This window comes from Rhodnius prolixus, unplaced genomic scaffold (assembly GCF_049639745.1).
Source record: "Rhodnius prolixus isolate KJV_2025 unplaced genomic scaffold, Rpr scaffold_12, whole genome shotgun sequence".
In the NCBI taxonomy this organism is placed as follows: domain Eukaryota; kingdom Metazoa; phylum Arthropoda; class Insecta; order Hemiptera; family Reduviidae; genus Rhodnius; species Rhodnius prolixus.
The window spans coordinates 7309169-7431064 of record NW_027411635.1 but is presented as its reverse complement, the minus strand read 5'-3'; the positions used below and the strand labels follow the sequence as shown (position 1 = coordinate 7431064).

The following is a 121896-nucleotide window of genomic DNA, read 5'->3' as shown; positions in this document are numbered from 1 at the left end:
AGCTAACTACATATATTTTAATAAAATCAAAGTTATGCAAAGTAATCACAGTTCCTAATTATTACTCTAACCTGAAAAAGACCTCATAATGCCGGTGCTGTTTAACTAAATTCAGGTCGCTGAAACATACAGCTACTATCAATCCGCTGTGACACATACTAGTTACGTTGCTGGAATCTTTGTAGCTACATATTTGGGAAAAACAATTTTTTTAGCTGTTTTGGAAAGCTTCGATGATGTTAAAAATTGAAATGTTCTCTTAAAGACTACGTAAAGTCACAAGGACTCAAGTCAGGCGAATAAGGAGGCTGAGGAGCCACAGAAATGTTTTTACTGGCCAAAAACTCGTTTATTGAAATTGCAAGGATGGCGAAGTCGAAGATCAAATGCAAAAAAACAAAGTAAAGTAATCGCCTATTTTTTCAGGCGGGGCTTAACGTCCAACTACCGAATGGCAAACGTACTTTACTATTTCTCATTTAACCATTAAATAAAATCCAAGGCCTAAAGACCGGGAATCGAACCCAGTACCACAATGCATATTAGCTTTGCAGGTCTCTTAACCCGCTCGGCTACCGTGGCGCCTAGATCAAATGCATGCTGATTTGTTTTTTTTTCGATATCCACGGAAATCGTCCACAAAAAGTTTCCACCTCAAGGTCAAAACGGTCAATCAAACACTTTTACCGAGAGGTTCTTCGTGAAAAACTTCGAAAAAGGGGTCATTCGTGTGGAGACCAAACATCAAGAACAAGTGTGTGTTGCATTACGATAAATGCTCCTTGTCACACACAGCAATTTCAATAAACGAGTTTTTTTTGGCCAGTAAAAAACATTCCTGTGGCTCCTCCAGCCTCCTTATTCGCCTGATTTGAGTCCTTGTGACTTTTTTTTCTCTTCCAGAAGTTGAAAAATCACCTGAAGGGAACTCATTTTGGGACAGTTGAAAACATTCAACCGACCAGCTGAAGGCTATTCCAGTATCGGGAGTTCGAGCATTGCTATGAGGAGTGGAAGAAACGTCTCCAGCGCTGTGTGGCTTCAGAAGGAAGTTATTTTGAAGGTGACAATATAGAATTGTAATTCTTTTTGAATAAAACTTTTTTTAAAAAATCAGTCTCATTACTTAATTTATAGACCTCGTCTGTATGCTAGTCGCCTCCGTCCACGACACTTAATTGGTAGTTGGACGGTAAAGCCGGCCTGAAAAAGTAGGCAATTACTTTACTTTACTTTTACTAAGTTGCTTTAAATAAGATTCAGCGGGTAAAAAAAGTAGTCCTAATTATTCATAACAGGCGCTTAGTTGACTCAAAGGAGGTTCAATTTTAACAGAAGTGTTTACATGTTTAATTATGAACGAACATGATTTTTAATTTATTTTATTTCTGATTTAGAATGCTGTATCAAATAATCGAAAGAGCAATTTTGAATTTTGTATATTTAGAAAAACCACTTGGAGCACCTCTAAAAAAAAAAATGCCTCAAAATCAGCTCAAGACCTAAAATATTTATGAATACTGTAAGCATACCTCTAAAATATTTTTTATTTTTTTTTGTTATTCCTAATACTTTTTCTTACAGCTTACAGTAAGAGAAACTTTTTACTTACAGTAAGAGAAAACTGTAAGAGAAAAATTTTTAAATACGTGAAAAGTAGAGTTAGGTGTATTTTGGCTTCTTTTTTTTTGCAGAAGTCATGGTACTTTGCTTGGTGGGTTTGCCAACATCCCCCTATACTTGAATCCCGTGATTGGGTCGATGAATGGAATGGGCGTGGCCTAAATGGGCGAGACTAAATACCCCCACCATTGTAAGAAAATAAAATAAAAAAAAAAAACATTCTTGGTACTTGGCCACGCCTACATTTCAAAATGTTTACCTTACTGGAAGCTACCTAGTACTGTTTCAAAGTTTGGCTCGCAAGTCCAAGGGTGTTTTCTAGTTTTGTTATTCCGTTGGTTATAGTGTAATGTGAATAGTTTTTAGGTTATAAAAATCGTGAATAAGATTTGTTTAGACTATCTTAAGTTTATTTTTATTTTTATTATTTTTTATTTTTATTTCGGAGTTCTATTTATTAAGGGTAGTTTATTTATTTTTGGAAAAAAATTCACACTCAAAGATAAATAAATAAAAATATGTTACCTTCTAGAAGAAAAATAAATAAGTTGTGTAATGTGTAGTAAAAACTAAAAATACGAACTAGATTATTTATTTGGAAAAATAGATACAAAAAAATAATAATACTAAAAACAGTTTATTCAGTTTTTTCAAGAAATTAGAAGACATTTATTTCTGTTTATTGGCTGAAAAGTAATCGAGGAAGCCTCATCAAAAAACAATCCAAAACAAAGCAAAATAATCTATAAAACAAAATACTTACCAACAAGGTATCATTTACACAGTAAGTACCATTAAAAAATTTGTTTCAATTGTACCGTCAAAGATTGTAGAATAATATTTCTTTTTTTAACCCAGAAATATTTATCTTGATATAAACATTTATTTTTCTCTTTTACTTTTTTTTGAATTTAATCCAAAAATTTTCTTTTAGTTTAGTAAAAACGAGTTATTTGACAACATTCAAGCATAGTTTAGATTCCATTTGTTAATAAAGTGTAAAGTTGGAGCTTATTACCGAAATATTTAAAAAATAATTACAGTAATGTGTAAGCCAGTTTGCTGTTTAAACCATAAGCTTATTATCATTAGATAAATCTACAAAAAATTATCTAATTTCTACTATTGACTTTATTTTTATGTTTAACTCAAAACAATTAGTTAAAAAAAAAAAAAAACCACTTATTCGTACTCAGGGGACCCCAAATCGTGTTCATTTCCGGTATGTACCGCTTTCTTACACATCCTCTTATGAAAATGGAAGTAATTTGACTAACCACAAAACTGTGGCCCATTAAAAACCCAAATTTAAAACCAGAACGTTTTTATTGAAGAAACTAGACACAATTTTGAACAAAGAAATATCCTTTAAAATAATAATGAATTAAGGAATCTCTATACGCTTTAAATGAGCTATAAATTTGCAAAAATGATTCTTCAACGCAATAGTATTCATAAAAACTATTAACTTTATGTGGGTATTAAAATATACCCACATAAACGTAGATAAAAAAAAAACCCAAATAATTTAGCTGAGTATATTTTTATTTACTGCCCACAAATCTTATTTCAAAACTGTCTTTAAATTACGAGTAAATCTTTATAAACGCCATATGTATGATGTGATAATGTTTAGAGTAAATCAGAAAGCCAAAAGTCTGTAGTTGGTAATTATCATTAGCTATACATAGCTTTTGCTCTAAACATAGCTCAAAATTTACTAGAAAATTAACTTTTAATTGCGATAATGTTAATGAAATCCAAGTAGTTCTTAAATCAATGCATAGTGAACTCAAAACGCTAAAGTCGGCTAAAATCTGTAGAAATTATCACATTATTTTACTTAAATCCATGTGGATTTCCGATACTTTTAAGAAAATCCAGTAATAGAGCTACGAATACCGTGTATTATTTAAATAAAATTGAAATTTGAATCTAGCAATTAAAGAATGCCGTTAACTGTGACAGACATCGCTAAAAAAAATATATATATATATTACAATTTCTGATCGAAAATTGGTCCAAAAAAAACTCCAAAATTATAACCAAAGCGGCATATTGACACTGACACTAGCTCCCAAATAACTAGAAATATTAGAAGGTAGAGCCAAAAAAATTATTTCGTCTAAATATCTAATAATCGAAATCTGAATCCACAATTTTGTTTAAAATATTCTCACGATTAGTACCTACAAAACTTGTCTGTGAAAACATTTGCGTGTCCTATATTTAAAAGAACCCACAAATTTGGAACTATCTATTAACATATTTTTTGTAGTAACCGCTCAAAATTTTTCCTTCAAAATTATAAATCACAAAAAAAACTATGCTTTTAAAACAAAGCATTAACCGCTATAATAAACTGAGTCGTTTTTTAACGCTTAAATTTAAGTTAGCCGTTGAAAGTGTTAATCAAAATATACAATGAAAGTTAAAGTTCAAATTTTTATATTAATACAAACTAGAAATTAGAACCCACATTTCGAGAACTATTTTAAGGAAGCTAGGAGATTTAAAAAACTAGAAATGTAAGGAAACGGCTAGAAATTACCCGTTAAACATGAAGTATTTCTTAAAAATTCATTGAAAACGACGGTAAAATTAACCACATTCAACTGAAAAATAACTTAAGTAAAAATTATTTAAAAAATCCCTAAACTTTAACCCAAATAGAATTAGTTTTAATCCTAACTACTAAAAATCCCTATGAAAACCATGGATTTTTTTCTAAATATATCTATTTATACAATCAGAAATATGAAAGTCTGCTAGTAAAACATACCTAAGTTTGTAAACAATAAATTTTGCTCAAAATGTACTGAGAATCATACATTCATTTATGTAAAAATTTGTGCATAAATGGAATTTAGTATTTTACAGTGTTTAGAAAACCTAAATTGCCGTCTATGTCATCCTAAAATCTTTATTTATACTTCTTTAAATAAATAGATTATTAATTCGAGTTTACAATAGATTACAAACAATGTTTAGAAAACAAATCCAGAATCGAATTCCAAAATATCGAAAAAACCGCTGAAAGAGCCGGAATTCACTAATCACCTCATGACAGTGAATATTTAAATGTTCCAAATTTGAAGAATTTTGTACTTAAATTTAATTAAAATTTCAAAGACATAAATTTATTTCCTTAAAAATACAATTTCCTTTATTACGGCCATTTTGTAAGAGATTTTATTTTGTTCGTTTATTTATTTTATTTTATTATTTAAAAATTTAATTTTCATTAAAGGCAAAACAAATAAACAGTCGCAAAAAATGCAATTAATTTACAAAATTTCTAAATGGTGAAACCTAAAAATATATTTGTTAGACAATTTGGAAGTTTTGTTAGAATTTATTAGCGAGTTATACAAAAATATATTAAGAGTTCGCTAACAAATTCTGAAAGTGTGATATTTACAAAATTTTGCAATAAAATTTATACGAAAGAATAATTATTTAGAATAGTTTGCATTCATATCAAATTTTTAATCAGTCCAACCTTTTTTGGTTTTCGAATAAGAAATCTTCAAATTTGGAAATAGATAATTCTGGTCTAATCTTTACGAAGTTATACAACTATAATAGATTAGACGATTTCAGTTTCACTTTAATTACCAAACTAGACTAGCCTAGACAAAATCTTATTTACACCATTCACAATGACATACGCTTTAAATTAACAGCCTTGTAAATTAGTAATATCTAAATTGGATGTAACTAGAGATTTGGTAAAGTACATTTGCAATGGGGACTTAATTGTGCTCAGACTTTAATACTTTTAAAGCGTTTTGCGGTGAAAGAGGATTTAGTTTAAACTTGCAAGCACTTTACGCTCGATTTACTTTGTAAACTCTAAAGCATACTGGGATATGTTTACGCAACGAATTGTACATATTGAAGCATTAACTTTTTTTCTTTTTTTACTGTACTGGGTTAGAGTAAATATTGTAATCGAATTATAGTTTTCAGTAAAATAAGTTTACGCTGTTAATAAATGATTTAAAGTCTTTGGAATTCAAAAAGAAATTTTGTATTATTTGATGGGTTCTTTTAACACAATTAGATAAATGATTCCTTAAAATTATCACAGTTTAAAAAGCATCTTGGATGGGACAAGGACGGATTTTGGAAACGGTGAGCCGAGCTGGAAGAATTTTCAGAACTAGTAGCCCATTTTTGGTTTCCTCTTTTCCAAACTAAGAGGAAGTATTGCAATCGTGCCGAGTTTTTGATAACCACTTGTCACTAGAAATACACTTTTGAGTTTGTTTTAATTTAGAATAGGTTTTTATTTTTGTAAATGAACACTAACTAAAAAACAAACAACGAATAATCCCGGTAATCTCAAAATATATTTCGTTTACCGAACAAACAATAACTAAGCAATGAAATTCTATTAATTGAAATAAACAAATTATTCTGTTTGAAATTGTCTCGGAAATTTGGACATTTTTTTGCGATAAAGAGATAGGTTAGGTTTACTTCTAAAGTTTTCATTTTTAGTGGAAGATTGTTGTCCCGATATCTACATAAATAATTAACATGGATTAAATGAGTTGCCAAAATTCATGGAGTATACGGAAAATGGAGTGACAGAAATTTGGAATTTTCTAGATTTCTCCTTTATTTTTCACGATTTTCACATAAACCAAATCGAACTGAACTCCTAAACAGCCTGGAATAATGGGTACCAAATTAAATATCATTAACCCTAAATAATTTAAATTTAATATTTGTGCTGATCTCAGCGGTTTATGAAATTTAGCTGCTCTGTTTTGCTCCACCATCTGTTGGAAACAGTCTGGTGGTTCAAATTACAAAAACTAAAAACAAAAAATGCAACCAAATTGTTAAAAAATTTGATTACACACTTTATTCCCACGCGGAGATGCCAGATTCGAATCCAGCTGCCTGCTTATATAGTTCACTTCTCCTAGGGGTCTTCTTTCAGCATACTATCCGGCTGTGTACTGTACAAAAAGCTTCGGGCACTAATGACTGTGAAAGACAGGTCTTAAATTAAAAATAAAATTTAAAAAAACATGGCTTTTTCTTACTAAAATTTTCAAGATTCGAACTTATTCACCTTTATCCAACTCAGAATTTCCGAAACATGTTTCTCACTAACATAACATTTTATTTGTTTATTTATTTACTTTTATTTATCACCTTTATCAAACTCCGAATTTCCGAAACATGTTTCTCACTAACATAACATTTTATTTGTTTATTTATTTACTTTTATTTATCACCTTTATCAAACTCAGAATTTCCGAAACATGTTTCTCACTAACATAACATTTTATTTGTTTATTTATTTACTTTTATTTATCACCTTTATCAAACTCCGAATTTCCGAAACATGTTTCTCACTAACATAACATTTTATTTGTTTATTTATTTACTTTTATTTATCACCTTTATCAAACTCAGAATTTCCGAAACATGTTTCTCACTAACATAACATTTTATTTGTTTATTTATTTACTTTTATTTATCACCTTTATCAAACTCCGAATTTCCGAAACATGTTTCTCACTAACATAACATTTTATTTGTTTATTTATTTACTTTTATTTATCACCTTTATCAAACTCCGAATTTCCGAAACATGTTTCTCACTAACATAACATTTTATTTGTTTATTTATTTACTTTTATTTATCACCTTTATCAAACTCCGAATTTCCGAAACATGTTTCTCACTAACATAACATTTTATTTGTTTATTTATTTACTTTTATTTATCACCTTTATCAAACTCCGAATTTCCGAAACATGTTTCTCACTAACATAACATTTTATTTGTTTATTTATTTACTTTTATTTATCACCTTTATCAAACTCAGAATTTCCGAAACATGTTTCTCACTAACATAACATTTTATTTGTTTATTTATTTACTTTTATTTATCACCTTTATCAAACTCCGAATTTCCGAAACATGTTTCTCACTAACATAACATTTTATTTATTTATTTATTTACTTTTATTTATTTTCTTTAACTCACTGATCTCAAACGAACGGCAAAGATATAATGCTGGTGTTAAATGTTACGTGTACCACGTTTTTTCAATTTTTACCTTCCTATTTTTTTTGTAAAAGATTTTGGTCATTCACATGTTGGAATGAAATATTTACTTTTTGTGCGGATGTTCTAAAAAAACTCTACAGGCAGATTTGAAACATTCAATGATCATTTACTGTTACAAATTATGTATTGAAGAATGTGCATTTCATAGAATATGCAACCGTGATTGCATAGTTGTTTACTGTTTAGTATACCATACATTTAGATATAGTAACAGTTATTAGAGATTTAAGTGATTATTTTGACTCCTCACTCACCATTTTTCGTACCGATCATAAAGGCAGTGGAAATGTTAAAAATATATAAACGATATTTCTACTGATAAAACTATGAACTGTTGTTTAGTCAGTTTTTGGTCAGAGTATTGCTCCATAAATAGGTGTAAATTAGGCTACGCCTTCTTTGTTTTCCCGATAAGCGAGCTAATTCTTCACATAGATAAACTCAATATTGATTGAAGAAGTATCTGATACAGGAGCGCACCCTGAATTCGGGGGACTTGTTTAAGAAGTCTATCCTTTTACCTTTCCATTTTAAAACTATACCCTGTTTTAAGGTACAACCCTAATTACCTTCTTAATGAGTTTATTTCTGTCTACAAAATAATTTGGGCAATATGTTCTGTTCCTTTAAACTCAAGACTGTGCGCGGTACTGTGATTGGCTCTAGGATTGAAGAATGGTGTTGCTAGCCCGAATTGTGATAACTCGGTAAGCCTGAGAAAATAGGTTTTACCGAGAGTGCTATAATATTTGTCCTGCTAAGGACAATTAATTTTGGAATTGTAATTTTCTCATCTACTGCCTGTTGAAGTCCTACGAAGTTAATTCAAGAAGTTTGAACCTTGAAGGGCAATCTCATGAATATTATTGGTACCTGTTGTCTGGATGTTCGAGCCATTCAGGACAATAGCTTAATGAGACGGCAGGCTGGCTGGGCCGAGCAGGATTCCCATGGTGCACTCAAAGAATCTGAGCTATTACCCTGCTGAGCAATATGCCGCATTAGAATAATGAACAAAGCGTGGACGTACAATGCGAAGTTATAACAATGGCCGGGTGAGAATCTCTTGCCAGCGATAGGCGATAAGTTCATGTTCAAATAATCGTGTTAGTTTATTGCACGATTACATTACTCTAAAGCTGGGAAGACAGTTGGGCGATCGTAGGCCTCTTGTCGGGTAAACACTGAATGGATTTGTCGTTGGATAACTTGTATAGGATTTGTGAGAAAGAAGAACGAGACGGTACTTCACGGTATTAAGTATTTCCTGCCGGTGCGGAGGGTGCAAAAAAAGGATGAGCTCTTCCGAGAAGCAGTACTCGTACCTTCTAGGAGTCCATTTTGAGAGTGGTATTACAAATCTCTACTCTACTCTAAAATTTAGTCCCAATTTTAAATTAATGAATTTTTTTTTAATGCAAATGGATGCATGTTTCTCAATAGAAGTAGGAAAGTGTATTTTTTGCAAATTATTGGAAAAATTTAAAATTTTCATACAATTTCGGGTCGTGTGTTTCCACTTCTGAAAGCCCCATGAATGCGTCTATCAAATGGATGCCACAGACAGCCTAACACAACTAGCCTCTGTCTTATTTCGTTTGCATACGCCGCGCAACAAGAACATTTAATTCTGCTAATATATGTACCAAAAGTCCAAATTATTGGTACAATAGGTTGGATAATCAGGTTACTCAGGCTAGGGAGGTTAGGAAAACCTTTGTATGCTGATGATTTGTTTTAGGCTTGACAAAACAAGTCTAAAGCCTCATTCATTTTCAACTTTTTAAGGTCTTTCAATCGTTTTCAAGCGAAGAGCCTTGTAAAAACCAGTGAACAATAGAAGTGCTTTGTGCAAAAAGGAGTTATCTACATTTTTTTCAGAAAATGTGTTTAGTGGCGCCCCCTATTGTATGTTCAATTCTACATCTTTTGGTGCATAAACGAGTCTTTATGCAGACTCGTTTATTATTACTTATTCTCTAACCTAGGTTAGATTTGGAGCAAAAATGAGTTTTCTACTGCAGATAACTTTCTTTTGCTCCAAACAGAAAAGATGGCGCAATCAATCAAACATGATTTTGGTCATATCATTGGTCGTGATAACATATTAGGTAGATATTATTGTATTATTTTTCTTTTTGACAGGCATAATAATATATCTAACATTCGCTTCGACAAAACACAAAATGCCACTTAAAAGCTCAAAAACAAGAAATCTGTTGACTAAATATGTACTCGAGTTTAACTGAAAATTATGATTTTGGTGCAAAAAAAGAGTTAGCTGCAAAATAACGTTTGCTTATAGCAAGCTTAAAAAATGCCCTAGAAAGTTCAAATTGAGCCCCAAATGACCCCCATCACAATATATTAACTAATCCTTACAGCAGACACAACATAAGGAATACATCTTAAAGCATATTTAGCTTTTTTGTAACTAGTAAAAATTTTAAAAAACTGTAGATAACTCCTTTTTGCACCAAGCTCTTCAATTACAAAAATATAACCTCTGGTTACGCTTTACTTCTCAAATCTAAGGAGGTAGCACAAAGATGTCACAAAAAAAAAAAAAATTATAGAACTAAATGACATTATGTCCATAAACTAGTAGACCTAACTTCATTTTGAACATACCCAAAAACTGCAGGCCGACTGTTTTTTGGTAGTTCTGTTTAATATATTCGAAAAAAAACTGGATAAGATGGTCAAATTCTTTCTGGATTAACTAAAACTTGCTGATGTCTTCACGGATCTATTGGCCGCCATAATTTTTCAACCTGAAAATAAAAGATCAGAATGTAAATTTATGTCAGATGGTCTAATAGTGCGATATTCAGGAGTGACTCATTGTCAAGATGACTTTGCTCTAAGTACCTAGAGGCTCAGACAGCCTTCGAGTGTGTCAGACGCACGTGTAAACACCCACCATATCTTTGGAAGAGTATTTTGGAAGCGTATAGGTTTGACAGTTTCCAATCACATTGTTTATTTTACTTAACTGGGTGGCCACAGAGACTGGAAGATAGCTTTACCCAGTTATGTGAAACGCTTTGGACCAGTTAGTCTTGAATCTTCCAAAAAAAGTATACTTATCTCAAAAAGATAGTGAAATTTTACAATTTTTGCTTTCAGTTTGTTCCAACACAAACCAGAAATTGTGAACTTAAAAGGTTCTAATGATAGTTGTACTTAAAAATATGGTTAGATTGCAAGTGCTGGGGATAAAATCGTTGATTGCGTTGATAACGCGCATGATTATTGTATCCTTAACTGGTTTCGGACTTTTATCCAAAATCAGAAGATTGATTTATCAGTTTAGTGTTGAGAATTCGACCACATTACGTTCTCGCACTACATTTGCTGATCGAGTGAGGTGAGACGGTAACGTAAATGAGGTTGAATTCTCAAAATCAATCTTCTGATATTGGATAAAAGTCTGAAACCAGTCAGGGATACAATAATCATGCGTACAATGACGAATAAAATCAAAAGATAGTAGTTTTCTAGTTTTCTCCAGTCTCTTTGTTTATTTTTGTACTGTGCTCTCGTGAAATTCTAAATTTTGTTGTTGTTTTTGTTTGTTTTTGAGTTTAAAGTTCAAGCAGATTGATGTAAGATCTACAAAGCATTTAATGCTCAAATTATACTTTGAAAATAGTTTTTTTGAAAACAGCTAAGTTTTAATTTTTCTTTTAAAATAGAACTTAAAAAGAAATATCGCGTTTCTTCTAACCTATCAGCTCTTTTGTATGGTATACTGAATTTAAACGCGGTTATTCAGCAGTAATTTGATTTAACTCTATTTCAAATTGTTTGTAATCTTTTGGATTAATCTTCAATTGAATAAGAAAATGTAAAAAGTCTTTATTTTACTAAGTTTGAGTTCAAAACAAAAGTTTCTTGAAAATTGATTTAAAATATCATTAAGTCAAATTACATAGCCAAAAAAAACCGTCAGTAGAGTCAATAAAACAATAAGTATTTTGGAAAAACTGGTTAGGAGCTTCTTACAGCTCATTGTTCGTTGATGTAAAGTGTTGTTTGTTACGAAAGAACACTGTTACCAGGCCGGCAGTGCACTGAAAAAGCTCCGAGCGGCAATGATGTTCACATGTTGACGCGCCTTAGATTAAAAGGGCTAAAAAAGACAGTCATAAAACTCTTTTTCTTTCCCTACCCCTATTTAGAGATCTTGTAGTGGTCAAGAGTGTGACTTTGTAAGTGGGTGATTTCCAGTTTGTATCCTGCGTATATCTACGTTTTCTTTATTAGAAAAAACTGTTTATAGTTAAGTATGAGCTTCCGCCCCCGTTCACGACACCTAATTGGTAGTTGGACGTTAAGTCCCGCCTGAAAAAAATAGGCGATCACTTTATAAAGTAAAGTAATTGCCTGTTTTTTTCAGGCGGGCTTTACGTCCAACTACCAATTAGGTGTCATGGACGGAGGCGACTAGCAAACATACTTTACTGTAAATTTCTTTTATTAACCATTAAATAAAATCTAAGGCCTGTAGACTGGGAATCGAACCCAGTACCACAATATATATTAGCTTTACAGGTTGCGCCTCTAACCGTTCGGCTACCGTGGCGCCTGATAACTTTATATATTCTTGGGAAACCCATTTGTCATTTTTTTAATCGGTTACCTCGTCCGTTGGCTGCATCATTCATTTTTAACATTTTCTTCCAGGTGCTCATTTTCTGTTCATCACCTGTCCCAGTCGTACAAGAGAGAATCGAAAAAGGATAATCTCTTGCCCCTATCCATTCGGTACAAACATATCCACATTCAGGTAATCACGGCCATTGGAATAGAATAGTCTTAGGGTTTGCGTATACTGGATTCCAATGTGGAGAACCAGGGTTCGAATCCCGCTGCTGGACCTTGGCTTTTCTTTTCTTAGGAGCTACTTACAGCTAACTCTCCGGTAATGCGATAGTGAAGCATGTAACGAGAGAACACTGTCCGGAGGCTGGATAAAGCACCGAGCCCAAATGACCTCAGATGTTGACGGGCTCCTTTCAGATAGAAGAAGAGATATTCGCGGTTTGCTGGTTCAGTGTAATTAAACATCTGTAAAAAGGCCGCTTTCGCTAAAACGGTTGATAATCTGTATGGTTGATTTGAAAACCTTTTTTCGGCACAAATGAGTTGTAAGAACCTATTTAAGAATCTATTTTTGCCTTTTTTTTTTTGAACTATCTGATCTAATATAAAGAAGGTAAATCCACAATTTAATCATTTTACCTAGAAATTATTTACGCTTATACTAAAGAAGATTTCTGATTTACCTGTAACCAGTAAATATGTGTTTTCCTTGTGTGTTATATATCTGTTTGTGGTAGGTTAGTCTAGCAAAGGGGGCTCAAGTAATTTGATTCTGCAATAAACCTTGTTTACAAGACACTACTAGCCTGTCACAACAAGCGCCTTGTATAAAAGCCAAAACCGTTTACCTACTTACCTCTACAAACAAGCGTGTAAAGTATTTCTGCCCTCACGTACAGTGACGTGATTAGGGGTCTAGTGCTACCCACTAAATCTTTTACACAAACATTGTAGCCTACTAGTTCTTTGTTGATTTTTTTATTTGTTTTTATTTACAACCATAGATGGTAGTTAAATCTATAAATTAGTTTTATTTAAATGACTACTGTTTTACGAATCTTTCATTTTGTTTGTTTAATCTTTAGTTGAGATTCACACGATCTTTTATAATCACAGGTAATACAATTAAACATTCTTGAAACCTAGAATTTCTACTGAAAATGTTGTTAAAAAACTTTAATTATAGGCGCCACGGTAGCCGAGCGGTTAGAGCCGAGACCTGTACAGCTAATATATGTATTGTGGTTCTGGGTTCGATTCCCCGGTCTTAGACCTTGGATTTTATTTAATGGTTAATAAAAGAAATTTACAGTAAAGTATGTTTGCTAGTCGCTACCGTCCACGACACCTAATTGGTAGTTGGCCGTAAAGCCTGCTTGAAAACATATAGTACACTTAATTATAACGAGGTGCCACGGTAGCCGAGCGGTTAGAGGCGAGACCTGTAAAGCTAATATGTATTGTGGTCAGGGCTGGATTTTCCTATAGGCTAACTAGGCTTCAGCCTAGGGCCTCAAGATCAAGAGGGGCCTACATTCAAATTGTTAACAGAATTAAAATTACATTATTCTAAAAACGGTACCAATAACACACATGTTTCATTAACGTATTGATATATATCACAGTAGTGATGTATTTTATTATCTCTCATGTAATTTACGAACTTAATAATGGGAGGTGAAAGGGCCTCATAAGTGGAATAGCCTAGGGCCTCTTTTCATCTGAAGCTGGCCCTGATTGTGGAACTGGGTTCGATTCCCGGTCTAGTAGGCCTTGAATTTTATTTAATGGTTAATAAAAGAAATTTATAGTAAAGTATGTTTGCTAGTCGCCTCCGTGCACGACACCTAATTGGTAGTTGGACGTTAAGCCCCGCCTGAAAAAATAGGCATTAGTTTACTAACATTAATTATAATGAAATTGTGAGTATTTTTGATATCATAATCCCCAATATTTTCTGAAAATTGCTATAACCAAATTGTTACCTCCTACCAAAGGTGCACCGAATTTTTTTAGTATTAATGCATTACTTTTTCAATTTAAAACAATGCTTTAATTTTGGATAAAACAACGCTATCTTAATGGAATTGTTTCTGAGATTTACTAAATAATTTAAGTAACTTGACAACCTAAATGGCATAACAAGAAAAAAACAAAGCAAACCAAAAAGCTATAAAGGGAAGAGATTAGCTATGCGGTTAGCGTATTGGAGTCCCACGCGGAGGTCCCGGGTTCGAATCCAGCTGCTGACCCTTAGATTTTTTTTCTTCCTAGGAGTTTCTTACAGCTCACTGTCAGGTGATGGCATTGCACTGGAAAAAGCTCCTGGCGCCAATAACCTTAGATGTTGACCCGCCTTAAATCATTAAAAAAAAACAAAAAAAACTATAAATTAGGCAGAAGGAAGGGATTAGCTATGCGGTTAGTGTGTTGGATTGCCACGAGAAGATCCCGGGTTCGAATCCGGCTGCTGACCCTTAGATTTTCTCTTCCTAGGAGCTTTACCATCCGGTGATGGTAGCTAAAGTAGAGTTTGCCTTCTCTATGATCAAGTAACGCGCTGGTTGAGGGTGATCTCAACCCGCCTCTTTGGGGGCCCCAAGCGGGGGAGTGACTGGGTCTTCAGCCTCAACCGCGGTGGTGACATCCTTCTTTTGTAAAACGAGCTTGCACAGGGGTTCTGGCATATCCGAATGGATAGGAATGGATCTTAAAGAACCCTAAGTACTTAGACAGCAGCTGGTAAGACGGGAAAGATTGTCCGTTGATGGCAACATTGCATATCGGTGAGATGCAATCAGTCACTAGTTCCCCGAGGTTGGGGAGACACTTCTTATTTCTATTTCTCACCTTCTATTCCTTCCATCCCCCAAGAATTAACAGTTACTGTTGGTTCTTGGTTCCCGGGGATACTGTATTCCCGACCCGTGAGGCAACGGGTCAAATCAGTAGATGGCAAGTAGTAGGACTATCGGGCTTGCGATCAGACACGCCAGGTTACAAGCCCAATTGCCGGCGATTGAGGTAGGACTCGTAGTGGCCTGTGGTTAATCAAGAGCTCCGCTGTCCCCGGACTTGAGCTGAGCGGGTGGACACACTGCCAATATAAATGTGTACCCTGCTATCGCTTGACGATGAAAGTACCCTTCGCTACGGAGGTGCGGCCGACCAGAATTAAAGAAGAGCAGCCTTCTCTACGATCTGGTAGTGGTGACCAACTTATGTTGGTCCAATGCGCTGGAGGCCAAGCAGGGGAGTGGCTGGGTGGGCCCTTCTGCCTTGGTGAGGCCTAGCACAACAGTCTCGCCGGGTGGTGACATCCTTCTCTTGTAAAACTACCTCGTGCTTGCACGAGAGGATTGATATGTCCGAATGGATGTCCCCTAGTACTGGTGAATGAACGACAAAGATTGGAAGTATGTCCGGTGATGGAAGGCAGTGCACCTACAAAAAGCTCCGGGCGCCAATAATCTCAGATGATGACGCGCCTTAATTTGTAAATAATAATAACAATAATTAGGTAATTTCTATAATGATTGAGGTTTTGTCTTTTATTTTATTTTCTTTACAAGTCTCGCAAGTACCAAATGGTATTTTATTGCTAACTAACGATTGCAACAGGATATCAAGCAGGGCAAATCAAACTGGATATAAGAGACCATTTCCTTTTTCCTACTGTCATAGTCTCCACAGTATCAGGAACCCAAATCACAAGGGGACACTCCGTAAAGTTGTTTTCTGAGCCTATCCATGACTTATAACAGTCTACCTAAAGTGTGTTTTATAAAACCCCAGATCTCTTGATAGAAAGTACTTATTTCCGCATCAAAAGATAACCACTTTATCTTTCAGCTTCATAAAAATGGGTACAAATTATAAACAAAAAATATACAGGGTGTCCCAATCTATATGGATAACGACTTTTTCTCGGAAACTAAGATAGCTAGAAAAAAACTAAAAAATACGTGTTCCCTTAGTTTTTTGTTAGAAATCCAAATTTAATTTGTAAATTTTTTTCGGTGCTTCCAGAAGCGAGATACAGGCACCAACTTCATTTTTTCAAATGGGGAGGTGTGGTTTTTATTTCAGAAATAGATTCCTCTATTTTTTTTTTTAAAGAAAAATTTACTCGAACGGTTTTTTTCTGTGAGCAAAAACACTTCCATCAAATTGCCTATCAAGGTATCTCTTTACATGCCTGATGGTGTTAGATCGACACGAGGACCGATTCAGTGGCCACCTCGTTCACCGGATTTGACACCTACGGACTATTTCCTTTGGGGATACCTGAAAAACAAGGTGATTATTCATAACTTTTTTCTTTCTTTCCTTATTTCTGCTTATCTAAAAGCATTTCTAAATCTAGGTGCATCAGAATCAAGCCGGGATTGTATTTGTAGATGAACTAAAGCAGAGAATAATAGATGCCTGTAACTCGGTTAAAGCCGAATCTATTTCTTTGGCAGTAAGGGACAATTGGCAGGAAAGAGCATGTCTATGCATCTCTAATGGTGGAGGCCATTTCGAGCATGATCTGTAATATTAATGAGGAGTAAAATTTATAATAAAATAGTACTTTTCTTCTTATTTAATCAAAAAAACCGTTAAAATATTATCATTTTGAAATTTCTTATAAGAATCATGTTTTCATTCATAACTTGTAAAATATCGCTCACAGAAAAATAGTGTTCAAGTAAATTTTTCTTACTAAAAATAGAGGAATCTATTTCTGAAATAAAAACCGCACCTTCCCATTTGAAAAAATGAAGTTGGTGCCCGTATCTCGCTTCTGGAAGCCCCAAAAAAAATTTACAAATTAAATTTGGATTTCTAACAAAAAAACTAAGGGAACACGTATTTTTTAGTTTTTTTCTAGCTATTCAAAAATTGTCAAAGTTGGTTACTTTCAACGTTACACTTTTTCGTGCATTTTTTGACAATCAACCCTTATACAACTGTCCTACGGAGAAAAAGTCTGTTATCCATATAGCTTGGGACAACCTGTATACTATAATATTTCTGATATTAAGATGGCGATGCAAATAAATTGAAAATGTGGTTAGGTTGGCAGTGCTGGGACAATATCTTTGATTTTATCCATGGTAGCAAGCATGTTTATTGTATCTCTGACCGGTTTCGGACTTCTACGTGTGGGGATGAATATTTGAGGAACCCAAGGTCCTTACTTCGAGGACCTCAGAGTATTTCAAACCACTTTTATCTGTTTTAAAGTGGTACTATCTTTTGCCTTGTTTTGTACAGTTTATTGTGCCATTTCTCCAGAAATCACCGAATTATATTTTCACACCTGACGAATACTTGCTGTAAAGATTTAGAATTGAAAATCTGGAACGATTTCAACCATTTCGAGGTGTTTATGAGATAGAAAAAAAAGATTTGTTGTACAGAAGTAATTACTCCACATATACCATAAAGCAAATTGTTAATATATTCATTGGTTGTAGAGATGACGGTGGGTTAAGCCAGGGTGTGTCCAGGCTGTTTAGGATTCATGGCAATGACCCTCTGTTGGTTGGATCTGCTTCCTCAGACCTGCGCTACCTCGCTACTAAATACCTCGTCCTTTTGCCTCGTTTACCACTTCACTAATCCCTTACCTCGCATTTCCCCTGAGAGTAAAACCCTTTAGTATAGTGTTTTCCAAACTTTTGTTTTTTGTTTAGTGTAAGGACCCTTTTCATTCAGTAATTTGATGCGAACCCTTAAGTTAATTGTAAGTATGATTTTATATTCATACAGTAGAAGCACATCATAATTTGGTGTGAGAAGTAAATCAATGCTTATTAAGCAATTACTTTATACTAATTTACATTATTAAAAAGTTATACTATACTGAATGCAAAATAAACAATATGCATTCGCAAAAAAACAGTTCAGGCGTTTTGGCGCTACGTTGTTTAGCAAAAAAAGAGTAGCAACAACAACAACAACAACAACGAGAACAATCAGAAAACTCCCTTTTTCCACCAATTTTCGGCAACTTCTTTTTTCTCGAAATCTATTAAATTTGCGTTGCTACGAAAAATCACAGATATAAAGAAAGGTATACCCTTTGTTTTAAAAACAATTTGGGAATTTTATCTTTTATAGAAATAGAGAAAAAAAATTGTCAAAGTTGGTTACTTTCAACGTTACAATTTTTCGTGCATTTTTTGACAATCAACCCTTATACAACTGTCCTACAGGACAGTTTTAATTGAAGACATAATCGATTAGTTTTTTTCATGCTCTGTCAGGGAATTAGTTCTTTAACATATCATAACAAGTACTTAAACAAACATTCATATAGTTTGTATTTACTCCAAATTACAATTTAATACACTACTGCACTGTTGAAAAAGATAAGAATGTGAATAAGCCTTAACAACCCTTTGAAACCACAAACAGATAATCCTTATATCTGAATTAGGTATTAACCAACACAACTAGGTGTCTTTCTAATAAACTTCTCTGATCTGTTAGACTTGGTTTCAAAATTTTCTATTGTACCCTATTTGAAACTAAGCAAATTAACCTTCGATTATAAAAATAGCACTTGTTTAAAATATTTCCCTAACTTTTTTCAAATATTTCAGTGAGATCAAAAGTAAATGTTTTAAAGTGCAATTTGTAACCTTTGACTTCCTTATTTTAAGACAATCTACTTTAAAAGACTATTGGTCCATCTAAAAGAGTTTTCAATGAATTAAACAACTTACTAAACTAACACTGTTGAGTGCTCTTGAAGACGTTTTCTTGCAAAAACAAAATAATTTTTCATACGAAGATAAAAGGAATCCTGGAAAATGATATACCGTTTGAAAGCCCTTTAACCCGTTGCCGCACACTTTTAATTTGATGATCGTGCTCAGAAACACACTTATTTTTTCTCAATTGTTTATGACTGCCAGATGGAATCAAGTGTAAGTTGTATGTTTGGAAGTAAAAATTATCACATTTGGCCACGGTTTTTCCAAAAAACCTCTCGACGGCTATAACCGTCATTTGCTCATCATGTCATTTTTTCTCTTTCCAGAGCAAATGACGGCTATGACCGTCGTGACGACTATACAGCATTTGCTTTACTAATTCAATAATTAACAAGTGTATGCGTTAGTACACTTCGTACTAACGCTATACTTTTTTTTATTAATTAAAATGTGCACGACGGCTATAGACGTCGTTTGCCTACATATCAACAAAGATCGGACGGCTATAGCCGTCATTTGCGGCAACGGGTTAAACAAGGAAGCTTTTATAAAAAGTGCCAGCACCTAGGTCTGATAATGATCACATAAGGGCCTAATGAGTTTTCTTAAAAATTTTTATTACTTTTATTTTTCCCAGGGTCGTTTGAAAAATCCGTGCAAAGTCAGAGAGATAGCACCACTGGCGCGTATCGAGGTTATGTTTAGTTAGTAGCATCTCTTGGAAGAACACACACCAAGTTTCAGCCAGATCGGTCTATTTCTTTGTGTTTGGCATTCGTTTGAATCGAGGAAGTCGAGTGATTTTCAAAAAATGGACGAAAAAGAATTTCGTGTGTTGATTAAACACTGCTTTATGAAAGGCAAAACGCCTCAGGAGACTAAACAGAAGCTTGATAAACATTATGGTGACACTGCACCTTCGATTAGAACAGTTTATAAGTGGTTTCAAAATTTTCGGAGTGGCCATATGGGCACAAGTGACGCTGAACGTTTTGGACGCCCTGTTGAGGTTACTACTCCAGAAATCATTGATAAAATCCATGATATGGTGATGGATGACAGAAGAGTGAAGGTGCGTGAGATTGCTAGTGCTGTGGGCATCTCGAATGAACGGGTACATAATATTTTGCATCAACATTTGGACATGACAAAGCTATCCGCAAGATGGGTGCCGCGATTGCTCACGCTTGACCAAAAACGAAATCGTGTGAAGTGTTGCAAGGACGGTTTGCAGCTGTTCCAGAAGAATCCGCAGGACTTTAAGCGTCGTTTCGTCACTGTGGATGAAACATGGATACATCACTACACTCCTGAGACCAAAGAACAATCTAAACAATGGGTTACCAAGGGGGAATCTGCGCCAAAAAAGGCGAAGACCGTTCCTTCGGCCGGAAAGATTATGGCGACTGTCTTTTGGGATTCACAAGGAATAATCCTCATCGACTATCTGGAAAAGGGTAAAACTATTACAGGTGCATATTATTCATCGTTATTGGACCGTTTGAAAACCGAGCTGCAAGAAAAACGCCCACGATTGGCCCACAAAAAAGTCTTTTTCTATCACGACAACGCACCAGCTCACACCTCAGCAGTTGTGGTCGCAAAATTAATGGAAATAGGGTTCCAACTCGTTTCACATCCCCCCTATTCTCCAGACTTGGCTCCCTCGGACTACTAATATGAAGAAATGGCTGGCGGGAAAAAGATTTTATTCAAACGAGGAGGTGATTGCAGAAACGAATGGCTATTTTTCAGACTTGGACAAATCCTATTATTCGGAAGGGATCAACAAACTAGAGCAGCGTTGGACGAGGTGTATAAGCCTAAAAGGAGACTATGTTGAAAAATAAAAAAGGTTTACCCCAAAAAATTAAGTAGTTTTTATTTTTGCACGGACTTTTCAAACGACCCTCGTACGTTATAACTTTTTTTCTTAATATTTTTTTATATTTATGTTTTGGAGTTCGTTTTTTGGTCTATTTTTTAATATTATTCTATAATATTAAATATTATATAGTAAATATTACATAATATTTAATATTATTGCTGATAACTGGTTCTGTTCAGTTAAGCTGGTCCATGAACTAGGAAAGCTAAATTTGTCTTACTCGGGGACATTACGAAAAAAATAAAAAAGAAAACCCCTCTTATATAATTCCAAAATAGAGAAAACTACCGTCGGAACTTCATTGTTTGTTTTTACTGGCAACAAAACGGTGGTTTTTTGTACCAAAACAAAACAAGTAGGTTATACTCGCATCATGATAATTCGGTACTTGCAGAATTATGGAAAACAACTTTTGCATTTTTTACCTTTTTTTAAATTTTCTTAATCTTATGAAACAAATTTAACAAAATATTCATCATTTTCGTTTGCTAAATAAATTTTCTAAGAAAAACTAAATCGACTTTAATTATATCAATGACTTTTTAAAAGTAATGAGCATTTAAAGTTTCGGGTCAAAGCTGACCCGACCAGATGAAGTTGAGATTTTGAGGATACCAGTTAAGAATGTAAGCAAAACAGCATTTCTACGCTCAGATTGAGAAATTTGACCACAAATTTTGCGATATTTTAAAAACTAGGTGTTTATACAAAAATTCTAGCAAAAATTTTAAGCTTCTGTTTTAGTGTATAGTGTTAAGGCTTTAATCATTGCGCAGAGTTTTATCGTAACTGTGGCCCGTATTTATTGTAGAGCAGCCAACAACTGTTGTATCTTGCCGTTACACAATCCTTACTAACAGATTTCCAGTACCCTACTGGCGTACAACATACACTCTGTGGTCTGCCAGTGCCCAATAAATCTACTGACGGAAAAGACTCCGCCTCTCTTGTCCCAGTGGGGTGTCCCACTACATCTCCCCACTTTTAGGACCTCCCCTGTGTAAACCAATATCATCCTTCCGGCTACCGACAAAACACACTAACCAGAAACAAACATTACAATAGCATTAAACCATAACCAATTTTGACACAACATTCAAATAAATACCCTTTACACCACCAACACCCACATAAAAGCATTATTTGTACCCATATACCCAGACTTCCTGAATCCTATAAACGTATAAATTTTATTTGGTTGGGACAAAAATCTCGCCAGCAGATTTCCGTTAATGCTTTACTATCTCCCATGCTATATAGCATGGACACAATTTACAACACGGGTAACTATTTCAGAAATATGGGTAATGAAACATTTTTTAATGTGTTTTGCTAGCGCTTGGAAGATGTTGTTTTTGCTTGTTTTTCTTAAAAATATAATTAAATAATTTTTGTTTTCCATTAGCCACTAAATAATAGGTCCATTATTGTAATAAAATCGATCCACGCGTCTAGGCCAGGTGTCGGCAACCTAATTTTAATAAATCTTATCAAGAGCCGCAAGGATGATAGTGTACAAAACTCTGTAGATCATTTGTATTCACAAATTATTATTTTATTGATATTCAATAACATTTAAATGTTTTATATATTTATTTTCACATATTGCTAAGTAAATAAACAAATAAATAATAACTAAACCTGTGTTTGAATGAAATTGCCGGCAGTCTTATATACAGTAAAAGCTCCTTATTCGCGCTTCCTTCATTCGCGTTTTCACTATTCGCGGATTAAAAAAATGCGACCCAATTCCTATATTCGCGGAAGTACACTATGATAATAAAAGGATTCCAATAGGTATCCAACCCAATATCCTTTGTAAATGCCGTCAAATGGACTAATAAAAAAAGTAAAATAGATCTTAGTATTACAACTTTGCCTAAAGTATGTTGTTAAATGATATCGCCGAGGACTTTGACATAAGCCGCCTTCGCCGCGATCGGTGTTTTTGAGAATGTAAACGCACAGAATGAAAGCAATTGTTCGTGATCCAGCAATAGAAAAAATGGAAGTGGCGTTGTCATTATGGATCGAAGACCGCATCCAAAAAAAGGGTGCCCCTGAGTGGTCCAATGGTCCGGGAGAAGGCAAAGTATCTTTACGCTCATTTTAAAGAACCTGATGGTAGTTGTAGTGGCAAGTTCAAACTTTGACTGCAAACAAAAGCTTTTAAAAACTGCCAAGCAAGAGAAAATTACAAAATTCTTCAAACCATTGCCTAAGCCTTAAGATAATTAATCAAAATGTTCAAAAACTTCGATTAAATTGATTTTTTTATATATTAGTTTTTTTTTTATTTTGTCACCTAGGAACGTATCCCCTATAATCCCATATAAATTACCATTCCGTATTCACGGTTTCTGTATTCGCGGCATATGTATGGAACATATACCCCGCGAATAAAGAGCTTTTACTGTATTACGAACTGTATTTTAATAAAATTCTATTCAATTTCAAACCTATCACATTTAAAATACTTTTTGAAAAAAATATCTTTACTTTAATAAATGAAATAGGCGCCACGGTAGCCACGGAGGAATTAGAGGCGAGACCTGCAAAGCTAATATGCATTGTGGTACTGGGTTCGATTCCCCAGTCTTAGGCCTTGGATTTTTATTTAATGGTTAATAAAAGAAATTTATAGTAAAGTATGTTTGCTAGTCGCCTCCGTCCACGACACCTAATTGGTAGTTGGACGTTAAGCCCCGCCTGAAAAAATAGGCGATTACTTTACTAATACGTAAATGAAATTTTCATTTGTTTCAATAAAATTGAAATATACTTACAATCTATTTTGGACAGGCTGAAGAGCCACAAAATTTGGATAAAAGAGCCGTGGGTTGCCGACCCCTGGTCTAGGCGCTACGTTGTTTACAAAAAAAAAAGGTAACAAGAAGAACAACAACACCAAGAACAAGAACAATTTTTGAAAATGCCCTTTTTTGCTCATTTTTCAGCAAATTTTTTCTCGAAATTTATTAAGATCTAGGTTGTTGCAAAAAAGTTACAGTTATAAAGGAACATTTGCCCTATATTCAACTGTGGCTAGGGCATCCTGATAATTGTCGTATGATCTTTAAAGGCCGACTTTTAAGATTTAGTGCTGACAATCACTGTATTTGCTGTAATTTAGGTGTCCCAGACACTTTATATCATTTTCTGTCGGTATTTCCATCATTTAGATCTGCCAGAAACAAATATTTTTCAAAATGTATTAAAGTTGAGTTACGATAACGAGGAAAATTTACTTGATTTATTAATTATTGACAGTCTCATTAAATTTAATAACTTGTACTACTATGTGGTATCCGCATTAAAAATTACATAATTCATTATAAAAATTGAAAATTAAAGAGCAGTTTGTTATTTTTCTTTATAAATTTTAGTTCTATTAGTTGTCTTTTATTTTGTTTATTATGTCTTTTATTTTGTTTATTTTGTCTTTTATTTTGTTTATTATGTCTTTTATTTTGTTTATTTTGTCTTTTATTTTGTTTATTTTGTCTTTTATTTTGTTTATTTTGTCTTTTATTTTGTTTATTTTGTCATTAGTTTAGTTATCTTTTATATAAGAAACAATATATTTTTAGTTTCCAGTTTAATTTTATGATATGTAATTACATTGTACTTTAATTTGTTTAATTTGTACCAATACTCCATTTGTATAGGGTAATACCTTGAAAACAAATTAATTATACTTATACAGAAAATTTGGAAATTTAATCTTTTATAGAAAAAGAGAAAAAAATTATTAAAGTTGGGTGTTTTTCATCGTGACACTTTTTTCGTGCAGTTTTTCGACGATCAACCCTTAAACAACTGTCCTGAAGGACCTCTTTTAATTTGTTGAAGGAAGTCCAACAATTTATCTTTAATTATCAATTATCATACAGGCGAAATAATGTAATATTATTATTTTTTATTTTTCCCAAAGTCGTTCATAATTGGGCTGAATGCTTGGCAACAAAATATTAATTTAATAGATTAATAAATTCAAAATTAAATATTATTTCAAATTGTAAATTTGTCATATTTTTTTTGCGACATCGAATGCTAAGTTAATAAGTGCTTCTTTCAATTACTTCTGGGCATTTCTGTTCTAAAAACTAGGAGAAACCTTATACACTTAGTCCAGTGATTTTCGTGCCGCGAATGTTTTGAAGTGTGCCGCCAAATTTTCGAAATGCTTACAATAAAAATTATACAGTGACTCCCATTAATATTGGGACACCTATTACAAAATGATTTAAAAGGAAAATGAAAACAACAGACAAAAGTTTGGAATTTTTTTTTTTTTTTAAATAACAGCAACATCTGTGGAAATTATATATAAGTACAAATCAATGAAATTCCAAACTGTTAGGTAGCACTTTTTGAAAAAGTGTAAAATAAAGCTCTCAAAAATATTGGGACACCAGAAGTGCTAGAGTTTAAATGTTCAATATTTAAAATCTCCTACTATTTAATATTTGGTTGGTAATAATTTAATCATTGCTTTTTGACTTAAAACAGCCCTCAAACGATCAGGCATAGGTGAAACAAGTTTTTGGTTAATTCAGGTGGTGTTTTTTTCCCATTCTTCCAGGAAACATCGTTTTAATTCATTTTTGTTAGATATTACTCGTTTGCTTAAAGCACTAGCTAAATATTGCCATAAATCTTCAATGGGATTAAGACCTGGGGACTGCGGAGAGGTTTGGAATACTTTTGGGCAATTATATAACAGTCACTGGCGTATTACCCAAGCCGTAGGTTTGGGGTCGTTCTCTTGGTAGAATTTAAAAGACCCTAAAATACCCAATTTTTGGGCATTTTTTTCAAATTATTTTTTAATATATTACTATAAACCATTTTGTCCATCACTCCATCAACAAACATTAATTCTCCAAATCCTGATGCGGACATCTAGCCCCAAACCATAACTGATCCACCTCCACCCGGTGGTGCAGCTTTAAAACCCTTTAAAGTTGGCTGTAAATTCTTCTTTTCGAGTTCAGCATTCGCTTTCCTCCAGACCATATCCCTTCCATCAGGCTAAAAAATATTAAATTTTGATTCATCGCTAGAGTATATCATTCCAAAAGTCACTATTTTCATTGAAATATTTTTCGGCAAATTTCACTCTCTTAACACTATTTATCTTACTGACAAATGGATTCTTCCAGGCTACTCTACCATGATAGTCGAGTTTTCTTAGCACTCTCCGAACAGTTTTTGATCCTTTTTTGCTCTCTGAACATGTCAAAAATTTCACATTGAAGTTTTGGAGCACTAAGTCGGTGATCTTTTTTAATTCTTTTAATATATAACGCTGCTCTCTCTCAGGGAGCAGTTGAGGACGGCCTTTTTGTGGGGTTGAAACAATTCTTTTTTCTTTTTGGTAACGCTGAATGATGTTCCACGCAGTAGATGTTTTAGGTCCGATCAGTTTTTCCGTCTCTCTAACACTTTTTATTGTCCTTGTGCAAAGAAATTACAATTTTTCTTTGTTCAATCGTTGTATTTGTATTTTTGCGCGACATGTTACACCTGGCTTGATTTATATAAACTAATATAATTATTAATTTCATATTAAATATATGCTTAAGGTATATATTTACAAATTGTATAAATATTCGGGCAAAACCTTGGACAAACTATAAATTATAATAGTGTCCCAATATTTATGAGAGGTAGAATTTGATCTTATTATTATATATATTTTTTTTAATCTACCAAAACATTTTTATGTACTTATTTAAATAGTTTTTATTTAATTAATAGTAATTATAAAATGAAATGAATTTATAAAAATTTGAATAAATGGGTGCCACTTTTAATTTTCGTCAATTTTTAACTTCTGTATGTACTGTCCCAATATTAATGGGAGTCACTGTACATATATTATATGTAAAAGACGATATGAGAGTAGCATTATCATTTATACGACCAAATATAGATGAAATTATCAAAAAAACATCAAGCTCAAATTTCTCATTAAAAGTATTCTTATTATTAACTTGTACTTAATCCCTTCATAAACATATACTGTTGTTTTTGTAGTACATATATTGGATAAGTAAAATACTTTTAAACTTATTCTTAGTGTATGGTCAAATTTTGAAATTGTAAAAGGGGTGCCGCGACAAAAAAAAAAGGTTGAGAACTGCACTAGTCTAACATCAAGATGTGGTGTTTATTCCGAAAACAATCCCCCTAAAATTAAATCAATTGCAGAAAAATTAATAGATAACTAATTTAAATTAATAATTACTAATTACTAATATATTAATGGCGGCTAGTCAAAAAGATTAAATCCCATCACTGCCAGTTATTGGCACAATTGTAAGTACAATAAAGATCAATACAAAAAAATAATTAATAAAATAATATATAAAATTACTGTGCAATTTATAATATGTTTCTTAATGTCCATACTATTTAAATATACTTCCTTAAAATGCACAGCGATCGTGATCTTTGATATGCAGATCTATATAAAATACCGAATCTAATGACGCTTCTTCACTTATGAAAAACGTTCCACGCGTTTTGGCGCAACGTTGTTTTGCAAACAAACAAACAAAAAGGTAACAACAAAAAGAATTTCTGGCGTTTTTCTCTAAAAACCGGAGCTTTTTTTTTCAGCGCACTGCCGGCCTGCGGACAGTGTTCACTCGTTACAGATAATACTGTTTGATAATAATGTGTTTGATCTTTAAACTTTTTTTAAAAAAGAAAACTACCTTAATAAACCAAGGATATACCCCATATTCTTTAAAGAAAAAATTAAGAATTTTATCTACGTGCAGTTTTTTGACGATCGACCCTTATAACATAATCTATTTAACAAAAACTTACAGTTTAAAAAGTTAAGAATAAAGGGTTGATTAAACGCCAAAAGGTACACAAATCAGCAAGTACCCAACATTTCATTAATACTTCTAGTATCGTATTCTTTAGAATGTATTAGATGTCACAGACTCTTATGCTGGCCATTTTTCATCCAGACAAATTTTGTTGATCCCTTCCGAATAATAGGATTTGTCCAAGTCTGAAAAATAGCCATTCGTTTCTGCAATCACCTCCCCGTTTGAATAAAATCTTTTTCCCGCCAGCCATTTCTTCATATTGGGGAACAAATAGTAGTCCGAGGGAGCCAAGTCTGGAGAATAGGAGGGATGTGAAACGAGTTGGAACCCTATTTCCATTAATTTTGCGACCACAACTGCTGAGGTGTGAGCTGGTGCGTTGTCGTGATGGAAAAGGACTTTTTTGTGGGCCAATCGTGGGCGTTTTTCTTGCAGCTCGGTTTTCAAACGGTCCAATAACGATGAATAATATGCACCTGTAATAGTTTTACCCTTTTCCAGATAGTCGATGAGGATTATTCCTTGTGAATCCCAAAAGACAGTCGCCATAATCTTTCCGGCCGAAGGAACGGTCTTCGCCTTTTTTGGCGCAGATTCCCCCTTGGTAACCCATTGTTCAGATTGTTCTTTGGTCTCAGGAGTGTAGTGATGTAAGTATCCATGTTTCATCCACAGTGACGAAACGACGCTTAAAGTCCTGCGGATTCTTCTGGAACAGCTGCAAACCGTCCTTGCAACACTTCACACGATTTCGTTTTTGGTCAAGCGTGAGCAATCGCGGCACCCATCTTGCGGATAGCTTTGTCATGTCCAAATGTTGATGCAAAATATTATGTACCCGTTCATTCGAGATGCCCACAGCACTAGCAATCTCACGCACCTTCACTCTTCTGTCACCCATCACCATATCATGGATTTTATCAATGATTTCTGGAGTAGTAACCTCAACAGGGCGCCCAGAACGTTCAGCGTCACTTGTGCCCATATGGCCACTCCGAAAATTTTGAAACCACTTATAAACTGTTCTAATGGAAGGTGCAGAGTCACCGTAATGTTTATCAAGCTTCTCTTTAGTCTCCTGAGGCGTTTTGCCTTTCATAAAGTAGTGTTTAATCAACACACGAAATTCTTTTTCGTCCACTTTTTGAAAATCACTCGACTTCCTCGATTCAAACGAATGCCAAACACAAAGAAATAGACCGATCTGGCCGAAACTTGGTGTGTGTTCTTCCAAGAGATGCTACTAACTAAACATAACCTCGATACGCGCCAGTGGTGCTATCTCTCTGACTTTGCACGGACTTTTCAAACGACCCTCGTAGTTAGTACTAAAAAAGCACTTCATTTTAACTCTATTCCAAATTAAGGAAGAAATAGGGAAAGTTAGAGTTGGTCTTTTACTGTTGTAATTTGAATTACAGAGTTAAAACGAAATTTCAGTCTTGAATAGTGTACCTAACCATAAACGAGTAATCTTTTGTCTAAGTTTATGGTTTATCTTCCGAATGATTGAAATTCATACGCTATCGTCGTGTGGGTAAAATAAAAAATGAATTCTTAACTTACAAAACCATAAACAATAAAAGTATACTATATCCATTGAAGAACTGTAGCATAGCAATAGTGTAATAATTATTAAAAATGTGCAAATTATTCGCAAAGATGTTTCATAAAAATAACCTTACTTATAAAATAACCTTTAAAATGTCAGATCAGGTAATCCTTGATGAAATTTCTTTTAGTTGAGTCTTGGATTATTAATAGTACTCGTATTTTTTTGGAAATGATCTTCCTGAGGCTTAATCCCTAATCCCTAATCATATAGAAGCTCATCAACAACAACTGAAATAACATCTTCTGGTGCTAATTTTTATAAGCCCTCTTTCATCTACCTTAATCGTTCCAGTGGATCCAAAAGTCTTCATCTTGCTACTATGCTCATAAAAATTTTAAACTTAAAACTAAAACACTGTTTGTTACAGGCATGCTCCAAGGATTGTCCCGGCCGGACCAAGGATTAATCGCGTCACATCACCATCATCATCACCATCACGTTCAAACAGGAATCGCGCATCACCCGACAGCCTGGTCCACGCCCGCATCGCCGCAAGCTGATGATCTGCCACATAAAGGTAGGAGAGAAAAATTTAATCTCGATATATTTAAGTTAGCTTCTTAAACTTTCTCATCAGTACACAATATTTCTCATCCAAATCACTAAACAAGATTCTGGAACATTTACCACAAAAATGTGGAAAAACTGATGAAATTAAGTTTGACTTTACTGAAACCATTTTGACTTAACACTTAACCTTCTTGTAAGAAAGTATAACAGCCGCATTGCCTCTCGATTTCAGTTTTCTTAGACAGTACACTTCTCGAGACCTCCTAATGACGCAAAAGTAGTTAAGAGGCGTGTTTTTTTTTTAAGCAAGTACTACTTATATTTTGAGCCTTGGCAACACTGAGTGTTGTTAGGTGCTATTTGAAAGTTTGACAATTTTGGCCATAACCTTCTTCAGAACGTTTTGTTATTTGAGCACGATTTGTGTTGTTTACAGTCACTTGAAAATTGTGTCTCTGCGAAAAAATGGAATCAACTCGTGAAAATTTTCGTGCAATGATTTATTACGACTTTCGACGTGGATTATCAAGACAGGAATGCATCGATCAACTTACTTCCACTTTTGGCGATAAAGCCCCATCCTTTGCCATTGTGAAACGCTGGTATAACGAATTCATCGTGGTCGTCGTTCACTCACCGACGAAAGTCGTGAAGGTCGTCCAAAATCAGTTGTTGTGTCAGAAAACATTGTTACTGTGCAAAAACTAATAATGCAAGATCGTCATGTGACATACTGTGAGATTGAGGCAACCTTAGGCATTAGTTCCACCAGCATATATAAAATATTGCATGATCATTTAGCCGTGAAAAAGGTTTGTTCTTGATGGATCCCACATAATCTGACAAAATCTCAAAAAGATGCTCGTGTCGATTGGTGCAAACCAATGCTTAAGAAATACAATGGCGGTGCTTCAAAAGACGTGTATAAGATTGTAACAGGTGACGAATCATGGATATATGCGTATGAGCCGGAAACTAAACAGCAGTCGACTGTATGGGTGTTTCAAGATGAACCAAATCCAACAAAAGTTGTTCGCGCTCGAAGCACTTCGAAACAAATGGTCGCCTGTTTTTTTTCGGAAAAACTGGTCATGTGGCAAGAGTGCCTTTAGAGGAACGTAGAACGGTCAATTCTGAATGGTACACAACCATTTGTGTGCCGGAAGTCTTCGATGAAATAAGGAAAACAAACCAGCGCCGTCGGATCATTCTTCATCAAGACAATGCCAGCTGTCACACATCTCGTCTAACAACCGACTATTTGAGCACTCAAAAAATCGAATTAATGGGTCATCCGCCGTACAGTCCTGATTTGGCACCAAATGACTTCTTTTTGTTTCCAAACGTCAAGAATAAATTACGTGGACAACGATTTTCGTCGGCAGAAGAAGCCGTTGATGCATTCAAAAACCATGTTTTGGAGGTGTCTCAAGCGGAATGGAAAAAATGCTTTGACAAGTGGTTCGAACGCATGCAGAAGTGTATAGATCATAAAGGAGAATATTTTGAAAAACAATAAAGTCATTTTCAATGACAAATTACTGTTTTTTTTTTATTATTAGGCTCAAAATATAAATAGTGCTCCTCGTACCATTTTGAAATATAAGAAAACACAAGTATACTTTTCTTAACAATTTTATTTTTACATGAAAGCCTTGTTAGCTTAATCTACTTTTCTACACAATAGCCACTAATATTCAGGCACTTATCGTATCGTGCAACCAGTTTTTAAACCTCATAGAAGTCTGCCTCTGATTTGACAACCATTGCAATACGGTTGTTTTAACTTCATCACCATCCAGATGCATCTTCAAATGCAGAAAGAGGTGGTAGTCACTGGATAGCGGCTGTTCTGTTTCACTTTTTCATCAACTTTCTGCACCAAATCTTCAGTAATGACTGACTGAAGATCACCCAAATTCGTGTAACATCATGAACATTCGTGCAGCCATCTTTAAAAAGCTCTAACCCAATACCATTCCACTGTTCATCATGTTTTCTTCATAAACTTCACTGATCTTACGATGAAATACAGCCGCTTTCACATCTTTAGCACTGAGAAAACGAATCACATGTGCGTATTCCATAGTCGGAGGGATTCTTAATCGGCGGAGGCATTTTTAATTACTCACAAACAAATGGACATAGGATCAAATGTTTCCGTAATAGCGTCTGGTTTCTTCCTGACAGATGTATAGTACCTAGATAGTAGCTCTTAATGCCTATCGCAGCAATGCAGTGGCCAAATTTTGTTTAAAACTGTACTTACTTAAATATCACTCCTTGCCTTACACATTGTTCGGTAAATTTGTCGGTCGGTTTGTCTGTTATTTGCATCGTCCAGCCTTCTGGGTCTTATTTTCTTTTCAAAAACAAAATCTTAGTATACACTTTGCTGAGGACAATGGAGACACGCCTCTTTGGTTCTGACACTTTCATCTGTTGTGGCAAAAATAAAAATATTACAACAAGAAGAGGAATATAAGTTAAGAACTGAAAAAAATGAAGACCCAGTAATAAATAAAGGCCAATATTAGAAGTTTTGGGGGGTTAGTTCTCTCCCCCAAGTTTTTTTTGGACAAAATGTAGGTACACAACGCGCATGCCCCAAATACCGATCACAGCACTGTAGAGGCTGAATTCCAAAACGGAACTAACTTTTAAAAAAAAGCGCCTCCTATAATAGGTTTTATATATCCAGGAACCTTATCGAAAAGAGCTACCGAGTCTAGTCCTAGAATGGGACAATTTGTTGAATCCAAAACTCAAAATGGCAGTTATTATTCATATTATTATTATTTGTTGTAACTATTATTATCATTTTGTCCTGAACTATTCTTTACCTAAGAAGAGGACAGTAAGTTACACCACTATAGAACTATTATGTTAGTTTTGAGTCGTACAAAAAAATAAAAATATAATAGTAAAGGTCAAAGCAGTATTGTAGTGTATATATTTTGAAGTGGCACTGAAGTTGCTAACATTTTGTACTTGTGTTCACCCTCTATAATAGCGACCTCATCCTATTGTGCCTAAGCCACCTTTAGTCCTAAAATTATTAGTTTTGGGGCCATTTGGTTAGCTCTTCCTCAAGTCCTAGATCCACAAATTGAAAATAAAAGGTAAAGTAAAGCCTATTTTTTTCAGGCGGGCGTAACGTCTACCAAATTAGGTGAACGGAGGCGATCGGCAAACATCCTTTACTGCAAAAGTTTCCATATTAATAGCATTAAATAAAATCTAAGGGGTAGACCGGGAATTGAACCCATTACCAACAAATAATATTAGTATTGCAGGTCTCGCCTCTTAACCCGCTCGGCTACTGTGGCGCCTTAGATGCATGTAGGACTATAACTTTCATTAGAAACATTTTCTTAGCAGAATTCATTTTTGGACAAGGTTTATTCAAAGCGAACAATGTTGATTATAACTCTGAGAATTGCGGTTAAATAAAAGACAGTCGCATAAGTGTCCACACCAGATTCTATCTTTATTCTATATTTTCCTTTTGTTGGACTGTTTACGATCTTCCTAAGTTTTCTAGAGTATATAAAAGAAGGGATAAAGTCCCTTTTCGACGAAGGGGGCTCCTGGAAAAACTCGCTTTCGAAAGTTATGATTTACTATATTTGGACTAGATATGGCCAGAGTGGTAAAGGTAAAAGGAAAAAAGACTCCCCTTTACAAAGTCTAGAATGTAGTAAAGAAGAAATAAATTATATGTGTTGGTAATATCTGTGCGTGTGTGTGAAAAATGACGTCCCTTTTTTGCTAGTGTGTGGGTGTAAAGGATGGGTTCTATGGGAGGGAACCCATTGGGTATGGGTTTGCCTAAGAGACAGACAATACCTCCTCTCACGATTCTAGTAAATTTCTTTCTACTCCAGTTGTCTTTCCAAGATTGTCCTAACGGGTTTTTCACAACACAACTCTGTCCTGTTCTTTCCGAGGGCCTGTCTCCCCATCAGGAACCCTTAACATAAATATGAAGGGAAATAGTACCGTATCTACCATAAAATAAAATAAAATTGTGAACACGATTTTATCAAACTGCAGTTAGCGCATTAAATTCTCTAGATACCTTGAGTTTCTACTAATAAAATAGACTTCAATATAATATATAAATTAAGGATTCGAATTGGCTAGGAATCGTTCAAAATAAAAGCAACAATTCGTCATTTTGCCAACAATTTCGACAAATATATTGCCTACTTCAGGGCCTGGATATTACAAATGAAACAATACAAACAATTTAGAGAATTGAAAATCAGTAACACAAATAAATAAATAAAATACAATAATTTTTTCTTTTATTATTCTGTAACTCAACCAACCCGCATAGCCACGTAAGTTTCAATAATTATAAATAATTTATTGTATTACTGATTCTAAATTCTCTAAATTGTTTGAATTTTTTTATTTGTATTAGGTGCCACGGTAGCCGAGCGGTTAGAGGCGAGACCTGTACAGCTAATATGTATTTTGGTGTACTGGGCTCGATTCCCCCGGTCTTAGGCTTTGGATTTTATTTAATGGTTAATAAAAGAAATTTACAGTAAAGTATGTTTTTGCTAGTCGCCTCCGTCCACGACACCTAATTTGGTAGTAGGACGTAAAGCCTGCTTGAAAACATACAGTACACTTAATTATAACGAGGTGCCACGGTAGCCGAGCGGTTAGAGGCGAGACCTGTGAAGCTAATATGTATTGTGGTATTGGGTTCGATTCCCCCGGTCACAGGCCTTGGATTTTATTTAATGGTTAATAAAAGAAATTTACAGTAAAGTATATTTTTGCTAGTCGCCTCCGTCCACGACACCTAATCGGTAGTTGGACGTTAGGCCTGCTTGAAAACGTACAGTAAACCTAATTTTAACGAGGTGCCACGGTAGCCGAGCGGTTAAAGGCGAGACCTGTGAAGCTAATATGTATTGTGGTACTGGGTTCGATTCTCCGGTCTCAGGCCTTGGATTTTATTTAATGGTTAATAAAAGAAATTTACAGTAAAGTATGTTTTTGCTAGTCACCTCCGTCCACGACATGTAATTGGTAGTTGGATGTTAAACCCCGCCTGGAAAAATAGGCGATTTTTTTGTATTTGTAATATCCAGGCTCTGAAGAAGGCAAATATATTTGTCGAAACGTTGGCAAAAAAGACGAGTTGTTGTTTTTATTTGGTACCGATTTCTCACCTATTTTGAATCCTTATTTAATATTTTACGGTTACTAAACCAATATACAAATATTCATAATATTTAAAAATGTGAATATTTCTATCTTAAGTGGTACGTCTAACATAAGTTATGTCCAAGATCCAATCAAACCTTTTGGTGATAAGCCAAAAACTTTCAGCCACTACCAGACAGTAGAACTCTTTAGATTTATCCTGGGACTATTGGTCCCCTAAGAATAAAACATGTACAATTGGAGGCCCTATTGGTTTGGCCTGTATTTCAGGTATTTATATACAAAAAATAAGCAAGTATTTACAAAAATAAGAATTAAAATTAATGAAATAAATGCATTCAATTATTATTTCGGAAGAAGCTGGGTAGAACAGAAGGGATTTAAAGATGATAAGGGTAGGAGCATGGCGGACAGATGATGGTAAGGAGTTCCAGGGAGAGGTAGCGCGAATTAAGAAAGATTTGTCAAAGGATGAAGTAGGGTGTGAGGGAATATAGTGAACAGAGGAACGAGATCTAGTACTGCGAGAATGGATCGAGGATTTGAACTTGAAGAGTCTTTGAAGTCTTTGAGATTGGATAACTTTGGAAAAGGAATGAAGCCAAAGAATACTGGTGGCCGTAGACAGGGGAAAAGCCACTTCAACTCATCGTAGCAGTGCGAAATGCGAGTGTCTCTGGAGAATGCTGAAAATAAATCTTATGAAGCAGTTCATGAGAGGCGCTTGAGCTTAGCTTTGAGATCACCAGTAAGACCGGCCATACACTGGAGCAACCATAGTCCGAAATGGGTAGGGAAATAAGTGAGGAAACTAGGAGTTGCCGGGTCCTTAATTGGAAAAAAGTGACGGGGAACTATTAAACTGCTTCAGGATGTGGATGGAACGACGAGAGATTTGGGAAACATGATTTTTCCAGGATAGGTTTTGGTCAAAAAGTGATACCGTACCTTTTTAACAAATTTTTCTTGCTCAAAAAAAAAGGTTACAAATTAAAGTATTAGAAGTACACATGTGCAATGAAATGTTAAATTAAAAACAGAAACAAAACAAAACAAAAATGATTGAAGGTGTTTCGAAGAAGCTTAAAAAAGAGCCTAAAAAATTTGACAATTTTTTTAAATAATTAAAATAATAAATAAAATCCAAGGCCTAGACCGGGAATCGAAACCAGTTCTAGAATAGATCATAGTTTTGTGGCCCTATTTCCTGGATTATGTTTACTCCTTTCCCTCGAATAATTCCATAGAACTTTTCTTTTATATACTACATCGCTGAGCCGCCATTATAGTGTTGACATTTGGCACAGTGTCTCATCTATCATTAATGACGATAAGGCAAAGCATCTGGTGTTTCCTATAACAGAAATTATAATTATTTTCCATAATTTGGTGGCTTTAATGCTCTCCCATACAAAAATCAGTTTAGATAATTCATTTGTTATAAATAATACTCGTTTATTTTTTACGGCCTACATGACCAGACTGAGACCGAACCAATTTCTTCACAGGTGTGCTAAACATTGCAAGCAATAATAAATTCCCAATTTCTACGATAATTTAAACTACTTCTAATAATAAATAGAAGAAGATTAAGAATTAGTACATGCAGTTGGAATTCTGTTCCCCCAAACAGTGTATCTAAAAGATGCTTATCCCTCAAGTGGTATCGTCGACATCAAATTTGACCAGCGCGTTTTTCTTTTGTGTGTGGCATTTTGTAGGAATTGACTATAAACATCTCCCCTTCTCTGAATTCTCCTCTTTCATCCTCACCAACAATCGACCAGACAAATCAGTCGTTCTTCGAGCAGTGCAAGTAAATAAAATATAGGTTTTGGGTCAAATTTGACCCGACAATACCATTTAGGTTATCACTTTTTTTCTTGATAGTTTTTTATTTTTATGTTTTGGAGTTCGTTTTTTGGTCTATTTTTTAATATTGTTCTATAATATTAAATATTATGTAGTAAATATTACATAATATTTAATATTATTGCTGATAACTGGTTCTGTTCAGTTAAGCTGGTCCATGAACTAGGAAAGCTAAATTTGACTTACTCGGGGACATTACGAAAAAAATAAAAAAGAAAACCCCTCTTATATAATTCCAAAATAGAGAAAACTACCGTCGGAACTTCATTGTTTATTTTTACTGGCAACAAAACGTTGGGTTTGTTTTGTACCAAAACGAAACAAGTATGTTATACTCGCATCATGATAATTCGGTACTTGCAGAATTATGGAAAACAACTTTTGCATTTTTTACCTTTTTTTAAATTTTCTTAATCTTATGAAACAAATTTAACAAAATATTCATCATTTTCGTTTGCTAAATAAATTTTCTAAGCAAAAACTAAATCGACTTTAATTATATCAATGACTTTTTAAAGTAATGTGCATTTAAAGTTTCGGGGTCAAAGCTGACCCGACGATATACCAGTTGAAGTTGAGATTTTGAGGTTACCAGTTAAGGGTTATTGTAAAAGAATCATGCTTCAGAAAGACTTGGTTTTTTCTATTAATTTTTGCGAAATAATAATTTTTTAAAAAAAATGCATCAATTGCCTGATTTAGAGCGATACTTCTAAAGGCAAATTGCATTGCTATCAAGATAAGACTGAACAGTAGATACAACAAAAAAATTAACACAAGACAAAAGTGCATTGTTGCGTCAAGTGTAGACATTTGCATCCAATGATAATGAGGAATTGAACCAAATTTAATCGAGTAAAGGGGGGAGGCGGAATAAGAGGGGTCTGGCGGCCCCCACCGGTTTTTGATACAATCGACCCAAAAACCTTGGAGGAGACCGAAAAAAATTTTTTTGAAATTTTTTCCGACCCTCTCCAACCCCATAAAAACCCCGTAAACGAGAAAAATGTGTTTTTTTGATATTTTAATTTTTTTTGAGCGTTCTAATCATTTTAAAGCGGTTCCAACGTAACTAAAAATTTATTTTGGATGTTTAGATGTTCCCTGAATTTTTCCAGTTTTTACTGTACAGTTAAATGAAGTGAAACATAGCTTTGAATCCAAAAAAAATCGTTAAAAATCGGGATTTTTTAAAAACAAGTCTTCGGCATTTTGGGCTGACTCGATGGAAAATGACGGCCTAACTATGGTTGAAAGATACACTCTTACTCTACAAAATGGCGCAATTGAAACTCAATTTGGTTGCTTGTTGTCTGCGATAACTCAATTTGAGTAAAACGCGAATTTAAAAGGTATGCGATTTTGGCCTATAAAATAAGTCACAATTTAATTTAACAAAAAAAACACCAAAAGTAATGTTCGTATAAAGGTATTTAAGTTTAAAGTGTGTTTTTAATAACAATAAAAATATTTACACAAAGGTAATTCAATTAACGTAATTAAGACTGTCGTTAATTGCGCTTTTTTTTATATTAAATTTCGATTCGCGGGTCGTGGATCGCACAGCTAACTGTATGATTGTGTTAGTTGGGTCAAAATACAGGTTGTGCAACTGTCCTGTACTGTGTTTTAAATGAAAAAATTTACCCATTATACAGGGTGTTCATTTTAAGACGGCTCAAATGCATTTCATGCTTAAACGGTTAATCTGAGCGAAAAATGGTAAAGAAAAAATTTGTTGCCCGTCACCTCTAGTTTTCGAATATGTGACTTAATTTTAGATTCCTGCCCGCATACGCGACAGACGAGCGACCAAAAGTGAGGGTTCGCAGATGACCCCCATTTTCATATACACAGTTTTAAAGAGTATAAAAAGTAATGAAAGAAACCGGAAACCGCAATTCAATATTTTCAAAATTAAAGGTGCTAGGCCATTTCAAAATCTGGTATTTTTAATCATATTTCAATTTTTTTAACTTGTTATCAAAGAGAAAGAAGAGCACGCGATAGGTCATTTCTATGTATTTTTTCATCCCCTTTCTACTAAAAATATTGCCAAAGCCGTAAAGCTAGTATTTTTCTTAATATCGGGAAATAAGTCGTTTTCCGAGTGATTTTTCTAAGAAAAATCAAATGTTAAGAGCTTTAGATGTTCTCAAACATACACAAAATGGCTAAAAATTAATTTTACATCTGTTACAAACAAGAAGGTTTAATAATTATTTGGTAATTTTGGGAGAGTTGCATTTAATTACCAAAAAAATTGGAAACCTCCTGCCACATATTTACTTGATCAATATCTTTCATGTAATGGATGAAACTTATTCCTTAATTTACCAAATAATGTTTGTAACATATGTAAAATTAATTTTTAGCCATTTTGTGTATGTTTGAGAACATCTAAAGCTCTTAAGATTTGATTTTTCTTAGAAAAAATCACTCTGAAAACGACTTATTTCCCGATATTAAGAAAAATACTAGCTTTATTGCCTTGGCAATATTTTTAGTAGAAAGGGGATGAAAAAATACATAAAAATGACCAATCGCGTGATCTTCTTTCCCTTTGATAACAAGTTAAAAAAATTGAAATATGATCAAGAAAAACCAGATTTTAAAATGGCCTAGCACCTTTAATTTTGAAGATATCGAATTGTGGTTTCCGGTTTCTTTCATTACTTTTTATACTCTTTAAAACTTTGTACATGAAAATGGTGGTCAACTGCGAACCCTCACTTTTGGTCGCTCGTCTGTCGCGTACGCGATCAGGAATCTAAAATCAAGTCACATATTCTGAAACTAGAGGTGACGGGCAACAAATATTTCCTCTACCATTTTTAGCTCAGATTAACCGTTTAACCATGAAATGCATTTGAGCCGTCTTAAAATGAACACCCTGTATTAGATTAGATTGTTTAAGACGGGCGGTTCCACCAAACAAGGGGAAGGAACGCAGGCAATCCTGATGCCCATTGTTCCCCGCCCACCCCTCATCTCATGAGAGATACCGGGGTTTAAAAACAAATCCGGCTAAAAATTACCAGATGCTAATATTATAACCTAACAGAGTAGCAACAGGACACTAGGGAGCTTGACGACTCAATCTCCCAGTGCACTGAATAAACCTAGAAAGTTCATTAAGTTTACCAGATGCTACAATCTCCGGTAGGGAGACATTTGACCCTCCGAAGACGAGGAATCTAGTTTTAGAATAAACTGGGCACACCTCAACAAAGTGCCTCACAGTTTCATCGGACTCACCACAGCCAGCACAACTTGGCGACTGGATTAGGCCACATTTAAAAAGATGATATGCTAAATTCGCATGTCCACTCAACACCTGAACCAACTGGCGGATCCGGGACCTGCTAAAACCAACCATATCCGTTCTTGACAGGCCAAGGATTTCCTTAGCTTGGCGGCAGTCAGTTCGGGATCTCCACCGTTTCCGATGTTCTTTCAAAATCCACTGTTCCACCTCTGTTCTACAACGTCGATAGGATACAGGGATAATGGGCTGAGGAGTCATTGTTATCAACGCAGCTCCTTCCTTTGCTGTTTCATCAGCAAGTTCGTTACCCGGAATCCCAGAATGACCAGGGGACCAAGCAACAGATACAGTATTCAACACCCTGTATACACAATAGACAATTTTTTGTAACCATATTATAATATTTTATTATATCGCCCAGAAAAACTTGTAAATAAATTAAATAATATTTAATTCTGTTAGAGTAAAGTAATTGCCTTTTTTTCAGGCGGGGCTTAATGTCCAACTACCAATTAGGTGTCGTGGACGGAGGCTGAAGCTCCCGCCCCTCTTAATTTTGTCCAATAATCTTGTCACATGCAAATTGGGTGCGTATTTAAATCGACATGTTTTCTAATGGGTAGATAGTACTTTAAGAAAACCCGATTGTCTGATCTGTCGATTACATTTTGATTTTGTTTAGTTTTTTGTTTTTTTGATGCCACTTTAGGGATGTTTAAGGAAATAAAGTTAAGGGTGTGTGTGTGACAGCGCTATATGTAGCTAGAGGAGTGGGGGAAAAGCAGAGGAGTGGTGCTTAACAGAAGACTAGGGACCTGGTAGTATGGGAAAGCAGGAGGCTTTTTCGCTTCAGCTGGCTTAAGTTGCGACTTAAACTGGGAGAAGACTAGCTTTGCCTTCAGCAAAAAGGGTGGCCCGGCTTGCTCCCAAGGAACTTAACAATAGACGAGAGGGGGTTGGGCTAAGATGCACGCAGGGCTGTCTGGAGGATGGTGAGCGCCCTCCGAAGATTTCGAATTCATTCCGCCAGAGTTATGCGGATAGAAGTAGGAGGCCGGGGAAGTAGCGAATACTTAGTAGAATGCATCCTATAGGTGGGATGGACGGCGGGTACAATTCTCCTGTAGGATATTACATTCAGATAAGCTACCAAAAAAAGAGAATATATAAGAAGCTCTTTCTAAATACGTTTAGCTACCCCCGGTTGGTAGCTACTTTTGAACGACCAAAAAAAAAACCAAGTCTGAAATTGTTTAGGCACTTTTTATTGGCTGATGGTCGAATGGGGTTAAGTCAGTCATAGCAGAGGGTGGATGGCTAAGTACAAAACCGCGGTGGCCAGGTTTGAAAATATTTTTACAATTTCATGAAACAGAGTAATTAAATTAGAAACTAGTTAGGTTAGAGGCGAGACCTGTATTGCTGGTTAGTGGGTTCGATACCCCGGTCTTAGGCCTTGGATTTTATTTAATGGTTAATAAAAGAAATTAACAGTAATGTATGTTTGCTAGTCGCCTCCGGCCACCGACACCTAATTTGGTAGTTGGACGTAAAGGCCGCCTGAAAAAAAGGCAAATTACTTTACTTCTTCTTTTTACGCCATCAGGAGTTGACCATTACATACATTTCTGTTTCCTTAATTAAATTAAACATATTGAGGAAGTAATGAATCCATTCTGGCGTAAGATTTTTTGTAAATACAGGGTGACCAGAGTTATATGCTCCACCCACTTTAAACTAGAAACGTCTTGTCAGACAATTCAGTGTGAGCCGGCGCGTTGTCTGGATGGAGAACCAGTGAATTGTTCTTCCACAAATCGGTTCGTTTTTTCCTTACTCTTTCACGGAGTTGAGCAAGCACCTCACGGTAGTAATGTTGATTAATTATAATCGATATTTTCATCCGATTTGGACGTGGAAGGGCGTCCCGGGCGGTCATCATCTCCGACGTCTTCTCGGCCATCTTGTAAACGCTTGAACAACGCAAAAACTAGCGCACGTGATTAACATTCATCTCCAACAACTTCTTTTAATAAAAGATAAGTTTCAGTAGCGGTTTTACCCAGTTTTGATGTGAAATTTCACGACAATTCGTTGCTCTACTACATGTGTAGGTATCATATTTTCGGCAAAACGAAACTAACACCTCTTACACAAACGACGTTCCGGTCAGACAGATTTTCTCTACAAACACGTGAGGAGCTGCAGTCAAAAGAGAAGGCTTTACGCTGCACAGCTGTTGGTCGTTAGGATTTTGGCGCATGCATAGTTATTCTGTGGCAGCATCAGTCTCGTTATTTATGACTAAAATACAGATCATGAGAATATATTTAGGAAATGTCTCACAATATATATCTATACATTTAGTATAGCGGAAATGCTTAATGGCGTTGCATTAAAATTAATTATAAGTTAAGTAGTACGAGTATAACCTCAGATTCCTATAACGAAGTAAAACACAAAATGATGCGGAAATACCGTTAGTTTCTACACAAAACAAACCTCACTTCATCAATTCTGCTTGGCGGTGACGCTCCATAACAATTTCACGAGTTAATAGTGGATGGTGTTACATTTCTTTCGTGGCTGCGACGCTTTACTTTCTGTAAAATTAAGTCACTCGATTTGTGGCTGTAGTCCGCATGTACTTCTAAAACATGACTGTATCGTTGTTTAAGTATAGTTTTCATAATACAATATTTAAAGTTAATGTGATTGAATTGTATTTTTATTTTTTATAACCATAAATGGCAAACGTTCTTCAGCTTTAGCGGTATAGCTTTCGATCTTTTTTATTGACTGTTTAGTTTTTGTAACTTTAATCTCATTTAGAGGTGCTTTTAATCACTTTCTTTGTAGTTACGGATTTACAATTTTACATGAATTACAGGGCACTTCTTGACATCAATAATGGGCATTAAAATAAAGAATTTCTTTGTCATAAGATTCGTTGCTACTGTATACATGCAGCGCCGGATTTAGATGAAAAGAGGCCCTAGGCTATTCCACTTATGAGGCCCTTTCACCTCCCATTTTTAAGTTTGTAAATTACATGAGAGATAATAAAATACATCACTACTGTGATATACGAGGTGTGTTCAAAAAGTAACGGGAATTTTTAAATTTCGCGGGTTTGGAGAGTCTGATTGTAAATTTTTTTTTTTTTTATTATGTTGGTACACATGCCCCTGAAGTACGATAAAATTTTCAGTAATATTCATTGTTTACTTCTTAAGTGGCAGCCGTTAAGGTTAGACGTGTTTTTCGAGCTTGGCGATTTTTGTTTGTTAAAAAAAATGGATCAAAGAATTTGTATTAAATTTTGCGTAAAAAATGAAATAAAGTGTAATAAAGTGTGTGAAATGTTAATAAAGGCATATGGTGAGTCTGCTATGAATAAACAAGGATTTACGAGTGGTATAAGCGTTTCCAAGATGGCCGCGAAAACGTTGAAGATGACGAACGACCTGGACGTCCAAGCACATCAACAACCGATGAAAACGTGAAAAAAGTGAAAGAAATGGTTATGAACGATCGCCGAATCACAATCAGAGAAGTCGCTGATGATGTTGCCATATCAATTGGCTCATGCCATGAAATTTTTTCGGATGTTTTGGGTATGAAACGTGTGGCAGCAAAATTTGTTCCAAAATTGTTGAATTTCGAACAAAAACAGCGGAGAATGGAAGTTGCTCAAGAGTCACTCAATGAAGTCGACAACGATGCGGATCTACTGAAACGTGTTATAACAGGTGACGAAACATGGGTTTACGGATATGATGTCGAAACTAAGGCTCAATCGTCCCACTGGAGGCATTCTGGATCGCCAAGACCGAAAAAGGCTCGACAAGTGCGGTTGAATGTGAAGGTTATGCTCACTGTGTTCTTCGATTTTAATGGCATAGTGCATCATGAATTCTTGCCACAAGGTCAAACAATCAATAAGGAGTACTACCTACAAGTTCAACGCCGTTTGCGTGAAGCAATCCGAAAAAAACGCCCGGATTTGTGGCAAAACAATTCATGGATTTTGCACCACGATAATGCACCTGCTCACACTTCATTGCTTGTTCGTGAATTTTTGGCCAAAAACAAAACTTTAACGATGCCCCAGCCTCCATATTCGCCAGACATGGCTCCATGTGACTTTTTTCTATTTCCAAACATAAAGAGAACATTAAAAGGCCGTCGTTTTACAAGCATAGATGACATTAAAAGCGAATCGCTGAAAGAGCTGGAAGCTATCACAAAGATCGAGTTTCAGAAGTGTTTCGAGGATTGGAAAAAGAAGGGGACTACTTTGAAGGCGACAATATTAATGTAGATGAATAAATAAATATTTTTTTCAAAAAACGAAAATTCCCGTTACTTTTTGAACACACCTCGTACAGGGTGAACCAGTAAGTATTGTTCATAGGCCTACTGTGTGTAGTACATCTGAAGTGGAGTTCAATGACGTATTGGCCAACTTCATATTTTCCCCTGTTCTTGAGTGACGTCATTTTATATATTTTTCTCTAAAAACATTACTTTTTTTTGCAATAAAAACGTTATTACTCAGAAAGTTTTAGTCCGAATTCGATTCTGATGACACGGTTAGAAAGACAGATAAATTTTCTAATAATTGACACCATTTCGAAGCATAAGACATTCTCCTAACAGCCTCAATCTTCCTCCGGAAACTGGGAAAATAAAAGTAATCGAAATTTTGAAGAAAACTCATTAGGCCCTTATGTGATCATTATCAGACCTAGGTGCCAGGCACTTTTTATAAAAGTTTCTTTGCCTAATGGGCTTTCAAACGGTATATCATTTTCCAGGATTCCTTTTATCTTCGTATGAGAAATTACGTTTGTTTCGCAAGAGAACGTGTTCACGAGCACTCAACAGTGTTAGTTTATCAAGTTGTTTAATTCATTGAAAACTCTTTTAGATGGACCAGTAGTCAATTTTTAAAGTTGATTGTCTTAAAATAAGGAAGTCAAAGGTTACAAATTGCACTTGAATTCTGATCTCTCTGAAATATTTGAGAAAATGTTAGGAAATATTTTAAATAAGTACTATTTTTATAATCGGAGGTATACTGATTCACCCTGAATATTAATATGTTAAATGTTAATATAATATAATATGTTATGTTTTTAGAATAGTGTAATTTTAATTTTGCTAACAATTTGAATGTAGGCCCCTCTTGATCTTGAGGCCCTAGGCTGAAGCCTAGTTAGCCTATAGGAAAATCCGGCCCTGTATACATGTAGTTAATTGTATTGACAGAGAACGGTATAGACGTGTGAATGATTTTGTATTTTTGTAGGATTGTAATAGTGTTGTTATTACAGCACTAGTTGAGCATAATACGTCATTTTAAAATGAAATCGGAGCATTACAGTTCCAGTGTGCTGTATACTGTCTTGGTATCTGACTAATGTGCCTTGGACCAGTAAAAGGTTGGGAAGCAGTGCTCTGCATAAAAATAGAAATGATCATTTTTAAAATTTTGGACGAGTATTCACTAAACTTTTTGAGAATTAGTCCGTTAATCTAACGAGTATACTTCAAAAATTTTTAGCACTACACAGTTGAAGTCACTACGCTTCTTTCCTAAATGCACTTCCTGAAAACCATTTTACTGAATAAGGAGGAATGGGTAAAAAAAAAAGGAAAACTTTGATGAGTAAGTATTCTTTGCAGTCTTCCCTTGAGATTGGGGAAAATACTTACGATCTTTTCTCAATAAGGATATAAAAAATAAAATAAAAATACTGCTAGCTGTTGGGGAAAATGACATGAGGGTAGAAAAATGGATTTCAAGAAAAGTACAATCCTTGAACTAAGTGCTTATAGGTGGTTTGGGTTGCAATTGTGAAAATGACAGCTTAACCCACACCCACCATTTCCTTCTAACCCATGGGTATGTCTTCAAAGTCTCTAAAGATCTACCACTCTAGAAATTATAAATCATTTTTTTATTTTTTTGTTAAATCAGTTTTCTTTCCCTTTTTATTCAACTTTTATCTTGGTGTGTTTTTGAGGGACTTTTGGTTTTGAAAAAAAGGGAATTTGTCTGTGCAAGTTTAAATCAGTACCATCCATTTTTATTATTATTATTATTTTATCTTTATAAGAGAGGAGAGAATTACGTTCAAGTCTGATATCTGATATCAAGTTCAGCCACCAGATATACCACGTTTAGAGAACACCTGAATCTCCCCCAAAAAATTTGTTTCTAAACAACCTTAATCTTAAATTATCGTACAAAATCCAGTAACTAGAAGTGACTGAATCCGTCAATACGAGGTGTGGCTACTAAATAACAAGGACTGTGGCTGCTACAGAAGAACTATACATGAGTCAAAATCCTAACGACCGACAGCTGTGCAGCGTAAAGCCTTCTCTTTCGATTGCAGCGTCTCACACGTGTTTGTAGAGAAAAATCTGACCTGAACCGACCGTTTGTGTAAGAGGTGTTTAGTTTCGTTTTGCCGAAAACATGATTACTACACATTGTAGTACAGCAAACGAATTGTCGTGAAATTCCACATCAAAACTGGGTAAAACCGCTACGGAAACTTATCTTTTATTAAATGAAGTTTATGGTGATGAATGTTTATCACATGCGCAAGTTTTTGAGTGGTTCAAGCGTTTCCAAGATGGCCGAGAAGACGTCGGAGATGATGACCACCCAGGTCGCCCTTCCACGTCCAAAACGGATGAAAATATCGATTATAATTAATCAACATTACTACCGGTGAGGTGCTTGCTCAACTCCGTGAAAGAGTAAGGAAAAAAACGACCCGATTCCTCGCTAAGTGAATCCTTAATATAAATATTTTACTATCACTACAAGCTAATACAAATTCATATTTATTAACGAGTATTTTTAAGAACAAATAATTATTTTGATTTTAAATAATAATCGAATACCTAAACGAAATTTTTTGACTCACTCCCCCTTTGCAAGTTAAATCTCAAAATAATCTCCATAACTATGAAATTCCCTCCCTCCCAAAAACCATTGAAGTGCTTCCAACATCAGCTGATTAGCCGCCATGACTTCCACGGCCTTCTATTGTTTATATTACTGTTGAGCATTAAATATCATTAAATCAATAATTTATAAGATTCTTTCGAGTAAAAATGACTGAATTTGGATACCAGTTATTTTTTTTTTTTTTTTTTTTGGCGCATCAACAGCTGAGGTCATTAGCGCCCGGAGCTTTTTCCAGTGCACTGCCGGCCTCCGGACAGTGTTCTCTCGTTACAGACAACACTGTCCATCACCGGACAGTGAGCTATAAGAAGCTCCTAGGAAGAGAAAATCTAAGAGTCAGCTGCTGGATTCGAACCCGGGACCTCCGCGTGGGAGTCCAGCATGCTAACCTCATAGCTAATCTCTTCCCTTATTATTATTATTATTACTAATAGCAGCAGTTCTCTCGTTACAGACACCACTGTCCATCACCGGACAGTGAGCTGTAAGAAGCTCCTAGGAAGAGAAAATCTAAGGGTCAGCAGCTGGATTCGAACCCGGGACCTCCGCGTGGGAATCCAACACGCTAACCGCATAGCAAATCCCTTCCCTTATTATTATTATTATTAGTATTATTATTAGGAGGAGGAGGAGGAGCTTTATTAAGAGGAGCTTGCCAGAATGCGGGAGGTTATCAAGAAAATGAAACTTGCGACCAGCCGGCAACGGAACATTAGTATGGACATAAATGCTTAAAGTCGAAGAATCGATGGAGGTGGTGCAAACACTGAGAAGTTTTTGGGGGTTAGCATTGCAGCGGTTGGTTCGACTGCAGGCTAGGGTTAGAGTAGATATCCCGAGGAAAGTGGAATTAGCGTCAGTCATGACTCAAATATCTCCCACCCGCCGGGCATACTGTATTGGAAGAAAGGAAGGAAAAAGTATTGGAGGATAAGGTAGCGGAGGCGGCGGTAGACCTGACGCCTAATGAATGGACCGAGGTCCGACCTAGGATGATACGGGAACTCCAGAGACAGAAGAAAAAGCAGGAAGTCGTGGCAACCAGCAAACAAGAGATGGTCGCAAGAAGTGACAAGAAGAAGAGAAAGATGAAAAAGATGAAGAAACAGCCGAAGACACGCCCATACGCTGTGCTGATTAAGCCGGCGGAAGGGAGATCTTAGGCCGAGGTCCTCAGAGAAATTAGAGAAAAAAGGTTAAACCGGAAGATACAGGGACGAAGGTGAACTGCATTAGGCAAACTAGAGCGGGATACATCTTGGTTGAATTAGGTAGCAGAACTAGGGACAGAGCTGCCTGCGTTCGAGACGGCTCTTAACACTGTCCTAAAAGACATCAAGGCAGCTTGAACCCAAGAGTACAGTTGAGATCAGGGAGTTGGACTCCGTTGCGGAAGAAGGTGAAATCAAAGAAGCAATTGAGCGACAACTGGGCATGACTGGCGGGGATATAAGGATCCACCTTACAAAGGCCGATGCGCGAGAGAGTTTGCGGGAGTCCGGCACGTACGTGCGTTAAAAGCATTTCACCTACCTCCAAAAAAAATAAATTATTACTATTATTATTATTATTATTATTTATTATTTAAGGCGCGTCAACATCTAAGGTTATTGGCGCCCGGAGCTTTTTTCAGTGCACTGCCAGCCTCCGGACAGTGTTTTCTCGTTACAGACAACACTGTCCATCACCGGACAGTGAGCTGTAAGAAGCTCCTAGGAAGAGAAAATCTAAGGGTCAGCAGCTGGATTCGAACCCGGGACCTCCGCGTGGGAGTCCAGTATGCTAAACGCATAGCTAATCCGTTCCCTTTATAATAATAATAATAATTATTATTATTATTATTATTAATGCCTGACATACCCACACATAATTACCCAGACTATAGTTTAAGGTAGTAGACACTATGCGTGGCTTAGTGACTTTGTATAGGTGTGTAATGTCACTGCTTTCTTGGCGAAGGGTGCTTGGCCAAAGGAAGAAGTGCAAACTTACTACCATGATGAAGAAGACGGAATAAAAATTGAATGACTTAGAGGGAAGTGACAGTGTGTCCGTGTGTTTCTGTATTTTTGTAGGCGTTAGTCTGCTTTGCTTGCCTAAGTCCCCCTCTGAGTCCTCTCCCGCTACTCCTCTTATCTCCTTTAAGGGGGCGGGGTTTTTATTGGTGAAGAGCTTTACTTAGTGAAGTCTGTAGTAAGAGGAGCTTTGGTGGAAAAAGTAGGGGAAAAGGGGCCACAGACACAGGCTAAGTGTGATTTCTAAAAACCCGAACCCAGGCCTAGGGAGTCGCCTTAAGTGTGTAAGAACGCATCATTCAATTGGAGACACACAGAAATACAGTGGAATAAGAAGGGTGACTCTTAACGACTCTGCCACATACCCACCCCCCATCCCACTATGGTTGGTGTCTACTGTGAGGGGGCTGTCTGATTAGTTTAAGAGCTATAGACAGTGGTTAGCTCTGCGTGTGCTATATAGACCAAGTTGTGTGCTATACGAAGCACTCCTCGCCATTCTTTCACCAATTTCTGGCTCTGTTTTTACACCCATCCAGTATTGTAGGTTTCTCTTTCTCTTCGCAGATTCTTTAAAGTGCTCTTCATTACTCACCCATACACGCACATAGAACTAATCTAATTACTATTCATTTTTTTAGTTTTTTTTCATTTCTTTCAATACACACTGAATCAACTAAATGCGAATTCGCGAACAAAACTAACTAAAAAAAACAAAATCGCTTAATTAGTTATAACTTTTAACATTCAACATTAATCAACTCTTTTCACCACTCTTTTAACGTACATCCTTTGTATGTATGTGTGTTTCTATTGAATTGTTGAATTAATGAGATAATGTCCAAATTTCTTAAATCGAATTTTCATTGGACATATTTTTCTTGGACCTCTTTAACAAGAAATAAAATTTATAAGGCAAGGTCTATATTATGTATGAGCACCTAATTAGAGTTTAGGCGTACCTAAAAGGGGGAATTCAGGAGGTTGGTCAACCCAAAAATGCATGAAAAATAACAAAATTTTTCAATAATATACAGGGTGTATGCGGGTGGAGTGGTCGAAACTTCGGGAGGTGATTCAGCAGCTCAAATGCAACAAAAAAATATTCTATTCACTTTGGCCTAATTCTCAATAGTGTCCAAGATATTTGCATTTTTTAACTTTACCGTCGATATTCGCGTTTTTCACCAAAAAAACGGTCGTAACTTTTCTATCCTTTATCCTACAACAAATCTGCTTATTCCAAACGAAAGAGCATTAAAGTTTCTATAAATCTGCTTAATCTAGAGCTTCAAAACGTTTCTTATAAACAATGAAATTTTTACTTTAATGTCTTAAAAATTCGGTCTCGATGATTTTTGTTAATAATTCAAAAATAAAATGGTTATTTTCTTTTTGTTCCTTCTCCAAAAATTGACATTTGAGTGAATTAGTAGTGAAACGTCGGTTACGCAAAATCCCAGTTTTCTGCATTTACACCCCTCTGTTCGGGGTAGGGTTTTATTAAAAAACAAAAAAATCCATATTGTCTTGAAGCTCAATAAATGCGCAACTTTTTCTGAAATTATGTGACACGTTGATTCATTAATCTTTGAAAGAATGCAGTTGAAAAATTTAACAAAAATCATCGAGAACGAATTTTTTAGACATTCAAATAAACATTTCATTGTTATAAGAAACTATTTGAGGCTCTAGATTAAGCAGATTTTGTGGTAAGTTTAGGATTGGATTCCATGGTCTAGTAACCTATGCCACCGCGATCCAGGAGCTCTGTTGCGCCGCTCTTTCAGTTAGAGCACCTATCTGTTTAGACTTAAGTGATCCGGATGAAGGGTTGAAGACATGAATTTTCTTCTACACCCAAATGTCGTACTATCAGCCAAAACTGCCTCTAACCCGCTCAGCTACCGTGGCGCCCCTTTGCGGTCTATATTTATCACTTCATATCAAAATCAAAGTTGAAAACACTTTTTCAAGATGTATTATCACAGACTCCTTGAAATCATTGGTCCGTAAAGGTCAGTGCACCTTAAATTCAGTGTTTTATTATGATTTAGTTTTATGATGCAATTAAATGAAATATTTTTTTTTTTTTAAGAGAAGAGATTTAGTTAAGTAATCAGCAGAGACCCCGAATTCGAATATAGCTGCAGGCCTTTAGATTTTCTCTTTCTAGGAACTCCTTGCAGTTCACCTCCCATTGATGGATATACGAGGTCTTTAAATTAAGTAATGAGACTGATTTTTTAAAAAAAATTTTATTCAAAAAGAATTACAATTCTATATTGTCACCTTCAAAATAACTTCCTTCTGAAGCCACACAGCGCTGGAGACGTTTCTTCCACTCCTCATAGCAGTGCTCGAACTCCGATACTGGAATAGCCTTCAGCTGGTCGGTTACAGCCGTTTCAATGTTTTCGACTGTCCCAAAATGAGTTCCCTTGAGGTGATTTTTCAACCTCGGGAAGAGAAAAAAAGTCACAAGGACTCAAGTCAGGCGAATAAGGAGGCTGAGGAGCCACAGGAATGTTTTTACTGGCCAAAAACTCTAAAAAAGATGGGTGTTTTGGAACCATTTTTGCGCAGATTTTTGCTTATCCCCAATTCATTGGTCAAAATTTGACTCTTCAAATTTAACTCTTCCCCGATCATTCTGACTGTCAACCGGCGATCTGAACGCACAAGATCCCGGATTCTGTTCTTGAAGATGAAGGGCCTTCCGCTTCGTGGTTCATCTTCAATCGATTCCTCTTCCTTCTGAAAATGCTTTAAACCACCGAAAAACCTGGGCTCTTGACCAAAACACTATCTCCGTAGGCCTGCTGAAGTTTAGCAAAAGAGTTTCCGTTTACACTGTGCCCAAGTCTGAAGCAAAACAGTCGAAAACATTTAAACGGCTATACCAGTATCAGAGTTCGTGCACTGCTATGAGGAGTGGAAGAAACGTCTCCAGCGCTGTGTGGCTTTAGAAGGAAGTTATTTTGAAGGTGACAATACAGAATTTTAATTCTTTTTGAATAAAAAAAATCAGTCTCATTACTTAATTTGCAGACCTCGTATCTCTAACGATAAAACACTGTCCAGAGACCAGCAGTGCACTGAATAAAGCTGAAACAAAAATTAAAAATTAATTATGTTAAAAGAACTGCTGGTGCCAAATTATTGGTTGCCCCAGGTGTGAATTTAATTCTCATGGCCCTACTCATAGTCTAAATCTCAAAATGTGGAACTGAAAGTTGCAAAATCTCCTCTTTTAGGCTTTCATAAAAATTAAAAGTCTGTTCTAAGTACCCTTTTTGGACCTAAATCCTCACATAATGCCAAAAAAACGTTCAATTCAACTGATACAACCGTACATTTGGCAGTTTTTAAAGTATAAACGCCTAGTTTTTAGCATTTGTCGGCATCCATTCTTTAGCATTTCTGCCTAGATAAATAGAAATATTTATTTCATATCTTTTAACTACATAGTTTTCTGTAGTATTTGGGGAAAATAGTTTTGCTTCACTGACTCCAACAAATTTAACAATAAACGCGGGTGGGACTTTATGCGATGAATAAGTGCCCTAAGTCCATTAAACATTTCTTGGACAATAACTTTTGCTCACAAGAGAAAAATTTGTTCAGGTAGAGTTTTCTTCTTTTTTTGATCAAGAAATATAACAACAGAAATCTTGTAGTTAAGTTCGAAAACTTACTTGAAGACCTAGTCCATTCATCTCGTAGTAGAGTTGTCGGCATCCTTATTTGTGTATAGAACTAGAAATAGGTAACATAGTTATACTAGTTTTACAAGGAGAGCTTTACAAGAAGACGGCTTGTAATCTAAGCACAAAGGAATCTATTGTAGAGCCTAGTCTACAGGCGGTCCCTACTGAGTACCTGTAGCAAACTAGCCCGGGGACCATGTCTACAATCTATTATAATACGCCAGAAATAGGCGCACTTCAGAACACTATTGTCAACACTATTTGCTACCTAGTAAATCTATCAATTACCCAGCAAACTAGCGCTACTCTCTCAATACTTTTTCTTGCCGATGGTTATTGTAATTTCCTTTGAATTTTTGTACTTTGTCTTATTCAACGCCATAAGAAAGTACTTATAGCATTTCCGGTCGCAACGCCATCAAGGAGTTTTACTCGTTATTTGGGAATATAACTTGGCTGCGAGGGAATCACTCAGAACCTTCGAACCAATCGTTACTTTTTGTTCAGATAAGTTTTATTTTTTCGCGACTTGTGGATATGTTGACTGATATATTGTGCATCTAAGGAACTGAACAGTCTCTGATAAGTTAAGATTACATCTAAGTTCCTTAGATGTGTCAAAACTATTTTATTTTATTTTATTTTATTTATTTCATACTGCTTTTGGGGCTTATCCCCTTAGCATGGAGTTTGACATTGATACATAAATACAATAAATTGATATAATGATACATAAATGGTAGATATAAATACGCAAAAAAATAAATTTAAATTCGTAAAAACAAAATTATATGAACATCCCAAGAGCTTTTCTTTTTCTTTCTGTCTTAAATCAGACCTTAACTTTCAATAGCTTTCTTAGCTTTTTAAGAAGTTACCACTCATTAAGTAAAAAGCTTCTTATTTGTAAAGATAATTTAACGTAATCACATATAGCATTGATTTGATTTACAGAGTTAATGGAAAATAGGTTTACATAGTTTTCTGGTTCAGGTAAAGCTGTTGCAATATAGTTATTTAATTTATGTGTTCGGAAAGACTGAAAGACCTGGCAGGAGAAAAGGAAGTGGAGCAAGGTGTCTGAAACGTTATTTTTACATAGAGTGCATATATTGGAGCTATCAAAGACATAAGTACAAGAGTTGAAATAGATTTTTGTTTTATTGAGGTTAGCTAATCTAAGCTGGGATAATAAGCGAATTTTTTTGATGGAAATAAGCCAAGATAGATGCAGTTCATTGCTGCCCAGACTACTTATGTGACGGTACAAAATATTATACTTACACCGGTCAATTACATAGGCGATATCTCTACTTAAACAGTCATTCCAAAGTTGTTTTTCTAAATTTTTAATTTGAGATTTAAGAATAACGGGATCTCCCTGCATGAAATCTAAAGCCCCTATGGAACTTAAAATTGATTTAAACTGGGTGACCCAGTTGTATTGAATTTTATTAAACGGAAGAGTTTCCCTAGCAAGAAGAGCGTCAAAGCAGATACGAGGCAATCGTGTTGGGGGCATCCCAAGTATATTTACTGCAAGGGTAACCATACTTTTAAATATTCTAACTTTTAAAGGCACAAGTCCATATTCCAGACGCACAATACTATTTGGCGTAAATTTACTGACATTATAAATTTGTTTAATAAATTTCAGCTGTACTTTCTCAATTTCATCAAAGTAGTTAAATGCCCACAATTCTCCGGCATATAACAAAGTAGACCTAATTAAAGCGTGCAATAATTTATCTCTAACTTTTGTGTCTGGGGTACGGGATTTTATCAAAAGTTTGTGTACACGGGTTATTGCCAAGTTACCTTTTGCGGTGAAATACTTACAAGCTTGAAAAAACTTACCCGTTGCACTTAATGGCAATCCCAAGTAATTCACTGAATTTACTATCTCTATCGGTTCACCAGCGAGAAACACTCCCCGAAACTTCTTCGGGCGGGTACTTTTAGAGAAATAGACAATTTTAGTTTTAGAAGAATTAACATAAAGGGAATTTTCATTGCAATATTTTTCTAGAATTGAGAGTTTTTCAATTACATCTGGTAAGGCACTCGCGAATAACACGATATCGTCCGCATAAGACAGAAGGAGCAAGCGATTATTTTTATTAATTGGGAAAAAAGAGGCATCATGAGATTCAAAAAACTGGACAATATCACTAATGAATAAATTGAATAATAACGGTGATAGTGGTTCTCCCTGAAGGACACCAGAAGTTACATCAAAATCAGCCGTACTTCCAAGATTGGTGGCTACGCAAAGTTTAGCATTATCGTATAAACTCTTAATAATTTTAGTTGTATTTGAACCAATTCCCAATTTTATTAATTTAAGCCATAAGGTTTTATGAGATATTAGGTCAAAAGCCTTCCGGAAATCTACAAATATTGCAAAAAACGGTTTATTATTTATTAGTCTGAGAGAAGTAATTGAAGTGAGAACAAACAAATTGTCGATGCAACCTCTATTTGGTCGGAAACCATTCTGCTCCTCGCCTAATATTGAGTTGTATTCAATCCAGGTATTCAATCTGTTTTGCAATATTGAGGTAAACAACTTTGGAAGACTGTTCAATAATGCTATCCCCCTATAATTGCGAGGATCAGAGGCGTCGCCCTTCTTGTACAACATTTTCAAATCAATTTGAGCCCAACTCTCTGGTATTTTCTGAGTTCTTATTATCAAATTGAACATATTTAGAACATAATGTTGCCAAGCAGGAGGGAGATTGCCATAAAATTTGTAAGAAATCAAGTCCCTGCCGGGAGCTTTGTTAGCCTTACAGCGGGACAGAACCCGTTGAAGTTCACCCAAAGTTATCTCCTGCTCTAGTTCACTGTTACTGCAACATAACTCTAAGTTTCCCGAGATTTCTCTTGGCCGATAAAAATCAGAATAAAATTCATGCCATTTTTCAAGTTGTAGGACCGGAGTTGCGTTCCTGAAAGGTGCTAAACATTTAATAATTGACCAAAACTCTTTTGAGTTTCGCGCTGCCGTCAGACTATCTATATATGACTTCTTGAACTGCCTTTTCTTATTTTTAATTAAATTTCTGTACACATTTCTTTGGACAAGGAATAACTCTAGAGCATTCCTGTTAGTTTTATTTTTGCGCCATGCCCTATAATAATAATTGGAAGCGCGTTTAGCTTCATAGCATTCACCGTCAAACCATTTATTTTCTTTATAATTAACATTTATAGTTTTATTAGTTTTTTGAAATCTAATCATTTTTAAAGATAAGGCAGTTTCCACAATAGCAGAGTTCAGGTTCTGATATAGTTCTTCACAGTTATTACTATTAAAATACAAATGAGTGGAGCTTACAATTGTATTAGTGAATTCCTCTTTTAAATTGTCATTCCAAATGAATTTTGTTTTATACACTAATGGAGTACAGCTTGTTTGAGGACTTAGTTTGTGAAGTACATTTAATTTCAGTGAACATGCGAGATGATCGCTTAAAAGGTTTAAATTTTTTACTTCAAAGCTTGAGATAATATTAACTGAATTAAGATTGCACCATATCAAGTCGATGATACTTGAACCCTGTTTAGAGAGGAAAGTGAATTGTGCAGGAAAATCTGTCGGCAGACGCCCATTCAGGACAAACATTCCATTTTCCTCCATTAACTCCACCAACAATTTTCCTCGATTATTCACAGTTGAGTCCAAGGAATCACGGGTTGGCAACAGAGGTACGTTTTGAAAAATATCAGCATCTAGGTTATTTAATGTCCCAATTCTGGAGTTGTAATCACCCCCCAATATAATTGGCAGTTCAGAAAATCTGACTATTAAGTCTTCAATAATTTCCAACAGAGTAGAGTGATAACAGTCAAACTGATTAGAAGGCCTCCAATAAATCAACCCTAATATAATGCTACAATCTGGAGTTTTAATACTAAGAACAATAATAGTGTTATCTTTATATATTAAGCTCGTAACATAACTGCAATGTTTATTAATCAGAATCATTAGTCCGCCACTAGGGCGCCCTAATGCCTTTTCTTTCACTGCCTCTGAGAGATAGCATTCAAAATTTTCCAGAAAACTGGGCAATTTGAATTTACTAGATATGAGCCAAGTTTCAGTTAAACAGAGGATATCTATTTGAGAAATACAAGCTTGTGAATTTTTATCTAAATCAAATAATGAAGAAAAACCGCGAACATTCTGAAAAACGACATTTAATTTTTTATAATTGGAGCCAATATCTAAATTGTGGACACTATTGTTAGTATTAATTTCACAATAAGAAAGATTTTGATTAAGAATAGAGCTACTTCTCTGCTTTTTTGTGGGGGCGAAAAAATTCGCCAATTTTTGAAGTTCTTGGAATCTTCTGAGTCCTCTTCCTCTTACTTTGTGTACTGCTTTCGGAGATATCAGTCGCATCGGATTCATCTAACTCTGCTTCATCCCCTAATAATCCTCGTACGTCTGTTTTAGGCTTGGTAATATTACTTAAATCCTCTTTACTTGTTATCAGCAATGGGCGAGATGATTCAGATATTTTAACAAATATTTTGCCATTCCTTACCCAAACAAATTTTAGCAGATTGCTCTTCTTCATGTTTCGAGCCTCTCTGAAAATAGCTGCCATTTCCGGTATTAAATATTCCGATATGTAGATTTGTGTGTTCGGTAAAGTTTCTTCAATCATTTGAGAAGTTAACCTTACTTTATTCTCTCTTAGAATCTTTAGAAAATACATTTTATCTTTATTTCTAAGGAATTTCACTATAATTAAAGGGGTGTACACACTATTCTTAGAACTCAGTCTGTAACAATCTTCTATGAACTCTCCATTTACGCTAAACTTAATGTATTTACAAACTTTCTCAAAAATAGTAAAAGGATCTTCATTTACACTAACAGGAAAATTTGAAATTTTTATTAAATTTTGTTTGGTTGCCTGCTTTAGGGCCAAAATTTCATTTTTATCATTAATCATTTCTTGCCTCAAATTAAATATTTCATTTTTCAGTTCTCTACAATTTTTCTTAAAGTACTTTTCCTGAGACGAAATAGAAAGAGAAATACGTTTGTTATCTTCTCTTAGTGCTTCCAAATCTTTTCTCATTGTTTTAATTTCAGCAGTAATATTTTGCATCATATCAAACATGCTAGTTAAAAGATTATCATTGTAATCCCCACTACTTATTTTAGGCACACTGGAGCTACTCCCACCTGACTCTATGTTTTCGTTTGTATTCGGCATCTTGATAAATATACAAACAGACAAAAGTTCAACAATCTGATTAATTTGAAATAAAGCACTCTTTCTCTATATTCTAAGTTATTTTACACTAAAATAATTAGAAAATTACTCGGTAAATTGTTCTGAAAATTCACAAAACTATTACCCACACAATAATCTCAATTTCTGCTAATTTTCACAAATGTCACTCACCATAAACCATAGAAAAAACAAGAAAATTACAGAGACGAAGTGTACACCTGCACAGTCACTGACAAAAACTGATGTGTCAAAACTATGTACTTGTGGATAGGTTGACTGATATATTGTACATCTAAGGAACTGAACAGTCTCTGATAAGATAACATCGAGGTTCCTTAGATGTACCAAAACTAAGTACTTGTGGATATGTTGACTCTTATATTGTACATCTAAGGAACTGAACAGTCTCTGATAAGTTAAGATAACATCGAGGTTCCTTAGATGTACCAAAACTATGTACTTGTGAATAGGTTGATCTATTGTACATCTCAGGAACTGAACAGTCTCTGATAAGTTAAGATTACATCGAGGTCCCTTAGATGTACCAAAACTATGTACATGTGGATAGGTTGACTGATATATTGTACATCTAAGGAACTGAACAGTCTATGATACGTTGACACTTTACCAGGACTAAAAATATGTATCTGTTAAAAATATTAACGCTCATCAATGATGGTAGGAAAAATGAAAGAAATTGAAAATGCAATTGGAGAAGATTACAATCTTTAGGTAGTGTTTGAAAAGTTAGCTCGTGGAATGGCGTACCCGTTGATCCAAAGTGCCAAGGAATATTCAAGATTACTGGAGTTTTTTCGGGAAGAATTAGTGGATGATGGTATTATGTTACAAAGGATAGAGTACTAGTGCCGCAAGCTCTAAGAATGCGAGTAATTCAACGGATTCATAAAGCGCAACAGGGATACCAATCTTGCTTGTAGTATGCTGGGAATATTTCCTACTGGCCTAAAATGAAGTAAGATATAAGAGCAGCCAGCAGTATGCAGTCCCATAGATAATCATGTCTTGTATTTTCAGTGTAGGCAGATTTGTAGTTCATGAAATTGGTTACTGATATCGGTAACTCTGATAATTGGAAAATTATATTCAGTCGAAATAGATGATTTATCAGAGAAATGCTGCAAAATTTGGAATAAAGATACGGGGTTGTTGATGAATGTTAAAAGTAGTTCTTTTTGCTTAAGTATCAATAATAATTTCTTATGTAAAAACATTACGAGGTGTGGCTATTAAATAACGAGACTGATGCTGCTACAGAAGAACTATGCATGCGCCAAATCCTAACGACTGACAGCTGTGCAGCGTAAAGTCTTCTCTTTCGATTGCAGTGTCTCACGTGTTTGTAGAGAAATCTGTCTTTTGTGTAAGAGGTGTTAGTTTCGTTTTGCCGAAAACATGATAGCAGAGCAACGAATTGTCGTGAAATTTCACATCAAAACTGGGTAAAACCGCTACTGAAACTTATCTTTTATTAAAAGAAGTTTACGGCGATGAATGTTAATCACGAGTGCGCGATTTTTGAGTGGTTCAAGCGTTTCCAAGATGGCCGAGAAGACGTCGGAGATGATCGGGACGCCCTTCCACATTCAAAACGGATGAAAAAATCGATTATAATTAATCAACATTACTACCGTGAGGTGCTTGCTCAACTCCGTGAAAAGAGTAAGGAAAAAATGACCCCATTTGTTGGAAGAACAAGTCATGGGTTCTGCATCAAGACAACGCGCCGGCTCACACTGCATTGTCACTGTCAAGACGTTTCCAGCTAAGTACAACATCCCAGTTTTAGGCCATCCGCCCTTATTCGCCTGACCTAGCCCCCGTGTGACTTTTATCTGTTCCCCAAAGTCAAATCTGCATTAAAAGGAACACGGATTTCAGTCCGTTGAAGCTGTGAAAGAAAAAGCGGCACGCGTCATGCAGGAGCTGACAGAAAAAGACTTCCAGCACTGTTTCGAACAATGGTAAATTCGCATGGAGCGTTGTAGGGATAGAGGAGGGGTGTATATTGAAGGTGATAATAACTAAATATGTATAAATTTAAAATAAAATGTTTTACAGCAATAGTCTCGTTATTTAATAGCCACACCTCGTAATTTGTTAATAATTAATTTATTATTTATTAACAGTAATTAACAATTATGAAGGCGATAGATCTTACATTTCATTGAGATGAGGTACCTACGGCCCATGCTTATTTTTGGTTATACTGGCTCCCAAAAATCAATTTTCTTGGGTAAATTAAAAAAAAAAATAAAAGTGAAATACTTATTTTTCTAGAACAGAATGCAGACGTTTTTTTCAGTTTAACCTTACAAATGAAAGAAAAAAAGTAATATTTTTTTATATAAATGCTATTACAGAGTTTTGACAAGTGTTTTATAGCTTTCTAAAATTGATGTTTTAGGTTTTCTTAAGTAAAAGAAGCTTGCTGAACTGTCCATGTGCCGCGGGGGTGCTTACTGTGGAGGGGTGCATAAAAATCATGTAGGCTGCATGTTGCTGCATGCAAACGGTACATGAATGAGAGGGTTCTACAACTTCCGATTGTCCTAGGGTCGTTTAGAAGAGAATTCACAACCATTTTGTACTGTCACACACTCCAGTTACTATGCGGGTGATTGGAATTTCCATAGACCGGAAACCGGACTTAGAATGGTGCAATTGCCAACTACTGTGGCATCAAAATAGCCTAATAATCAACAACAAGGCACTTTATAGTTATTTCCCACTTTATAAATCACACCATCAAAAAGGCGGCATACATATCATTAAAATAGCTGGTGAAATACTACCAGAGTTGACTAATAGCAGAACAATGTAAATCTCACAGGTTTATTGCTGCATACCAATGACTTACTAAAAAGAGACTAGCTGAGTTTACTGCGTAGGAAGCCAGATTGGTAAAGCTTAGAATTAAGTTTAGGAGGTGTAGGACAGAAAAACTAGAGTGAAAAATTCGAAGGAGTCTGAATTGAGGTTACGATAAGTTCAAACGAGATGCCATGAACTGAAATATAATTAGGGGGAAATAGAATAAATGCTGTTATGAATCCGAAGTAATTCTAAAAACTTCCGATCATAACTGAAGTGACTAGAACAAAACTAGAAGTTAAAAAACTAATCTGTTGAAAAAACATTGCAGCAAGTGGACTAATCAGTCTTTTAAGGGCTGTCATAGACTGGTGACTATGGTCTCAACATTCTTATACTCAAAACTCAAGACCACATAGTGTAGTCCAGAACAGTGTGAGCTCACTAACTGAATCTCCACTAACTAATAAACTCAACCAGTTTGAGGAACATTGCTGGAGTTGGACTAAACTCACAATTTACTGGCTCTCACAGACGGTGAATATGGACTCACACAAAATATATGTCCATCATTGTAGTCCAGAGCAGTGTAAGCTCACTAACTAAATCTCCACTAACTAATAAACTCATCCAGTTTGAGGAACATTACTGGGGCTGGGCTAAACACTCAATTACTGGCTCTCACAGACGGTGAATATGGACTCACACAAAATATATGTCCATCATTGTAGTCCAGAATAGTCTGAGCTCACTAACTAAATCTCCACTAACTAATAAACTCAACCAGTTTGAGGAACATCGCTGCAATTGGACTAAACACTCTTTTAAAGGCTATTATTGACTGTGGTCTCAATACTGTTACACTCAAACCAGTGACCACATAGTGTAGTCCAGAGCAGTGAATCTCCACTAACTAATAAACTCATCCAGTTTGAGGAACACTGCTGGAGCTGGATTAAATACTCTTTTAAGGGCCGTCATAGACCGCATGAGACCACATTCGTCTGGCAGACTTACACCAAACATGTGATCATATAATATTAGTCCACATTCTATCCATAGTGTAGCTTAACTTGGACGTGTAGCTTGGTAGAGCCTATATCGGATTTCCACTCACTAGAATGCAAACAAGCGTGCACTATGCTAAGAGAGTTAACGGATAATATTCCATCTATATATATATATATTTTTTAAACTTTGGTACCCGGTTCGTTAAAATCTAATGAAGCGTTAAACTATTCTGTATGTAGCCTCAGTTAAGGATTTGGTTGCAGTCAGTTTGATTTCGGTTTGTCAGACTTTCACACTACCCGCAAGAGCAACTTGGATAACTTTATTTATAAAGTTATAGGTTTATATTACCTTTGTTTTTTTCTTTATTATTTCTTTTACTATCCACCGTTGCACCGTAATGATGAACGCATGCGTTATTTTCAAACATATAACGGTCTTAAACATTTATAAAAGATAGTTTCTCATTTAAATATTTATATGCAAACACACAGCTTTCTCTTACCATAATTCTTATGATTCTAACTCAGCATTTAAAAACAACAGAGAAAAGTTGTTTAAGTCGTTACCCTAAAGAAATATGAACAATGATTTGGAATATTTATGGAATTAATATATATGAGTGGGTTAATTTAAATCTTTGTTTTTAATTGTTTTTATTTAGTAAGATATAATTCAAAAAACAAATCATTATTAAAAACTAATGTTCTAAAATGTACTTAAACTTAAATATCTACTATTTTTTAATTTAAATTAATTTTTAATTTTATAATTAAATAAATATATTTTATTAAATACTTCTTCAGCATAACATTAATTTTTGGCCAATATCACAGAAATATTTATAGTTTTTTTAAACAACTTTAGCGCATGTGTTATGCACTCGTGACTTAAATTTTAAGAACAACATATATTCTAGACTAGACGGTCCTGAACAAGGAAAAAGATTATAAAATCAAAATCGCCTTTACCAATTTTACCCTTTTTTCCTATTTTGGAAAACATTGGCTGTAACTTTTGTGATAAATTGTAATTCTATTTATGTACGACAGGAGACACAACTCTTGGAAACGTATTTAAATTTCAAATAAATACTTAAATAATGCAGGTTGCGTATACTACCAAATAATTCACTTAAAAATGGAGCTTATTTTTTCTATTTATCATTTGCAGAATATTTCAAGGAAACAACAGGAAAAACTTACTTGTTGAAAAGATTTGTAACTGACTAAAAGACAACTACAGTGTGAACTAATACGGTTAACTGAACTGAACATGTTCCAATGATACCGCTGTTGTCTACGCATTTACATTTCGAAGAGAGTAGGTTATGATTTGAGTGGTAGTATGACTTGAACCACTTTTCATTATTTAAATTACAATTTTTTTATCAAATAGGATTAAAATGAATATTATTTACAAATCTACTTTATTTATACTGAAGAATGATTATAGAAAATGTCAATTAAACTTGATCGATATTTTCTTTAGCTGTAAAACGCTTATAGATTATAATTACGTACATACACAAAATACAAACTACCATTCAAAATGAGTGATCTTGTGCAGATTTCATTGGTACAGGCGTGGCTTGTTTGATGTGGGCGTGGCCAGCTACGCTACCTAGCTTCCTACTGGCTTTTCAAACCGCCTAAATGTTACACCTTTAATCCTGATTGGTCAATTTTTTACTGCTTATTATTTCTCGTTTTTTGATATCATAAAACTTTTTCTCCATAAGAATTTTATAAATGATCACAATATGGTAAAAAAAAAAGACATGGTATACCTCAAAGTTTTTGAGTTTATTTTAGAACATGCATATTTAAAAAATTTAGTTGCATATTTAACGTGCTATTTTTTTTTTTAAATATAAGTCGTTTTAGCATCTGGGTGCATTAGCGCTCGGCGCTTTTCTCAGCTCAGTGCCAGTCTCCGGACAGTGTTTCCTCGATGCAGACAACATTGCTGAATTTAATTAATTAGGATCATTCAAATTTTTAAAATTTTAGTATCAATTGTAGCTGATGCCTTTTTTCAAGTACAAAACTCGACCTAATACTGTTACATACTGAAAATTGAATATCAAGTTCAAAGCTTCCTCATACAAACTGATTATTCAACTAAACTAAAACAAAAAACGGGCAAAAACTTTTATTATATCCTATTATTTTAATACAATTTGTTACAATTAAGTTATAACACTGAAGTAATGGAACATTTAATAACAATTGTTCGAAGACAAATTATGTTAGAAGTTATGAATTGCATTAAGTCGTGTGAATGTTCACACTGGAATTGTATGTCTGTGTGTGTGTTATTTTTTCTTGTGTGTTGCAGGAATCATGCATTTGGGCGAAGGTAACTGTTTTAAATTACGTAACGACGCATATAATGGAGTCGTGGGTTGGAAACCCAAATTTATAGCTTTCAGTTTTTCGGTGTCAGTCTGTGGGTTTTTATTAGAATTTAGACCCATTAAAGTAAACTGGGGTTTCAAGCCTTTCTTTATGTTCAGATCTTATGTCTGTTTTAAATTTAGACCATTAAACTGTCATACTAGAAAAAAATATGTAAAAACTAAATTTCCTTTGTATAAGTGAGTATGCTATGAACATGCTTATTGGTCTTTAATCCTTGGAGGAGTGATTTGACCAATAAGCATGTTCATAGCAACAAGTTTTCTCTAGAAACCTTGTTGGAAATGACCCTTCACCTCGACAAATTTGTAGCTATAGAGGTTTTTTCTTATAACTACCGTGGAAATTGCTCTCCAAGAACAGAGTTCTGCATAGAAGCCAGAGAAGGACATAGGTTACCAGTTAAGAGACCGTAAGTCCCTTCCTATGTCAGTCTTCCCGGCATCCTAAATTTATCATTGGTTATCATGGTTCGTTAAGGGCTCAAATTCCACAAGCCCATTCAATATTCGATTCAATCCTAGCTAGACCCTTGTTTTTATTGAGTTTCCTCATTTTTATGTAGTTGGATTTTAAACCCTTCATAACTTAATTTTCATTTTTGGTTTGCACCACGACTCCATTAGTCAAGCAAAAGTCATTCCTCTGACTAGTTCATTATTTTAAGTCAATTCACATCACTCTGGCCTTCAGTTGAAAGCAAGGAACAACCTTTAAAGCTCTGACTGACATCAATGCAGAGCAAGCCTAACAGCTGGTAGTATCTTGGCCATATCCTAGCATACCTCTGTATATTAATGGTACAGATTTCAAAACTTCTGCTCTGACTGGCCATCAATTCAGAGGAGCTCTATGTAGCCTAAGGCTACTTTGTAGAGTAGCATCCTGGTCTTGGCCGCCGTCATTTATTCTTCATTGGACCTTGTACTCAAGGGGAGAACACCGAAGAAGCTGAAGGCTTTAGACTGCAGTACAACTGCTCAGACCGGCCATCAATACAGAGCAGATTTAAAAGCCCAAGGCTACGTTGTAGTGCAGCACTACAGCTAGAGCCTTGAACGCTGTAATGTACTCTTCACGTGATACTGTACTCAGGGGGGCAACCAAAGAAACGAAAGTCCTAAACTGCCATACATCTGCTCTATTTGGCCTTCCATAAATAAAAAACCAGTCTGAAAATTCTCGACCACTTACTAGAGCAGCAGATTCCTGCCTAGAATCTTTGTCGCACCTTAGGATATTTCTCTCATGGGTTATTGCAGTTTTAAGGGTCTAACTGAGCTATTTCCTCAAAAATGGCAGAATAGCATTGTACTTGGTGCACAAACTACACAAATATAGGCCTATTATTATTATTTGGAACATTTTAATGGAAAAATTTAATCCTGAGGGGCGCACTACGAAGTATACATCATCCTCCTAGTAATTAAATTGGTACTGTGTCAATAATATTGCAGTAATAGACAAGTCATATGAATGCTTCACACACCAGATATTTTCAAACATGGACTGTTTGTGATTTGGTGCAGGTCACAGTGGTGTGAACCAACTGGGCGGTGTATTTGTCAGTGGGCGACCTTTGCCTGACTCGACGCGCCAGAAGATCGTGGAGCTGGCCCACTCGGGCGCCCGACCTTGCGACATTTCCAGGATACTCCAGGTCTCGAACGGTTGTGTTTCCAAAATACTTGGCAGGTAAGATTTTTTTTAATCAATCAGTATATTATTTCATTAAAATGAAATTAAATCCTTCCAATTAAGCCTTAAAGTAAAATATCAAAATATTTTGATGCAATTAAATATAAACTTATGAGAAGTTCTAAAAGTATGAAGGAGCCGGGTACTCCCCGTTATGTCCTACCTACTCATTCCAATCATAGCCCCTAAATTCAAAAGTTGGGAGGAGTCTAGAAGGATATACACCTCTCCAATCTTAGTATCCGCCTAGGGTCTCTGAGTAAATCCCGCAAAGATCCTGCAGATTTGGATGATCACACCACGCGCAAAGCTCCTAGAGAATATATGTCCCGCTTCAAACATCTGGTAACCATCCAGGCTCTCTAAGGGTGCCCCAGAAAGAGAGAGGAATAGGTAGATTGGGATTTCCTCATGCTTAAAATCTCTTTCTGTCTCCAAACATTGTAAGGTTTATCTTCGTTTTGTGCACAGTAGCTACCCAGGCTATCTAAGGGAGCTCCAGAAAGAGGAAAGAATATTTAGATTAGGCTAACCATTCCCTCGTGCTTAAACCTCCCTTCCCTCCATCCTTTCTTCGCTTAACACTTGGTAGCTGCCAAGGCTCTCCAAGGGCGATCCAAGAAGAGAGAGACTATCTTAATAAACCTCTTGCCTAACAACCTTCCCCATCATTATTTAAGGGGTTTATCCTCCTTTACATCAGGCTTCCTAAGAAAATATTTACAACGTCCTCCCAAGCCTGCGTCAATAAAAACAAAAATACCTCCTCCCGAAAGTTCTGATCCACTTGGAACAGAACTGGTAGAAACTGAAATCACTTTTTTTTTTTAGTTCTATTTTAAGAGGAAAGGTTGGTTCCGTTTTGGGAAAATCTCAAAGTTAATGGTTCTGATTCAGTGACTCCTGTACAATCCATCTTTTGCCACAAGTCACATCATACCTTTGATTGAAAATTAAGATTAAGATTGCTTTAAACGGGCGGTTCCACCAGAAATGGGAAGGAACGCAGGCAATCCAATTTGGCGACTGGATAAGGCCGCATTTGAAAAGATGATACGCTAAATTCGCATGTCCACTCAACACCTGAACCAACTGGTGGATCCGGGACCTGCTAAAACCAACCATATCCGTTTTTGACAGGCCAAAGATTTCCTTAGCCTGACGGCAGTCAGCTCGGGATCTCCACCGTTTCCGATCTTCTTTCAAAATCCACTGCTCCACCTCTGTTCTACAACGTCGATAGGATAGGAGTCATTGTTATCAACGCACCTCCTTCCTTTCCTGTTTCATCAGCAAGTTCGTTACCCGGAATCCCAGAATGACCAGGGGACCATGCAACCAAAACATTATTCAGAGCTCCTAACAAATTGAGAGCAACAAGACAAGAATTAACCGAGATTTGGTTCTTACTAGGAGAGGCCAGAGCTTTAATTGCAGCCTGGCTATCCGTGAAGAACCTAATATCAGTATCGGCAAATCCCTTCCAGCGGAGTAAAGTAGCTGCCATCTCAATAGCAGCCAACTCCGCCTGAAAAACAGATGCATAATTTCCAAGTTCAAGGCAGGTGCGTTCCCATCTGAGCCCAAATGATTGAAAATTAAGTCTTAGATTCAATAAAGATATTCGACCCAATCAAACATTCTTATTTCGACAATGATTCCGAATCACATTAATTAAAGCGAAGTTTAAGTTATAATAGTGTTTCTATTCGTTACTCCGATCAGTTAATTCACAAATAAAATCGACATTCAATTATGTTGTCTTTCAATTAAGTCTCATTAAATAATAGAGTATCAGCAACCTTAATAAAACCAAATTTTGACTAGCTAATTTTTTTTTTTGTTTTAATGCTTTCAAAAATTTCAAATTGTCCCAATTAATACCAAAGAAGAAGACTCTCTGAATTTCATTACTAATTGTCAAATATTTTGTCTCTTTTTTTTTTAGATACTACGAGACTGGTTCTATTCGGCCACGAGCTATCGGTGGTTCAAAACCTCGAGTAGCTACCGCTGAGGTTGTGTCCAGGATATCGCAATATAAACGCGAATGTCCGTCAATATTCGCCTGGGAGATACGCGACAGATTGCTAGCCGAAGGTGTTTGTACAAATGATAATATACCGAGCGTAAGTAAAAGTGTATAATTTATCTTTTATTTTGCGTGACGCATGCGTAGATAGTTTTATAGAATTGATAATGCTTCTTAATGAACCCCTGATGTAAGAAGGGTAAGATGTCTTCTGGTTTCAACTCGTTTTATTTTTATAAAGAAAAGTATAATTAGCTACAGGGACTTTAGTAAAAAAGGCAGTTTCAGAGAGCGGCGATTTGTGACTTCAAAATGATAATCTAATTTGGGTAAGAAGAAGAAGAAAAGGACGAATTTCCATGTTAACCCTATTAATCCTGTCCCATTCCTTATCCAACACAAATCGGTGGTGATGTAGAGGATCCTTTTGGTCCCACAGAGGTTTCTTTTTTAAAAAAGACTACACCAATAAATGCAGTAATATCCATTTCTACCTTGAAAATTGAGCGCGATGAGAGCTAAGAAATCAAACATGTCACAACGCGTTGCTCTACTCTCTCTCTTGGTAGCGTAGCCCTATCTTCGCTTTGCTCCACACTATGCGCGGTCCCATATGCACTTGTGTTTGTTTTCGCCGCTTTGCTCTTCGCTATTATCGCCACTTTGCTCGCCGCTCCACTAAGTTTCCAGCCTTAGAGGCATAGCTCAACCATAGCTCCCACAGACGAGCTGTGGTGAGGGTAGCCAACAAGAAGTCCAAAGACGGTGGATTTTGGAAAAAGAACATTCCAGGAGAGCTCTCGCTTAAAACGGTTATAACCCGCGTCAACTTGGAATTGAAAACGTAAGCAATTACAATACTTTTTCTCAGAAGGGTATGGAGAAATTGAAAATGATCCAGCGTTTTACAGCTTTGATCCGTTTCACAATCCTGCTGCGTTCCTACAATAACACGGTGGCCACACGCATTCAGTCAGATCTATAGAAGAAAATTGGAGAACACATTGTCGTTAGATTTCCAAAAACGTAGCATCTTTCCACAACTTAAAACTGATACTCGCCAACTGAAATATTTTATAGCTAAATTTTGCAATATTTATGTCTAAGGAAGGACTACTGCTTTTATTGTTGCTGAAAAAAATGATTTAATTTTTAAAGCGTTAGAATTATTATTGTATTCACACTCAAAAGACGGCAGTTTTTAAACCGTACGCATCATACTTAGAGGGTGTCTTTTAAGAACCCTTCAGTATTGTTCAGAATTATTAAATGAGAGGGTGTCAATTCAGGCGAAATAGCTTGGGTATGGATCTTCTCTGTGCGTGTGCATGTGTGCGTGTGCCCCACGAATAAAGTCCAGCAATTGGGCGATTGCTTTGAGCGTTGGTGAGCAATTTAACCAGCGACAGTTTAGCGTAACCCTGTCTAGGATTCTGGGGGTTCTATGAAAGCATTATTAGTATACTTTCAAGGGGGTGAGATCAAATCCATCCGACCATCTAAAGCACCCTCAGGGCCGAGCTGACAGGCAAAGATTGGACTGCCTCCCTTAAAGCACCTCAAAAAGAAAAATACCATTGCAATGCTTTCGTCGCTAAGTAATGGAAAGCTAAAATCAAGTCTAATATAGAATATTACATATACAATCTCAATATTCTTACACTCAAAACCAGTAGTCTGGACTGTAGATCAGAGCAGTGTGAGCTCACTAACAAAATCTCCACTAACTAATAACCCCAACCAGTTTGAAGAACATTGCTGGAGCTGGAGTAAACTCTCAACCACTGGCTCTCACAGACGGTGAATATGGACTCACACTAAATATTTGTCCATAAACTGTAGTCCAGAGCAGTGAGAGCACACTAACTAAATCTCCACTAACTAATAAACTCAACCAGTTTGAGGAACATTGCTGGAGCTGGACTGAGCACCCTTTTAAGGGCTGCTACAGACTGTGACTGTAGTCTAGATTCTCTATAATTATGCCACCATATACTGTAGTCCAGAGTAGTCTGAGCTCACTAACTAAATCTCCACTAACTAATAAACTCAACCAGTTTGAGGAACATTGCTGGAGCTGGACTAAACTATCAACCACTGGCTTTCACAGACATTGAATATGGACTCACACAAAATTACTGTAGTCCAGAGGAGTGTAAGCTCACTAACTAATAAACTCATGAGGAACATTAAAGTAATGCCTATTTTTTCAGGCGGGCTTTACGTCCAACTACCAAATTAGGAGTCGGGAACGGAGGCGACTAGCAAACATACTTTACTGTAAATTTCTCATTTTAACCATTAAATAAAATCCAAGGCCTAGAGGCCGGGAATCGAACCCAGTATCACAATACAACTTAGTCATTACAAGCCTCGCCTTTAACCGCTCGACTACCGTGGCGCCTTACCGAGCAACATTACTGGAGCTTAACTAGCTGGTCACAGGATGTGCATGTTGTCAAAATTCTTTCACACATGACTTGTGACCTAATCTGTGATTCTCAGCGTGTATGATTAGTCATTCACAATTTTTTTGTTTTTTAAATCAGTTTAAAATCGTGTTGTACCTAGATTTAAGTATACATTATCACACACTCACACATAAATAGAGGGAGTGGGTGTTAAAGTGAAAGAGAAAGAGAGACAGTAAATTGTTCAATAGAGAGTTGAGCTACGAGTCCCTATTTCTTCCGGTAGCAAGCTCAGAGAAAATAGCGTTAGGTGGGGGGTGCGGATTTGCCGGGTAAGTGGTATGGGTTTTAGCGCGCCGGCGGGAGAAATAGCCCGCTCATGCATGACAAAATCTCACAGTCATCTTTTTCACGGTTCCTAATTTGATACAAACACACGCACACATTCACAGAAATCTTTCCCGCCTGTTTCCTGTTCAGAGAGATTTAATTAATCACAACGCCCTCTATTTCATATTTTTCCCTCACTTACCAACACTGACACACACACACACACACACACTAACATCTTTCCGACTTAATACAATAATTTTCCTAATCCGAAGAGGAGTTTATATTCTAAAAAACGATGGAAAGAATTTTTTTTTATTTCAATAATAAAATTTAAAAACAGATTTTCTCTTACATCCAATTAGATGGTAGCATTGCAATCATGGATAATTGCAAAAATTGTCTTCTCACAGGAAATACAGGTAGTGAAATACCCTGAACAAGAAACAGAATTTGATCTGAACACTCACCACGACCTTCTCTTACTACTATTCTCAAGGTTCTAACTCATTAATATTCTCTAAACTCGGAATCTGTTGTGAACACACTCACACGACCTTCTCTTACTACTATTCTCAAGGTTCTAACTCATTAATATTCTCTAAACTCGGAATCTGTTGTAAACACACTCACACGACCTTCTTTTACTACTTTTCTCAATGTTCTAACTCATTAATATTCCCCAAACTCGGAATCTGGTGTGAACACTCACCACGACCTTCTCTTACTACGATTCTCAAGGTTCTAACTCATTAATATTCTACAAACTCGGAATCTGTTGTAAACACACTCACACGACCTTCTCTTACTACTTTTCTCAATGTTCTAACTCATTAATATTCCCCAAACTCGGAATCTGGTGTGAACACTCACCACGACCTTCTCTTACTACGATTCTCAAGGTTCTAACTCATTAATATTCTACAAACTCGGAATCTGGTGTGAACACTCACCACGACCTTCTCTTACTACGATTCTCAAGGTTCTAACTCATTAATATTCCCCAAACTCGGAATCTGGTGTGAACACTCACCACGACCTTCTCTTACTACGATTCTCAAGGTTCTAACTCATTAATATTCTACAAACTCGGAATCTGTTGTAAACACACTCACACGACCTTCTCTTACTACTTTTCTCAATGTTCTAACTCATTAATATTCCCCAAACTCGGAATCTGGTGTGAACACTCACCACGACCTTCTCTTACTACGATTCTCAAGGTTCTAACTCATTAATATTCTACAAACTCGGAATCTGGTGTGAACACTCACCACGACCTTCTCTTACTACGATTCTCAAGGTTCTAACTCATTAATATTTCCCAAACTCGGAATCTGGTGTGAACACTCACCACGACCTTCTCTTACTACGATTCTCAAGGTTCTAACTCATTAATATTCTACAAACTCGGAATCTGTTGTAAACACACTCACACGACCTTCTCTTACTACTTTTCTCAATGTTCTAACTCATTAATATTCCCCAAACTCGGAATCTGGTGTGAACACTCACCACGACCTTCTCTTACTACGATTCTCAAGGTTCTAACTCATTAATATTCTACAAACTCGGAATCTGGTGTGAACACTCACCACGACCTTCTCTTACTACGATTCTCAAGGTTCTAACTCATTAATATTCTCTAAACTCGGAATCTGTTGTAAACACACTCACACGATCTTCTCTTACTACTTTTCTCAATGTTCTAACTCATTAATATTCCCCAAACTCGGAATCTGGTGTGAACACTCACCACGACCTTCTCTTACTACGATTCTCAAGGTTCTAACTCATTAATATTCTCTAAACTCGGAATCTATTGTAAACACACTCACACGACCTTCTCTTACTACTTTTCTCAATGTTCTAACTCATTAATATTCCCCAAACTCGGAATCTGGTGTGAACACTCACCACGACCTTCTCTTACTACGATTCTCAAGGTTCTAACTCATTAATATTCCCCGAACTCGGAATCTGGTGTGAACACTCACCACGACCTTCTCTTACTACGATTCTCAAGGTTCTAACTCATTAATATTCTACAAACTCGGAATCTGGTGTGAACACTCACCACGACCTTCTCTTACTACGATTCTCAAGGTTCTATAACTCATTAATATTCTCCAAACTCGGAATCTAGTGTAAACACTCACACGACCTTCTCTTACTACTATTCTCAAGGTTCTAACTCATTAATATTCCCCAAACTCAGAATCTGAAGTGAACACTCACACGACCTTCTCTTACTACGATTCTCAAGGTTCTAACTCATTAATATTCTACAAACTCGGAATCTGGTGTGAACACTCACCACGACCTTCTCTTACTACGATTCTCAAGGTTCTAACTCATTAATATTCTACAAACTCGGAATCTGTTGTAAACACACTCACACGACCTTCTCTTACTACTTTTCTCAATGTTCTAACTCATTAATATTCCCCAAACTCGGAATCTGGTGTGAACACTCACCACGACCTTCTCTTACTACGATTCTCAAGGTTCTAACTCATTAATATTCTACAAACTCGGAATCTGGTGTGAACACTCACCACGACCTTCTCTTACTACGATTCTCAAGGTTCTAACTCATTAATATTCTACAAACTCGGAATCTGGTGTGAACACTCACCACGACCTTCTCTTACTACGATTCTCAAGGTTCTAACTCATTAATATTCTCTAAACTCGGAATCTGTTGTAAACACACTCACACGATCTTCTCTTACTACTTTTCTCAATGTTCTAACTCATTAATATTCCCCAAACTCGGAATCTGGTGTGAACACTCACCACGACCTTCTCTTACTACGATTCTCAAGGTTCTAACTCATTAATATTCTCTAAACTCGGAATCTATTGTAAACACACTCACACGACCTTCTCTTACTACTTTTCTCAATGTTCTAACTCATTAATATTCCCCAAACTCGGAATCTGGTGTGAACACTCACCACGACCTTCTCTTACTACGATTCTCAAGGTTCTAACTCATTAATATTCCCCGAACTCGGAATCTGGTGTGAACACTCACCACGACCTTCTCTTACTACGATTCTCAAGGTTCTAACTCATTAATATTCTACAAACTCGGAATCTGGTGTGAACACTCACCACGACCTTCTCTTACTACGATTCTCAAGGTTCTATAACTCATTAATATTCTCCAAACTCGGAATCTAGTGTAAACACTCACACGACCTTCTCTTACTACTATTCTCAAGGTTCTAACTCATTAATATTCTACAAACTCGGAATCTGGGGTGAACACTCACACGACTTTCTCTGACTTCTATTCTCAAGATACTTCTTGAGTGATCTCTTGGCAACTCTACCGGCTCCCTTTAAATGCACAAATAATTCTCAATACTTCCAGCATTCACACGAGTACAACATATGGGGGGGGGGCCTGCGGTGATAGTTTGAAATGTGTGACTATTTGGGTTAAATGAATCCAGCTCAGTAGCCACAAATCCTTGGAATCATGCGAAGAATTGACAGGACCAAATGCCTGGCGTGCAAAATGGATTAAATGACGGCGAATAGATGTTTCTTGTTAAAATATATTCTTACTGACCACAGCCACTTTTACTATGAGTGGATACTTTTGCTCCAGAAATGCTTTCAGTGGCGTAGAAGGGTAAAAAAAAAAACATTTAATAGACTACAAACCTTGTTCTTTATTTAGTCAAGAACAGAAAAATGTAGTATTCATTTTGCAATAATAATTACTTTAGTCATGCGAGTTTCACACGCTATGCCTAGTATTTCCCTTATTTCTTAACGTCCATTGGCCTAATGAGGCTTCTACACAACATCAATAATTTTGAGGCTTGTTTGTAATTGAAACAAATATTTCTGACGTAAGTTATGCGCGCCCAATTTGCAATTGTCTTCTTTAAACGGAGCCCCACTGTTTAGAAAGAACTATCTTAACTCGTATCAAGAAATACTAAACTAATGAAGAACCTTGCATAGTTTCATTCTAATAAATTTTCCCCTGGCAAGTAGTCGACTCAATAATCTATTAGCTTCAACTGAAATTGCTAATGAAAACCCAATTAGTATGAGTATTCGCCCTTGAGTAACCTTTTTAAAAAAGAAAATCAAGGGGTTCAGATTATAATTCTGTAGCTTAAGGGCGCTTAAACACACGGGGATTAGCTATGCAGGGGAAGCACCAAGAGGGTGCTAAGGGCCCAGTAACTATGCTTAGACCATAGAAATAAGCTCACACTGTTTATTAAGCGGCCATGGAAGTTAACTGTAGATTCGTGTACAATTCCTACCATTACTATTCTATTGCCCTGAATAATAATTTAAGGCATATTTCTAATTTCAAATTGATTTAACTCACAAACGGGTGAGTTACTTAATTTTTTTCAGTATCCCAAAAATTTTTTTGTTTTTTGTTTTCGAAGGGGTGTTCAGTTCAGCCGTTCAATTAATTCTTCTTTTCCTCTCAAAATTTTAGCGCCCAAAAGTTTTGTTCCTAACATCCGACGGGGGAAATCCACCGAAAATAACCCAATCATCCTCGAGTAGGCTTACATCAGAATATATATTAATAACAATTGTTAGGGAAGGGATTAGCTATGAGGTTAGCGTATTGGATTCCCACGCGGAGGTCCCGGGTTCGAATCCCAGCTGCTGACCATTAGATTTTTTCTCTTCCTAGGAGCTTCTTACAGCTCACTGACCGGTGTGATTGGCAGTGTTGTCTGTAACGAGAGAACACTGGCCGGAGGTCGTCAGTACACTGAAAAAAGCTCCGGGCGCAAATAACCTTAGATGTTGACGCGCCTTAAATCATTAAAAAATAACAATTGATTATCTACAATTAAGGGAACTATAATGATATCCGTTCACTGCACAAATCAATTAACTCCACTTTTTGAAATAATAATAATAATGATACTTTATTTTCAAAAAAAGTATGTACATGTTAGAAAAAAGTATATTAGGCATGACTACGAGGGTCGTTTGAAAAGTCCGTGCAAAAATAAAAACTACTTAATTTTTTGGGGTAAACCTTTTTTATTTTTCAACATAGTCTCCTTTTAGGCTTATACACTTCGTCCAACGCTGCTCTAGTTTGTTGATCCCTTCCAAATAATAGGATTTGTCCAAGTCTGAAAAATAGCCATTCGTTTCTGCAATCACCTCCTGGTTTGAATAAAATCTTTTTCCCGCCAGCCATTTCTTCATATTAGGGAACAAATAGTAGTCCGAGGGAGCCAAGTCTGGAGAATAGGGGCGATGTGAAACGAGTTGGAACCCTATTTCCATTAATTTTGCGACCACAACTGCTGAGGTGTGAGCTGGTGTGTTGTCGTGATGGAAAAGGACTTTTTTGTGGGCCAATCGTGGGCGTTTTTCTTGCAGCTCGGTTTTCAAACGGTCCAATAACGATGAATAATATGCACCTGTAATAGTTTTACCCTTTTCCAGATAGTCGATGAGGATTATTCCTTGCGAATCCAAAAAGACAGTCGCCATAATCTTTCCGGCCGAAGGAACGGTCTTCGCCTTTTTTGGCGCAGATTCCCCCTTGGTAACCCATTGTTTAGATTGTTCTTTGGTCTCAGGAGTGTAGTGATGTATCCATGTTTCATCCACAGTCATGTCCAAATGTTGATGCAAAATATTATGTACCCGTTCATTCGAGATGCCCACAGCACTAGCAATCTCACGCACCTTCACTCTTCTGTCATCCATCACCATATCATGGATTTTATCAATGATTTCTGGAGTAGTAACCTCAACAGGGCGTCCAGAACGTTCAGCGTCACTTGTGCCCGTATGGCCACTCCGAAAATTTTGAAACCACTTATAAACTGTTCTAATCGAAGGTGCAGAGTCGCCATAATGTTTATCAAGCTTCTCTTTAGTCTCCTGAGGCGTTTTGCCTTTCATAAAGTAGTGTTTAATCAACACACGAAATTCTTTTTCGTCCACTTTTTGAAAATCACTCGACTTCCTCGATTCAAACGAATGCCAAACACAAAGAAATAGACCGATCTGGCTGAAACTTGGAGTGTGCTCTTCCAAGAGATGCTACTAACTAAACATAACCTCGATACGCGCCTGTAGTGCTATCTCTCTGACTTTGCACGGACTTTTCAAACGACCCTCGTACATGCAACCGTCTGTCAGAGTTTGCTATAAATGAAAAAAAACTATCTTTCTTAGTGAAACTAACAAAACTAGACCTAAAAAAATAAGAATATAAAATAATAATAGAAATAATAATAGTGAGCTCAAATCAATAAGAAGGAAACAACTTTGGTAACAAATTAAATGAGAAAGTAAATGTACAAAATAAATATGTAATACAAAAATAAATGAAAAATACATGATAATAAATTCTAGGATGAATCTGTAATCCAGATGTACCTAACTCTCCAAGCATGTCGAGCTTAGTGGATCAATGGACGAGGATTTACCTGCCTGGATAAAAAAGCAACAATTTCACCCCTTGCAAGAGTTCGCTTACCGAAATAAAGAACCCAAAAATCTGCCAATAGAGGGCACTCGCCCAAAAAATGGTTCGTGGATATTGAAATTACAGAGAGAACAGATTTTCACATCGGGATCTCTCCAAAGCCAAGGTCTACAGTACCAAGTATAATAGCTCTCCATTCAGCTTAAATAGCCAGCGAAGTTCAGAGTAGTTTAGATCTCTCGGAGAAGGAGACTGTAACCTTTTCTCGATGCTCCGAAATCAAAACTCTATACAACAAAAACCGGTTCGGATACTACTTTTTGAAATATCTTAAATTAAAGTGTCAAAAACACTTGTGGTTCAATCGTCATAGCTTTTTATATTTATAATGAATTTCCCAAATAATAAAGATTAACACCATTAAGGAACAAACATTTTTGGCCATTAAATAATAAATAATTTATTTCAGAAGCCATTTTGATTAACTCCGTGCTCTAGTGAAAATTTTAGTAATAATTCAACTCAAATTCAGTAGCAGGGCTGCGAATGAAAACGGTAAATTTATTTTAATTTATATTATAAATGGAATTTAAAAAACAATGTTCATTTCAATGTTAGTTTTGGATTTTGACCGTTGTTAAATTGATGATTTTGGGGAATATTGAGGTGCGGTCAATCAATAAATTCAAACCCAAATTTTGTTTTATCTTACCAACGTTTCGGTAAATCTATTACCTTCTTCAGGGTAGTGTAAAATTTGGTGGAGTTTAACGTTAAGCTACATCATCATAGCTCTTGTGACAACACAACTCCACTTTTTGTTTTATGGAGTTAAACGAATTGTTCAGTGAACGGCTCTTATAATAAACTAGTTTTTTAATACATATTTTTTGCGTAAGGTTCATAAAATGACGATTTCTTAAGGATAAACTGGGTTGACCAAGTACCCAGGTAAGCCACTCCCAAAAGCGCGGCCATTTAAGGCTTAAACTGTATAGAACTTATATTTTCAGGCGTCACGGTAGCCGAGCGGTTTAGAGACGAAACCTGTAAAGGTAATATGTATCTTGGTACTGGGTTCGATTCCCGTCTTAGGCCTTGGATTTTATTTAATGGTTAATAAGAGAAATTTACAGTATAGTATGTTTGCTAGTCGCCTCAGTCCACGACACCTAATTTGGTAGTTGGACGTAAAGCCTGCTTGAAAACATACAGTACACTTAATTATAACGAGGTGCCACGGTAGCCGAGCGGTTAAAGGCGAGACCTGTGAAGCTAAGATGTATTGTGTAGCTGGGTTCGATTCCCCGGTTTATTAGGCCTTGGATTTTATTTAATGGTTAATGAAAGAAATTTATAGTAAAGTATGTTTGCTAGTCGCCTCAGTCACGACACCTAATTTGGTAGTTGGACGTAAAGCCTGCTTGAAAACATACAGTACACTTTATTATAACGAGGTGCCACGGTAGCCGAGCGGGTTAGAGGCGAGACCTGTGAAGCTAAGATGCATTGTGTAGCTGGGTTCGATTCCCCGGTCTATTAGGCCTTGGATTTTATTTAATGGTTAATGAAAAAATTTGTAGTAGTTTGCTAGTCGCCTCCGTCCACGACACTTAATTTGGTAGTTGGACGTAAAGCCGGCCTGAAAAAAATAGGCATTACTTTACCTTTACTTAAATTTTCAGGCAATAAAATTTCCTACAATTTAGGTTGTGTGGTATATTACTAAGAAGTTATTGCTATCCTAAATTGATGTGATGGGTGAGGTTACGTGGTTAACTAGATAGTTAACTAGCTGAAACTATCTTGGTTCTGGCCAATCTATTTCCTAAACTATTTCCTTATATGTTAGTCTAGTCGTTAAGTTTAGGAGGGTGTAAAAAGTTATACTTTGAGGATATGGTTGGAAGAATTTTCCGTCCCTGTTTAGGGTTTTCGTAGAGCATGATTTGGGATTCCTTAAGGGTGGTATTCTCTCTCTCTCTACGTGTGTGTGTTGAGGGTATTTTGTGTATGTGTATGTTGCTCGGAGGATGTGTGTGTGTGAGTAGATTTCTACCCAGTATCCCCAATAGGACGGCTTCACTCTACCACGATTACACTCCAATGAACACATGTGTAATATCATGTCAAGGGGTTGGTCTCTCCCCGCTACCTCCCTCACGAGTGATACACCCTATTTTAAGGGCTGCTATATTTGTTCTGCTCATATGAGAAGGGACATATACCCGTATAACCCTATATCCACACATTAATATTCCCAAACTGTATATAGATGTTATAACGCGTTGATAGTTAATCATTGCGCCACCTATATTTCGTTTGTTTTTTTTACAAATTAATTCACAACCAAGTAAGTGTGAAAATTATTGATACCTTTATATGCAAGGTTATCTACGTATAACGCGTGTTAAATAGAAATTTTGAAACTTGTTTGGGTAGTCATTTTATGGTACGAACTTCAGTCTTATTTCGATTAATTATAGAACTACAACAGATCAGTCTTTAGAATTCATATCTAGTGGCGTAGACTTCCTTTCGGCTCCAAGACAAGCTATAAATAAAACAAAAAAATCCGAAAAAAAAATATTATTTTTACAATATAATAATAACAAAAAGAAGTAAAGTAATGTCTATTTTTTCAGGCGGGGTTTAACGTCCAACTACCAAATTAGGTGTCGTGTACGGAGGCGACTAGCAAACATACTTTACTATAAATTTCTTTTATTAACCATTAAATAAAAATCCAAGGCCTAAGACCGGGGAATCGAACCCAGTACCACAATATATATTAGCTTTACTGGTCTCGCCTCTAACCGCTCGGCTACAGTGGCGCCTCATTTTTTCAGATCATCTACCAAATTAGGTATCGTGTATGGTAACGACTAGTAAAACGTAGTCTTTGTACATATATTCTTTTTATTTAAAGCGCATAAACAAGTGAGGTCATAGGCGCTCCCAGCTTCTTTCATTATACTGCCAGCCTCTGGACAGAGTTCTCTCGTTACAGACGTGACAGTCTGGAAGGGAAGAGACCATCTAAGGGCCAGTAGCTGAAAAAGTAAATTTCAAATTATTTATTTGCTTCAAAAATTATTACAAATTTTTGTAGCAAGATTTCAGCTATTTCACACATATTCATCAGTTTAAATACGCTTGAGAAAAAAAAATATGACCAAATAATACAAGTAAACAGAATTTAGAGTAAGTTACAGAGTGTTGATTTAAATGTAAACATGAATACAAAGTCCTTTTATAATAACAAATAACAGCATTTCTACAAATTTACTTATTCATTTTTATTTATTAATTATTAGGCGCCACGGTAGCCGAGCGGTTATAGTACGAGACCTATTAAGCTAATATGTATTGTGGTAGTGGGTTCGATTCCCCGGTCTTTAAACCTTGGATTTTATTTAATGGTTAATAAAAGAAATTCACAGTAAAGTACGTTTGCTAGTCGCCTCCGTCCACGACACCTAATTGGGTAGTTGGACGTAAAGCCCGGCCTGAAAAAATAGGCAATTACTTTACTTTATTTATTAATTATTATTATTAATATGTGTGAGACAAACTTAATGTCAATTTGCCAACTACGGCTCCATTTTCTTTTTCAAAGTTAAACATATTTCACAATTTTTTTTTCAGCCAGTAGCTGAAAAAAAAAAACATACTTTACAACACAAAGTTCTCATATTAAACATTAAATAAAATCCAAGGCCTCCTAGAGACCGAGAATCAAACCCAGTATCAGAACTTTTCCCGCAGAACTCTTTTAATTGCTCGACTTGATCGATCTAAAATAACATTCTTTTCCTTTTTGGCTCTTTGTCGTTTAATTCACCGTTTTCTTTTACTTGATAAATATCTTTTCTCATTTACTTCATTATTCAAAGTCTGATCTTAATTATCTGTTTTTAGTATTTCACTATTATAAAGATGTATGGTTGAAAATGGAACGATAATTAATTTAAAGATTGTTTGGCCTGACATGAGGTAGGTTACTAGCAATGATTACCTGAATTCGATCATGCCTTATTTATTAAAATTAAACCCTAATGTCTTAACGAGTTCAGCCATTATTCAGATCAAAAACTTCGATACAGTTCTAATCTCAAACAAAATGGATCTATGGATCAGTTCTATTGCTATCTAAACAGAAAAAAACATTTGAAAGCTTTACGAGTTATTCTGCTACACTAACTGTGCATAAAATGTATTCATAATTACAGATTATTTAAATTTCCTAATAATATTTAAGCAAGTAAATAAACTAACTGCATTAATTATAAAACATTAACTAATTTGTGACTCACTCTTTGCAGGACTTCCAATTAATATTAGGAAATTATATTTATTATTTTATATCTAAATCAATATCTACACCAATACCATCTTTTCTGGATATATCATCACTTTCCCCCTGCAAGGAATTGGTTAGTAGACTCCCAAGGGATCTGTCTACTCCAGTTTAAGAAAAGAAACCATACTCTAGAGCAGTGTTTGTGCCTCACCAAAATCTTTTTAAAATTCTTATGCTCCCTCATGGCGTTTCCCATTTTGCTTTATTGTTGTGAGCATCCAAATATTGAGAAATAAGCGCATAATCTCTTGAGAGCGAGTGATAGAGTTAATATAGATGCAATGGTTCATCTATGTATCATTAAATCGGCCCTTCTCTTTTTCCCTGAAGTCTCAAGAACCATCTCTGTGTTTTATTTCAGCGTTTCGTCGGTACTTTCCTTACGAATTTCTTACAGTCTGCGAATCGTTCATCTTCATCGGCTGTCCATGAAGATAATAGCATCCTGTTAAACTTGCCTTGTACGCTGATCATCTTGGAGAATGAACACTATCACCAACAGACTTTACTCTTGCTACCGGACAGGCTAACCAAATTCTGCACTAAGTAGAGAATTAAAATAAACCACGATAAGACTAACGCTATACTCTTCACCAAACGTAGACCCTCTTTTAATCGACAAATTAGACACAATAATTCTCTGATCCTGTGGTCTACCCACGTTAAGTACCTAGCCCTAACTTTGGACTACAAACTGACATTCACTACTCACGTTGAGGACAAAGTAAACTCAGGCAAACTGGACTACATGTCTATTATTTCCTCTACTCTCACGTGACTCCAAAAATGACTGGTGACCAACAAACTCCTCCTCTACAAAGTGGTCAAAAGGCCCAATGTTGCTCTACGCCTGCTGTACACTCCTATATCCAAAATCGCCTGCTGAAACTCCTTTCCATCCTAGTCTGCCATCCTAATACACTCTGCCGCGACATAGCCTCCTACAGATCCTTCTATTCCCTACAGGCACAGAAGAATCAAACATATCCTTCTCTAAATTTCTAGACTAGCTGCAGGTTTTTCCTTCCTTTTTTTCTCGCATTCTTATCCTTCAAATCTTAAGCTTTCCCGCATACCATTGTTATAAAGGTACATTGGCACTTCATGTCTGTATTTATTGTCCATATTTATAATAAAGATATTGTACATATTTATCTATCTATCTAGCAATTTGTTAATACATAAAAACACTGTTTTGGCACACTTCACAGCACTAAATTTTATGTTTATTGAGGTAAACATATTTAATTATGAACCCAAATACTTTTTTAATACGAATTCGAAAAAAATAAAGTAAAATTTAATTTTGTAAAGTGAGGTAAGAAAAATGTTGAATTCTCTGAGAGTTATTTTCTGAAATATCTCGGGAATTTCCACATGGATTTTTTTTTCCAATAAACTTGGACTTATGACCCCACCTAAAGTCCTATCGCTCTTAGAGAAAACGTTTTTAGGGAAAATTGATTTTTAGCGTGCTCTATGGAGGGCGGAATTGGGAGAAGTGCAATTTAAAGGATGATCCACTGTGTGTGAATTAGAAATCACATCACTATCCTAACCAATACTATATATTGACTAGTGTAGTGAACGTGTTTGTTAGTGTAGCTACCGTGTAAAAGTAGTGAGGGTAGAGCTAAGGTTTTTTTTTGGCCCGGAAATATACAACTCATGCATTATGTAACATGCTTCATTGTAAAGGAACCCCCTTCCCATCAGTAAACACACCACCGCCCTATAGGCACCCTATCTTCTTGTGACATTTTGGTTTAGCCGTGTCTGTCTGTCTAGTACAACTGTTTACGGGAATCAAACAACCAATACACTGTTTACAGCGTCTACAACAATAATGCACTTGTAAACAAACAAACCAAAAAAAGACAAAAAAAAAATGCATTAATTAAGATTTAGTGAGCTGAGACAGCTAAGGACTGTAGTATGTGGTCACACATTTTGTGTGAGAGATGATTTACCCCTTAAAAGAGTGTTTAGTCCAGCTACAGCAGTGTTCCTCAAACTGGTTGAGTTTATTAGTGGTGAGTTAGTTAGTGAGCTCACACTGCTCTGGACTACAGTATGTGATCACTGGTTTGAGTGTAACAGTATTGAGACCACAGTCAATAATAGCCTTTAAAAGAGTGTTTAGTCCAGCTGCAACAGTGTACACAAACTGGTTGAGTTTATTAGTTAGTGGAGAGTTAGTTAGTGAGCTCACATTGCTCTGGACTACAGTAATGGACATATATTTTGTGTGAGTTCATATTCACTGTCTGTGAGAGCCAGTAAAAGAGTGGTTAGTCCAGCTACAGCAGTGTTCCTCAAACTGGTTGAGTTTATTAGTTAGTGGAGAGTTAGTTAGTGAGCTCACATTGCTCTGGACTACAGTAATGGACATATATTTTGTGTGAGTTCATATTCACTGTCTGTGAGAGCCAGTAAAAGAGTGGTTAGTCCAGCTACAGCAGTGTTCCTCAAACTGGTTGAGTTTATTAGTTAGTGGAGAGTTAGTTAGTGAGCTCACATTGCTCTGGACTACAGTAATGGACATATATTTTGTGTGAGTTCATATTCACTGTCTGTGAGAGCCAGTAAAAGAGTGGTTAGTCCAGCTACAGCAGTGTTCCTGAAACTGGTTGAGTTTATTAGTTAGTGGAGTCGTAGTTAGTGAGCACACACTGGAGTCTATTGAAAATATTAAATAATGTAGAATATTAAAATTTTATTTTAATGGTAAATCTAGTTTTTATAAGCATATATTTATTAGTTAATCCTAGTTGAGCTCAGTAATTATTAAAGTATCTTATTCCCATATAATTTTGAAATAAAACTTAGGATTAAAATTGATTATATTACAAATTGAAAACAAAAGAATACCATACAAGATGTGAAAATTGAAAATACAATAGATATAGGCATCGATGAGCGAGCAACCATGGCAAAGATCAATTCAAAAATTATTTCTAAAAGTTTGAATTTTGTTTTATTTAAAAAAAATAAAATAAAATACCTGTAACAAAAGAAGTCGTTTTTTTTTATTATTTTTTTTTAATTTTGTTTATTTTCCACTTTTCTGAACAAAGAACATTTTATGTTAAAGTTGATAAGAAATTTTTATTTTTAAAATGGACTCTAACCGTTAAAGGTCACAACGACTAATGTTGAATTGTGACTTAATAATTAGATATTTGAGTTGAGATTGTTATTGAATTTTCTAATGTTTTTCAATAATAAATGGTATTTTTTTTTTTTTGCGCATCAACAGCTGAGGTCATTAGCGTCCGGAGCTTTTTCCAGTGCACTGCCGGCCTCCGGACAGTGTTCTCTCGTTACAGACAACACTGTCCATCACCGGACAGTGAGCTGTAAGAAGCTCCTAGGAAGAGAAAATCTAAGGGTCAACTGCTGGATTCGAACCCGGGACCTCCGCGTGGGAGTCCAGTATGCTAACCTCATAGCTAATCCCTTCCCTAATAAATGGTATTAATATGATTATTGTTTTCAAAATCAGTTTTTATTATAAAGACAATCTTCCATACTAATGATGAAATTGTGGGCTTATTTTTTGTTTCTGAAACACAGTTAAACTAAGTTAGGTTTCTTCTTCTTTCCTTCTAAAACCATAGCAATATTACTTGTTTTTCCACTTTTTTTTAAAGCATAAATATGATGACAATCAAACAGTTATTTTCGTGTAGAATTTTACATAATTGCTTATTCTACGAATTTATCAAATAACTGAGACCGAAAAATTAATTAAAACAAAAAATTACGCAATATTGTTTGACAGGGAAGGGATTAGCTATGAGGTTAGCATACTGGACTCCCACGCGGAGGTCCCGGGTTCGAATCCAGCAGCTGACCCTTAGATTTTCTCTTCCTAGGAGCTTCTTACAGCTCACTGTCCGGTGATGGACAGTGTTGTCTGTAACGAGAGAACACTGTCCGGAGGCCGGCAGTGCACTGGAAAAAGCTCCGGGCGCTAATGACCTCAGCTGTTGATGCGCCAAAAAAAAAAAAAAAAAAAAAAATATTGTTTGACAAAATAATTTGTGTCAAATTATTATCCAATTAGGATTCAGAATAAAATATGGGCGGTTAGGTTGACCAATCAGAAGTTAAAATTTTCGTGGCGACCACGCCCCAAAACTATACCCTTTCTTATTGGTTGCAATGATTGCTGGTTGAAATTTACCAGTTTTATAGCTCAGAAATAATTTTTAACTATAAGAAATTTCGTTTTGCTTATGAATTTTGTAAAATATAATGAGTTCCAAGTTTTTTCGTGTTTTTAGAAGTTGCAGGAAAATGGGGAAAAAAATATTTTCTCAACTTTCTATTAATAACTGCTCTGACATGAACCTATAAATTTTTAATTGCAAACATTCCTTTAAAAAAATTATTTGGAGAGTACTGAGATGTAACTGTTAGGTTTAGAGAGAGGAGAGTTCAAAAAAGGGAAAAAATACTGTAGCGATCGCTACGTGTCCTCGAAATCTTAGAAACTTTCAAGTTCAAGCCTCGCCAATTACATTTAGCTGATAAATACATTTACTTTTTTTTAAAAAAAATCGTGAATCAGAATTACTGAAGGAGAACAATTCAACAGATTGAGCACCCCTGGGTTAAAAGATATTTACACTACAATTCATCCCCTCGCAGGATTCGTAACTAAGGAGTAGAAGACCATGCTGGCGAAGTGATCGATTAAGTCTTCATGAAAATAACAAAACATACATATTTTATTTATTGGGCGAGTTAATTTCTCATATTTTACTGAGTGGTGCCTCCCAACAAGGTGCCATTTTGCGGTGCAAATTCTGCACAAGCGGCAGTCCTGTTTCTTAAACTGGTTGCTTTTATTAGTTAGCAGAGATTTAGCTTGTGAGTTCACTGCTCTGAGCTTCAGACATAGCTCAATCTCAAATGATTCCCAACTCCTTGCAATGTTCCTCTAAATGATTTTTTTTTATTTCATTTGTTAGTGAGCTCACAACGCCCTAAACTGAAAATCACTTGTAGGGCATTAAGTTGACTACTATTTTATGTTCATTAGTTTTTGTTCCAAATAGTATTGGTAGGTGGTACCACTGTGTGAATTTAAACAGTCGTTTTTAGGGTCATAACCCTAGAATGGACGGTGTCTATATAGATGGAATAAGTTGGTAGCTTATTGTCTAGCTTTGTGTACCGCTTATGATTTTGTGAGTGTGTGTGTGTGTGACAATACCTCTAACTCTCTCTTTGCCTGTCGCTTGGACAATTATATGTTCCAGTCGATTATTCCAGTGAACATAAACGGCTAAAGTGGCGCCAGTATTCAATTGTAATATAACCTATACTCATATAGCCTTCCCCCAATTCACAGCTTAATATAATAGTATACGGTTACCCTTCTTACCATAATGATTCGAGCGAACCCTCCTAAATACCTCAAACGTAATAGCTCTAAACACCGGAAGTATTGAAAGTCAAATGAGTGTAAAGGTATGCAGAGGTTCTTGACTACTTAATCATTTCTCAAATAGTTAACCTGGGATTATTGTCTAGATTCTTTTACATCAGACAAAATTAATAGATTAATAGAATTGCCTAGAATTTTCTTGCTGGAATGTAAAAAAAAAATTATATGTACTGGATTTAATACTGTGCAATCTATTGCATTCTCTAACATGGTTAGGATTGTGTCCAATCTATTTAAATTTGCAGTATGAAAGAGAATGTACTCTTTTTTTAGATTCACTTGGTCCGAAACATTGGTTTCAGGGTTTCAAAAGACCCTGTGTGTGAATCTGGACACACAGTTTTCGAGTAGGTTCCGATAAGGTGATTAGAAAAGTTTTATTTTAATAGATTTACCCTCAGCTACAAAGCACACCAATTATATTTATTTAACACCACTTTTAGCCCATCTTACCGTTTATTATCTAACTGACAATTCAACTTTAGCTAGCTCTCAACCCAACCTACCTTCTACACCAGATAAATAGCACAACTCCGCACTACTAGCAAGTACTTTATTAAAATTACTGACCAGCATACTGTTCATAATGTTAATCCTCAGATTCAATGCAAGCTTTCTCAAATGCCCCATGTATCAACCAATGAGAGAATTTTATAAACTTTAACAACGAGGAGAACTGGACGGACAAGTTGCTTGAACCCTAAAACTGTATCTGTTCTAAAATTAATTTGTACATATGTGAGTAACGTACTTACGAGTAAATTAAGAGCCTTAATTCTTTATAGGTCAACATAATTTCTTCAACGTGAAAATGAAAATAATAATTAATATTTATGTACAAAATAATAAAATTAAACTTGGAAAATAGTAATAAACTGATATTAAAATTTTTCTCTTCTCAGCTTTAAATTTATCTAGGTTCGTCTAGGAGTGGAGGCAAAATTTAAACAAATTTATAATGCAATTTTATTATTCTAAAAAATTAATGTTATTTTATAAAACCAAAGGTTAAACTATTTTTTTTTTTTTTTTTAATGATTTAAGGCGCTTCAACATCTAAGATTATTAGCGCCCGGAGCTTTTTCCAGTACACTGCCGGCCTCCGGAAAGTGTTCTCTCGTTATAGACAACACTCTCCATCACACCGGTCAGTGAGCTGTTAGAAGCTCCTAGGAAGAGAAAATCTAAGCTGGATTCGAACCCGAGCTAGCCTACTCTGTAGGATAATTTCACTTAATGTAAAAGCGTACTCGCTGACAGAGATTACAAAGTTGTTGTTCTGAATTGATACTTTATTTTTTACTTCCGTTTTATTAAATAATAATTGTTAAAAACTAAAATGATTACTTTTCTTTTTGCTTCTTTTCCAAAATTGACATTTAAGTAAATTAGTAGTGAAAAGTCGGTTAAGCAAAATTCCAGTTTTCTGCATTTACACCCCTCAGTTCGGGGTAGGGTTTTATTAAAAACCAAAAACATCCATATGGTCTTGAAGCTCAATAAATGCGCAACTTTTTCTGAAATTATGTGACTCCTTGATTCATTATTCATTGAATAAATACAGTTGAAAATTTTAACAAAAATCATCGAGAACGAATTTTTTTAGACATTAAAGTAACAATTTCATAGTTATAAGAAACGTTTTGAGGCTCTGTATTGAGCAAATTTATAGAAAATTTAATGCTATTTCGTTTGGAATAAGCAGATTTGTTGTAGGATAAAGGATAGAAAAGTTACGGCCGTTTGTATGGTGAAAAACGCGAATATCGACGGAATAGTTAAAAATGCAAATATCTTGGACACTGTTGAGAATTGGGCTAAAGTGAATAGAATATTTTTTGTTGCATTTGAGCTGCTCAATCACCTCCCGAAGTTTCGACCTCTCCTCCGTATACACCCTGTATAGCTGAACTATATTTAGATCTCAAATTAATTGTAGAAGGGTGTACGATGTGATAAACTGCCCAGTTTTAGTTTCGAACATATTTCTTGATGTCCACCATGACACTGGACCGACTGGGTTCGAGTTACCAAAACAAAAAAAAACATGCTGGTAAACAGTATACCAAATCAAGTTTAGAAGACTCAAATTCATTTGACGTTAAGCTGATAAGTGAAACTCTCCACTGAACACTCGATCACAGAATCTCGCACAGGTAGAGGAGGGGATTTTTGATTTATTGGCCGGACAGTTATAAAACAGATGTTTCTACAGATTTGTATCATTATTTTTTACACCCATTGTCCCAGTTAAACTCGTCTTTTCTCTTTTATTAACTTGCCAACATACATCTTGTTAAGTTATTGACATATGGTCTATTCTCTTTTATAATGTGATGGTATTATAAAAGAAGAAATCTTTATTACAAGAAATTTAAAAAGATAGATATATGTTAAACAACATGGTCTGGCGAAAGGATAACAATAGGCCTACAGGAAAGGTCGTATATAGAATCCAAAAGTGAGAATCTCTAGCTAACATAATATCCACAAACGGATGATTTCACAGGTGTTCCATCCAAGTATGGAATAGAGTAAACTACAGACTGACAGATGTCCTCGCTATCCAAGAAAACTTCTTAGAGACAGCAATAAAGTCACCACACGTACACAATAAACACCACCTGGTCACAAAGTTTTGGTCACAAACACTTTTTAAAATCTTTAACTTAGCATGTTGTACGTGTCACAGGGAAACCCATGCATGAAGTGACAAAAATGTTTTCGTTATTCTCGTTAGTTGTTTGCCGTGTTTGGCGGATCTAGAGACAAATTCTCCATTGAGTATTTGTAGAAATATATTAGTAATAATAGTTTTAGAGAGGGCCTTACCTGCCGGGGGCAAACTCCTATCCTAAAGGTACACAGCATCGAGATCTCTAAAAATGCAAATCTATAGCACTTTGCGAACCAAATAACACTTTATTGAAGAAAATAGGTTCACGAAACGATAATTCTAAATGTTTGCAAAACTTCCTCTTAGTAGGTGCAAGAGCAGAACGTTGCTTTGATGTTACGTATGGGAGCCCTATCCCTTTCATCCTTCCAAATTTCATTACAATCGGGTCAAGTTTTACTGAGTTATTAGTAATAATAATTTTGGAGGAGGCCTCACATATATGGGCTAACTCCTCTCCCATTCGATGTACAGCGTCGAGGCCCCCATAAGGCAAAACCACATAAAATTCCGAATCGAATGACACCTCATTCATGAAAATCGGTTCCTAGTAGAGAAAAAAGGTAACAAGAAGAACAAGAACATTTTCTGAAAATGCCGTTTTTCCTCATTTTCGGCAACTTTTTTCTCGAAATCTATCAGATCTAGGTTGTTGCAAAAAAAATACAGTTATAAAGGAGGATTTGCCCTATATTATAAAGAAAATTTGGGAATTTTATCTTTTTTAGAAAAAGAGAAAAAAATTGTCAAAGTTGGGTGTTTTTCAACGTTAAGCTTTTTCGTGCAGTTTTTGACGATCAACCCTTAAACAACCGTCCTACCGGACAGTTTTAATATGTAAACTAACTAGAAATAACTATAGTCTAGCCTACTTTATAAAATATCTGAACTATTTAGGCAGTTTATTCGATGTATCACAAATTCTAGATCTTTTATAAAATGGGTATTGCAAAAAATTAAGTACATACGAGGGTCGTTTGAAAAGTCCGTGCAAAAATAAAAACTACTTAATTTTTTGGGATAAACCTTTTTTATTTTTCAACATAGTCTCCTTTTAGGCTTATACACTTCGTCCAACGCTGCTCTAGTTTGTTGATCCCTTCCGAATAATAGGATTTGTCCAAGTCTGAAAAATAGCCATTCGTTTCTGCAATCACCTCCTCGTTTGAATAAAATCTTTTTCCCGCCAGCCATTTCTTCATATTGGGGAACAAATAGTAGTCCGAGGGAGCCAAGTCTGGAGAATAGGGGGGATGTGAAACGAGTTGGAACCCTATTTCCATTAATTTTGAGACCACAACTGCTGAGGTGTGAGCTAGTGCGTTGTCGTGATGGAAAAGGACTTTTTTGTGGGCCAATCGTGGGCGTTTTTCTTGTAGCTCGGTTTTCAAACGGTTCAATAACGATGAATAATATGCACCTGTAATAGTTTTACCCTTTTCCAGATAGTCGATGAGGATTATTCCTTGCGAATCCCAAAAGACAGTCGCCATAATCTTTCCGGCCGAAGGAACGGTCTTCGCCTTTTTTGGCGCAGATTCCCCCTTGGTAACCCATTGTTTAGATTGTTCTTTGGTCTCAGGAGTGTATTGATGTATCCATGTTTCATCCACAGTGACGAAACGACGCTTAAAGTCCTGCGGATTCTTCTGGAACAGCTGCAAACCGTCCTTGCAACACTTCACACGATTTCGTTTTTGGTCAAGCGTGAGCAATCGCGGCACCCATCTTGCGGATAGCTTTGTCATGTCCAAATGTTGATGCAAAATATTATGTACCCGTTCATTCGAGATGCCCACAGCACTAGCAATCTTACGCACCTTCACTCTTCTGTCATCCATCACCATATCATGGATTTTATCAATGATTTCTGGAGTAGTAACCTCAACAGGGCGTCCAGAACGTTCAGCGTCACTTGTGCCCATATGGCCACTCAGAAAATTTTGAAACCACTTATAAACTGTTCTAATCGAAGGTGCAGTCACCATAATGTTTATCAAGCTTCTCTTTAGTCTCCTGAGGCGTTTTGCCTTTCATAAAGTAGTGTTTAATCAACACACGAAATTCTTTTTCGTCCATTTTTTGAAAATCACTCGACTTCCTCGATTCAAACGAATGCCAAACACAAAGAAATTGACCGATCTGGCTGAAACTTGGTGTGTGTTCTTCCAAGAGATGCTACTAACTAAACATAACCTCGATACGCGCCAGTAGTGCTATCTCTCTGACTTTGCACGGACTTTTCAAACGACCCTTGTAAAGCAATAAATCGTACATATTTGTTACAACAATTATGCGTTTTTAAATTAAAATATTATAATTAAATTAAGCGAAGCTAAAGAAATTTTAAGTATCAATCTCATTAAAAATAAATGTACATGAATTAAAAAACATAACATTTAAGCACTTAATGCTTGTAATTAAGTAGAAACAGTCTTATTTACAAAAGTTACAAATATAAAACTAAAAGTGCATTCTTTACTTAGTTTAAATAACAAATGAAACTAAAATCAAAGCAACATAAAAACAAACAAAGTATTGAAACTAAAATAAAGTAAATGTGATTTACGTGATACATATTAATTAAAGTGAAAATTAAAACAAACTCAAGGTCACTGACCATCAGAGGAAATACTTGTAAATAATACTTGTATTTACAAATTAAAAAGAACTAACTTAATGATTACAACAATAGAACCTAAATATTATGTTCTTTAATTTATTTTATTAATCTAATCTGCTTTGGACAAACTGATTTTGTACAAATTACTTTTGAGACCGATCTGGACTTCGTGGAACACACCAACATTTGCAGAAAACAATCCTACCATTTTACAGCTTCTTCTTCATATTTTTTTTCATCGCTACTTGTATCTTCCAATTTATTGGCATGTTCAAACATGTCAATGTTTCACAAATTAGCCACTTTTCTTTCCTGGTATTTTATAAGATATCTAAGCATTATTTATAAAGTCGTAATAATAATCTGTTTTCTGTTTTAATTTTAAACTAATAGTAGACGTAGGTAATTTGTTTTTGATTTGTTTTAAGTATCGATCGTTTTCAAAATAGATGTACGTAAAATAAACAGCATAATCTTTAAATGAGTACTTAATACTTGTAATTAAAGTCGTTTATTGTATTTACATGTTACACACAATTCATTTTAGGCAATTTGTTGAGATTTATAAAGTAACTTGTCTTTATATAAAGTGACATAATTTCATACTCTGAAGGTAACCTATTAAATAACTGTTCTGTCCTAACCTATAAAATAACTGTCCTAATTTGGGCCTTATTTTTTTAATGATTTAAGGCGCGACAACATCTAAGGTAATTGGCGCCCGGAGCTTTTTTCAGTACCCTGCCGGCCTCCGGACAGTGTTCTCTCGTTACAGACAACACTGTCCATCACCGGACAATGAGCTGTAAAAAGCTCCTAAAAAGAGAAAATCTAAGGATTTGAACCCGGTACCTACGCTAACCACTTGGGCCTTATTGTTTTATTAAATCTTCAAATCTATATTTTCTTGTAATTCAGTAACTAGTCTTGCTTTCATCCGGATTTTCTAAATACTCTAAAATAAGGTGATACGAAGGCTTCAAATTTATTTCTTCTGCAACCTTTTTGTCCGCCCCGTTGGCCGTATTAATTTGTTCGACAAATTTTTATGGTAAATATTGCAGAACGAGATTGACCGGCATCATAACTCCCCGTTTTATAGCCAGATTCTAGACAGAATGCGATTATTTACTGTACACACCAGATCGTCGGATTAATTTTTTTGAACGTGGGTGGGTCGTTTAAAATCTGGCACCAATGGCAACGGTTAATCTTCCTCAGCCATCAATACGCCACTGCCCCCTTAACTTAGGTTCATTTTGGGAGAATACCCCTTAGTTTAGGGCATTATATATATATTAAAAAAAAAAAAAAAATACTGTACATGTAGTGTAAACAAGTTAAACCCTTAAAACACTGTAGGGCATTGTTTTGTGACAATTCCAGGCCCTTAGTTTACACTTTTAGTATTGTCAATAAGTCACATACATACCTACACTCACACAACAGTTCCCCTACCGCGTTTCTCCCTATTAGACTATCAGATTCATCCCTACTCTACAACATATTACGCCAACCTAATAATGGGTTTGTACCTCACCCTTCATATTTACTCTATTCTGTAGATCGTGCATGGAGTGGGGCGGTAAATTACTTCAACACCTCCATAATTTACTTCTCCAGTTAAAATTCCCCCTCCACTTCTAATACATTTATCTATTTTGATATGAAAATATATTCACTGAATATCATTAATTTACGTCAGGCTATTTTTAGATACAAAATTAAGACTGTAGTTCTCAAGACAATTAAGTTATGCAATTACTAAAATAAGTAGGACAGAAAAGCAATATCAGAGTCATTACCGCAAGGCTTATGTCGTGAAAATGATGGAAAAAAGAAGACGATTTTACAATAATTCCCCCCACCCACAAAAAAAGAAGTTCCCAAAAAATTTGTCTCAAATTCATTGAGGTATTTGAGTTCAGGCTTAGGTCAATGTGAAATTTAGTCCTCTCTCTTCTGGAAACGATTTTTTCACATTAAAAACAAATTAGTTTGACATTTAAAAACATACGTTTTACTAAGTTTACGTAAGTATGATCCATAATCTGAGCAATATCATTCATTTTTCTTATTAAATAGATTATTCTTTTTTCTATTGAGATCAATAACTTTAGGTCTAGCACAATTTGTTCATTTCCTACCACTTAATAAAAGTTTGGCTGACGTTACGCTGAATAAAGTACCTTTCAATTCTGCCATTTTGGGTTCAAATTCAAAATCAAAATTAGCTTTGCCTGATTTCTACGCTCAGTAAGTGCAAGACTATATGATCAACGTCATACGCCTTTACGAGCTTCTAAAGGCATCGTAAAACTCACGTTTTAAAACTATTAAAACTAAAATAAGAACTTATTATTTATATATGTATACAATTAATGATGGTGATTTACACCAACTGTCAATTGGAGATCTAGAAACCAATGGCACTTCAGCCAACCTCTAGGATTTCCTGGGATGTGAACGGAGTTCAGCTTCAAGATAAGAGTTCCTAAACTTTATCACCTTATATCTCCTTTATAAACAAAGCTAGAAAGTTGCGATTGTAGTGGTAAATGAGTACTATAATTGTCTATATTTCCGCAGAGATTGCACCAATAGGATAGGTAATAAGCAATTCAAAATATAAAAGAAATGTATAACCCCCAAACTTTATCACCTTATATCTCCTTTATAAACACAGCTAGAAAGCTGCGATTCTGCACAATTGTAGTGGTAAATTAGTACTATAATTGTATATATTTCCTTAGAGATTACACAAATAGGACAGGAGATACAGCAATTCGAAATATGAAGGAATTGCAAAACTCCCAAACTTTATCACCTTTTATCTCCTTTATAAATACAGCTAGAAAGTTGCAATTCTGCACAATTGTAGTGGTAAATGAGTACTATAATAGTCTATATTTCAGCAGAGATTGCACCAATAGGATAGGTAATAAGCAATTCAAAATATAAAAGAAATATAAAACTCCCAAACTTTATCACCTTATATTTCCTTTATAAACACAGTTAGAAATATACATTTTTGAAAAATTTCGATTAATTAACATTAAAATCACTTCATTTGTTATTTGTTTCGTACAGAATTTAAAAAACAAATAATTTTGGTTACTGAAACTTCTAAATTAGGGAATATTTTGCATTTATTATTATAATTTGAAATTGATTGATTGATAGTAAAATATTCCCTAATTTAGACGTTTCAGTAACCAAAATTATTTGTTTTTTTAAATTCTGTACGAAACACATAAAAAATGAAGTGATTTTAACGTTAATTAACCGAAATTTCTTAACATTTTTTTTTTCAAAATACAGCTTCTTTAATTATTCATAACTTTGAAAGTAAAATGGCCATTAAAATGATTCCAACTGCATTGTCTTTATAGCAAATTATATTTAAATAAACTTTGTACGATTACATGTTTTGCTAATAATTTGAAAAGATACAAAATATTTAATTAGGATTTTGTATAAAAAAAAAAAAGCAAAACAAATATCTTTTGATCAATGGTAGCGACCTCTAAATATTAATCGATTTTGCTCTAATAAGGACGAAACTTTTTGTTTTTAAATGAACTTTGATTTTCCACCCGGCGCTCCTTAAAATTTAAAAGTCAACTTTTTTGTTTTTTTTTTAAACACCCTAATGTGAAGGCACACATTCATACGCGTCCTGGGCAAGTAGGTTTGGGAAGAGAATTAGTACAAGTAATGAATGGGAGATGGAACTCAAAATTAGAACGCTCGCTGCACCGAATTGGCCGAGTTTAGGAGATTTGGATAGACTTTGAAAAGATATGAAGATAAGTTTGTACAAGATTAGAGGAACGAGTTGGGCATGCATTTAGTAAAGAGTCTTGGTTTTATAGAAAATGTATATGATATAATGTTAAGAAACTGGTACTGAGTAAAAGTGGGTACTGAATTTTCAGGCACGAGAGAGATATTGTTGAACTTAGTAATTTCTTTTAAGTAATACAAAACCTCTTTTTTTCCCTCAATTTTTCCCTTTTTTTTTTTGGCGGAAGCATGAGGTGAGGTTAGAAGATGGACCCTTACCAGCGAACCGTTAAAATGTTTCTCAATATCTCCAGTCAGGCTTGAATTACGTAGTGCGGAGAAAGTAACAGCGGAGGAGAAGCTATATACAGACACCCAGACGGATTCTACAATGAGACTTGAGTTAGGGGTCTCGCCTAACCTAGTACACTAACTTCACCATTCTAACTATTCTATCTGTATAATGTTTTACGCCCTCAACAATCTTTATAACCATCACCATAGCAACATGGCTGGCTTTACTAATACAATGAATACTAAAACTGAATATTAAAACAATCACGCAACACTCGTCTCTACAATAATTATTATACCTATTCAGTAAACTGGTCGGTCTATACATTATACTGACTTGAAGCACTTTAGAGGCACACTCTGTACTTAAAACAGCTACAAAGCACTGGATATCTAACAAGGTATCCCCAATTAGGGTTCTGTAGAATGGTGAAGACCCAGTATTAACTAACTAAACCCCTTTCATGTGGACATTGATGGAAATTTGGCACTTTTGTGCTGTACGAGGTGTGGCTACTAAATAACGAGACTAATGTAATTTAAAACATTTTATTTTCAATTTATACATATTTAGTTATTATCACCTTCAATATACACCCCTCCCCTATCGCTACAACGCTCCATGCGAATTTACCATTGTTCTGAAACAGTGCTGGAAGTCTTTTTCTGTGAGCTCCTGCATGACGCGTGCCGCTTTTTCTTTCACAGCTTCAACGGACTGAAATCACGATCCTTCTTAATGTAGATTTGACTTTGGGGGAACAGATAAAAGTCATATGGGGTCAGATCAGGCGAATAAGGCGGATGGCCTAAAACTGGGATATTGTACTTGGCTAGAAACGTCTTGACAGACAATGTAGTGTGAGCTGGCGCGTTGTCTTGATGGAGAACCCCGTGACTTGTTCTTCCAAAAAATCGGGTCGTTTTTTCCTTACTCTTTCACGGAGTTGAGCAAGCACCTCACGGTAGTAATGTTGATTAATTATAATCGATATTTTCATCAGTTTTGGACGTGGAAGGGCGACCCGGGTGGTCATCATCTCCGACGTCTTCTCGGCCATCTTGGGAACGCTTGAACCGCTCAAAAACTCGCGCATGTGATAAACATTCATCGCCATAAACTTCTTTTAATAAAAGACAAGTTTCAGTAGCGGTTTTACCCAGTATCATTTGAAATTTCACAATTCGTGGCTCTACTACAATGTGTAGTGTCATGTTTTCGGCAAAACGAAACTAACACCTCTTACACAAATGACGGTTTCGGTCAGACAGATTTCTCTACAAAACACGCGAGACGCTGCAATAGAAAGAGAAGGCTTTACGCTGCACAGCTGTTGGTCGTTAGGATTTGGTGTATGCATAGTTCTTCTGTAGCAGCATCAGTGTCGTTATTTAATAGCCACACCTCGTGATTCCGAGTGGACATATTTTTTGATAGGGAAGGCATTAGGCGCAGTGGTTAGCAGGCTGGACTTCACTTTTTTGGGTTAAATAAAAAAAAAAATGGCTCCATCGCCAACGCGAGTTGATCTCAAACTTTTATCCTATAACATTTTTCACAGGAGAATTCTATTTGAGCATTTTTGGCAACATACGGTTAGTAAGTTTTCCTTTGAAGTAATTTTTGCTTTTTCTTTTACAATGAATGGCGCTCTATTCGGTTAGGTTTTTCAAAAATTATAGTAATTTAAAATTTGAAAAAGAAATTTCAGTTTAATGTCAAAATTACCTCTTTTTTTTTTAAAAAAAAAAAAGAAGCTGTTCAAACTGGGCACCATCAACGGATAGGCAAGCCACAATTCTGGACTCCCACGCACTGCTTGTAGCAGCACTTATGGTGGCGAAGTCAAGATCTAGACAGGCTAGAGTTATTCGACGTTCCAGATCTTCGACTGAAGCCATAGGATTAAGGTTACTGTACACTTTATTTTTAGATATCCCCACAAAAAATAGTCCATTGGGGTTAAGTCCTGAGTTAGAGATGGCCATTGGATAGGACAATGAGTTCCTATGCACTTTTCATGGATATTTCTGCCCAGCTAACCTCGAACCACTCTCGCCGGGCAACCATCTTGTTGAAAATACATATCTAGCCGACGTTGTAGAGGAACATCTTCAAGCAGAACTGGCAAAATGTCTCTTAAAAAAAGTTAGATACCTTGCACCAGTTAAGTTCTTTCTATAGAAGTATGGGCCGATTAGTTGATTTCCTAAAACTCCACACCAAACGTTTGTAGAAAAAACAACCTGTACGTCGAATAACTCTAGCCTGCCTAGATCTTGACTTCGCCACCATAAGTGCTGCAACAAGCAAAGCGTGGGAGTCCCAGAGTTTTGGCTTACCTATCCGTTGGTTGTGCCCAGTTTGAACAGATTCTTTAAGAAAAATAACGTAATTTTGACAGTAAACTGAAATTTGTTTTTCATATTTTAAATTACCATAACTTGGGAAAAACCTAACCGATTTCAAAAAATTTGTTTTTTGTTTATATGAGCTCAAATACTATAAAAATATGCAACAAAAAATATAACGTTCCATTTGAAAAACAAAAGTTGGATGCTGTATCTCGAGATACGAGGGTTTAAAAAAATGGGTCAATCACTGAAAATAAACTAGACTAAAAATGATTAAATACGTGTTTTTTATTTTTTTGAAATTTCCCGCCGTTAAAAAAAAAGTGGGTGGAGCATATAACTCTGGTCACCCTGTATATAAGATCACACAAAATCGATAAGTATAGATATCATATTAAAAAAAAGGCCTAAAACATTTTTAGTATTGGGATTTCCGTCACAGATACGCAGAAATAATACTAACTAAAAAATTGCAAGCAGGTAGAATTTCAATTAAAGCAATTAGAACCATTACGCGAGCAATTAAAGCTTAGAGTGGCTTTAATTAAATGAAATCTGTACATGCACGTTTTATATGATGTTAAATGAAAAATATGTCAATAGCCTAGTAGACTATATATAAACATATACAGATAGAGGAATTCTGGCACAGTAAATTAGCATTAAGTATTCCTATCTAGTAATACCAAATTAGATACTTGGTAGCTGTTATAATTTAAGATCTACAAAGTTTTGTAATAGAGTTACTGCTAACTAAGAAATGGGCTAAATTAGAGCAGTTTTACTGATCTGTATAACATGACGGAACAATATCTCATTATGGAGTGAATCCGAATTGAAAATACAACAGAATTATAAGTTGTAGTGAATTTAGTTGGCTAAAATTTTAGTTCTACAAAGTTTTGCCATAGAGTTACTGCTAAATGAGATGTGCGCTTATGTTTTGTAAAAAAAAAATCGATTGTCAACTTTAAAACAATAGTCTAGCTAAAGATTGTTCTTTAAAGTTAAAAGACCCAGTCCCGCGTCTAAGTAATAACTCCGCTACTGAAGAAGCGAGGCCTAAACACTGAGACAAACAAACATCTTTGTTCTCTGTAAACAATGAATCTGCTCGGGAACAAAATAAAGAAAGTGTTAAAGAGTGCATTGTTCGCTAGGACCACCTACTGGACTTCTGTCATCGTAGCGCAGATGTCACTCAGTAGACGAATTTCTGTCTCCCCGACCATTCTTAGGCGTCTTTAATCAAAACATAACGCCTTTTACCACTCTCTAAACATTAATTCCAAGTCTTTCTATTATTCAAATAGAATTTGATATAGCTTGGACTGGGCTAGGTCAGAAACTAGTGCTGCACGAGACCGAGACGAGGTGGGACTTTAAGAACTATATTCAAAAATATAAAACTTACATTAAAAATAATAATGATGTATGACATATCGCGATATTCAATATTCGAATTCGTTGGCATATTGATAGCAAAATGACAACTAAATATCTAATGAAAATGTAGACTTTAAACTATCTTTTCTTCTTGTTGTATTTATTTGTTTTTATAAGCCGTATTAGGATAAAACATGTCAGTTTTTAACTTGGAGATTATAGCGATAAGTAAGTTCTCGGCTTATTCAGTTTTATATTTTTGAATATAGTTCTTAAATAAATTAATTATTAAATTACACGTTTGCAAAAAATCGTACTGGATTTGATGATTCTGTTCAGTTATATTCTTATGGTAGGTGAATTCCTTTCATAATGCCGACGCTGTTTTGAGGCCTACTTTTTTGCAATTAATCACAGATTTCTGCATCAATTTTTAACATAACCCCAATTATTGTATACCGTTCGAAAGGTGATCGTATGTAGATGTTTTTCCTGAATAGTGCACGGTTTTTTCATATAAAACGTTTTTGAGAAAAATGAAGTCAAAGTTTTTGGAAAAAATTAGAAACTTGCTATTTCCTATGTTTGGGCCACAAAGTAAAATACTTAATATTATTATTTTGGAATACAAATTAGCTTATTTAAAAGGAAATTTAACCTTCTTTGTAATGAGCTTATTAAAATAGCTGTAGCTTTAATAGTTTGAGAAATATAGGCAACTTTTTGCTAAAAAGTAGTAACACCTTGAAAAAAACATAAAATTAAAAATATCTACAAAACGGAGCCGAATCGAGCCATAGTTTATATGGAATTTTTTGTTGCAAATGATGCCCAGAATCGCCTCCCGAAGTTACCGTAGTCTTATGCTGAACACCCTGTATAATAAAATCGTATCTTTTAATAATTAATTCGGTACCAGTAATGATTATTTATTAATAAAGAACACAATTTTTAAATTTTGTAGCTAAATATTAATATTTGAAAAACCGAGACGAGACCGAGATTTCTCTAATAAATCTCGACGAGATATATATAATGCTCGGTCTCGGTCTCGGTCGCTCAAATCAGACCATTATCAGAAACAAATGGGATTCACAGATCGGTGTAAAAAACCATGGTATGGTTGCTCACATTAAAAGGGTGCATCATCAGTGATGGTTCCGAAGCTTTACTTATTTTAAAAAATCAAGATTTTTTGTTCTGATTGAAAGTTTTATAAAAAAAAAATTAATTTTAATAGAAAGTCTATTTATTTTTATCAAGATGTTTTTTTTGAAGAATTCCACATCCAAAAAGAAATAATGGATTTTCTCTTTAAATAGGGCTGTATCGATCGAACCCAAAATGTGAGAGCTTTAAAGTTCGCTTGAATAATCTTGCTTTAATATAAAAAAAATTCTATTTTTGAGTAAGCTGTGTAAAAATTTTAATAGGTATTTAAGTTTACAACCTTCTGATTTCTTTAGGTACCAACCATTAATCAGTTTAATGAATTTCTTTTAATCTGTTTTATTTTGGTTTAAAAGTCTGGTTATTATTTTATAGCATCCCACTGATGGAACTCACGAGCATGTTTATAAACCACGATCAAGCTGTTGAAAGTAAGAACCAAATTGGTAGAAAGAAGTTGAACAATAAATGCGCAAGTTGAGCTTGGTGTTTCTAACTTGAAAGCTTCCAATAAAGCTTCAATTAAACGTTCAGTACGTGGTTTTCTTTCTAAGCACCAAATCAATGCAAATAACTTTCTGATAGTGTATGTATTTTATTATTGTTCCAGGTATCGTCAATTAATCGAGTATTGAGAAATTTGGCTGCCCAAAAAGAAGTACCTTGTGCGGTTACCGTATCGCCCACACCGGACACAGTATACGATAAACTGCGTCTACTGAATGGACAGGCTACACCTTGGTCAAGACCTACACCATGGTATCCGACCACAGGCGGAAGTCCATTCTCCTCGTTTCAACCTACAAGTGTAAGTCCGTCCGTGCTACCGGAAGTAGCCGATCTACCCTCCTCGAAGAAAGGTAAGCCTAAAAGATAAAAACATTTAGCCTAAACTTATATTGGTGATAAAATTTGAATAGGCTTACAATTTCTATTTATCTAAGTTATTTGCGGAAGAATGAGTCCATATTAAGGAGTTTTGTGTAATAATATTAATAATAATAATAATAGAGTTTATTGCCAAAATATTCTTATAAACACAAAAATAAGTAAAAAGATAAAAAACGAAATAAACAATCAAATTCCTTATAAAAATAAAAAGAATAAAAAAATAATGCAATGGAAATATCCGTCTGCCGAGTTGCATTTTTACAAAAGAGAAATTTATTTATTCATTCTTCCTTTCTCTTTTTCTCCTCTTTATCTTATACAATGATAACCCTCCTGCAGCTAAAAAATACTATAAAAATTGAAAAAACAAAGATCAATAATTAAACTCGTCAACAAGTGCCTTCCTATATTGCAGTGCCTCTTTTAAGTAATTAATCAAATTCTGCCAGTTGTCTCCGTTCAAAATAAAACAGACCTCATCTGTGAATAGGATTCTTTTTTTTAAATAATGTACTTTGTAAGGCGCCAAAATCGGGCAAACTCCAATAAAATGTACAATATTTTCCACCTCATTTAAATTACATAAGGCACAAGTTTGGGAGGCTCCCGGATCAAACGGTCTGTAATTTAAATTTAGCGATTCTGACCTTGCTTTCAAAATCAACAGTGCATCCTCAAACTTTTCGCTATAGAGGTAATCGCATCTGTCATACACCAGCTTCGGGTAAACAATGTGGTGTTGTCCCTGTCTCGCCCTGGATATAGCATTCAATCGCTCATTTTCGCTTATACGTTGTAAAAGAAGTGCCAAATTACCTTTCCAAGTTTCTGTGTTTTCTATTTGAAATAGTGGCACTTGCAGCTGTATACACAGATTTTCCCAGTCTCGCCAACATAACATTTTATTAGATAAAATTCTATGGGCTATTAATTTTGGTAATCTGTTATCAGACATTTTTATTGCTTTTAAAACATATTTTATCTGGAGTCCTAATGTATACACATACGAAGGGGTACCCAAAAAAAACCGGAATTATTTTTTAAAAGCTATTTATTTACAAATTTTTTACAGAACAACCTTATTCCCTTCAAAATACTCTCCATTACAACTAATACATTTGTCCCACCGGTGCTTCCACTGTTCGAAACATTTTTTGTAGTCATCTTTAGAAATGGCTGACAGCTCCTTCTTCGTTTTTTTCTTGACCTCTTCAATGTTGTCAGATCGGTGACCTTTCATGCCCTTTTTCATGCGTGGAAATAAGAAAAAGTCGCACGGAGCCAGGTCAGGAGAGTAAGGTGCGTGGGGCAGCGGAACCATGCCATTTTTAGCCAAAAACTGTGTAACAGAGATGGCTGTGTGTGCAGGTGCATTGTCGTGGTGGAAGAACCAGTCTCCTGTTTGCCATAAATCGGGTCTTTTTTGGCGAACACTATTGCGCAATCTTTTCAAAACTTCCAAATACAAGGTTTGATTGACGGTCTGACCTGGGGGGACAAACTCTGAATGGACTACGCCTTTGGCATCAAAAAAGCAAATCAGCATTGTTTTGATGTTTGACTTGACTTGACGACATTTTTTTGGTCGGGGTGAAGATGACGTCTTCCATTGGCTCGACTGTTGCTTTGTTTCTGGGTCATAACCATAGCACCATGACTCATCACCAGTAATGACCTTTGACAGAAAGTCTGGATCAGTTTCAAGCTGTTGTTTCAAAGCACATGTTTCAACTCGATGTTCTTTTTGATTGTCAGTCAGAACTCGAGGAACAAACTAGGCAGCAACCCTTTTCATCCCCAAATCTTCCGTTAAAATTCGCTGAACCGAGCTCCAAGATAACCCACTACTCTCTGACAGTTGATCAATTGTCTGTCGACGGTCTGTGAACACCAGCTCTCGAATTTTTTCAACATTTTCGTCGATTCGGGCAGTTGATGGACGTCCAGAACGAGGTTTGTCATCAATCGACATGTCGCCATTTTTAAACCGAGTAAACCACTCGTATACTTGAGTTTTTCCCATAGCGTCATCTTTGTAAGCTGTTTTCAACATTAAAACACTTTCAGCAGCATTTTTGCCGTGTAGAAAACAAAATTTCAGAGCTGCACCTTGTTCACTTAAACTTGCCATCATAAAAAACGAAAAAAGAACAAAACAGCGCTGGTAAAAACAATCACTGCAGATGAACAGAACAAGCCAGGCAGACAACACAGGCAGGACTGAACTGGCAAGGAATTGCGCTATACACGTCTAGCGGCAGAAATGCGTACTACATAAGCTCCATGCGCGGCAACGCAATTCCGGTTATTTTTGGGTACCCCCTCGTACATGCTGTTCAAGCCCGTTTCTAACTCGATTATATAATTTGCAGTATTTTTCAGCAGTTTTAACAATTTTTTCACAAAAAACCGTTGCAATTTTTCAACTATGTCATATTTTTTAAATCCCCAAACCTGGGCTGCATATGTCATTATCGAGCGGGAAGTTGCATAAAAAACCTTTAATTTAGCATTAATAGGGGTATTACAATTATTAATTAATTTTGCCCAAGTGCAGTTGATGGCGAATTTAGACAAGCGCAATTTATCGTTAAGGTGAGGCTCAAAGGAGAGAGACGGTGTAAGGCAGACTCCTAGATAGCTGTATCTGTTAACTATTTCTATGTTTTCTCCTTCTAAATTCCATTTTTCATTGACAGAGTGTCTTCCTCCCTTCTTTCTAGCAATCATTATCTTGGACTTTGCTAAATTCACTCTGAGCCCCCACGATCTGCAATAACTACCTATTTATCTATTATCTAACTATTTATCTAAGTTATTTGCGGAAGAATGAGTCCATATTAAGGAGTTTTGTGTATCTTTGGGTAGTTTGATATCAGTTTAATAAGGAGCTACAAGTTTTTTGCTAATATCTTTGTTAACTGATTGGCAGGGTGGCAACTATGTAAAAAGTTATTTACTCAAATAAACTCAGCCTACTTAAGCTATATTGCCTTAAATTTTAGGCTTAACTGGAATAATACTACAATAGCATAAGAATCCTTCAAAGAATATTATTATTTCAGCACAACGTTCTTTGCGTTTGTTTTTTTATCTTATAAACATTGGGACTTTTACTGATAAATACTTAAGGTTGAGCCAACCTAAAATATTTTTGGAACAAGAAAACATTTGTTTAGTTAGTTCATAATATGCAGCCTTTTTGAATTCTGGGTTTTATGCGAATAAACAGAGACCAAACTCTCATGAAGTATGCCGTAAGTTTGCATTGTCCTCAGCTTCTCCTTATTCTCTAACCGATCTTCACTTGTGAGAATGATCGTCGTATGATGGCTATCCTTCGCTAGTCTTCAGAAAGACGATGGTGTGACGAGTTCATCGCGTGTAAGGTTTAACGGTTGATACTTCTCTCTGAAAAATATGATAATGAAAATGTATAGTAAAATAATTTGCCAATAATACGTTATTTTTTAAAAAATCTGAAAAGTCTAGTAGTTTACATACTTATATTTCGAAAATTCAGGCTCTAAATTTAGATTAAATGACTCCTATATCTTTTGAGATACATGAATCTATCGGATGTCTATAAAAATTTTCACTGTGATAAGAGATTTGTTGTGGAACACTCAAGATGAAACATTCCTCCAGTCCTGTTAGGCTTAAGAGTCTGAAGCCTGCGTAGGCTATCGGTTTGTCAAGCTCATGTGGTAACTTTACTCAGATTGTAGTCACCCTATGATTGTCCGAATGGCCTCTTAGCACTGGACGGCAAGCCGCTAGCTGGTTAACATGAACTTTTTCTCCTACTATTTTTGGGGCTGCACACAAATGGCTCAGTTTCTTTGAGGGTGTTATGGTAACCCTCGAATGGTCAGGCAAGCCGCCGTCTCATTAAGCTTTAAATGCTGAATGCCCAGGCACCTAGAAATTAAGTGCCAATATTCTTCAGATTGCCTAGGCAGCTTTATACACATTCATAGGATATTAAATAGCCCATAGAGCTGCCTGGATGTCTGGAGCTGGATACCATAACTTGGACTAACGTTGTCAGCCCTTTCTGCGGTTTTTGAGCTGTCTAAGACCTGAGAGCTCAAGTCTTCAATCTTTAACACAGTGCCAGACTACAGATTCTTATGCCTGATTAAACGAACAGGACTAGAGGAATACTAGAGGTATGCTTCAACAGAGCCATGGATCACGGTGGGATAAGCTGACGGAATTTAAACATCTAATCTAATCTTACTTCCAATTATTAGATTATAAAATTATCTCTGGATTGCTAATCAAAGATGGATTCGTGTTTTTATGCGAATTTAGGAAGTTAAAACATTAAGTGTTCTCTTAGAAATGGAATTTACTTACAAATGTGCACGATACCAGAACAGTATTTATCGCTATCATTTTATCCAATGCCTAGTTAATTAAATTTAACAAAATTTTTGAAGCGGTAGTTTATTGTTTGAATAAAATTCAATATAAAGCATTATGTGGACCGTTTATTTTGAAAGTGGTGTAAGTCCATTTTCTGTTATTTCGAGAAAATTAAAGGTTAACATATCTGTTAATTATAAAATTTAGACAAATTATATGAAGTCTGGAAATGTTTCTACTGTTTTATCAATATGTAATTTGGTTATATAAATTTGTTTTAGGCGTATTTTACTAAACTGATGTATCACTTACGGGCTGCAAATGGACTTACACCACTTTCAAAATTAGACAATTGTAAAAATCGTTTAGTTTCAATTTTGAAAAATCAAATAATATACAGTGACTCCCATTAATATTGGGACACCTATTACAAAATGATTTAAAAGGAAAATGAAAACAACAGACAAAAGTTTGGAATTTTTTTTTTTTTAAATTACATTAGCAACATCTGTGGAAATTATATATAAGTATAAATCGATGAAATTCCAAACTGTTAGGTAGTACTTTTTGAAAAAGTGTAAAATAAGGCTCTCAAAAATATTGGGACACCAGAAGTGCTAGAGTTTAAATGTTCAATATTTAAAATCTCCTACTATTTAATAATTGGTTGGTAATAATTTAATAATTGCTTTTTGACTTACAATAGCCCTCAAACGATCAGGCATGGATGAAACAAGTTTTTGGTTAATTCAGGTGGTGTTTTTTTCCCATTCTTCCAGGAAACATCGTTTTAATTCATTTTTGTTAGATATTATTCGTTTTTCTTAAAGCACTGGCTAAATATTGCCATAAATCTTCAATGGGATTAAGATCTGGTGACTGCGGAGAGGTTTGGAATACTTTTGGGCAATTGTATAACAGTCACTGACGTATCACCCAAGCCGTAGGTTTGGGGTCGTTATCTTGGTAGAATTTAAAAGACCCTAAAATACCCAATTTTTGGGCATTTTTTTTCAAATTATTTTTTAATATATTACTACAAACCATTATGTCCATCACTCCATCAACAAACATTAATTCTCCAAATCCTGATGCGGACATCCAGCCCCAAACCATAACTGACCCACCTCCACCCGGAGGTGGAGCTTTAAAACCCTTTAATGTTGGCTGTAAATTCTTCTTTTCGAGTTCAGCATTCGCTTTCCTCCAGACCATAACCCTTACATCTGACTGGAAAACATTAAATTTTGATTCATCGCTAGAGTATATCATTCCAAAATTCACTATTTTCATTAAAATATTTTTCGGCAAATTTCACTCTCTTAGCACGATTTATCTTACTGACAAAAGGATTCTTCCGGGCTACTCTACCATGATAGTCGAGTTTTCTTAGCACTCTCCGAACAGTTTCTGCTCCTTTTTTGCTCTCTGAACATGTCAAAAATTTCACATAGAAGTTTTGGAGCACTAAGTCGGTGATCTTTTTTAATTCTTTTAATATATAACGCTGCTCTCTCTCAGAGAGCAGTCGAGGACGGCCTTTTTGTGGGGTTGAAACAATTCTTTTTCTTTTTGGTAACGCTGAATGATGTTCCACGCAGTAGATGTTTTAGGTCCGATCAGTTTTTCCGTCTCTCTAACACTTTTTATTGTCTTTGTGCATAGAAATTACAATTTTTCTTTGTTCAATCGTTGTATTTGTATTTTTGCGCGACATGTTATACGTGGCTTGATTTATATAAACTAATTTAATTATTAATTTCATATTGAATATACGTATGCTTAAGGTATATATTTACAAATTGTATAAATATTCGGGCAAAACCTTGGACAAACTATAAATTATAATAGTGTCCCAATATTTATGAGAGGTAGAATTTGCACTTATTATTATATATATTTTTTTTAATCTACCAAAACATTTTTATGTACTTATTTAAATAGTTTTTATTTAATTAATAGTAATTATAAAATGAAATGAATTTATAAAAATTTGAATAAATGGGTGCCACTTTTAATTTTCGTCAATTTTGAACTTCTGTATGTACTGTCCCAATATTAATGGGACTCACTGTATGTATATTTTCAAATAATAATATACTAATATATAATAATATTTCATGTTAATAAATAATAATATACTTCATATTAATCCAATTTTGTTTACAAATAATAATGACACGACATAAAATAGAAGTAATATTTTTAATTTTAGACGCTTATTACATTGTTAAAATTACAAGATATTGCTAGTATTTAATTTAATAATAATAATAATAGCCTTTATTACCAATACAAATTACACACAAGCATATAATTCAACATTTTAAATTAATTTAAATATATATACAAACAGTAAATTAAATTCAAAAAGAGATGTTATATAAAACGAAATTTTTGCCTGAAATAAACTTAAAATAAAAATAACTAAAATAACTTTTGAACTGAAATTTTACACTGAATATATGATTGAAATTAAAAATAATTGAAAAGAATAAGCACAAAATAATATTGGTAACTAGGCCCATCTTAGGGCAAAGGCCTCTCCTTGTTTCTTCCATCCAGATTTGTTTTGAGCCGCTCTGCTCCACAGTACCCCACAGAATTTCTCCAGATCATCCTTCCATCTCAAGAACGGCCTCCCTCTTTTCCTTGGTCTGTCTAACGGTATCCATTCAGTGACTCTCCTTGCCCAGTTCATCTCGCTCATCCTGGCCACGTGTCCAGCCCAATTCCATTTCAGCAATAAAGCTGCTTCTACTGCATCCGTCATCCCAGTTTGCCTTCTAATTTCGGAGTTCCTAATTTTCTGAGCTCCAACATGCTTCTTTCCATCGCACTCTGGGTAGCTCTAAGACGACTCTTAGCTCTCCTGGTCAACGTCCAAACTTGTGCTCCGTAAAGAAGGGAGGGGAGGATGCACGCCTCAAATACACGGCTTTTTAACTGGTTGCTCATCTTACTTTTAAACACAAACTTGAGGCTCCAGAATCTTTTCCAGGCTATAGCGATGCGTCTGTTTATTTCTTTCAGGGTGCTATCACTGAATGATATGAGCTGACCCAGGTAGATAGTGCTCTCAACCCATTTCAATTTTAAGCCTTCAAGAAATACGTCCCCCGCACCATCATCATTAGTCATTAAATAAGTCTTCTCCTCACTTATTTGGAGTCCAGCTTCTTTTCCTCTTTCACTTAGCTCCAAGATCATGCCTGAAAGCTCTTGCAGTGATTCCGAAAAAAGCACCACATCATCTGCAAATCGAAGGTTTGAAAGAAAGGTACCGTTAATCTTTATTCCTTTTCCATCCCATTCCAAGCCTTTGAAAACCTCTTGAAGAACACAATTAAAGAGGATGGGTGATAAAGGATCTCCTTGTTTAACTCCTCTCTTAACAGGAAAATCCGGTCCAGTTTTGTCCAAAACCATCCTTGCTACACTACTCTTATACCAACTCCTGATCACCTGAACAATATTCCCATCAACTCCCTGTCTTATCAGGCTTTTAATTAAAAACGAGTGATTGACCATATCAAAAGCTTTTTTATAGTCAATGAAGGCCATATAAATTTTCATCTGGTACTCTCTGGTTTTACCTATAATCATATTTAATGCATGAAGGTGGTCAATAGTGGAGAATCCACTTCTGAACCCTGCTTGCTCGGTTGTTGGTCATCTAGGCTTCTTTTTATCCTAATTTCAATAGCCTTCGCAAACACTTTTCCTATGCCAGCAGTTAAACTAATAGGTCTAAAGTTATTGATATCAGAGTAGCTTCCTTTCTTATGGATTAGAATTATATCTGACGCCTTCCATTGCCTTGGTATTTCTTTCTTTAGTATTATCTTATTGAACAGTTCTGTTAAGGATGAAATTAATGATTCTGAGGGGAATTTTATTAGTTCGTTTGAGATTTTATCTCGATTAGTGGCTTTTCCCATTTTTAATACTTTTATAATAGAACTAATTTCAATTCTCAAAAAATCAGGAAAGTTAGATGTGACATGCTCAATATCTGTATCCAGACTATATTCTGATTTATCTTCATACAGATTTTTATAGAATGCTGTTGCTGTCTGTATTATATCTTTCCTATTAACCCTTATCTTTCCACTTATATCTTGAAGAGCTGGTATTAAAGTTTTACCTGTGGATAGACAGGATCTGGCTTTTCTAATTGCTACTTCATTCTTTACAAGGCTTTCAACTACTGAGTTATCATAAATAGCAATGTCTTTACGAATACTGTACTTGACTTGTTTACAGAGCAGATTATATTCTAGTCTTTCCTTACTTGATTTTTTCTTTTTCCTTTTTAACCTTTCTCTCTGTTCTATTAATAGTTTAGTACCTTCACTTATTTTACCATCAGTGTGCACCGCCTCCCTTTTTGATGATCTAATTGCAGTATTCTTTATTGTTCCTTCGATTTTGTCATAGAATTCTTGAACTGTTATATTTACTAAATCCAAATTCTTTATAGTTGTTTCCACTTCCTCACAAAAGGCCTCTTTTTGTAAATATTGTAATTTCTGAATATTTCTATCTTTTAATATCTGTTTTCTATTTATATTAAATTTAAAATTGCTTTTACTAATCTATGATCTGTATGGAAGTTAAATGTATTTACTACCTCAACATCTTTAAATATTGACTGATGGGGACAGGTAATAAAATCGATCTCGCTTTTAAAGTTTTCATTTGGTGCGATCCAAGTCCATTTTTTACCTTTTCTTTTTTTGAAAAAAGTATTCATTATTTTTAGGTTAAATGTTTGGCAAAACTCTACCATCCTGTATCCCCTCTGATTACGACAACCATAACCACATGGTCCCATAATATTGTCTTCTTCTTGTTCTCTAAATCCTATTTGACTGTTAAAATCGCCCATCACGATCATTAAATTTCTAGAGTTTACTTTTATTTTAGATAATTCTACAGAAAGCTGCTTATAAAATGATTCACATTCCTCTTCGGTAGAAGCACTAGTGGGCGCGTAAACTTGAAAAACTGTGAGGCAAATATTTCCAAATCTGAGTTTAATAGATGCGATACGGCTAGAGATAGGGTTAAACTCTTCTAAATTTTTCTTCAGCTGATTTTGGAGCATAAAACCCACTCCTTTGCATCCAGATATATCATTAAAATACATAAACGTATAGTTATTTTTTCTTTCCACTATTTTTAAACCTCTCCTTCTAACCTCCGATAGTCCCAAGATGCTGATTTCAGTATTACTAAGTGCATTTTCTAATTCTATAAGTCTTTCCTCTGACATGAGAGTTCTAACATTTAGGGTACCTATAGTCAAACCTTTCCTTTTAATATTACTGCTAGATATATGTCGAATATTTGTAGGTTTAGTTTCCTTATTAATTAACAAGGAGGTATTGGTCTGATACTTCCTCGGGGACCAGCCTTTCTGGAAGATTATGTCATTGACATTCCTATTTGATAAACCTTGACTGCCAATGTTCCTTTGCCGAGTGAGCCCAGTTACCGCCTGATTTCATTTTTCCTCAACTTTACTACTCCAGCTCTTTAAAGACCGAGATGTACTTCCATCTGAGCCTGAGTTTTCTTTATCTTTGAAGAAAGCTGCTATATCTCTATTACTTGAAGATCGACCTACTAGTCTACTCTCAGTTTTATATCTTTTCTTTTCTTTACTTCCTTGTACCTTGCCTTCTACTTTCGGGGACTTATCCATCATTCTTTTACTACCTCTAACAGCTTCCGGTTTATCTTTAACCATAAGCTTATCATATTGAATGAACGCTATTTTTCCTAATTCTCTTTCCCTTAACATTGGCTCTATTAATTCTTTTCTTTTAATTCGAACTTCCAATGGAAAATCTTCAGAAATGTAAATATTTTGTCCTTTAAGAAGCTTCCTACTTTTTAATATCATTATTTTTTTCCTGACTGTAGTTAATTTCAGCAAAATAGGCCTGCATTTATCTTCAGATCTCTTCCCAAGTCTTTTAACCAAATCTAGTTCACCTTCTACTAAATTTACCTTAATATTAGTTTTGAGAAAAGAAAGCACTTGTTCTTCAAGAGCGAAGTAGTCGAAAACATTTAATTCCTCCAAACCATGAATAATTAAGTTTTTACTGCGTGATTCCCTTTCTAAGTGCGCTATTTTTTCATCTTGCAGCTGTACCTTTTTCTTTTATAGAAGCATACTTTTCTTCTAATAAAGTATTCAATTGCGATAGTTTACTATTAAAATCTTCTTTTAATTCATTTTTAAATTTTGTTAAAAGTTCAATAAGTTTTGATTCATCCATTTCAAAAATCGCTGGTATATGGGTCTATAAAGATATATAAATACGCAAGAGTTAACAAGTAACAGCGAAGATACTAGAATGGTAGTAGACTAACCCGCCCGACACTAACCTTGGATTAGAGATAGTAAATATTATTATTTTCTATCTATTGTCTATATATCCAAATGCTTTATTTTAACAAAGTAATTAAATTGTTTAATTTGTTATTTACAAGTTAGTTAGTTGTTTGTAGTTGTAAATATGATTTACTTGTTAGTTGTTACGTGTATTAAACTAATTAACAAAGTTATTTAGAGTGTTTAATTTGTTATTTACAAGTTAGTTGTTTGTACTTGTAAATATTATTTATTTGTTAGTTGTTACGCATATTTAGTAATTATACTTTAAAGTTTGTTTTTCAATTCACATTTATCGGTAATGACCTTTAAATTGTAGTTTAATCTTTTTAACTTTCTCTTATTTTAGTTCATAGTTTAAATTGAAAATGTAAAACGGTTTAATGGTTTAGCTCGATTTATTATTTTTATAAACTTACCTATTGGCTACATCGTTAAGACGTGTAATAAAGTAACCAGGCATTATATAAAATGCTGGTAACATTACATAATTACAGTCTATGTTAGAATTACATTATTTACACACTAATTTATATTTTTTTCATATATTTTCGAGAGCGGTTGATCCTCCATACTTGTACCACTGTGTAATTGTGAACCACTGCTAGTTTCTTTGTTATTCCGACCAGTTTGAGTTTTGAATGAATGAAATGAGAGGGCGGTTTTTTTTTTTTTAAGTAACAAGTGCTGAGTGTTTGTTACAATGTTGTTACTAGCCCTGTTAAGATCCCGCAGGGGTAGCTCTCTAACTGTACTTGACACATGTACAACACTGTAACCACGTCATGTTAGCTTTGCTTGGCGTTTGCCAGTAAAATCGCCCCAAGCGCTGCTACACAGTTTCTGTATAACCGTTTGATCAGAACCTTGTATGTCCGACTGTATTTGTCATCAAACGGTAAGCTATATTTGCCAATGACAGCCATACTAACACACACATAGAGCATATAAATGAAAATTAATATTATTAAACATTGCATAAACTATTTAACGCTTCGATAAATAGAAAGTACCGTTAATTATTTAGCGAAGCGTTAAAATGTAAACCAATGTATTTATTGGTGAAATAATACCAATTTAATAAATCTGATATGTGAACTCTCGTAAGATGAAACTTTAAATTATTTTTAGTTGTTTTTATGAAGACCCATTAAATTGAAAATGTAAACGGAAGTAAATAAGCTTTAGAACTCCTAAAATTTGAAATATCGTATTTTTAAATTTAAATTAGTTTTTATCCTAGGTTAGAGCAAGCATTTTAACTGTTTCAAAATTTTGTTATTTTAAGTGACTTCAATTAAATTCTAAAAATATTTATGAAAAGTTATTGCAGTAAAATTACTTAAATAATATCAATGAAGTATTAACAGAGTGATGCTACCTGCTGATTTGTGTACCTTTTGGCGTTTAATCAACCCTTTATTTTTAACTTTTTAAACTATAAGTTTTTTTTGTAACTTTTGGATTGATTTGCTTTACAGATTTTCTTAAAATTTGGAATAAGCAATACTTTCATTACGTATAACCTGATATGGTGTTAAGTCGGAACCGTAACTACCACTGGAGAGACCTTTTGAAAGAATGCTTGGAGTTGTGGTCCCCAAAGAATCCACGTAAAAATAATTTTCTTGGGAAAACGTTTCTAATAAAATTAGATGGTATTTGTACGTAAATAGTAAAAATTAAACTGCAATTTCAGTACTTCTTTTTAAGATAAGTAAGAAAAATTTGCACTGCGATTACAATACTTCTCACAAAAAAAGAGAAATTAAACATCAAATACCCACGATTGCAATACTTCCCCACAGTAGCTGTAAAAGTTGGGTGGTACTTCTGCCAAACTTTATCAAAATCGGGCAAAGATTTACAGAGTTACGAGGGTCGTTTGAAAAGTCCGTGCAAAGTCAGAGAGATAGCACCACTAGCGCGTATCGAGGTTATGTTTAGTTAGAAGCATCTCTTGGAAGAACACACACTAAGTTTCAGCCAGATCGGTCTATTTCTTTGTGTTTGGCATTCGTTTTAATCGAGGAAGTCGAGTGATTTTCAAAAAATGGGCCGAAAAGAATTTCGTGTGTTGATTAAACACTACTTTATGAAAGGCAAAACGCCTCAGGAGACTAAAGAGAAGCTTGATAAACATTATGGTGACTCTGCACCTTCGATTAGAACAGTTTATAAGTGGTTTCAAAATTTTTCATATGGGCACAAGTGACGCTGAACGTTCTGGACGCCCTGTTGAGGTTACTACTCCAGAAATCATTGATAAAATCCATGATATGGTGATGGATGACAGAAGAGTGAAGGTGCGTGAGATTGCTAGTGCTGTGGGCATCTCGAATGAACGGGTACATAATATTTTGCATCAACATTTGGACATGACAAAGCTATCCGCAAGATGGGTGCCGCGATTGCTCACGCTTGACCAAAAACGAAATCGTGTGAAGTGTTGCAAGGACGGTTTGCAGCTGTTCCAGAAGAATCCGCAGGACTTTAAGCGTCGTTTCGTCACTGTGGATGAAACATGGATACATCACTACACTCCTGAGACCAAGAGGGAATCTGCGCCAAAAAAGGCGAAGACCGTTCCTTTGGCCAGAAAGATTATGGCGACTGTCTTTTGGGATTCGCAAGGAATAATCCTCATCGACTATCTGGAAAAGAGTAAAACTATTACAGGTGCATATTATTCATCGTTATTGGACCGTTTGAAAACCGAGCTGCAAGAAAAACGCCCACGATTGGCCCACAAAAAAGTCCTTTTCCATCACGACAACGCACCAGCTCACACCTCAGCAGTTGTGGTCGCAAAATTAATGGAAATAGGGTTCCAACTCGTTTCACATCCCCCCTATTCTCCAGACTTGGCTCCCTCGGACTACTATTTGTTCCCCAATATGAAGAAATGGCTGGCGGGAAAAAGATTATATTCACACGAGGAGGTGATTGCAGAAACGAATGGCAATTTTTCAGAGTTGGACAAATCCTATTATTCGGAAGGGATCAACAAACTAGAGCAGCGTTGGACGAAGTGTATAAGCCTAAAAGGAGACTATGTTGAAAAATAAAAAAGGTTTACCCCCAAAAATTAAGTAGTTTTTATTTTTGCACGGACTTTTCAAACGACCCTCGTATTAGTATTAATAGTTTTAGAGGGGGCCTTACTTAAGTGGGGCAAACCTCTCTTCTAAACTGTGTTCAGTCACCAGACCAACAACAGCCAATTTCAAATCGAATGACAATTCATTCATGAAAATCGGTTCACGCGTCGATTGTTTGAAACGATTGCAATTCTTCCCCAGGTGTAAGAGCAGAATAGCGCATTTATGGTACGTAGGGAAGCCCTAATCCCTTCATTCTGCCAAATTTGATCAAAATCGGGACTAGATTTACAGAGTTATTAGTAATAATATCTTAAGAGGGGGGCCTCAAGTAAATGGGGCTAACTCCTCTCCTCCCAAACAATATACAGCGTCGAGACCCCTAATGGGCACATGAACATGAAATTCTGGATTCGAATGACACGTCGTTCGGGCAAATCAGTTCACGCGTTTAGGTGCTACGTTTTTTAAAAAAAGGTAACAACAATATCAACAAGAACAAGAACAAATTTTGGGAAAACCGATTATTGCAATCGTTTTTCTCGAAAACTAAGAAATCTACTGTATTGCCAAACAAAAAATACAGTTATAATTTTTACAGTTGAATAGTAAAAGAGGAAAAAATTGACAAAGTTTGGTGTTTTTCAACGTTACGCTTTTTCGTGTAGTTTTTGGATGATCAAACCCTTTACAACTGTTCTGACGGACAGTAAGGGTAGCCTCATTTTGGAAAATGTGAGTTAAAAATACATCGGTAAAATACCGAATTTTGTACCAGTTCGTCTAGATTTCTATTTGTTTTGTCTTTGTCACTTATTTTTATGGCCAGGGCTAAAATAAACATGAAGGGTAGCCTTCATTTAAAAAATGGAAGGTAATATTCAAGGGAAAAACACTGAATTAGCTTACTGTTTGTCTAGATTTCTATTTTTTCTGTCTTTGTCACCTACTTTTATGGCCAGGACTAAAATAAACATGAAGGGTAGCCTTCATTTGGAAAATGGAAGGTAATATTCAAGGGAAAAACACTGAATTAGCTTACTGTTTGTCTAGATTTCTATTTTTTCTGTCTTTGTCACCTACTTTAGTGGCCAGGACTAAAATAAACATGAAGGGTAGCCTTCATTTGGAAAATGGAAGGTAATATTCAAGGGAAAAACACTGAATTAGCTTACTGTTTGTCTAGATTTCTATTTTTTCTGTCTTTGTCACCTACTTTAGTGGCCAGGACTAAAATAAACATGAAGGGTAGCCTTCATTTGGAAAATGGAAGGTAATATTCAAGGGAAAAACACTGAATTAGCTTACTGTTTGTCTAGATTTCTATTTTTTCTGTCTTTGTCACCTACTTTTATGGCCAGGGCTAAAATAAACATGAAGGGTAGCCTTCATTTAGAAAATGGAAGGTAATATTCAAGGGAAAAACACTGAATTAGCTTACTGTTTGTCTAGATTTCTATTTTTTCTGTCTTTGTCACCTACTTTTGTGGCCAGGACTAAAATAAACATGAAGGGTAGCCTTCATTTGGAAAATGGAAGGTAATATTCAAGGGAAAAACACTGAATTAGCTTACTGTTTGTCTAGATTTCTATTTTTTCTGTCTTTGTCACCTACTTTAGTGGCCAGGACTAAAATAAACATGAAGGGTAGCCTTCATTTGGAAAATGGAAGGTAATATTCAAGGGAAAAACACTGAATTAGCTTACTGTTTGTCTAGATTTCTATTTTTTCTGTCTTTGTCACCTACTTTTATGGCCAGGGCTAAAATAAACATGAAGGGTAGCCTTCATTTAGAAAATGGAAGGTAATATTCAAGGGAAAAACACTGAATTAGCTTACTGTTTGTCTAGATTTCTATTTTTTCTGTCTTTGTCACCTACTTTTGTGGCCAGGACTAAAATAAACATGAAGGGTAGCCTTCATTTGGAAAATGGAAGGTAATATTCAAGGGAAAAACACTGAATTAGCTTACTGTTTGTCTAGATTTCTATTTTTTCTGTCTTTGTCACCTACTTTTGTGGCCAGGACTAAAATAAACATGAAGGGTAGCCTTCATTTGGAAAATGGAAGGTAATATTCAAGGGAAAAACACTGAATTAGCTTACTGTTTGTCTAGATTTCTATTTTTTCTGTCTTTGTCACCTACTTTTGTGGCCAGGACTAAAATAAACATGAAGGGTAGCCTTCATTTGGAAAATGGAAGGTAATATTCAAGGGAAAAACACTGAATTAGCTTACTGTTTGTCTAGATTTCTATTTTTTCTGTCTTTGTCACCTACTTTAGTGGCCAGGGCTAAAATAAACATGAAGGGTAGCCTTCATTTAGAAAATGGAAGGTAATATTCAAGGAAAAAACACTGAATTAGCTTACTGTTTGTCTAGATTTCTATTTTTTCTGTCTTTGTCACCTACTTTTGTGGCCAGGACTAAAATAAACATGAAGGGTAGCCTTCATTTAGAAAATGGTAGGTAATATTCAAGGGAAAAACACTGAATTAGCTTACTGTTTGTCTAGATTTCTATTTTTTCTGTCTTTGTCACCTACTTTTGTGGCCAGGACTAAAATAAACATGAAGGGTAGCCTTCATTTGGAAAATGGAAGGTAATATTCAAGGGAAAAACACTGAATTAGCTTACTGTTTGTCTAGATTTCTATTTTTTCTGTCTTTGTCACCTACTTTTGTGGCCAGGGCTAAAATAAACATGAAGGGTAGCCTTCATTTGGAAAATGGAAGGTAATATTCAAGGGAAAAACACTGAATTAGCTTACTGTTTGTCTAGATTTCTATTTTTTCTGTCTTTGTCACCTACTTTTGTGGTCAGGACTAAAATAAACATGAAGGGTAGCCTTCATTTGGAAAATGGAAGGTAATATTCAAGGGAAAAACACTGAATTAGCTTACTGTTTGTCTAGATTTCTATTTTTTCTGTCTTTGTCACCTACTTTTGTGGCCAGGGCTAAAATAAACATGAAGGGTAGCCTTCATTTAGAAAATGGAAGGTAATATTCAAGGGAAAAACACTGAATTAGCTTTCTGTTTGTCTAGATTTCTATTTTTTCTGTCTTTGTCACCTACTTTTGTGGCCAGGACTAAAATAAACATGAAGGGTAGCCTTCATTTGGAAAATGGAAGGTAATATTCAAGGGAAAAACACTGAATTAGCTTACTGTTTGTCTAGATTTCTATTTTTTCTGTCTTTGTCACCTACTTTTGTGGCCAGGGCTAAAATAAACATGAAGGGTAGCCTTCATTTAGAAAATGGAAGGTAATATTCAAGGGAAAAACACTGAATTAGCTTACTGTTTGTCTAGATTTCTATTTTTTCTGTCTTTATCACCTACTTTTGTGGCCAGGACTAAAATAAACATGAAGGGTAGCTTTCATTTGGAAAATGGAAGGTAATATTCAAGGGAAAAACACTGAATTAGCTTACTGTTTGTCTAGATTTCTATTTTTTCTGTCTTTGTCACCTACTTTTGTGGCCAGGGCTAAAATAAACATGAAGGGTAGCCTTCATTTAGAAAATGGAAGGTAATATTCAAGGGAAAAACACTGAATTAGCTTACTGTTTGTCTAGATTTCTATTTTTTCTGTCTTTGTCACCTACTTTAGTGGCCAGGACTAAAATAAACATGAAGGGTAGCCTTCATTTGGAAAATGGAAGGTAATATTCAAGGGAAAAACACTGAATTAGCTTACTGTTTGTCTAGATTTCTATTTTTTCTGTCTTTGTCACCTACTTTAGTGGCCAGGACTAAAATAAACATGAAGGGTAGCCTTCATTTAGAAAATGGAAGGTAATATTCAAGGGAAAAACACTGAATTATCTTACTGTTTGTCTAGATTTCTATTTTTTCTGTCTTTGTCACCTACTTTAGTGGCCAGGACTAAAATAAACATGAAGGGTAGCCTTCATTTGGAAAATGGAAGGGTAATATTCAAGGGAAAAACACTGAATTAGCTTACTGTTTGTCTAGATTTCTATTTTTTCTGTCTTTGTCACCTACTTTTGTGGCCAGGACTAAAATAAACATGAAGGGTAGCCTTCATTTGGAAAATGGAAGGTAATATTCAAGGGAAAAACACTGAATTAGCTTACTGTTTGTCTAGATTTCTATTTTTTCTGTCTTTGTCACCTACTTTTATGGCCAGGGCTAAAATAAACATGAAGGGTAGCCTTCATTTAGAAAATGGAAGGTAATATTCAAGGGAAAAACACTGAATTAGCTTACTGTTTGTCTAGATTTCTATTTTTTCTGTCTTTGTCACCTACTTTTGTGGCCAGGACTAAAATAAACATGAAGGGTAGCCTTCATTTGGAAATTGGAAGGTAATATTCAAGGGAAAAACACTGAATTAGCTTACTGTTTGTCTAGATTTCTATTTTTTCTGTCTTTGTCACCTACTTTTGTGGCCAGGGCTAAAATAAACATGAAGGGTAGCCTTCATTTAGAAAATGGAAGGTAATATTCAAGGGAAAAACACTGAATTAGCTTACTGTTTGTCTAGATTTCTATTTTTTCTGTCTTTGTCACCTACTTTTGTGGCCAGGACTAAAATAAACATGAAGGGTAGCCTTCATTTGGAAAATGGAAGGTAATATTCAAGGGAAAAACACTGAATTAGCTTACTGTTTGTCTAGATTTCTATTTTTTCTGTCTTTGTCACCTACTTTTGTGGCCAGGGCTAAAATAAACATGAAGGGTAGCCTTCATTTAGAAAATGGAAGGTAATATTCAAGGGAAAAACACTGAATTAGCTTACTGTTTGTCTAGATTTCTATTTTTTCTGTCTTTGTCACCTACTTTTGTGGCCAGGGCTAAAATAAACATGAAGGGTAGCCTTCATTTAGAAAATGGAAGGTAATATTCAAGGGAAAAACACTGAATTAGCTTACTGTTTGTCTAGATTTCTATTTTTTCTGTCTTTGTCACCTACTTTTATGGCCAGGGCTAAAATAAACATGAAGGGTAGCCTTCATTTAGAAAATGGAAGGTAATATTCAAGGGAAAAACACTGAATTAGCTTACTGTTTGTCTAGATTTCTATTTTTTCTGTCTTTGTCACCTACTTTTATGGCCAGGGCTAAAATAAACATGAAGGGTAGCCTTCATTTAGAAAATGGTAGGTAATATTCAAGGGAAAAACACTGAATTAGCTTACTGTTTGTCTAGATTTCTATTTTTTCTGTCTTTGTCACCTACTTTTATGGTCAGGGCTAAAATAAACATGAAGGGTAGCCTTCATTTAGAAAATGGAAGGTAATATTCAAGGGAAAAACACTGAATTAGCTTAATGTTGGTCTAGATTTCTATTTTTTCTGTGTTTGTCACCTACTTTTATGGCCAGGGCTAAAATAAACATGAAGGGTAGCCTTCATTTAGAAAATGGAAGGTAATATTCAAGGGAAAAACACTGAATTAGCTTACTGTTTGTCTAGATTTCTATTTTTTCTGTCTTTGTCACCTACTTTTATGGCCAGGGCTAAAATAAACATGAAGGGTAGCCTTCATTTAGAAAATGGAAGGTAATATTCAAGGGAAAAACACTGAATTAGCTTACTGTTTGTCTAGATTTCTATTTTTTCTGTCTTTGTCACCTACTTTTATGGTCAG

General features: G+C 35.3%; 1 protein-coding gene across 2 annotated transcripts; it reads left to right on the top strand.

Moving 5' to 3' along the window:
* Positions 1-1908: 1908 nt before the first annotated feature.
* On the top strand, positions 1909-103282 carry LOC141461776 (paired box protein Pax-6-like). Of its 2 annotated transcripts, XM_074143094.1 has the most exons (6): positions 1909-2407; positions 29760-29909; positions 64393-64413; positions 66002-66167; positions 68119-68299; positions 102117-103282. In XM_074143094.1, exons 2-6 carry the CDS (start codon positions 29762-29764, stop codon positions 102381-102383), a joined length of 783 nt encoding a protein of 260 aa, XP_073999195.1. In that variant the 5' UTR covers positions 1909-2407; positions 29760-29761; the 3' UTR covers positions 102384-103282. The 2 variants fall into 2 exon arrangements, with proteins under 2 accessions (XP_073999195.1, XP_073999196.1); XM_074143095.1 differs by lacking the exon at positions 64393-64413.
* The last annotated feature ends 18614 nt before the right edge of the window (positions 103283-121896 follow it).

What these genes read in the sequence shown, in the direction of transcription:
- LOC141461776 (XM_074143094.1), top strand. Translation starts at nt 29,762, where the DNA reads ATGCTCCAAGGATTGTCCCGGCCGGACCAAGGATTAATCGCGTCACAT. An exon ending in TGATGATCTGCCACATAAAG is followed by an intron (nt 29,910 to 64,392) that starts GTAGGAGAGAAA and finishes TGTGTGTTGCAG; the next exon opens with GAATCATGCATTTGGGCGAA. An exon ending in AATCATGCATTTGGGCGAAG is followed by an intron (nt 64,414 to 66,001) that starts GTAACTGTTTTA and finishes GATTTGGTGCAG; the next exon opens with GTCACAGTGGTGTGAACCAA.